Source organism: Callospermophilus lateralis, unplaced genomic scaffold (assembly GCF_048772815.1).
Source record: "Callospermophilus lateralis isolate mCalLat2 unplaced genomic scaffold, mCalLat2.hap1 Scaffold_137, whole genome shotgun sequence".
In the NCBI taxonomy this organism is placed as follows: domain Eukaryota; kingdom Metazoa; phylum Chordata; class Mammalia; order Rodentia; family Sciuridae; genus Callospermophilus; species Callospermophilus lateralis.
The window spans coordinates 2,385,821-2,529,999 of NW_027512527.1; the positions used below are offsets into that span (position 1 = coordinate 2,385,821).

Here is a 144,179-nt window from a genome sequence, read left to right on the forward strand (position 1 = left end):
AAATGTTGAAAGCAATTGCTCACAGAAACATTATTCATAATCATAATGCAAGCTAATTATTCCATATTATACATCACAGCCAGTTCTTATATTGTTACCCTTCTTCCAGGTCTAAGATTATAGAGTTAGTATTTTGCTAATCCTTCTGTAGTTTCATCAAAATAAAACAATGCACAGACTTAAGAAGCATTAAATCCATGTCTCTGGTCTTGATGAATACAAAATCTATAACATTTCTCAAGTTTTTTTTTTCAAATAACTTTTTATTTGACAATCTTTTTATTAGATTTGTTTTATTTTTTACTTGATTTTCAAAAAACAGAGGTAAGAAGAGATGAACAGAGATGAAAGCCAAAATACCCTTTCTAAGCACTTTTATCCCTTCTGACCTCATCTTTTCATTTATTTATTTACTTATGTATTTTATGAGTATCTGAGATTGAACTCAGAGGCACTCAACCACTGAGCCACATCACCAGCCCTATTTTGTATTTTATTTAGAGACAGAGTCTCACTGAGCTGCTTAGCACTTCACATTTGCTGAGACTGGGTTTGAACTTGTGATACTCCTGTCTCAGCTTTCCCAGCTACTGGGATTACAGGCATGGGCCACAGCAGCGGGCTCCATATCTTTAGTTAAATCAGGTTGCATGTGCAGGATGGTCCTACATTTTAGAGAGGGGGGGTTAAGGACTTGAAATCTGGCCTAAAGCATTAAAAAATGAATCTGGATTGTAAAAATGGGTATCTCTGAAAGCCATTTGTTGTCTTCTTATTTCTTTCAAACTGTCAAAAATATTTCTCAGAGAAATTATAAGACCGAGATACTTTGTTGTTTTACTGGAACACATAGGATAATATCAACTGTATAGTTAAAGAGTCAATAAATAAATAAAAATAATAATTAATTATTTTTTTTAAAAGTCAACAAACTGAAACAGGCATGTGCTGACAGAAAAAGCTTCAATGATGATGGGGCACAACTGTAATCCCAGCTACATGGGAGGATGAGACCGGAGTTGCACAAATTTGAGACTAACCTCAGGAACCTGTCTGAAAGTAATTTTTTTAAGGAAGCTTTTATTGTTGTTGTTGTTTATTTTTATGTGGTGCTGGAGATCAAAACATGCCTCACACATGCCAGGAAGTGCTCTATCACTGAGCCACAAACCTGGTCTCTCAAAGTAATTTTTGTAAAAGGGGATAGGGGTAACTCAGTGGTAGTGTCCCTAGGAGAAGAACCACAGATACGTAAGTTTTATTCATCAAAATGAAGAGTGGTAAGTTGAGAAAGTGGTAAGAAATCCAGATGGAACTTCAGAAAATGACACATAGAAACAACTAAAGTAGGGGGAATGGAGTATGAGACAAAATGAAGGAGAAAACAGTAAGAAAGAAAAAACTTCCCATTATTCATATTAGTATTTCTTGTGGTGTTATTCTTCTGAATTCTTCTTCTTCTTCTAAATTATTTAATTTTTACTATCCATGGATTAACTAAATCTGATGCTCTTCCTTATAGGCACCAATTAAAGCAGACATCTATTTTTCACTAGTCTGGCATAATTTCTAATAACCATTGATGTTACACCAAAAATACTGCCACTTTTTTTCAAGTATTATCTGTATATGCATATATCACTGAATGTGGACATTTCAGAAACTGTCAATCTTAGAAATTATTGCTTTACTTTTTGGATAAAGAATAAGCACAGAATTTTATTATTTTTACCCATTTGTTCATATATTGAACTAAAATGTTCAGTTTATCATCACACAATGAGTATGCAAAATCATTTAAATTGTAAGTAATAGTAATTTTTTCTTTCTTTCTTTTTTTTTTTTTTGAGAAAGAGTGAGTGGAAGATGGTGGCCATATTACAAGACTGGGGGAAGTCTCTCTGAAGTGATGGCACTTGAACTGAGGAGACCCAGGGTATTTAAAGAAGGAAATGATGTAAGCAACATTGCAAAATAATACAAATGTAAAACAAAGGTGGGGAAAGAATTTGGCATGTTCCAGAAGTCAAACCAAAAGAGAGAAAGGGGCTGAATGAATACAAATTGTCTGGTCACAATCAGATGTTAAAATGCATCCTATGTGAAATAGGAAGCCATTGGAGGTTCACAGTGAAATAGTAACTGTATCTGATTATCATGTTTCAAAGGTTTTAAGGTAGACTCTGTTTTACAAGTTAAAGTATTAAAGCCAAACATTATGGTGCATACCTGTCATCTCAGTGACTCAGGAGTCTGAGGCAGGAGTACAGCACATTCAAGATCAGTCTCAGATACTGAGTCAGCTTCTGTCTCAGAACAAAATCTAAAAAGAACTTAGGGTGTTGTGCACTGTAAGAGTGTCCCTGGGTTTGATTACAATACTATCTTAAAAAAATATTTTAAGAGACCAACTAATGGTGATAGCAATGGAAATGGGGAGAAAACTTAGAGATATAATAGCAATAAAAATCATGGATAAATATTGGCAATGGTAAGAAATCTGTACAAAAGCATCCATGTTAGGTGAATTGTCTATGAATAATCCAAACTGCATATCCCATTTATTTTTTATTGCATAATACATTGATAAATAAATGTCATAAAGATTGCATCTAGTATAGAGGTTCTGGAACACATGATTATTTTTTCTACCTCTTAAAAATCTTTAAATACAAATACCAGTACAAATTTCACGATTCAGGAGCCTACAGAAAAGAAATACTAATGACCTACTTTCTGTATGCTTAACCAAGCAAATATTTTGCTATAGTAAATAAACTTTTCTCAAGATCTGATCAATATCCTAAGATTAAATATATTATCTTCCTGTTTACAGAAATTCAAAATAATTGTGTTTTATTCACATAGTATTATATAACTGACTAATAATGGGGAACTTAACTACAATCCTTCAAAAATAGTACATGCTTCTTGTCCCTCACCAAGAGTCTGATTCAGACACAGCTTTTACAAAGCACTTTACCTCAAAGGCACAGATTAGGCCTCTTCATTTCCATTTGAAACTGTTTTCTTGAGGATTCCCAAAGGAATGCCCCAAGGCAAACACCTCCCTGACATTCAGGGGAACAGAACAATAGGGAAGAAAGAAGCCTGGAGAAAAACTTGGCTTTAATTGAACACTGTGGCACTGACAGCTCCTAATCATGCAACTTGGGTTGCCATCTATCCAAGCAGGGATTCTCCAGAGAGATCCTTACCAGTCATGCTAATTTTTGAGTTTTCTGAGATGCTTGGCATTCCCTTCAGGAATCCAGTCCATGGGCATGTCACACAGCTTGAATGTGGTACACATCTTGAACACAAAACCACAAACCCCTTCAGAGAGTGGCCAAAATTCAGGAAGAATACAGGAACTTAGGATCTTGATAGGTGTTGCCCATCTGCAAGGCAAGCAGCAGTCCATTCATAAATTGGTCATGAGGAGTCCTGCAAAGATTTCCACTAGAAAGGACACATTCACGGCTGCATTCTTCTCTCTACTCTCTGTAAACACAAACCCAGTGGGATCCACTGACATAGAAAGACTCACTAGTCTACAGCCCATTTCAAACCAACAACAACAGCAACAAAAGAAAAACTTTTTTCCTTCATGTTCTCAGAACATGAGACAAAATGACAAATTGCAACACACACCCACTAAGACACACAAACCGCCCCTGTATTTGGTCTGCATCTATGCACTCTGTCCTCTGAGTGGTGGGTGAAAATATGTTCCCCAGCTATGGCCTGCCCTGTCTCAGCTCTGGTCTCCTTGGCCATCTCTGTGTAGTTGTCAGGAGCCAGCAATGAGCCAACACTTCTTTCTCAGGAAAGGTCCCTGTTCAGACCATTTAAGGCATTTGGCTCTCCACACATCACTAGGTGCCAAGAAAGGATGACTCTGGCCTTGGTACAGACAAACAAGTGAGCCCACTGAGACTGGAACTGCCTCTGGGTGCCTTGCCTCCTGGATCCCAAGTTCAGAGAGTTCCATCACCAAGGAAGTGACGTGAGGTCACTTCCTTCAGGGAAGTGAATGAGGTCACTGCCTTGGCAACCACTTTGTCCTAACAATTGTTTCCAAGGGTCCCATGAGATGGAGGCTGCCCCACCTTCCTGTGACATTTTCACAAGACATAAAGCTCTATATACCCTAGGAGCCTGGGATCAGCAATCCACACAGGCCTGATTGTGTCCATCTTCCCTGCATTGAGAAGAGAGAGGCTGATTCAACCACATCCCTTCATCCTGACTGGGTTGTTGGCCATGGAAGATTACTTTAGACCTCACAGGTCCTACCTAGCTGCCTACATTTGCTCCAGGAATCATTTTGTCATCTACCTTTGAGCTTCTCAGCAGCTGTAGGATTCCCTACATACCTGTATGGCAAGATCAACTCAGGACCTGCTTTTATGTGAAGATAGATTGAGGGAACAGAGTATGGTTAAGGGTCATATCATGTTTGATTTGGGTTAGGAGTCATTCTGCTGGATGAATACGGGTATTGGGCAATGGGGATATTTGTAAGAATGTAAGGTGAAATGTAAGTATGAAAATAGAAAAGTAGGTAAGATCTGAAGCACAAAAGGGTGTTGGGCCATTGATTTGGATACATACTTTTTAATTATGTTCTGCAGAGATGAATCCTGTAAATCCATATACAATGGCATAAGATCTTGTACCTGGGACTACTGAATGTAAAAGAGAACTTCCAGTGAAATAGAGAGTGTAGGCAGGATTCCAGATTAGGGTAAGGAAGAAGAGTGAGTTTAGGATTTGGACTAAATGCCCTTTTTGCAATCCAATGAATTTCCATTGGAGTGTAAATGGGAATGTCAGCACACAAGAAGAGTCAGTCACAACAAGGCACTTGGGGAAATAGATATCCATAGGGATGTTAGGAGATCGGGCAAAGTATAAAATGAGTGATAAGATCAGGGACATTTGCAACAGGGGGATGGGTGAATACACTATTCTAGGAAGAAACAAGTGTATACTCACTGTAGGATTGAAATTTGAAAACAATAGGCAATGCAGATGTAGATGACTTTAGTAATTCATGCTGTCATTAAAATTAGGCTTTGGTAGAAATATAAGATAAGTGTGACTTTTGCATTTTGTGTCCAGAAGATGATGTGATGAAAAGAATAGATGGAGCAGGTGACATGCATATTTCTTCCACCATTTCTGGGAGCATGTTTTGAAACCCTATCATTCAGAATTTGGGGATAAAAATAGGTGTACCCTGGGTCTACGTATATACAGATGATGCATAAATAGACCATACGGTGAATAAAAAGTATAATAGTTTTAAATAATGGATTGAAATGATATTTTCAAAAATACATGAAATCTGGTATTCACATACAAACATTCAATCCAAGTAGTCATACATCTACTGGTAATATTAGGGTTACTAATTACAACAAACTGTGTTTGAGTTTTGCTTCGAAAATGATATTAGGACAGTACGTGGCACATCAAAAATGCTCACAACTGTTAGCTATTTCTTATTTACATAGCAATTTCATGTGGAAGAACATTTCTTCTGATCTTTGCTCTAGATCTGAGAGCAGATGATCTAGCTGGAATAGCACAGTTTACACTGGATTGTGTGTAGTGATTTCTTTCTTATCCTTGTGAGTCTTCAGATTTTATGAATTTACTTGACTTGTTCTCATATTACACTATGAAATTGGATATGTTAATTCTTCACTTAGAAATCTTCCTTTTAATGCATTGGCTCAATTTACAACTATCATGGTTTTATCTTTGATGCAAAAACATGCAACCTTTTTCATCTAACCGGGAGCTATAGATGGTATGGTATTATTTTAGTATTTGATCTTCTTTTATGTTTATTATTTCTTCACTCATTGATATAGATTCTCTAGCCATTTGTTTACTAGAGCATGATAACCTCTAGAACTGGAAATTCAGTCATTCATTCAATAAAATATTTCTTCAACAAAGATCTGTTTATTCCTTGTGCATACTACAAAAGGAACAGTTCCCACACCTTTCAGGATGCTTATTGTGTAGTCAGCAAGACAGAGCCAAAAGCACATGATTATGATTAGAGATGTGCACCAATGTCATAGGTTGGCAAAAAGAAGGGCTGAGGGAGTTCAATAAATCTAGCCAGATTTAGGACTCACTGAGTATGTAGGAGTTGACCATGCAGAGAGAGAGCACATCATAGACCATTCTGAAACACCTTAAATAGGCACCTTTCTATGTAATCTAAGATCTTAATTACAGTCAGCTTCCTTCATCATGGAGCACAATGTTTGACATTCTACCTTGAATTAAACAAGAAATTCAGACTTGCAATCACTGCCTCCATATTAAATTATTCGAAGCATAATGATTACATTAAACCTTACTGTGTAGTCTCAGGCAAAAAGATTGTTGGTAAGGAATGTAGCATCAGCCCTACCATTTCAACTGAAAGATCTAGATGATGACAGGTTATAAAATTGACTCACCCCAAAGTAACAACAAGTTTAATATCAACTTGGAAAAAAATAATCTTAACATCAAAAAGACTTCGAAAGCTGTAAAGCAATCGTCTTTTGACTGTCATAAAAAGGGTAGTAAAGAGGTAAGACATAAAAGAGGTGACATTCTTGGGGGTTTTGGGCGGTGGGGTAGGGTGGGTTCTTTTTTGTCTTTTTTGGAACTAGGGGTCAAATCCAGGATTTTGCAAATGCAAGGCAGACACTTTGCCACTGAGCTACATCCCAACCCAACATTCTTAATATATAAAGAAAAATTTTAATTGTAATAACCAAAGCAGAATACATGAGAGGAACAGACAACATGTGCGCACACACACACACTCACATTTAAAAATACCCGTTAAACATATAAAAAGATACTCAACTTTATTTTTAATAAAAAACATAAATTAAAGCTACTGTTGGTGAGTCTTAGGGGAAATAGGTACTTATTAATCACTGGTGGGAATAGAAAAATGGTACAGTTCCTTTGGAGGGAAATTGAGCATTCTCTAACAACATATAAGTACATATTTTTTCCTTAGCAATCCCATTCCTGAGAATTTACTCTGAAGATGCACCCGCAAAATACAGGAAAAAGAGGGGGAAACACTTGCATATACACCAGATTCTCTGTTGAGGTGTTTTTTATAATGATAAAAAGTTAGAAATAATGTAACTGCCATATGAAGATTGACTCAATAAACTATGATACATAGGATGCTGTAGAAAATAATTCAGAAAATCTTCATGAAATAATGAGTGACTTTTCAAAATATATTATTAGCAGAATTTATCAAGGTAGTTCACATTAGCAGATTAAGGGGAAACATTTCATAATGTTGTCAACAATGTAGGAAAAGTTCTCAGTTAAGTTTGAAATACAGCCTTGATTTTAAACAATTCTTGGCAAAGAACAGAAAAACATCCTTAACTTGATAAAACATGGCTACATGACATTTACAGCCCAAAATCATTTAATGATGAATTTGAACAAAACAAGAGTGTCTATTACTTCTTTTCATCAGAATTGTTTTGGAAGCCCTAGCTACTGCACTAGGATAAGAAAAATGAAATAAAAGGGGGGATGTTCTTTATTTGCATATTTATGAATATATAGAGAATATGCAAAAAAACCTATTCATAACTCATTAATAAGATAATGCAGTTTCTGGATATAAAATCTGTATAGACAAATCAATTCTATCTCAAACAAGTAATAGTTGCTTAGAAAATGAACTATTATAATATTTATAGTAGTATTAAATAATATCAAGGACCTTATTATAAATTCAACAAAATAAATATAAGAATTTTATATAGAAAATAAACCTTTGTTGAAAGCAAGAAAAGAATATCAAAAGGAAAAGGAAACTGGAGTAATCTTGAAATTAGGGAAAGAGATGGAAGAGTGACTTAATAATTGTTATGGTTGGTGAGATGTTTAATTGTACGTTCTCTTTTACTTTTTTCATTTCTCTTGATTGAATTGTTTATGAGAATGCATTTTATAAAAACAGTGAAGTCATTATTCTTTTTTTCATTTGTTCATAATAGTTATTCTTGACATTAGATTCATTTGGACTAATTATAAATGAATGGAATATAATTTGCTCCAATTCAGTCCCTTCACCCTCCCCATCCTCCCTCCCACTGTTCCCTTTGATCCACTTTACTGATATATTTATTTACATTTTTAAGAATTAGTATCTTATAGATATTCAAAATGATGAGTTTCATTATAGTATATTCACATATGTGCATTGGAAAGTTAGTTTGGGTTCATTCCACAGTTTTTTCCTAACCATTCCCCATTCCTTTCTTTTTCTTTTATTGATTTTATTTTTTTTAAATACATGACAATGGAGTGTATTACAATTCTTATTACACATATAGAGCACAATTTTTTATATCTTTGTATAAAGCATATTCATGCCAATTCACGTTATACATGTACTTGGTTTTTTTTTTGCATTACAATTCTTATTACACATATATACCACAATTTTTCATATCTCTGTTTGTATATATAGTAGGTTGACAGCCAATTTGTGTCTTCAGACATGTACTTTGGATAATGATGTCCATCACATTCATTCCACATTCATTAGGAGGCTAATCCCCTGCCTCCTCCCTTTCCCTCACTCCCCTCTTCCCTATCTAGAATCCATCTATTAATCCCATGTTCCTCCTCCCTACCCTATTATGAGTCAGCCTCCTTATATCAGAGAAAACATTTGGCATTTGTTTTTTGGGGTTTGGCTAACTTCACTTAGCATTATCTTCTCCAATGCCATCCATTTACCTGCAAATGCCATGATTTTATTCTCTTTTTAAAAAGTCCATTGTGTATATATGCCACATTTTAAAAAATCCATTCATCAACTGAAGAGCATGTAGGTTGGCTCCATAGTTTAGCTATTGTGAATTGTGCTGCTATAAACATTGATGTGGCTGTGTCCCTGTAGTATGTTGTTTTTAAGTCCTTTGAGTATAGTCCAAGGAGAGCAATAGCTCAGTCAAATGGTGGTTCCATTCCCAGATTTCCAAAGAATCTCCATACTGCTTTTCAGATTGGCTACACCAATTTGCAGTCCCACCAGCAATGTATGAGTATGCCTTTTTCCCCACATCCTTGCCAATACTTATTGTTGTTTGTCTTCATAATAGCTGCCATTCTGATTAGAGTTGTATCTTAGTTTTGATTTGCATTTCTCTGATTGCTAGAGATGTTGAAAATTTTTTCATATATTTGTTGATTGATTGTATATCCTCTTCTGAGAAGTGTTTGTTCAAGTCCTTGGCCCATTTTTTGATTGGGTTACTTGTTTTTTCTGTGCTTAGCTTTTTGAGTTCTTTATATACCTTAGAGATTAGTGCTCTATCTGATGTGTGAGGGGTAAAGATTTTCTCCCAGGATGTAGGCTCTCTGTTCACCTCATGGATTGTTTCTTTTGCTGAGAAAAAACTTTTTAGTTTGAATCCATCCCATTTATTGATTCCTGGTTTTAATTCTTGTGCCATAGGAGTCTTATTAAGGAAGTTGGGGCCCAACCCATATGATGAAGATTAGGGCCTACCTTTTTCTTCTGTTAGACACAGAGTTTCTGTCTCAATTCCTAGGTCCTTGATCCATTTTAAGTTAAGTTTTGTGCATGGTGAGAGTTATGAGTTTAATTTCATTTTGTTGCATATGGATTTCCAGTTTTCCCAGCACCATTTGTTGAAAATGCTATCTTTTCTGCAGTGCATGTTTTTGGCACCTTTGTCTAAAATAAGATGATTGTAATTTTGTGGGTTAGTTCCTGTGTCCTCTATTCTGTACCATTAGTCTACCAGTCTGTTTTAGTGCCAATACCATGCTGTTTTTGTTACTATTGCTCTGTAGTATAGTTTAAGGTCTCATATAGTGATACTCCCCGCTTCACTCTTCTTGCTAAGGATTTCTTTAGCTATTCTTGGTCTCTTATTTTTCCAGATGAATTTCATGATTGTTTTTTCTATTTTTATGAGGAATGCCATTGAGATTTTGATTGGAATTGCATTAAATCTATATAGTGCTTTTGGTAGTATGGTCATCTTGATAATATTAATTCTGCCTATCCCAAGAGCAAGGTAGATCTTTCCAGAAATAGTAAATGAATTCGGCAAAGGAGCAGGATATAAATCAACACCCATAAATCAAAGGCATTTCTGTATATCAGTGACAAAGCCTCTAAGAAGGAAATGAGGAAAACTGCCCCATTTACAGTAACCTCAAAAAAAATAAGATACTTGAGAATCAACGAAAGAAGTCAAAGATCTATACAATGAAAACTACAGAACCCTAAACAGAGAAATCAAAGAAGATCTTAGAAGATGGAAAGATCTACACATTCCCTTCTTAAAAGGAGAAAAGGAGGAGGAGGGAGGGAGAGGGGGAAGGTGGGCAGGGTCAGATCAGAATATGAAAGCCCAAAGGGTGGGGTTTGGCCTGCTGAGAACTTCTAACGGAAGGAGATTGGAATCCCGAAAGCAACCTCAGCAGCAAAGCCTCTGCCCTCCTCCAGCCCTCCTGTCCTTCACCCTTCTCTCCCAAAGCCTTCTCTCATAAAACCTAGAAAGCTCTCTCTCTCTCTCTCTCTCTCTCTCTCTCTCTCTCTCTCTCTCTCTCTCCTCCACCCTCCCTGCTATTCCCTTCCTGTCCCCTTACCCTCCCTTCCCCCCTCTCTTAAAAACCCTCATTCCAGACAGGACCTGCCTTAGGTCCAGAAGGAAAGAAGGCTATACAGAGAGGCCAAGAAGAATCTGACCAGACAGGGCTTGCTAGGACCCTGGCAGCCTTTTACCATTAGCTCACACCCCCTTTCCAGTCATTTCTACATGGCCATCCATTCTTCATGGAACATAAACATAAAAACAGGAGTTTTCCCTGGATCTGTAGGTCTTTATTTCTGAAGGCTTTTAGGTCAAATAAACTTCTATTAAATAAATGTTATGATTTTTAAAATGTAAAGATATATACTAGTTCATAAATTAGAAGAAGTAATTTATAAAGATAGACTCTTTCTGAAACTCATCTGAATTTTTATTGCAGTTCCTGGACCTTTTATACAGCTATAGAATTAAGATACTGTATTAGTGATAAGAGGATAAACAGTTCCGTAAGACAGAAAACTCAGAAAGTGATTGCCGCATGATTTATGATTGAGGTGGGACTGCAGATCAGTGGTGGAAAATGTCAGTCTTTTTAATAAGTAGTGCTGAGACAATTGAGTATTTATGTGAAATTGAATGAAATTAAAGCTCCTACTATACACCATAGACAATAATTCTGTGTGACATATAGAATTAAGTGTGAATGGCAAAACAATAAAATGCTTTCAAGATAATACCTTTATGATTTTGGAGTGGGGTAAGTTTTCTTAAATATAACATAAAAAGCACTGATTGTAAAGGAAGATATTAAGAAATTTGATATTACTAGCAGTAAGTATTTATCATAATCAGAAGACACCATGGCAGACAAAAGTCATTCTTAACATTCAAAACTAATATTTGGTGTTAGAAGTTAGCAACGGTTGCTGTCTTTTGGAAGAGTGAATTGGATAGGGTGTGGGGAAGGACACTCCCAGGAGGCTGATCATATCTTTCCTAGATCTGATGCTAGTTATACAGGTGTATTCACTTTGTGAAAGTTCAGCAAACTGTGCTAACAATTTGTACATTTAAAAATGTATATGCTCTACTTCAACAAAAAGTCTATATAAAAGAAAACTACTAAGAAGCTATTTGTAAAACATTTGTCCAGCAAAATAATAGAGACCTCCTACAGCTCAATAAGATAGACATCTCAATAAAAAATCGAGCAAAATATTTGAACACACTTCATAAAAGAGGAAATCATTTATTTGATTTATTCAAAAAGGTGCTCAACCTTATTAATCTTCAGAGGAATGCAAATTAAAATGATTGATCTCTTTTTACCAAAATTGGCTAACATGAAGAATCTGAGAAAACAGTACCTAATGAGGAAGTGGAGCAATGGGAACACTACTGCACTTGGGCTAGGAATAAAAATTGGCACAACCACCTTGGGAAATGGATTGTCGTTACATAGTAGGTATGGAGGTAATATGCCAGGTGACTTAGTGATTCCTCTGTTTCAGAAATGGGTGCTTATGGGCACCAGAAGATGTTCAGAAGAGTATTTATAATAGCCTTGTTAACTATATCCAAACAGTTGAAGTAATTCAAATATCTAACAACACAAGAATTTGTACATAAAATGTAGCATATTTATACAGCCATGTACTACATAATAGAATGAACTTTTCTGCAGAAAAATTCATATATGATATACATACATGTGAATATGTATGTATATAAATATAAATGTATACATATTCATATTTTTCATAAAATTTCAGAGGTGTTTCTTAGATCTCTGAAGTTCATCCCAGATGTCCAGGTACAAGCCCCTCTTCGAAAAGTACCCTCATTTGTCAATCAAAGAAGATGCATAAAAGGTATTATGTATATATTTAATGATATCAGCCTGAGCCCATTTAGGTTTGTTAATGCAACAGTGGAATGCAGCCTCCAGGCCTTCCCATTCTTGCATTTGTCTGTATTGTCTTCATATTTGTTTAAATTAGAAAATAATACATTTTTAACAGCATTGTTGAGGTATAATTTGTATATCATAACATTTCCCTTCTGTAAGAATAAAATTCATTGATTTTTGACACCTCTATAGAGTTTTGCATCTGTCATCACTATACAAGTTCAGAACATGCCCATCACCTCCCAAAATTTCCTCAAGCCACATTTGCCATCAATCAAATGTATATTTTCAAATATAGTGTGTTGATTGCTTCATGTATTTCAAATAACTCATCATTAAAAATAGCATAACACATTGATGAATAGAAACTTGAAAAACATCTACCAAAATCTTTTGTTAAATGTATTTTGAGGTTCTGTATACATACTTGATTAAAATCAGCTTATTTGCATCTGTTCTCTATTGGTAGTTTCAAAAAAGGGAACATACTGAACAGTTGATTTCTTCCTTCATATGTTCTTGGTGGGTGAATGTTGTCATGTTGTTCTGGGTGGGTTTTTAGTTTTAAAAATTTTAGTTGGTTTTGGGGAAAATGTTCAGTTATACAAATGGCCCTTTTATATGGCAGTCTGTATAGTACTAATTTCTGAGAATAAATCATACAAAATAGAATGAAGAATAGAAGTTAGACTATATAGTTAAATTAAAACATAAATATCAAATTGTAAATTATTCTTTATTAGGAGTAACTAAAGGAAAGAATGTATTGATCAACTCTGATATTAAATGTCTCAGACTTTAGAACAGAATAACAAGTATTTTAAAAGCTTTTCTTGTCTTTGTTCTACCACTTCATATTAAGATGCTGAGAATAATATAGAAGTACATATGGAATATAAATATTATGTGAGCATATTATACTATTATGTATAATTGGGCTTCCTCAAGTGATGTTTTTAACAAACTTTTATTATACATACTATACACTATTATTATAGAAATTATTATTTCTGCTTAAAGGTGATTGTATGGTTAGGAAATGCAGATATATTATGTGTAAAATTAAATATTTTTCTAAAAAAGTATAAATCAGATGTTCATGAATTTTGGAAATAAAAATACATAATGCCTAGCTAGTTCTTAAGAGGTAGGCTATATCTTCTGTTTGTCAAAGTATTTACTCTGAATTATTGGTGGAGCTAACTTTTATTGAGGTTTCTCTGTTGCCAGGTACTTTATTACCAAGGTTGCCATCAGAACCGGGAATGACATTACTCACTATCAGGATTGAGAAAATTGGTCTGAAAGACACTGGACAGTGCATCGATCCCTATATTACAGTTAGTGTAAAGGGTAAATAACTGGCAAATTGCATTATGTTTTTTCTCATATGGGACCAAGTTTTTGACAGGGGATGGTCTTGTATATGTGACAACTTACTTTAATGCATTCTATAATGAGGCAAAATCCTAGAAGAGATCGTAACAGAACATAGTTCTGAATGACTTACAAAATATATTTCCTACTTGCTTTTGAGTTTGTATAGATTTTTGCTCTTCAGATTCCAGCTAATGTGCGGACTAAACACACACATTGTTCTTAATAGCAGCTACAGCCTTCAGGATGTAGATTAACAATAGTACTTCTCACCTTCCATGCGTGTGTAGTTTTCTATACAAAGCCCCATGTCCTGTTTTCCCATCTCTCCTGCTTCAGCCCCTCTTCTTCCTGTGCTACTGAGGTATCTACATAGGTGAGTCCTACAGAGGCAGATGAAAATCAGGGGACAGGGAAGTAGGGTGCATCCATAACATCCATGCCCTGAAAGCAATCCCGTGGGATGATGATGTGATTAAGGAATAAATTATACCATTTTACAGAAATAACTATAGTTAGTACAAATGGCTTATTTTAATCTGTAGTTTTGCACCAAAGGAACAGATCGGTGCTGAAATTAAATGGAGGAACTTTTATCAATTGCAGAAATAAAGTCAGATCCATGGGTTCATTACTGCTAATTAAAAGAAAAATATGACCACAAAGAAAGAGATTTATTTAAAGAACATAATCCACAGCACTAATACTGGTACACTTTTAAATTCTGATGTTACCAGTTATCAAATATATAGTATACTGGAAAATATTTACATTGTTTGATAGACCATTTGTAAAACTGCATACTCATTCAGAAAGTATACTTAAAACACAAAAATATTTAATGATGTTGTAAATGTTAAGTTACCTTTGCATATGTTAAACTGAAATATTTTTATGTAAATATTTTTTAATTATTAAATGTACTAAATTGTTTTTGAGCTTTTTGAGACACATAAATGAATAACACATAAACACTGAGGAGTTATTAAATGAGTCCATGTTGAATTTGATTAAACTGAGATTTTAAAACCCAGAAAATTAAAACTATAACATACCATCTGGTTGTTGTAAATTCAGGGTATGTTGTAAACAGTATAACCAGAATTTAGATAATATATATGAAAAATTATTCATTAACCAAAGGGTTTTTGTTGGCTGTTCTCATCCATTTTTGGTTCTTAACAGGGAAATTATGATAAGGTTAGGTTTAAAGGCTTTTCTAAATAAGTCATATACTTGATCAAAGTTAGAAATTGATGGCAGAGCTCCATTGTGGCAAATTATATACTCCAGATTTTTTTTTTGCATAGAAAAATATAGTGGGCTATTCCCTAAGGAAAACATGTTTGTTCTTTTTCCACTTCACTATGAAGATCAAGTTTTGTCCACTTGGCCATGTAAAGGCTTCCTTGTCCCCTTCATGAGGTCTCCTATCCAGTCTATATTCATTTCTCTCCACATACCCCATGAACTTCAACAACTCTCACATACTTGCTCACACCAAATAGGAATCTCTTAGCCTGAGAATCTCCTCTCAGCTCTTTCCATGCCTCTTTAGGAACTGTAACCTTTGCAGTTTCTAGATTTTCCGTCTGTATATGTGAATGCCCATAAGCAGAAACTTATTTGTTTCTCAAGATCTGAATGGCATAGATTTAACTCCTGTGCAAGATACTCCTGTGGCTTCAAGAAGATACATATGTTCATTTTAATGTGGACATTGAGCTCCAGAAGCATATTGAAAAATTAACCAAAGGTTTGTAATTATCAGTTACTGACTTCTTAAGGACTTCTTAAGGACAGTACTTATCTGGGTTTGTGTTGATAGTGTACTTAAAACAAGATCTTATGTCACATAGTTATGAATATTGACTTAAAGAAAGTCAAATCAACAATTTTTTTAAAATATGAGAATTAGCAGTTGCATTATCTAGTTGTGTAATAATGTGGTTAAATATTATTTGACAGGGAAGTATTTCTCATAATACAGAGTTAAGGAAGCAGGTTCTCTAATAATTACCTTAAGTCCTTTTAGGAACCTAATGATTACTTTCTAACAGTTAAGGAATTATTTTTTTTTCTTTCAATAAGATGCATTGGGTAAAAAGATACTATAACTGGCAGTTAGTTTGTAAGAATATGGAAAGGTCAATCTGGGCATGGAGGTTTCAGGAGGGAGAGAAATAAAATATCAAAGGAACTCTTTTAAATTTCTATTGTAATATAGGTGCTTATTGAAACCATTTCTATAGGTACTGCTGATACTTAAGTAACTTCTGTTTTTCTTGTGGTATTTAATATTTTATATTCTTTGGTAGTTTATGATTCTACCTGTGTACATAACTTACATTCTTGCTATACAATTTTGTTGTACTTTGTAGAATTAAATGATATGGAGAAATGTCACTCAGACATGGTAGAAGAGCTTGGAGTGACAGCCACAGTGAGTTGTCAACAGTTGTGTCATCAGACTATTTGACACATGTTACTTTGTAAAATCATAGGCTTCTGGTGACACATAAGAAATGTGTGGTCTCTGGCTTATGTGGTTTGTTTTAATTCCTTAGGTGCAGCTATCTTCTTTGAATTCAAACACTACAAGCCTAAAAAAAGGTTTACCAGCACCAAGTGTTTTGCTTTCATGGAGATGAATGAGATTAAACCTGGGCCAATTGTAATAGAACTGTGATATACATATAGGATTCATACTGTACTAATGGTTACTAGTTCATGTTTCTTCTTAGTCCCTCTTATCTAGAATGTAACAATGGAGTAAATCAATCATCAAAGTATTTTAAACAATCATCTTTCTATTGTGGTTACAGATACAAGAAACCCACTGACTTTAAAAGAAAGAAATTGCAGTTATTGACCAAGAAACCACTTTATCTTCATCTACATCAAACTTTGCACAAGGAATGATTCTGACATGAGTAATGTGGAATTTCTGTGAATTTTACCACTCAGTAGAAACCATCATAGCTCTGGGTAGCATATTCATCTTTCAGGAGGCAGGAAGTGAGCCATACCTATAGGCCAGTGAGTCCATTGCAAAGCTGTACCACAGAACTAAAGTCCAGAACCTCATTGCTATGACTCCTTTGGATACAAGGTTTATTGTAGATTTTGAAACATGTTTTTACTTTTCTATTAATTGTGCAATTAATAGTCTTTTTCCTAATTTACCACTGTTCCTACAGAACTAAAGTCCAGAACCTCATTGTTATGACTCCTTTGGATACAAGGTTTATTGTAGATTTTGAAACATGTTTTTACTTTTCTATTAATTGTGCAATTAATAGTCTTTTTCCTAATTTACCACTGTTCCTACCCTGCTTCCTGGAACAATACTGCTGTAGTAGGTATGCTCATCTTCAAACTTTAAAATACAGCAATAAGAATGTGCTAGAGTTTACACATTTGCTCACTTTTGCTCCAATATGGTCTTTTGATTTGAATTAACTTCAAACTTTTGAATTGAATTGGGTAGGATAGTACCAGATAGGTTTGAAAGGAAATTGGATCAGTTATGGTCTGTCTTATAGGCTGTTCCTTAGAGCTGGCCTAAATTCACCCTCATCTGATAGTTCTACTTAGAAATAGTGTGCCTTGACCAGATCAATATCTTATATGGGAGTGCCCCCCAGATTGTAGCTGTGATTTTTTTTCCAGATGACCAGATTGTTTTTCTGAAAGTAAGCATATTTTTAGTCATGTTGATTAGTTGTTCTACATCACATTGCTATTGTTTCTACGGTTAACATTAATGATTCTAGGGTTAACATTAAAATCATCTCTCTCAGAATAATTACAAATTTTTGGGTGGGTTTAAATCATGTCATCTAAAAATAATTGAGTCAGATGCTAATGAGATACTGCAGGAACACCTGCTGTTTTTCTGACAACTGATTGTGAAACCTTAAAACCTGCATACCTTGTCTTTATAAAGTGATGAGTATGCAAAATCTGGAAAGATATTCTATTTTTTTAATATAGGTAGATACAACTGCCATTTATTTCCTATTTAGATATATTGACATTCATATGAAAATATGCAGGTCATTAGATTATTATAATTTCACCATTTACATTACTTTTAACCTAATGATGAGACAGAAATAAAACTTTCATAGTACACAAGGTGGATATTTGATACACAGAACATAAAGTTTTGTGAGGAGATTTTTGTGGGTTACATGTAGAACCCATGTATTTTAATATTCACTATTTTAAATGAACAATGCATGAAGGGAATGCAATATTTGGCCTATTTTTAAACTAGTGTAAACCCTAATCATACCATCTGTTTGCTTTTTAAAATGAATAACAGTTATTTTAGCCCTTGCACTTCAAGAGATCTAGTCTTTAATTTTTCAGTTGTCTGTTAGGTCAATTTTGTTTACTAGATGAATGTTAATAAAACTATATGAGCCTGAAAGAATTCTCAACCAAATTTAGTCTTTTCTTTCATCTGGATTGGGTTAATTTCACAAGTGCAAAAATAGTTCAGTCTACAGTAGTTCTAGAAAATGAAGAATTTGCCTTAATAAAATGTTCACTCAACTGAAACTCTGAGTAGTCAAAATTTCTAGACTGTAAACTTCTCAAGAGAAGGGCCTCATCTTCTCCATGTCATGTAAACTTTCCAAGGTGCTTGGCAGCACTCTGTACCCTGTGGAGTACTCAGTACCTTTTTGTTTGATGTTACTGATGTTGAAGTTGCTCCCTTAAAATCTACTATTAAAATGTAGCAAAACTGATACATTGTTCTTTCTGTTTTTTCATAGACTATAAAACATGTATATCAAAGTGATAATTTAAAAAAAAAAAAACCTCTTTTTTTTTGGTTGTAGATGGACACAGTACCTTTATATTTATATGTGGTGCTGAGGATCAAACCCAGTGCCTCACACGCAACCCCAGCCCCTCAAAGTAATAATTTATATGAAGAAACATTTAGCATCCTTCACATAAGAATGCTTTTTTTAACCTCTATTTATTTATGTCATGCTGAGGATTAAACCCAGGGCCTTGCCTGTGCTAGGCAAGTACTCTACCACTGAGCCACATCCCCAGCTGCCACCAAAGAATGGGGTTATATGAAAAAAAAAGAGGATGCTTTGTATGAATGTCTTTCATCAGCATTAAACAAACTTAAATTGAACATTGTCATTAGCTTAGCTTTAATTAAGACCTGAATGACCAAACCTCCCCCGCCAAAAAAGGTTGTTTTATCTTGAAGCAATTAACACAAAACAATCTGTATCTCACAAATTAGTTGTTTAAATTTACTTTCTAGTGTGGGAGGGGATGAGTCACTGGACAATAATTACAACTATAGCAGTAATACTTTCAGGTTGAAACATTACTGCTTCACAAATGAAATGATTTTAGTAACTAAACTCAAACACAATTTGATGGAGAGGACTTCTAAAACTTTTGAGATACAAAAGTATAATTGAATCAAGGGACAGTATTCTCTCACAACCGGTATATGGGCAGCTACCTTGGGCTTTGCTACAGAAGTGGTACAATCAGATGGATGTAAGGAGAGGCAACTATGGGTGGGTTCAGAACTGCTCAGATAAACTACATAGAATGCGTTATAGCTTACTAATAGAATAAATACAAAAAAGGCTTTAGAGGGAAAACTACTGTTGCTTTGAATAAAAAAATAAATCTGCCTTTCCTTGAAAATCTATCTTCCTAGCTGACATCACCTTTATTTAAATGCTATTTTAAAATTAGAAGTTATAGTAATTTCAGCATTGCCTTGTGTCCTGTAGAGGTTGAAAGATACATTCAAAATTGGTGTTTGTGACATAAATTTTATTTTACATGGCTAAAAATGCTATAAGGTATTATAAGGTTTTCCTCTTACACACAGCTGCTGCTTCTGATATTAAATGGAGGCTGTGTAGATTGAATTCTTCCTAACGGACTCAAATTCTTTTTGATTCCGAGTCATCTTCAGTAGTTTAGAGATTTTGTTTCACAGAGATTTTGTTTCACACTGAAGCTTTTGCCCCTATTTTGAGAATACTTAGGGGACATAAAAAGAACAATGATATGTTCTAGGTTCCAACAATCCAATTACTTTCTAGAACTTTAAAGAATGGAAGAATATGGTCTAGCAGTAAACAAAAGTACCAGGCTTTTATAATTTTATTTAAATCTTAAACCTCTTAAAATGTACTGTTAAAATTGCTGTAATTAAAATTACAGCTCTGGAGAGCTAGTTCTTAGGAACATTGTTTTAAAGACAGTAGTTACAGATTCAGGACTTGCTTTAATTGATTTTTAAATAAAATATATTTGAGTATCTGTAAAAAAAAAAAAAAGAATTTAATTCAGCCCATAGCTGCTGATTAAAGACATTATAAGCCTTAGAGTTTCATTCATTCTTTCTCAGAGGATTATACTTTTCTAATTTTTTTATCATATTCCTTGAAAATCAGTGGCAAGGTATGGGAAAGAGAAGAGTGTGTGTGTACATTTTTTTAAAAAGAAATTTCCTTATTATTTTTTTTAAATTAATTTTTATTGTTGGTTAATTTTCTTATTTTTTATAGACACAACATACCACCCTATATTTTACTGTTATAATGCAATAATGGTAAAAGCAGTAGAACTTCAGGTCAAACAACTCTTGCTACTAATGTAAACTCATTCTCAGAAAACCATTCTCACATGGACAGTGGTTAGAAAAAAGTACATGAATGTGCTACAAAAATAGAGCCACAAGACTTCTCATAAGTAAAAGAAATTCCTCTGTATAAATCCACAGTTGACCAAGGTCCAGCCTCCTTAACAGTGAGCAACAGGAAATATGCTGCCAAGTCACCATCTTTAGTTCTGAGAGTGAGTTTACATGCTTCCCCAATGGCACAAAGTCTCATGATGATCCAATGAATCAACAGACACTTGGGAAATATTAATAAACAATTTTTATGAACTATTACAACAAAGAACTTCAGCAAGAAGGAAAATAAAGTTTATGATCTTTGAGTAAACATTTTTAGCGTAACAGTCTCTGCGACCAGATATTTAAAGAGAAAAATCAAGCTTATAAAACACTATTTCTCTGTTATCAGCTGGAATACACTAAAAATAGGATAATGGAAATACATGTTCTTAAAGCATTTCCACAGAAAATGTCCATAATTATGACATTCTAAATCATTTAGCAATTGTATATGCTACATTAACTAAAACAAAGGTATTCCTTATTGCACATTTTAAAGTTGGAAGGATACTCTAGTTTAAGTGGGGGATATTTAGGGGGAAAATATTTTGGCTCCAAATGTATACTGTGCCAAGGCAGCTTCATTCTAAAAACATAAACCATTTAAAATAAACTTTTATATTTTGAAGCCAATAATCCTTCAACACAATGAATAGTTCATAGTCCACTTTCTGACTAAGTGTCAGAGGTTAATTTTATGGGCCCTGTTTTAAGGCCTGTGAACAGCCCTCACTACTCTGAGAATCGGGTGTAGATGGAGGTTCATCTTTAAAACCTGAAGACATTAAGTCTTTTGCAGCAGGTGGTGGCCCATAGTCTTGGGGACCATGAGTTGGAGGTGGTAATGGGGCACCAGGAATGAAGTACTCTCTTGGGCCAAATGAGCCTAAAGGTCTAAATGATGCAGGTCCTGGAAAAAAATCACGAGGGTCAAAAGGCAAATCCCATTGTCCAGGTGGAACACCTGGTGCATATTCTCTGAAGCCTATTGGTGGACGCATACAAGGACCTGGAAAATAAAAAGGAAGTTATGTAAATACCCAGAAATTTCTGAACTTGGGTGATTTCAAGTATGTTAATATAGTCTTTAATTTCTCCCAAGCCTAGAACATCAACTGGTGAACATCCTGACTTGCCAGATGAGGCAAACTAAAATGGAACAAGTTTAGGTTATAGCCTGGCCAACCAGCCATGAAGCAACATATTAAGGATTTAAACATGGCTCTACCTAGCTCCAGGCTTATCTTTTTTCTTTCCCTACTATATAATTGAAGAATTATTTCTATCTCACAAGAGCTCCATTTATATTTGGAAGTACTATATTACCATGACAAGATGATAGATTATGAAATAAGAACTTTACTACATCAAAGAAATTTTGATAAAAGGAAATCCCACTATTTATTACTGTATCCATTAAAAATTCATGAAGTATTTCAGCATGGACTTTACACATGCCATCAGAATCAAGGTGCATGCCCTCCTGGAAAAGGCCTTCCACAGCCACCTAATTAAATCAGCAACATTCATTAGGTCACTGTTAAATCCTCCTCTTTAACACTTCCCTCTGACTTTTCTCAAGGTAAGGAGGGTTTGACTTTTCCTTTTCTATATTCTATAACCTACTGCTTATGCTTCCATTATGGGTGATTACAAACTTTATGTTATAGGATTTTCATATCTGTGACAAAATTTTAAGTTATGGCATGTGTCTCATCTACCTTTCCATCTATTGCAGTGCATATCAACATATTTTCAACAAACATCTGCAGAAGTAATATTTCTGGCTTTTCTCTATATAGCCCCTTATCCTTGTCTATGAGATAGCTATTGCCTATCTCAGTATAAGATTATGTAGTGTCCCATATATCCAAGAGAACTGGAGGAAAAGTTAAAATGTACTCAGCTGTATCCTTTCATTGTTAAGACCTGAGATAGCAACCAACTGTTTTAGCAAGCAATAGAAATGAAAGATGAATGTGATTTATAAGTCAATCACTACTGTTCATATCATCATACCAAATGGTGGAGGAATTGGCCGAGGCACAAAAGGCCCACCGAGCTGAAATGGCGGTCCATACCAAAAGGGAGGTGGTGGAGGTCGTCCCATCGGGGGTTCCTTAGGGGGGCCCATGAAGGGTACCCCTGAGAAAGGAGGGGGCCCTTTCATAGCCATATTAACCTGCAATTTAAGATTTGAAAGCAGTTAAAAGTTTTAAAATTCCTATGTATTAAGACAAAGTACCAACACCGATAAAAGCTAAAACCCAAAACAGGTACCTGTCCAGAGAACACCATCAGTGCAACAAAACTCTACCCACCCCTCCTGTGTATTCCCACTGACAGCTTACAGAAGTTAGAAGAATTCCACAAGAGGAAGCAGTTTGTTACTGATTATATCTGCACAGGAAAGGGAAAGGCAAGAGGACTGGCAGAGGTTATTAACAGAGGTGATTTCTGACCAGTATGTCATGCTGTATTCACTACAACCTATTTCAAAGGGAGTCCCCCCCCTCCCCATCACTTCCCTTTCATCACAATAGCTAATTTCTTCCATATTAAGAATGAACAGAATAAAATGAAAAATCCATTCTCTACCCATGTAATAATAGCTACTATTCAGAGTATCTTCAGTAAGTCTTTCATATATTATTCAACCTCTGAGATCTTTAAGTAGACTGTCTTGTTTTAAATAAGAAGGAACAAAAGCAAATGGATTATCGTAATTTGTTGAAGGCCACACTGCATATTAAAGGATCTCAATCCCAGGTTTGCCTCCAAGCCATGCTTTTCCCACCTCTATTCCTCTCTAACAACGGGTCTTTGCTCTCTTTTAAATCTTCTACTACAAAGGGGTTTGGGGGGTCTTATCTAAGCTGCCCTTAGATTGCTCCAGAGATGTATATTCCTGGAATATGTATACACTGTAACTTGAGAAGTATTTTCCAACACAATGCTATATACACAAATTAGGAAGACAAGGCTTTAATATTTACTTTCATTTACTGTACACCATTTGAGATATTGATTTATCATTTCCTATGAGTAGTGGGTTTGAAACTAAACAATTAAAAATTTATTTTATTATAGAGCTGCAGAAGACCTACCAGATATAATAGCAACACAGTTACCAGAGAATGCACTTATGTGAACAAATGAGACCATTGCTTGGGACTGGCTCAAGAGGTCATTTCAGATTATCATTGTTGCACTGAAATAGTATTTCATTTTCAGAAAATCTGATACCAATCTAATTCAAATCACTCAAAATAGGGTTTGCACAAATGGAGGAATTCTTAAATAGCATTCTTCCAAACAAAAATAAAAATGATGAATTATATAATTTTTAATGAATTTACTTTGCCTTAGAACATTCAGCACAAAACACCATATAAAGTTAGAGTGATAACTTTTCACATTCTATAGTTCATTATAGTTGTACACACTTAAGCCACATTTCCAAGTTAAGGAGAAAAGTAAGCTCAATATTGCACGCAGTTTAAAGCAAACAAGATCAGTGTCATGCTCTGAATATCCTTCCCAGAAATGCACAGAATAAAACCCAATTCAGTTCTCAACCTCTAAGTACTTACTCCAACTGGATGCTCAGTCAAAGAAGTAATGGTAGAAACTGAGGGGGTCTCAGGTTCTTGGGGAACAGTTTGCTTTTTAAAAAACAAATGGGATAGTACAACTAGAACACAAAGAAGGATAAAGCAAAGAGCAAGTACTGTAGGAAAGCAACATGTTCCTGCACGACTACGTGATTCACAGTAACTACAGAACTTACCTTGCCCTCATCCGTCACCTTAGCTGGAGAAGAACTTCTGGAGCTGCTGTTCATGTGAGCTGGACCACATCCTGGGTCTGTTAGAGATCAAAGAATGGATTCAAACTCATTCTAACATGAAGAGAATAAAAATCCTGCATCCACAATTACAGATTCTTTGAAATTACTTGGTCTCTTTACCAGAGGCAATGGATTTCCCAGATGCCTCAGAAGACCATTGAGTACAAGGTAAAGGTCCATCCATTGACCTTTGGGAAAGAAAGATCAGAGCCCTTGTATGTATTTTTCAGAAGAAATAAACCACTGGTGGATAGGTCAGGGTTCAACAATAACTAGAAAGCAACATTAAAAATGGGTTGCCCAGGGGTTGGGGTCATAGCTCAGTTGTAGAGTGTTTGCCTAGCATGTGTGAGGCACTGGGTTTGATTCTCAGCACCACACCATCTACAATTAAAAATATTTAAAAAAAATGGGTTGCCCAATACGTAAATCACAATTTATGAAGAGACTTAAGTAAAATAAAGAACTGCCTTGGGTTGTTAGAACAGCAAATGTACTGGTCCTAAACTTTAAGCTATAGACTTGAAGTATGTGTAGGTTGGCTTTTCTTTAGTCTGTATAACCTGACTTCCAATCTTACCAAGACTACAGTCCTATTTAGATTTGGAAATAAGACTCAGCATTTCATATTGGAAATATGTATGCTACATAAAGTTTAAGGCTACTTTTATAATATTTGGAAAAGGAACACCATAGAGATTTAATTTAAAGATAAAGGTTTACACTTCCCAGTGTAAAATTTAAAAGAAAAAAACAATACAGGGACCTCCAGGAAAAAAAAATGTTTTCTATTCTAGAACAGATTTTACAGAAAACATTCACTAGGATAAAGTAAGAAATTATCTTCTATATATTGTACAGGCCCAAATTCTATGTTTTTATTAGAATATTCAAAAGGGAAAAAAAACAAAACCTTGAAGCAGTTTACTATAAAGCAACATGTGAATGCTCACCAAATCCATTTCTAGGCATATCTCTTTGATTAAGAGTAGCAGAAGGAGGTCTCCCAGCTGGCTCTGCTGTCAGTTGAGGGGAACATTCTCCACCACTCTCGGGGGATGGATCAAAAGAGCCATTATGGCTCAGTGGACCTAAAGACAACAATGCCGTGTTACTACTATAAGGCAGCCTTCTCCCTGACACCAACCCCCACACCTCCCGCTTTAGCAAATCATTCAGATTATTTCATAACCATTATACACAGAAATATAAAGTAATTTACATACATTCTGCACCAAGAAATATAATAGCTCCTTTTACAAAGTGCCCCCTACCTCTCCGAGGAGGATTTTGTAAATTTGGTCTCCCAGGCATTGGTTTTACAATCACAGGTTCATCTTGCCACATTGCCATCTTTTGGGTCATTTCTAGTAGTCTTGAATATTGAGAAAGAATGGGCTGAATTATGAAACAGCAATCATAGATAATATCTAGCATAACCTTAAAACACTATAAAACATACTGTAAGATACCAAAAATCACATACTTCTGTCTCAAATTAGCAGCTTCCCTTTTCTCTTCAGGTATAGCTCTTTCTGCAGAACGAGCTTTGAGCTATTAAAGAGAAAATATTCAAATTCAGTTGTGGTAGGCTATGCAAAAAATAAAGAAAAGGGGAAAAAATCTTACCCAATTATCATGAGCTTTCTCCTCATGCACAGCAATCTGAAAAAGACAACATATTAAAAAAAATGTTTTTAGGGATTCATTATAATAGCCTATAATTGTCTGTATTAGATATCAAAGAATTCTGCAACTACAGGACAGTATTAATTACTACCTGGTTTTTAAATGAGCGCTCGGTTTTCTGTAATTTTTCTTCCATCTCTTCAATTCTCCGCCTAAGAATTACAACAATTGAATAAAATTTGAAACATTCTGACCATTTTCCCTTTATTCCATCAGCTATACTTTTAAAGACTTTTATCATACATAAGAAAAACATTTCTATAGTTATATGAATCCAGTGTGATCAAAACTAATACTACAGGCCTGGTGCAATGCCACATGCCAGTAGTCCCAATGATTGGGAAGCTGAGGCAGGAGGATCACAAGTTCGAGGTCAGTCTCAGCAATTAAGTGGGAACATATGCAACTGAGACCCTGTCTCGAAGTAAAAAAAAAAAAGGTCTAAGGATGTAGCTTAGTAGTAAAGCACCAAAAATAAATAAATAAAATAAAAACCTAATACTAATAACTTCTTTATCATTTAATTGCTAGAGATTCTGAATTGATAAATTATAATTTCCTTAACTGTTCATCAGTGTGTTCTCAAGTAATTCTGCTGTAAATATCTTCCTCCTTAAAACTTTTTTTCTTTTTTTCAAATTATATCCATAGAAGATTTCCAAGGTCTATCAAATGCCACACTTTTGTGGGTCTTGATATAACACACAGCAAACTGATTTCTTAAAGAATTACTACAACATACAAAACCCCCAGAACTGTTTGCATTGACCAGGTTCCCTATGGTCTTGCCCATTGGGTACAAGTAAATTTTTGTTAACATTTTTCATTTGTTAAGTTGAAATTTATTTTTTCTCCTGTGTGAATTGAATGTGTTCATATCCTCTCGTTATTTATACTTTCATGCTATTTTCTTCTATCTACATAATGTAAAAAAAAGATTAAAAAGAAAGCTAACACTAATTCATTAGACATTGACACCCTCCTTTAGAAACTGAACTCACTTGTAATTTTTAACTTCCTGTACAGCAGAAACCACCTTTTCACCTGCAGCTGACAGCTGCTGCTCTTTTTCTAGTCTCTCACATTCTTCTTGACTCCGTTTCCTAAAATAAAGCCAGTTATCAAATCAAAAGTTTCTCTTTGTGAATATCACTTCCCACAATTATATAAAATGCTTATGCACATAAAATAGGAATTCAAACCTGCAATTTCATAAATCAAACTCTGGCAAATCACTTACATTTTCTAACTTCTCCTCCTCTTAATTCTCTACTTACCAGTAAATAAAATAAATGTGAAAACAACATGTGCCCCAAGGCCAAGTCTCCTGTGTGTAAGATAATAAAAACTCACTTTACTTCAATGTGGAAGATCAAGACTGATCAACCTAACATAATTAAACATATTAGGATAAAGCAGGGGATAATTCTTTTCTCGTTTCTGCCATGGGGAGGACACTAAGTATATCTTTGTCATGGAGGAACTCTTTTCTCAATCCAAGACTGGTACCATATAGTCAGTCAAAGAAAAAATCTTCTAGAATATGTCTTTTAGCTATGCAATTAACCACAGAACTTTTTTCACACTTTAGATATCTATTTCAAAAGAATTGTAAATTAAGCAAAAAGAAAAATCTGAGTTTTGGTAATGTCTATCAACCAGAAAAAGAAGCCAAACTGACCCACTATCAGAGTATTATCTACTGACAAGTTTTAACTCTGATCATGAAACTCAAGATGTTCATCTACTGACACAAAGGTAGCCACAATTAATGATTTAAAAAATACTACTTTCTGCTATCTTTGTACTACTTTAGCCATAGTTCCAATTCAAAAGATAATTAACTTGAAACTTAATTTTCCATAAATCAGAAGAACTACAGTAAAAAAGGATTACTGATACCAAATAGAAAAAGGCATAATATATTCTTATATAGCTTCTCATTTAATTCTTCAGCAAGTATTTTATGAGTGGCTATAATATACTAGTTACCTTGTAAGATGCTAAAGAATAAAAGAGCTCACTGTTTCAGGTATAAATGATGCCTAAAGGAATATAATAATTTTCCCCACTGGCTTAAGAAGGAATATGGAGAAAACTGAATCTTAAAGGACAGAGAGAATTTTGTTTCCAATTATCAAAGAGTTAGTCTGAGATCACTAAGAACAATCAAAACATCTTTATAAGAATATAAAATTGTGTTTGAAGGGATCCAAGCTAAAAAGTCAGTGAAGATATATGTATGTGGCCAAGATCCATTAGAAAAAGGAATCTCAGAATTACAAGTAAGGCTGGCACTTTAAGGTACTTTTCTCCTATTGAAGATAACACAAAGATATGAGTCTGAACCAAGCCTTCATTAAATTCCTGGGCTTAGAGGAAAAATGAGGCTACCAATAAAGGGACCCTTAATAAAAGCCCTAGCCTTTGAGTTTAGATTAGAAAGTACTGCACACTTAAGTGATGAACAGGCAAAAAAATCCAAAAGGAAAAATACTAAAACATTGAAAAGACAAGTCATTTTTTAATTATCTTAATTGCTGACTAAGTTTAAAGTGACAATCTTACTCAAGTAATCTCAACCCTTTTCTATAAGAAGATAACTTCGTCTTAGTCCTCAAATTTCATCTATAATTATCACAACAATGTTGGCCAATCAAAACTGACCAGGCACTGCATCAGACAAAATTCTGTGAGAAAAAATCCCACAGAAAAGGAAACCAGCTAATGGGGTTATCCCCACATGTTTTAAAATCACTGTTCTTTATATAGTCAAAAAAGTAAAGTCAAGATTATGAATTTCAGGGCTGGGAATATAGTTTAGTTGGTAGAGTGCTGCCTTACATGCACAAGGCTCTGGGTTCAAACCCCAGCACCACAAAAGAGGAAAAAAAAAGATTATGAATTTTGTCAAAGGATTAGAAACTATAAAACCAAGAAATAGTTGGGTGTGGTGACCTACCTACAGTCGAAGATACTCAGGAGGCAGAGGCAGAATTATGAGATTAAAGATAGCTTGGAAAGCAGTAAGACCCTAGTCCCTTATGAGAAAAAGCAAGGAGTCTGGGGAGGTAGCTCAATAGTAGAGCACATGGCTCAAGGTCCTGGGTTTGAGCTGTAGTACTGAAATAGGACTGGGGTTGTGGCTCAGTGGTGAAGCACAGGCCCCACATGTGTGGGGCACTGGGATCAGTCCTCAACACCACATAAAATAAATAAAATATTGTGTTGGGCTGGGGATGTGGCTCAAGCAGTAGTGTGCTTGCCTGTCATGCGTGCAGCCCAGGTTCAATCCTCAGCACCCCATGCAAACAAAGATGTTGTGTCTGCCAAAAACTAAAAAATAAATATTAAAATTCTCTTTCTCTCTCTCTTAAAAAAATCCTATAAAAAATAAAATATTGTTTCCATCTACAACTAAAATAATATTTTAAACCCTGAATTTTTTAAAATCCTAAACTCAATGAATGATTTTAGCAGCAGATTTGGGAAGTGAAAAAAATCCTAGAGCTTTTAACACAGGTCAGAAGAAAATATCCAGAAGAAGTAAATCCAGAATGTAGGAGGCAGGGGAAATCAAATTCTAATATGCATTATTATAATCAGAAGAGAGAATGAGGTAAAATCAACATTTAGAAAAAGACTTGAAAATTCAAGAAGTGTTTAATGGTCCCAAGCAACATAACTGCAAGAGAAAAAGTGGGTGGGGTGGGAGAAACTACACCTAGGCATTTCCCAATACAACTGTTAAAAAAACAGAGAAAGGACTACAGAAACTAGAAGAGGGATAAGACCAAACAACAATGATAATGGACTCCTTAAAGAAAAAATTTAAAACAGATGGTAATTAATTGGATATTTTTAAATTGCTAAAACTAACTAACAGTCAAAATTCAGTAGCCAAAAGAAAGATCCTTTAAAAATGGAAACTGGTTTTAACTCTAATCATGAAGTTCATGTCAACCTAATACAGATTATAAAGGTAGCAATATTTAGTGAATAAAATACTATTCTCTGTTTATCCTTGTACTACCTTTGATACACTAATCAAATCTATCATTAAAGGACAATGTTCAAATAAAATGAAAATAATTTCAAATAAGAAACCAACAGTGTAGAATGCAGAACTACAGAAACTTTAAATATGTGTATAAATTGAATGAATGTCTTGTGGAGTTCACACTATATGAAGTACTAACATACAATGCCACAACAGTTATCTGATTCAGGAGCTACTTAAAGCCCATAAAAAAAAAATAAACCTATTAATCTATGTCAGGTTTTTATTAAATCCAGAATATATACCATGGCCTTTAAATTATGAGAAGATGAATAAAATTATAATTATATAATTATAATTCCATTATAATTTATGATTACATCAAGCTTATACAGGGGATGAGGAAAATAATTAAAAATATTTAAACTATTAAAAAGATACAAGGAAGAAAAAAAGAACAGGTCATCAAATAGAAAGCAAATTCTTCATAAACCACAGGCACATATTGACATGGATAGACTTATATTTTAGAAAGTCCACTCAAGCGGCTATAGAGAAAACTACTAAGAATTTGAAATAAGTTATATACAAATATAAAAAATGGAGAATGAAGACAGATGATCTAGGTTAGAAACAGAAAAGATGACAGAGGCATGAACTAACATAGTACCTGGGGATGAGTAAAAAGAGTAAAAACCACAGATGATGACTGAATGAATTTTGGAGGAGTTGAGAAAAATAGTGCTACAATTTAACTGCATTACAAAAAAATTAATTGCCATTTAGGTCATTCAGATTACTAGTAGGGACAGAGAAAACAAGTGTTCTTTTAAAAAAAAGTGATAAAATGAGAAATGTTTATTTGAAACAGGCCAGGAATTTAGAACTGGCCTGAACAAAAATTTGAGATTCTAAAAAGGTCGCTTGGAGATCACAGAATTTTAGAAAAGTTAATGGAAAGGTTTCAATATTTAATGCATTAATTAGGCAACAGAAGTCAAAATACCTAAAAATAGTTAGGTCTGTAAGAAGGTCTGTCTTTGCTTTACAAGATTATATATATATATACCGAAGAGTAAAATCAGGTGCAAATAAAATCTGACACAACCTATTTTTAGAGAATCCAAGTATTTTTGTGGATTAAAAACTTCAAATGAACTTTCAAAAAATAACTAGCTCCACACTAAGAAGATTAATATATAAATATATTCTACAAACAAGTACTTCTGTAATCATAACTCCTAAGGTCCTTGCCACAGTTCAATTTTGTGTGAACATCTGAGATATTCAAGTCCAAAACTTGTACCATCAATAAGTAAATATTATTCCTTTTTGAAGTTTTTATTCTACTAAAACATGTCATTCCAAATCACTCAGTATTTTTAAAGGTCCAGAGTTAGAGATACAAGTTCAAAACATTAGAACATAACTGATCACAATGAAAGGTAATTAAAATAAATAGGGGGATCATAGAAAGGGTCTAGAACTTTGAGAGGTATTTCCACATCAGTGACTGTTAATAGCATTTTACCACTTCTTGCCTTCATATGAATTTGACAATTGATTACGATGTCCTCACAGCCTTAGTTTATGGTTCCAACTACCTCAGGACTCTTAAGACTGACGATGGAAAGAAAAATGCAACTTATAGGAAACAAAACACAAAGGAAAAAAGACAAATCTCTACTTATTGCAACTAGAAGAAGTTGTAAATAATCTTAAGATAAAATTATCTATTAGTTCACACAGTGATAACAATAACAAACAATGAAAATCTTACTTTTGTAGTGCCATCTCATTTTTCTGGTAGAGTACATTTAAAATCTCCACTTTCTGCCTTAGAGTTTTGCATTCCTCTTCCAGTCCAACTTTAGAAGACTGTAGTGAATTGCAGTCACCTTCTAATTTCTTTATTTGGTCTGTAAAGGATAAAACAGCTTATCTCTATATGTGTACAAGGACTTAAGAACTTGTTTGAGGGAGTAGTGCCAAGAAAAGTAAGAAGCATGAAAGCAAGAAGCCATTCTTTATCTTTCCAATAAAATTTTAAGTCTTTCCAACATGGCAATTTCTTCTCAAGAAGAACCCACCTTCTAGATTAGATTTTGTGGACATCGAGGCTCTTAGCATAAGTAGTAAAAGTTTTAGATCCTCTTCAACTACTGATATTGTAGTTTGTGTCTAAAAATTGCAGAAAAGAGAGGTATTCTTAAAAGTGAGGCACAGGAAGAATTCACAGGCACTATGGGACTCTTACAAAGAACTATACCCGAGAGACATCCATCATCTGCTTAATTTGATCTTCTTGTTCCGATCACTTAAAAAACAAAAGACTTTAGCTTTTTCTTTCCTTACTTTTAACTCTATATTCTCCTAACTTCCCCAAACTAAATAATGATTGTGTTCATCATCAGAAGAAAAAAAATCAATTAAATAACTAAACTGATTAGACTAATGACTTTTAAGAGAATTGCAAGCTTAGATTTAAAAAAAAAAGAGAGAGAGAGAGGTGAATTTCAGGCTGGGATTGTGGCTCAGTGGTAGAGTGCTCACCTAGCATGTGTGAGGCACTGAGTTTGATCCTCAGCATAAAAATAAATAAAAGTACTGTGTCTGTCTTAAAAACAAAACAAAAAAAGGTGAATTTCTTGTTTGCACAACTAAAAATGTTATCTATGCTATTCTTGTAAGATAAAAGCTTTTCTTCTCTCTCAGATCTATTTTCACCTGGGCAAGTAAGTGTCTTATTTAGAAAGATTCAATCCTCTATTTTTTCCCTGAATCTACTACCAGGTGTGGTTTGAAATACTTGCTATGTAAGCAATATCCAACTTGGGAGAAAACATCTGGAAATATTTTCCTCATCAGTAAACACTGTTACACTCCCTCTCTCTAGCTTTCTGATAGTCTCTAGCCTCTGTTCTCACAGCCTTAGTTTATGGTTCCAACTACCTCCAGACTCTTAAGACTGACTGTGGACCTTAAAACCACAGACCCATAGAGATGATGAGTATCAAAATCAACTATCATCTGCATAAGTTAAGAAATAAATTTCTCTTACTGTACAATGTTCAATACTCTAAGTATTGTACAGGATGTGACTATTGTAGCTGCAGTGTACTTACTAGTTTTCAATGGGATAGAAAAAGTCAGTGTTCTTCACATGCCTATTGCTACATTATACCCCAGCAACCCACCTCTGCCAGTGCAACAGACATATCTATAGATCCAGTGATATGTGTCTACAACCCTGAAGCTTAAGAAGAAAATCAGCCAGCTGAAAAGTGGCATCTGTATAAATACTTAATTAAAGACAGGAAAGCAAAAAAAGGATTCAACCTCCCTGAGACTGATCTTACCTGCTACCTCTCCGTTGGTTAATTCATCTGACTCATCTTCTCTATTTTGATCCTCAGATTCAGATTCACATTGTAACCGATTCAACTGTGTGATATAATGAGTCAAAGCCTAAAAAGAAGCAAAAGGTTGGAAGACTCTCGATTTTAATTCAGAAGATTTCAGGAGAAATCATGAGATGAAACATGTATTTGGAGTATAAACTTACATTAATAGTGTCATCTTTGTGATTAAGAAATACAAGTAAATCTTTCTGGGACTTCTCAAATGATTTGATATGTTCATTGAGCTCAGCGTGTGATGTACACCAGTCTTTGACTTCCTGCTGCAACTGAAAAGTCAAAATACATGAATTCCTATGGGTTAGGGAGGGATTTATGCACTGGATACATCAGGACTACAAGACTTAGACAAAGAAATAGAGAACCATACTCCTTGGTGGCCTGCCTCAATCGAGGAGGTTGAGACCTTGGTTAAGGAAGAGGGAAGAGTGGCCCCAACTCTCACAGCTGCAGTAAGAACATCAGAGCTCTCAGGAAGTTGACCCTGTTTATTGCATTCCCCAGAAAATTGCTGCCAATTCAAATAATTTACCTCCAGCAGGATTGACATTTGATAGGAAAAGCAATAATCCAAAAATCCAAAACAGATGGAGAACATATATATGCACTCAATTTAGGGAGTATGTTTAAACTTTGCATATCTAGAAAAGGTCCTACATGAATATTCCTTACCTCAGAAACAGATCCAAGAAAGATACAAGATAATGACATTCACTTCTCTAGTTTACATTATGTATGACATCAAATTTTCTTTACCTGCTCTTTCGTCTTCTTAAGTATGGTATTTTCTTTCTGAAGCTGACAGCATTCCAACTTCACCTTCTCTTCACGAAGCTTAGCTTCATTAAAGACAATTTGAAGCTAATGCAAAACACTAGAGTTAGTGAATTAATTCCAAAGAAAAAACAAAGTTATACTTTCCCAAACCAGACATCATATAGTTCTCATTTTTTGCACATTTTAGCACACTTCAAATTTTTGGTCTGCAACAAAACTAAGATGTAGTATTAATATCCCATTATGCCAACTATCCCATTAGCAAGAGTTGGCAGCTTTACCTCTGAAAATTCAGAAGTATTCACTGAAATGACATCTTCAAGCTTCTCTATAGATTTCTTATTTTCCATTATCTGCCAGGTGAAAACAGAACACAAAATATGCATTAGGATTTCAGTAGAAATAGTGATATGTGTGTGTGTGTGTGTGTGTATGTGTGTGTGTGTACACACATATATATATACTAAAAAAGATAAACACAACAAAATATTTGTCAAGCCATCCCATTACATTTCAGGTAAATGCAGGGGATCCAGCTTTGGACTAAGCAAAAAATCAAGAACTGAAAGAGATGAGGGAAAATAAAGTCATAAATATTTCATGGCATCCACAACCTTACTGTTTATGAGATAACCAGAAAAAAAGGTCAAAATATAGAAAATCATAATGCAATAATAAAATGTTTTAAAGCATAGAAAATTAATTAATTACTGCTTTCAAATAAACCAGTTCAAATTAGTAATTTTTTTTTCTAGTGATAGAGAAAAAAATTTCCCAAGATCATTTTTAAAATTTTCTTATCTGAAGTAAAAAATGATAAAATTTAAGGGAGTATAGACTAATCTCACATACAGAAGAATTCCCCAAAATTTATAAAGATATTCGCTCCTTAAGGAAGTGGACATAACTCCCCAATCTTTGTTTGCAATGCCTGGGATTGAATCCTGGGCCTCATGCATGCTAGGCAAGTGCTCTACCATGAGCTGCATCCTGAGATCCTAACTCTTCATACTTTAACTGTGGGCTGTGCATGGTAACTTCCAAAGAATATAATATAAAAAGGATTGGAAAGAATTTTTACAGTGAAGAAATCTGATAAATACTACCTCAGCTAGGTGATCAAGCTTACTTGGGGGTAGGATATTTCAGAACACACTCTCTACTATCTTTTTCAACTTTTATGTAATTACAGAAACTTATAGAAATTGAAAATGAAATATGTAAGTAAATTTTTTTAAGTACAGAAAATTGATTAATTCATTACTCTTTCAAGTAAAAAGTAAACAAATACTGTTCAATTGGACAATAGTTTTTTAGTTGATCTGCATGTTTCCAAGGGCAGAGCAAAGCAATATAAAAATTATCCACGGTTGAGAATAAAAATATTTCCTAGGCCCATAAAAATCATTTGTTGTATCAGTACTTAAAAGTTCCACAAAATGGGCACAGACGTGGGTTCAACTTCCTTGACTCCTAATCTTACTTTAGTTAACAGCTGGACTAAGTTCAACTTAACCAATTTTACAAAATATTTCAAAAGCCAAATTAAAGCAACACTTAGCAGCAAAACTCTTACCAAGTGGTGATTCTTAGCATTCTGTTCTCTTTCAGATTCTAACATAACATGAAGACTTTTAGCTCTCTCATCCAGAAATTCTTCAGCTTTTTCAAGAAGCTTTATTTTATCCTGGGAAAAAAGGTGTCAAGATTACTCACTCATTACATTTACTTTTGAGTTTAGAATGTAATTCCCCCCAAAGAAGGGATTTTTACCTTATATTTAGTTGCTTCATCAGAAAGAATCATATTTTGTTTTATGGTTTCTTGGATCTGTTTCTCTGATTCCTTCATCTATGTAAATAAAGCATTCAGAATTAAGATACAGAAATTATAGTGCTACTATACAAGTTACTTTCAGACAAGTGACCCTTTCCAGAAGAAAGCAGTACTTAATACATATGACTGCTTAGAATTTGGATGATTTGTAGGAAATAATGAAATAAAAATTTTAAAATATGATTTTTAAATTAAAACAGGTAGAAATGATTCAAGCTAGAACCAAGGGAGAAAGAAACAAAAAAATAATTATACCTTCTGTTCATACTTTGAAAATTTCTGTATCAGTTCTTCATCTTCTTTCATGAAATTGATTATCTTTTGGGCAATTTGCTGTTCAGTGACTAAAAGGGGGAAATACACAAGATTATTACAATCACTAAATGAAATTCAATTACCCAATCTACTAAAAGCAAAGACATGTTATATGGTACTATGAGGAAATACTTCTTAGCATAACTATTATGCTTTTAAAAAGCAATCTATGCTTATTAGCAATAAGAGTATAAAATTATTAAAATTTAAGAAAAATATAAGAACAATGATATTTTGCTGGGTGCGGTGGTGCACACCTGTAATCCCAGTGGCTCAGGAGGCTGAGCTAGAAGGATCCCAAGTTCAAAGCCAGCCTCAGCAAGAGTGAGACACTAAGCAACTAAGTGAGACTTGGTCTCTAAATATAGGGGGTTGGGGATGTGGCTCAGTAGAGTGCCCCAGAGTTCAATCCCAGGTACCCCTCCCATCCAAAATGATATTTCAATTTAAGCTTATTTCACAGATGGGAAATACAGTAAAGTGTTGTAGCTTGATATTCCTCCCTTCTCAAAACACTTTCTTTTCAGAAAATGGAATCATTTAATTCTTTGCAAAGAAAAACAGAAATGAAAGCATACTGATTCACATTACAATTCTTTAAATTATCTACTCAATTACTTAATGCATGATTAAATCATTAGCATAGAAATACTCTTCAAATGTAATACATCTGCATTACATCAATATTCAAAGTTAATCTGCCCCAAATTAAAACTTATCATCTCCCTATCCACAATTTGTTCCTCCTCTTTATCGCCTATCTCAGAGTTGGAACCATCATCATCTACTCAGTTATCCATCCTAGCAATCTAGGAATAGTAAAATTTTCAGGAGGTAAAAAAGTAATAGACATTAAAAGTCACTGTATCTACTTCTAACATACATAAAACACACATCAAACACCAATACAATAGAAGTTTAAGAAACCTAAAAATTTACCTTGATATACTCTATCTTTTACCTAGAAGAGAGAAAAAAGATTAAATTTGATGTCAAACATCTGCTCAATAGAAACAGCATTCCTAAAACAACAGTCAGAATCATAACCAAGTGAGAATTTAATAACATTCTGGTTCAGAATAATAAATTCATAGGATTAAAAATAAGTAAAGGTTAACAAGCATTTTAAATATAATTGGTAGTTATATTTCATAAATAGGCTCTGACATAAAAACACTAAGATATGTACCTTATTTCACAGTAAAGATGTGTGTGTGTGTGTGTACTCAAAATCATTTACTTGAGAATTCTAAATAACCAGGATAAAGTCTAGAAACAATGACTATTCAAAAGGAATCTGAGGAAAAGATATTAAGGCATAATCTTTGTACTAAGATATGCCACTTTCACTCACCAGAAAACATCTTAGAACTCCAATTTAAATTTGGCTATTGGCTGAATTTAGAAACTAATAGGCTACATCATCTTATTTCTACAAACCACTAAATATATAGCAAGAAATCTGAAAGGGAAGACTGCTAGAAGAAAATGCACAAGCAATAAGAGAAATGACAATTAACATATTCTGGAAAGGACAAAAACAATCATTTCCTAAAGACAGCAATAAACTGCCTGATAATAAAACCTAAGCAGAAATTTTTTTAAAAACATCATTAAATTTCTTTGTAACTTAGCATATACTTGTCCTTTCAAATGTTATAAATGGTGATGGGATACTCAGATGTGTCCATGGATCATCCATGGGATCTTTGTAATAGGAAATTGCATTCAGAAAACTCCAACACAGAAAGAAATGGCATTTCTTTAATGTCATAGCCTTGCTAACCTTTTACTCAAAATGACAACAGAAGAAAATGGGAAGTAGCATAAAAGCAGTCATCTAAGGAAGAGACTAAAGCTCCAAAGTCAAATGCTGAAACTGAGGAGCAATAGCTAGGAACCAGATCCCACATAACCTAGTGAAAAGATAAACAGGTACTGGGGTTCTTGAAATGAAAGAAACAAAAGAGAAATATAAAGTGTTTTCATGTTTTTCCCTTCTCTTTATTTCCTTTTTCCTTTTAGCTGAGAAAAAGTTCAATGAGATTGAACTGTGAAAATTCCTCACAGGAATCCAGGCAAACGATTCTTCTATTTAAGAAGGGAATGCTTTTTAAGAGATTTTACACTCAATTGTACAAGGAGAGGAAACTTATCTTAACAATGATATGTCTGATATAGTTAAGAAATCAGAAAAAGAACACTCAGATTTGAAAAGATTTGTATCCAATGCTTTTGGCCTCTTTAACTGTTAGGCTTTTCATATGCAAAGTCCATTTACCTAAAATAATTTTCTTCCAATTATGTTAAATAACTATGAAACAGAATGACCTACGGTACAAACATATGTATGTATAAGCTTATATATATACGCTTATACATATATGTACACACATACACAGAGATAGACTAATTCTGCTCAGAAAAAAAGATTTAATGAACAAAACATTTAATGGATTTTTGGACAACACATAATCTATACTTCCAAATAAAAAGGTATTTTCTGAACATATGATCAAATCATAAAATCTGGGAAAAATATATATAAAAGACTGGAAAAATTATCTTATCTCCTTTTTCTCATTTTACTGTATTTCTTTGTAGCATTTCCCCCTGTTTATATGTGTTTATATTAACATACAGTTCATCAACATTTAAATCTTAGTTTCTGCTTTTTTTTCCCACTTCATATTTAATTGTGAGCATTTTCTGTACCTCAAAGCTTTGAAATAGATAAATCTGCCTACTATTCCATTAAGCGAACATACAATATCCCCTAAATGAATTATGTTGTGCTAAGTCTTCAATCTAATACACTGTTCCACTGAAAAACATTACCAAAACCTTCAAAGCATAGTTATTTCTTTAATATAGATTACTAGACATATATGCTACATAAAAGGATATTTATCTAACCTATACCATCTTTTATACCACTTTTAAGACTTCTGATACGTATGAAACTACTGGTCAGGATGGCTGTAAGAATTACCAGTTCTACCAACTGCACCCACACTAAATTATTTTATAAGGTTAGTTTGACTTAAACCACTAATTTGTGTTTTAGCAACTGAAAAGGAAAAAAGGGGGGGGCAGTGACTATATAAAATAATCCTTGTGCTTATGTGCTAAGGTATAAGTAAGTTAATTTACTCACAACAAGAACAGTTCTCCAAAAGAAAATGACAAAGGATACCAATCCAAAGAAAACAGTGAAAACTACAGGCTCCCATGGTAGTCCATAAAAATCAGGCCCAGGTTGATACTCATCAGGCAATGTAGTAAACAGCTGAAACAGACAAATTAGAAGAAATGGGAAACCTTAAATTTATAACAAAACAGTCACAAAGAATCATGGCAATTCTAAACCAACCTCCTCGTCAGAAATCCACCTCCTCAATATTTTCCAATAGTTTCTTCAAGAGAAAGGATACTGATAGTCTCATATTTTTTGTTCACTTGCAGTGTTTTCAAGTATAATGAATCTAAATACTTTTTTAAAAAATTTATTTATGTATCTTTAGTTTCAGGTGGACACATTATTTTGTTTTTATATGGTGCTAAGGATTGAACCCCTAACCCTAACCCTAACCCTGACCATAACCCTAAATTTAACCCTAACCCTAACCCTAACCCTAACCCTGTGCCTCATGCATGCTAGGCAAGCGCTCTACCACTGAACCACAACCCCAGCCTGAATCTAAATACTTTAAATTGAGCATACTTTAAATTTTCTAGTTTGTAACAGGCCCTATATCATCACGTTGTCTAACACCTGGCTAGAATCCCTCTGGATCATTCTTTTCTCTTAGATAACCTGGTTTTTATAATTTAAAAAATTCATCTAAGACAAAAACTTAAATATATGAAAGAACTAATTAATTTTATGGCAACAAATAAAAACAATGAAACAATAAAAAGATTTCAAGCCCCTTTGGGTATCATTTGATAAGCTAGAAAAATACCTTACTATTCTGAAAAGTGTTTAAATAAAGAAAAGGAATCAAATATTTATCTCCTGCCTTAACTCTACAAACCAAATATCTGTGTAAAGAATAATCAATCATAGCCAGGCGCCATGGGACACACTTGTAATCCCAGTAGCTAGGGAGGCTGAGGAGGGAGGATAGCAAGTTCAAAGTCAGCCTCAGCAAAAGGGAATTGCTAAGCAACTCAGTGAAACACTGTATATAAATAAAATACAAAATAGGGCTGGGGATATGGCTCACTAGCCAAATGCCCCTGAGTTTAATTTCCAATACCCCCGCCACCAAGAAAAAAGAATAATCAAATTTTTATTTGTGTAGGCATCCCATCCTTTAAATGAAGAAAGAAAAATCCAGCAACTAAGACCATTGCTATTTTGCAACCTATAATATATTAGCAAATCTCACCAACATCACTGTTGACTAGTAGTCAACGTCAAAGGAGAGGATATGCATATGTCAATGCAATATTTCCTATTAAGTTTTCATAAGAAAAAGAATTGAACCTAAACCTGACTATGAATTTCCAAGAAATATAAAGCAACAGAGAGAAGCTGAGGTTGTTAGCTCAGCACTTGCCTAGAATGCATGCAGCCCGAGGTTCAATCCCAGCACCACCAAAAAAAAAAAAAAAAGGCAATAGAGAAAACAGGTTAAATTGTTGTACCAGGGGAATGTCATTTATTCACCAAAACTACAATATATCCTAGAAGTCCCACAAACATATTTTTTCAATTATTGCAAAAAGTTACAACAAAAGGAGAAATCAATAGATACCAGAAAGTTGGAATATATATATATATATAGTTTTTTTTGGTACCAGGGATTGAACTCAAGAGCACTTGATCACTGAGCCACATCCCCAGTCTCAGCCCCATTTTGTATTTTATTTAGAGACAGGGTCTCACTGAGTTACTTAGAACCTCACTTTTGCTAAGGCTGGCTTTGAACTCATGATTCTCTCTCAGCCTCCCGAGCCACTAGGATATTAAGGCATGTGCCACCATGCCCAGTCAAAATATATATTTTAAAGAGCTATTTTTCAGATAGAAAGCCACAAGGAACATGCAACTGTCACCCCTAAGAGCAGGAGAACAAATAGGTGAGCATTCTACCTTCAGGCACCCTCTAGACCTCAGTTTGGGAAGGGGAACCCAAATGGGGCCTAACAGTCTCACTGAGGAGAAAGAGACCAGAGTTCCAGAAGATTAAGCAGCCAAAAACATGTAGAGAAAAACTACCAGAAAGATGGGAGCCACAAAGAAAAAGAGTTCCAGAAATCTGCATGGAGGTGGTCTTCAGTTTGGGGCTACATTCTAAGCAGTACCTGCAAGGGCCAAGAACAACTATAAGCTAACCAATCCCACAGTTGGCACTGAGCTTGGAAAAGTCTGGATTCCAGCTAACCAGATAGAGTTGACATACAAAAACAGTATGGTCAACCAGCTCATGAAGAAGTATTTGATCCAGGCATGATGGCACATGTCTGTAATCCCAGCAGCTCAGAAGGTGTAGGTAGGAGGATCCCAAGTTTGAGGCTGGCAACTTATCAAGAGCCTAAGCAAGTTAGTGAGACCCTATCTCAAAAAAAAAAAGTTCACTCAATATCATTAATTATCAGGAAATAAACTCACAAAGACATACCCACTAGAATGGCCCAAGTGCTAGTGAAGATGAAGTCAAGTGGAAGTCTCCTAAATTGCTGGTGGAAGTATAAAATGATTGTGGTCATTTATTAGCATGGCTTGACAGTATCACATAAGATAAAAACATACATTAAACGTAGGAGGCAATTGCACTCCTAGATATGAGTCCACTTATAGGGGCATATATATGAAATAGTACTGTAGGAAAAATGAATCTATAGTTTAAAAAAAAGTTATCAGTGGTTGCCTGGAACAGGTGGTGAAGGAACTCACTGAGAAGGATCCCAAGGAAACCCCTTTTCTAGTGAAAAAACTGTTCTATATCTTGATTATGGTAGTTTTTACATGGGTATCTACATTTGTTAAAACTCAGAGTGTGATTGCTTTGGCAGCACATATACTAAAATTGGGACAATACAGAAAAAATTAGCATGGTCCCTGAGCAAGGATGACACCCACATTTGTGAAGCATTCCATTGTTTTGTGGAAACAACCCTTCAACAGATGAATGGATAAAGAAACTGTGGTACATATACAAAATGAAATGTTACTTATAGCATTAAAAGAGAAAAAAATTATGTCATCTGCGGGTGAATGGGAATAACAGGCTAAGGGAAGTAAGCCAATCCCAAAACCCAAAAACTGTATGTTCTCTCTGAAAGTGGATGCTGACCCATAATGGGGGTGAGGTGGGTGGCAAGGGGCATGGAAAGAATGGAGGAACTTTGGGCAAAGGGGAGGTAGGACAGGCGAGAGGGCATAGGGATAGGAAAGATGGTGGAATGATATGAACTTCATTACCCGAGGTACATGTAGGACTACTACACGTGTTGTGTACAACTAGAAAAAGTTTTGTTCCATTTATGTACAATGAATCGAAATGCATTCTGCTATCATGTATAACCAATTAGAACAAATTTAAAAAAAAACTCACTGATATTGGCTATCAAGGAATTACTGTTAAGTTGGGTGATGGCCCATGGGTTCATTATACTATTCTCTATGCTTTTCTTTAAAGCTTTTCTAATTAAATTTATTTTTTAATTAGTACATAGAAATAAACATTTTAATTATTAAAGTAGGTAACATGACATTTTGATGCATGTATACACTATGTAACGTTTAAATCAGGTTAAATATATCTACCTCCTCAAACATCATTTATGGTAAAACTTTCACAATCTTTTCTTCTATTATTCTGAAATGTACAATATGTTATGGTTACCTATAGTCCCCTACTATTCTCTCTGCTCTTATTTGAAAGTTTCCATGATAAAAATACTAAAAATAATTTTTAAATTAAGATATAACTTCAAATATTTAAAGGAGTTCTATGTAGAAAAGAATTCAATTTTATAGAGGAAATCATGTGGAGGAAAATTTGGAGTCAATACAAGGATGAACTAGACAACAGAAGAACATATAGCCTTGTAAGAGAGTGACTCATGCTAGGAAATACTGGTGTACAGGCCTCATAATTACTCGTCAGGGCCACAGTAAAGAAAATTACACCAATGAGTGAGAAACTAGACTAACAGCCTTCCAAGGTTTCTTTTAACACTAAGATTCTACTAAGATTCCATTGATCAATGAATCTGATTGGTGCACAACTCCCAAACACATCAGAGCCTATTACTCTCCAGTCCTATCAGATATCATACTACTTGTTTAAGATTTTACATTGACTTGTTCATAATTTTTGCATATATTTGTTAAGTCCTTTTCTTAAGGCTTTCAAAAGTCACAATCATGCCTTTTTCCTGTTAGACTCTTTTAGTCCTCGCACAATGTCCTGTACATACTGGGCCATCAAAATGCCTTTTTGAAGGCTCCTTTCAAATCAGTCTCGTAACATTGTGCCTCTTCTTTGATACTCACGTCAATGTCTTACCTATCACCACAAAATCACTGACCATACCTGCACCACATTCGTGTACCCCGACCTAGACCTAGAGGAGTGCTCTGTGCATACCTAAAAATATGAATAAAGAAATCCTTCCCATATCGTGAGGCTGTAAACTTTCCAAGTGATGTTGATTCATTCTGATAATCAAATTATGACTGTGGAAGACTGGGCTTTAATCACTGGAAATATCATTATTCTAACTGCCTGGCTTGTACATACTCCTTACCCAGGTGGCTGCCACCACCATGAACAAACATGGAGCCAACTGAAAAATGATTCATTTCTCTCCATCACATCTTTTCCACCCTGGTGGTCTTTCCTCCCCAGGTATTCATTGTCTTTATACCACGTCTGACTGCCTACATGAGAATTAGGGGTTCGTGGGGGTAAAACCCTACAAAATGCCAGACATCTCACCAGACACTTTACCTTGTCAAATCATTTAATTCTTATGATTGGAGTAAGCATTATCTACATTTTTCAGATGGGGAATCTGATATTCAAAAGTTTAGTTATCTGCCCAAACTTCTAAATGATAACCTTGGGATTTGAAACCAGATCTACCTGGCTTCAAAATCTATACATTTTACAAGGAAAACAACAACATCATTTTTCTTACACAAGTCTTGAAATAACACAACCTACAGGAAACAACTTCAGTTGAGACGGATTACTGTCACAATGGCCCTAGGACCATCTTATCCTCCAAGCTCTAAAAGCTTTCTCATTCCTATAATTAAACTCTAAAAGTCCAACATCAACAAATACCATGAGGGGGAGGTAAGTCCTAAAATGCTTAGATAAGCTTCTAGACAGATTAAATGTCTTGTTTGGATCATGATTTTCTTTAGAAAGGTCAGCCTTAAGTGACTCTTTCTAAGAAACAGATCTAACCTAATTCCTTTCATTCTTAAAACTTTCTAAGGATCCCCACTATTAATGGTCTAATGCTACTTTGGCTCATGACTTCCTTTAAGATTTGCTGGCCTCTCCAACAGACCATCCCCCTCCAACTTCACACGTTATACAACACCAACTATTCACATTTTCCTGGCCTCCCCAAATATCTTTTTCTTCATGTTTCCATTTCTCTGAACACATTTCTTCTGACTGCCAGCTTCCCCCACCATCCTCCACCCCAGCCTGTCTAATCAACAACAAACCACATGACACACTCCTGTTTGCCCTTTGCCTGTGCTTCAAACACATCTCAACTACTTTCTGACCTTATTGATCACCCTTCCAACCATAATAAATGCATTTATGGACAATAATGTTCAACCATGAAATAAACACCTCTCTTTCTGCCATTATCTTACTGTGTTTCAAGAACGAAAGGTTCTGAGGGGAAGAACCAAGTTTTTTCAGGTGTACAAATGTCCAGCCTTGGTAGACAGCAAATCTTCCTCATATGCTAAACTAAGTAGCCATTAAGCCACACCCCTATGGCTTTTGTTTTAGGAGCTATCTACTCAATGGGTCAGGAATCATTTTCATAAAGACATTTTAAGTTCTTCACTTCATGACCAGAAGCCACTTAAAAACTAATAAATAATCAACATTCTAATTGAAGAAACTATGTCAAACTTACCATCTTAGTGAAATAAAGCAAGTATGAATATAACAAGGAAAGCATGTTGTCCAAAAGGGTGGCATCTGGTGGCTCTTCCACCTTTATCTCCTTTAGTTGGTCTTCTGTATCAGCATCATCAACAGGAGTACCTTCTGTTATAAGTAGCTCTAAAATTGAAAGGGGAAATGGCTATTTTATTTTATGCTATAGAATAAGAATTGTCTCTCTTCAGTTTCAATATTCATCGAGTGTTTCACTAAATATATGAGTCACAGTGCCTGGAATATGTGGCTCTCCTAAAGACAATTAACACAGAGAAAAAAACTTCAAAATCCTAATTAAAGCTGTCAGACCCTTCAATTATAAAATGAACAATCTCCACTCTACTCTCCACTACTTCCATGGCCATACAACTGCTATCAGAACAATATTTACTAAAGGAAAATTTTTAAAACCAGAGAGATATAGACAGGGTCACATTCAACAAACATGGATTTAGTGCTGGTGAAACTTTGTGTTAAAAATTTTAGGAAAGCTGAAAGAGAGGGAGTCTTGGTTTGCAGATTTACAGGTGGAATGAGCCAAGGCTTAACACAGCATCTGGCACCTGGCAGAGATACTCAACAACTATTTATTGAGTGGACAGATGACAGCTATTTAAAAAGAACACAGTAATACCAAGAGAGACTAAAGGGAATTGGGTACAGACCTGCATTGAGGCTCTGTGAATGAGGTAGAATTCCAGTTAGACCTGAGAGCTTGTAGGTGTGGAATTTCAGTATGAGTTATATGAGCCTGGAGTATGTTTGATTAAACAGCTAGGAGTCCAACATGCAGTTATTAAGAAGTTGGACCAGTTGGGCTGGGGATGTGGCTCAAGCGGTAATGCACTCGTCTGGCCATGCGGCCAGGGTTCGATCCTCAGCACCACATATAAAAAAAAAAAAAAAAAAAAAAGATGTTGTGTCCGCCAATTCCATTTACCACTATTTTTTTAAGCTTTTGCCTACTTTTTAAATTTTTTTTTTGTTTTTGATTGACCTTTATTTTATTTATTTGTATGCAGTGCTGAGAATCAAACCCAGTGCCTCACATGTTAGACAAGCACTCTACCACTGAGCTACAACCCCAGGCCCTCCATTCACTATTGGTATATGAATTTGACTGCTGGTGAAGTCTGCCCATTGGCTCAGCATCTCAGCACCTGAGACACATTAAATGACATTTGGGAAAATTTTACCTATAAAGGTGATTGACATCATTTTGTGGTGGAACCTAAAAGGCTAGGGAAATAATTCATGCTTAATTTTGTAAGCCAAGTGTTCCCTAATCTTGAAAGTTTTGGAGCATGAAAATAACAAATCTTAATGGTGCATTATTCATTTTCAGAACCTTATGGAGTTAAACACAGTTCATAAGTCAGTAGTGTTCATATATGGATGCAATGTCTTCTGGAAAATTGGAGAACTGATATGTTATTCCTTCTCAAATTAACTGAATCCCCCCCTGCTATGAGTTCTCCTACACTCTGTGGGCAGATGGGGGGGGGGGTCAGGATCAGTGCTGCTAAGCCCTGCACTGGTGCAGGATAATGCTATAGCTATGCTTACAGACCAGAACGTTTAAAAACACAAAATACAGTAATTATGGCTTCATAGCACCATACTGGATGGATAAAATAAAACAATTAGTAATCATCTAATTACAGATAAAATGAGAATGAGCAACACAAAAGTAGAATGCTGTTGATGCCATTATTGGGGATTTTTTAAAAAAATTGTTTCTCATCTCCCACTGGATGCTGTGCACTATGATGAAGTATTCATAAGGGTCAGTCTAAAATGGATTGCAGTTCTGTACTGTTTCCTGTAAGTATATAGTATAAAGATCTGGACCATTGACTGCATTTGAAAAAGTTTAATTACCATGTCCAGGAAGCAAGTCAAAACAGGACTTGAGCTATATTACATTCCATTTAGAAGAAAAGGGAAAAAACACAGAATTTATGAGACTATGAACAGTGATTCTCAAGCTAACTTGTACCAGGCCAGACTTTCATGGAAGGCCTGCTAAACACAGATGTGGGTCCCACCCCCAGAGTTTCTATTCCTGTTGGTCTGGTTGAAAATTAGTTTTAGAGCATAAGGCCTTTGAAGAATAATATTTTAGTTGTAAATGGTTTACACAAGCTAGTCATAGCTAAACATTTGCTTTTAGGTGAGTTACAGTCTCTGGCCTATTTTTGATTTCTAGTCATCTTTATTCTTGATTTTCTCTCACTTAAGAGATTTTTTTTAACTCACATGTACCTATATCACTCTCTGCTCTATTTTGTACCTTTGACAACAAATATCCTTGAAAGACTTCATTATGATAATGCCTCTACTTTGTAGAGAAAAATTGGCAAGCTTTACCTGGGTCTACTTTCTCAGTATTTGGGATCTGAGACACTTCTAAGACACCCATGTCCTCAGTCACAGGTTGACTCAAGAGGCTGGGCTCTTCAGGATGGTTCATATTTAAATGGTGACTCAGGAGGTGAGGCTCTTCATGAAGATTTCTATTAAGATGATTTGTGTTCTCTTTAGGAAAATCATCTTCATGGGGTGGCTGCATCTCTACAGGGGAGAAGAATGCATTGAGCCAGCTGGATGACACTATCTACCCCCACTTAAGCCAAATGATCAGCACTCCCCCTCAGCACACAGCTCCAGAAACCTCAACACTGCCCTCCATGTCCTGGCATGCGCCCATGAGAACAACTGGGCAAGGATACGGGAGGGTTACTTGTTTTCATCCCATTTAAAGGATGACTGAACTATACAGTCAAATTTATAAAGAAGCCTTTAATCCAAAGTATTTCATAAACAAATACATTTATGATAGAGGCTTCAATAACTTACCTTCCCTTGGCAAACCAACATACACCCACATGAATAAATGTGCAGAAGAGAATTCTGGTCCAGAACAAAAATGTGAAATGTCTATTCTGATCAGAAATAACAGGAACTCTTTCATCTACAAGTGTGCTGGTCTCACCGAGCCAGTATAGAGAAGGGAATTCCGTAAGTCTAGCTTGCTAATGTGCCTTTCAAATATGTTCAAAGTAACCTAGGAGCCAAATGGTGAACCTATCTCCTTCCTGAGCTCAGGACATAGACCAATAGGATCCAGAGCAAAGATTATCTCTTTACAGCTTCATATTCTACCCTGAACATTCACTTGTACTTTGCATTCTTATCCAAAATATATCTGCTTTGATTAAATGTACAACTGTTTTCTTCCCCAAATTATCAGGTAAAATTAGCATTCTTGGGAAGTAAATTTTTCCAATGGCTTTATGTCCTTCTGGAATTCTTATCATATACTCTCAGTTGAAATATTTCATTTTGAAAAACAATGGATAGAGATGATCAAATATGAAACCAGGAAACTGAAAGCTTTTATCAGGATATTGGCTCATTGTCAGTTTGACGAATATTTAATTGAAAGGCTTCTATGTGTCAAGCACTACATTATAAGGCTTGTCATCCTGGTTCCATCCTTGATTAATATGAATGCAAGGACCTTAGAACCCAGTGGAGTAAAACCAGAATAAGTGACCTCTCCCCCAAGAGACTGGAAATAGCATGGTATCCACAAAAAATAAATGCTGGGGAGGGGAATTCAGGCAAGCTATCCATTAAAAGTTATTCTAGGGCTAGGGTTGAGTGACAGAGCACTTGCCTAGTGCAGGTGAGGCACTGGGTTCGATCCTCAGCACCACATAAAAAGAGATTAAATTCTAAAAAAAAAAAGTTATGCTAGTCACTCCACACCCACATGATCTAGTACAGATATTTTATGATTAAGAAATTATGTTTAATAAAGCCCTTTTATAATTTTAACATAAAATCTGTACTGTTAACAGGTCTACTTTTGTGCATTAGTTTCTTTTTGTGCATATCTTTCTCTTTAGCTTTTTATAAAATTTCTCTTTGAACATGCTAACCAATCCCAACTGTCCTAAAGGAAAAAAAGAATAAGCAATGTCCTTTCATGCTCTAGCCCAAAAGAATGAATAAAGAACATATGGGGCTCCTGAGTCAGCCTTCTTTCTCCTTTAGGCACATGGAAACTGAACAGAACTTTACAATAATACACAAAAACACCTGGATGGAACAACTCCTTTTCTCCAGCTCAAGCCGCAGGCAGTTATTTACCTTCAGCTTTAGCCCAGATTTCCTCTAGAGGAGGCACTGTTATCAATGGAGTAGTCTCCTCCACTGTGGAGTGCTTGTGCCTTACAAAATAGATCAAGTATTGGATATCATCAAGCACGGCAGCCTCTTCAAATATGTTACTTTCCTTTATTTCTATGTCTCTAATATCATTCACACGATTATCAAGCATTTACTCTGCTACGCTCAAAATGTGTGACTCAGAGGCACGGAAGACCTTATCTAGAACTTTTTCCACGTTATAGGGCAGGCTCTCCTGCTGTGCCGACTTCAGCTTTAATGACATTTCCTGCAACATGGCTTCCAGTTCTTGGCCATCAAAGTACTTCAGGAAGCGTTGCAAGGACTTTTGTTCTGTAAAGAAGCTGCGGATTATGGGCAAGTCTTTCTCCTGATCGCTAAGCTCTGGCTTTAGGGCTATATGTAGACTCTGTGGAAGTATATCATCTTCAAGGTCTACAGAAGCAGGACCCTGGCTTTCTGTGTCTGTGATATGCCCTATGTCCTCAAGGTCCTTTTTTGAGATTTCTTTTCCAGTAGCCTTTTCTGAAGACCCTGAAGTGTTCAGATGTTCCTTAGGGTTGTCTTTTTCAAGATCGTCAGAATCTTTATCCTGAAATACTTCACTTATCCCTGAAGTCTGAGTGTTTTCCTCATCACTTCCGTCAAAGAGTCCCTGGGCTTCCTCATCTGCCAGAGGACTTTCCTCCTTTCCCATTTCCATATCACCTCGTTCCTTGTCCATCATGTCTACCCTTTTGGCTGTGGTTTCACTTTTCTTAAAAATCTCCCAAATTATACTCGTTTCTTGTTTGTTTTCTTTGGTTTCTAGATCAGGATTGATAGTCTCTAAAATTGCTTTCTCAAGAACGTGCTGGTTAACATTCTGAATCCCAGAATGTTTTTCTTTTGACTGTTTTGCACTTACAGCATTTTCATCCTCCAGAAGCTCTTCAGGGGGATAATAACCCTCCTCTACTGCTGCTAGCCTTTCGGAATGGAGACCCGGTACTTCTACCTCGTCAGTTTGCTCTGTTTTTTTAATTTTCTGTGTCCCCTGTGTTGCCTTATGCTGAATCAATTCTTCAGCCGAGGACTGCTCTTTACCCTCGTCCTTGGAAAGCCCTATCTTCTCATTTACATGACTAACTGTAACAATCACATCTCTTTCTTGTTGCCAAGAAAGATTTATTCCGTGACTGGGGACCTCTTCTTCCGGGTCTCTTAACAAACCAATTCCATCTGGAGAGGAGAATCCAGATTGATTTTCAGTTTTCAGAACTAGTCCCTCTTTAATTTCCTGAGGTTGATGCTCCACTGAGTCTATGTGCAGGGTTGGTGTATTTACTGAACCTGGCTCCTCCATTCCATCTTTGGATGCATCATTTTGATTATCTCCCCGGAATGTTGCAATACCCAAGGATTCTGGTGGTTTACTCTGTTCTTGGGTCATCAGACTCCCTACAGCTTTATGTAGAGATTTATTCTCTAAGCTATCTTCCAAAATCTTCTCTCCAGGTGAAGAGAGTTCTTCATTCACTTCTTTTGAGATACGGATAACTGCTTCTTTTAGGTCATTCTCGTTATTTTCAAAGGCTGATTTTAATGTGTCCTTGCCCTTTTCAACAGCTGGCAATGAGCTGAGCTTATTGCTTTGGGGAGAAGTATATGCAATCATCCCTTCTATCTTCTCATCCTCTAATTCTGAAACATCTTGCATCAGGTGCTTCTTAGGCTCCTGAACATTTGTCTCTTTTCCTTTAATATGAAGTTCGAAGTCCACTTTTGGCTCTTCATCATTATCTGTCTTAGAGGTTTCCACAAAAAGACCATATTTTGCACTTTCAGGATAAATATAATCTGTTGCTGCTTGTGGTTTCTTCTGTTTTCTGTCTGGAACTAAAGCTTCCTCATCTTCTTTTTCTTCTTCTGAATAAGAATTCCGCAAATCCATCATATCTGTTTTCCCATCACCACCTGTGCCAATATATAAAGTATCCTCCAAGGTTGTCAGTATATTTTTATCATCCATGATGCCTGGGGGCAGAGTTACCTCAACCTTATCTTCTTCATTTGAATTTTGCTCTTCACCTATTGAATATTTCTCCACTCCAAACTCCACTGGGAATTTCATGCCTTCTTCACTTATAAAGGTTAGTAACGGGAGCTCCCCAAATCTTTCCTCTTTCTCCTCTTCTTCCTTATCGAATGCATAATAATCAGCATCCAATTCCTCATCATCAAAATCATCTTCTAATGAAGTCACCAGTCTGGTCGTCTCATCATCAGACACAAGTGCATCAGCAGTAGAGCCAAATTTGGTTTTCAAGTCTAATGTCATTTCTTTTTTCAAAAGTGTATAAGCATCAGTCTTCTGTTCGTTTGAGACCTGAGAACTGTTGCTGGTTTTGTTGTTTTCACTTTCTGGCACTTTCAATTCATCTTGTAGTATTTCTTCAAAGGGTTCAAATGAAGTTTGTTCACCCTGAGCATTATCTGTTTGACTATCTGCATGAGGATGGTTCTTCTGAGCCAAAAATTGTTCCTCAAGATCCATAGTGTTTTCTGAGAATGCACTTTCAATTTGCTCTGAGTTTGCTACTACTGGTTTAGGTTCAGGTTCAACGTCCTGGGAGACTTCAGGAAATTGTTCCAATTTTTCTATAGCTTTCTCAGAATCTTCATTTGCAGAATCATTCAATTCCAAAAATTCTAGAAGTTTTTCTACATTATAATTATCAAAATCATCTCTTCCACCATCAAAACAGACAAAATCTGTCTCCTGTAAGGAAAAGGAAAACATTAGTGTGTCAATAACAAAGTGTCACAAAAGCAAATTCATCCACGCTCCCAAATTCAGGATTGGTTCTAAAGAATCTTTGTGGTCAACCAGATTACTCTCCTCCAACCCCCATTGGCTAACTCCATCTATGGCTGAGTAAATCTGTCTTTTTCTAGACTACAGTGTTAGAAAGTCTATTCTTTCTTTCTTTCTTTCTTTTTTAACATGAGTCATATTCTTTAAAAAGCATAATGAGTAAAAATAGTGACAATTTGGTCTCCAACAGCCTGACTCTTGGGTCTCTCTCAATTTGCTCTGAGCATAAGTAGGGAAAGGCAAGGTATCACTTATAGGATCCTCCAGCTCTTAATATCTACACCTATGTTTCAGGAATTTAATTCTTAATCACTTGCTCAGGAGAAGCTGGAAGATCCTGCAGCATTGAGAAAGATGAATCAGTTTTAAAGTATCTTACTGAGATACAAGTACATTTGATGGAATAAAGAATGATATTAAAGAGGCTCCTCACATTATTATTACCACAAGAACAAACTGAAAACAAGATTCAACAAGTTATACACCTTCCTCTTCATGAGGGTTTCACAGTCACTAAGATCTCTCTCAGGACTATCTATATATTTATCTAGTCTTCCTTCTTGCCACTAGTAAGCAAATTGACATATAAAAGGAGTCATAGTATGAATGGAATTTTTAAAAAAATTTCCATCTCCTAATTAAATCTTCATAATATTCTGTGGGGGTTCTGGGAGTGGGGGAGGCAGTTCAATGTAGTAGGGATGAGTGATTTCCTCTCCCCATCACATGCATTTCTAAGCCATGAGGGATGCATGTAATGGGAAACATAATGAGAAGTCAGAGTTCAAAACAAATGAGTTCTCTGTAATCAGTGAACTGCTGTCACAGCTTAAATCCCAAGAACTAACTCTCTTTACCTACAATGAAGTCCAACAAGCAACAGAAGTGATTTTATGGCCCCTGAGATTATGAAGAAATTTTAGGAACAGCAACAACAAACAGGATGACTTTATCCATTCACCCCATCTAATCTAAGAACTATCCTAGCCTAGCAGCTTGCATATTCTACAGCCACTACAAAGATATTTTAGTGTTGGTTGGCATCAATTACTACACAATTTAAAACTCTAGAAAATAATCAGCTGAAGTGAGAATTCTAGAACACGAAATCCTTTCAGTCACAAAATCAATTTAAGTCAGAGCACAATACAGGAATGCTATATAAAGGAAGCAGTTGGGGCCTTAAAAGATCTGAGACTGAACATCACCTGAAACGCTCAGGTCCCCATTTCCAAATCTATAACATGACTATGATCCCATATATGACTAAGAATAAGAAAACCTTTGTAAGTACATATTTCTAGCCTAGTATAAAAGTTAGAGTTTATTAATTTAACCTAAATATACTTAAAATGTTTAATAACTATCCAATGAGTAGTTTTCAAGTTGGAATACCTCCTTTTGCCAGTAAAATGAAACTATTTACCTCTTAAATTTAATAGCCAAGTACAAATATATTAAATTATTTATTTTTCACATATAAAACAGAAGAGAAAAGCCCTACAGTTGAGTAAACAGCCTTCTATAAGAATATCTGTTTCAATATATTAGAAAACTCTCAGATTATAATATAATCACCCTTGAATGCCTTTCAAACTTTTTTTTATAGGTAGTCTGATTTCAAATGAAAATCTGATACACAAATGTTATAAACACATTATAAAACTTTCAGAAGCAGTTAACTGAATATAACGGATGGATTTATAAGCCAGTTTACAATTGAGAACAAAAAAGAAATCCATAACTTACATCTGTTGAAATTTGTAGCTCTTCTTTAGTATATTCATGAACTACCTTGATGAAATCTTTTGGAAAATATCCAAAAATATGTCCAAATATGGCCAAAATATGGCCAACTTATAGTGCAAAAGAGACAAATATCAAATAAATTCTGTACAAGGAATATAAATAAGAGATTCTCAGAAGTGGCAGGAAATATACACATAATAGATAGGTATATGGTATAACCAAGAAAGAAAGTTGCTATAACAATTACACTGAGATTATTATTCCAAATAAAAATTAAGTACAGAACTGTTAAAACAACATTTCCAACCACTGAAGTTTTCTTTTTTACATTTAGTTTAATTCTCAACACAGAGCATATAAAGTTAAAACTTCTGAAGTAAATAAAAGATCTGCATAGGAGATTATTGTATATTATATGGTTAAAACTATATAAATCAAAGCTGGTTATAAATGCAATTCCAAATAACCTCTAGCAAGAATTTACCTGTACATTTTGTAGCATTGCTCATAAACAAATATTTATGTCTTTCTTAACCAATACAAAACAGTCATGAAAATTAATAAGTAAAAACAATACAAAATCTCTAAAATGTATTACCACTATAGCAAATGTATTGATAGTATATGCTTTCCTAGCTTTTTCCAAATCTACTTTTACAAGTACTTGGGGAGAAAATAAAATTACAATATAATGCATACTAAACCACATATCAAGCTTCAGTTTCACCCAAAATAAATCCTCTGCAGAAAAGAACCCCATTTATTTTCAGCACCAACAGCTAAATTTTATGAAGTTACATAGAGTGTACAAAAGGTATATAAAGTTCCCCTTGAGAAAGACACTCTTATTACTAACTACTGACTAAAAGGAACAGAAGATTCTTGCCAATAATTAAAGGAAACTGATAGGCAAATCAAACTATTTGAACTAATTATCACTAACTCCAAAATATCCCCATTCATGAATGTTCTTGTTATATCTAGAAACCATCTGAGAGCCAGTATTAGTGGTAGAATACTGCCATGAAGATTAGATAAGACGGAGCAATTAAAAGCTTCATCACTGGCAGATAAAGTCTGAGACTCTAGAAAACCAACAACACTGCAGAATGAAAACTAAAAACTCAAAAGGAGAATCATTTTGAAAACTAAAGAGTTTTTAATTTCCTAAGTATAACATTCATGACATGAGAGGCGAGTCTGACGGGAAATACACTTTTCCCTTCTGCTGAAAATTCTATTAAGGTTAAATTTGGAAAAGGAAAAAAAACAGAGATGTATGGAGAAAGGAAACACATTTATCTCTTCTTAATCTGTGTCAATTGAGACCATAGATTATATAAAGCTCCATAATTACACACTGGGTGGTATCCCATTTCTTGTGATATGAAAAAAAAATGATGCAGAATCATGGAGGCTCCAGACTGGAAATAATTTTTATACCTAATTTTGCTTCCATACATCATCCCTGCCAAGGTGCTGCTGATTTGATTTGTGGGTGGGGAGCAAAGAACTGCCACAAGAGAACAAATTCTGCATAAGCTACTATCAGAACAAATGTACTTAAGTGCCACTGCCCTGAAAGGAAATATTCAAAAGGAAGATGGATTAGACAGGGGTCCTTTCCTAACTGGGTTTTTCACTTTATAGGGAGCTAAGATAAAACACAACCTGACTGAAGGCAAAGAAGAAAAATGAATGCCACGGGAGCAATGCAAACAAAGTGCCACCCAAACACTCATCAGTCGGCAAAGATCCTTTCTGGTCAGGTGCTGAAAGCAGGGCTCCTCAGGAAGACAGGATGAGTGCTGCCATGCAGAATGGCAAGAGTCCTGATATACATAACAAGTTAAACCCTTAAAAACACATAAGTTTTAGCATACTCATTCTACAACATATCATAGATTCAAGAAGATATTTGAAATACCAAATGTCTCTCTTGCATCTTACAATAGTCCTATGACCTAAAATTTGATATAACATAAAGTTTCAAGAACTTAACATTTGTATTTTGCATGTTACTCTACAAACAGTTTCAAAACTAAGAAAATGTACATCACAGGGAAACTTTATAACTTAGAAACCAACATTATTCTTCCACCACTAACCTCTGCTGAGATGTGTGGAATTACAAAGAGAAAGTCCAAACTGAAATATTAAACTTGCTCAGTACACAGACTAAAATGTCTAAATGAAAAAAAAAGAATTAACAAAGGACAATTATGAATTGCTTATCATTACATATTCTCCAAAACCCAATCCTCTAGTTGGAAAACAAGAAATGTCATAACAGAGCAGTTGAGATGTAGGGGATACAAGCACTGAGAAGTAACCTGTGTCTCATTTAAGAATCCCTTGGTCTCATCCCCCCTCACTGTTACTGACCAAAACAGAGGACCCATCACAGAATAGCCCATATCTCTGTGAACAAACCTACAGGAGTAATGACAACACGACACCCAATAATCTTATTCCTACTTGTCCTTCAGGACTAACCAGGGGCATCAGCATGTCTAAGACACATTCTCTGATCACTGTCCCTCACTTCTGGATTAAATGTCACCTTTATATGCAAGTGGGTGCTTAGTCCAATTATTGCAGGTAGAAAACACCACTAGAGTGATGTATTTACATTTTTATTTTGAGTGCTTTGAGTGCAAAGTTCCTGCAAACAGACAAGTATTATTTTATTTTTATATCCCCGGGACCAAACCCAGCCTAGCACATAAATGCTCAGTAAATGTTTATTGAATGTTGAATGGAAGTTGAATGTAGATACTGTGACTACATCTGGCACATCTACCACACTAATGATTTAGAGGTGAGGAGAAAGAGTTAATTGCTTTAAAATGCAAAAAAAAAAGAAAGATTATTAATTGCATGTAGTAAAAATGCCACTATACAGTTTCCCTAATGGTGGAACTAAAGCAGTTATTATACCAGGAACCATTTTGAACCTACCATTATTGACTATGTAACACCTCTGAAGTATAAATATGGAGACATGCATCATTTATTATAATGAAAGTACTTTACTACCATTGACACTTTAAATCAAGATATGTGATTTAGAAAAAAACTATTTTTAGAACATTTCTTTTTCTCCCAGGGACTCCATATTTTATATGTAAAACTTATGTGAAGCTTTCAAAGTATTACATTATTTTTCTCTTTCCAGTTAAATGAAGTAGTATCTTGTCACAAAAAAATCAGAAATTATTTTAAATATTTATATGGAAAAACTGATATCACTGAATTAAAAACACATTGTGTTACAGATGGCTAACTCTCTAAAATAAAATTTCATTTTCTTCTTTTGAAGACATGATTTTCCAAAGTGAGGCTCAATTTAAAAACTACCTATGTGTTGGGGAGTTAGGGGTGTATTTCAGTGGTACAGCATTTGCCTAGCATGCACAAGGCCCTGGGTTCAATCCCTTATGCCACAATAAATAAATAAATAAGAGAAATTTATACAGGAGTAAAACATACATATGCTTCACTAAGACATATGAAAAGATATTCTATATATACAAGATTTCTTTTCTTGCTTTCATTGTCTGTAATGTAGATTATAGTATTGCCTATTATATAGACAATTTGACAATTTAAAAGGGCTAATATTTGTAGCACTATGGAAAGTAGCTAGATTAATATGCTTGTTGAATAGAGCAACTGAAGTTCTCATTTATGATTTTGCATTTTATACTGTAAACTTAAATGACAACAAAATATTTTATTGAATAATATCATATGCTTAACAAAATTACTTTGTTTTTATTCAAAAATTCAATTATAGTTCTATAGATATTTTCCCCTTTATTAATAAATAATTATTCTCCAAGTAATACTGTTTGAAGCAGGTGTTTTATGAAGATTCTGACAAGTTTATTTATTATTATCTACCTAAATTATATACAATAGCTAGAAATTACATGTTTTATGCAAAATTAAGATATATACTATCTTAAATATGTTATTTGAAACAAATAAACATAACGCCAATGTTTATTTTCATTCCCATAAAATAACATTGTTTTGTAAAGCTAATATATGATCAAAACATGCCTAGTTGCAAATAAATTTATCTTCCTGAATGTAATCTTAGATTTCTACTCCAGGTCCATAACTGTTTTTCTAGATTCCTTGGGGCTGGATGTGCTCAGCTGCATAAACTTTATATTATGTGACACCAACAAGGAAGGTCTGAGGCTTGACTTTGCTATCAATTACAGTAGTTCTCTATGTCGTTATGTATCAGCATCACCACTGAGTAGGTTAAATAAAGAATCTACGGTGTTCAGATCTGGTTTTGCTGTCATGAGTTATGAAAACCATTTCAGTTTTCTGAGCAGCTTGAATTTCATAATTACAGATAAGGACTGTGAGGAACACTTCAGAACACACAATTGATAGGTTCCCAAATGCTGCTGTTAGGTGGGGGCTGAGCCTTGATGAGCATTGATGAGTCTTGATGCTGGAATTTCAGAAGGCAGAAGTTAAGTCATTGGAATGACAATGGGAGACATTAAAAGCCTTCTGGTTGACATTGATAAAGGTGGTTTCAACAGGTGGTGGAAATAAAATTCTTTTGGGAAAAGATTACAAGTAGAGGGGGATAGTGAACAGAAAATAATGGCAGTGAGGAGCCTGGCTGTAAGAACAATGAAAAACAGAGCATTGACAGCTGTGGCCAGGGAGGAAGCTTCCTTTTGTAGAGAAGCATCCCATCAGAGTTTTATGCTGATGGGAATGATCTAGCAGAGAGAATAGAGGCAGACTGAGTCTACGCATCTAGAACTAAGTGAGGGGCTTGTTTTGGGTGGGAGTGTGGGCTGCACCCATTTGGGCACAGGTGAGATAAGCCCACCCCTGGTGCTGGGAGGGTGCTTGTGGAGGAAGAGTCTTTGAACCTATTTCCTCCATGAAACAGAAAGCAGCATCATCATTAGAGAAGAAGAGGAGAAGAGTTTGGGATTTGAGGAGAGAAGTGAAGACGTGAAATCATTTCTGAGGAAAGTGGATATGTGGATTGTTCAGGCACTGGCAACAACTTCGCCGAGCAGCTCCAGTGTGCACCTGCATTTGGGAGGTCATGAGTTCAGTGACGCCAGCCAGTGGAGCCACAGGTTCTCCAGCCTTTGCTGGTTTCACCACAGAAAGAAGAATTGGATTGTTAAAAGGAAACTAAGACAAAGGAAACGAGAGTCTAGTGAGTTGAAGGTATCTTTAAGAGACTGACTACAATAGTGGGCCATGGACAAAAGCTGAATAAGGAGAAAAACAAGGAACCAGGTGGTGGGTCAGGAGCAATGGAAATTTAACACAATCAAAAATTATCAGGATGGAAACTTGGCACACCCAAAAGTTGGGTGCCAGAAGGAATGAACAAGGACAAAGGCTGAGAGAGGGTGAGATACCTAAAATTGACAATAGCAATGGCAGATAATGATAATGAGAGGGTCCAGGATATGATAGAGGGAATGAGTGGGTCAGACAAGGTGGAATTCAAAACCAATAATGAAGAGCAGGTGAAGGAAAGGAGGGATCAGATTTGGGGAAGAATCACTGGTGTTTATATTGATTTCACCAGGAAGATAAGGATTTAGGGAAAGTGCCTAAGTGGGAAGGGGAAAAGACCAGGGGATGGTCAAGCATGGCTTCAAGAACATGTGGATGATGATCAGGCTGAAAACATGATATTCTGGAAGCCACAATTCTAGGGAGAATTTTTTTGAGGGGTGGTGGTGTGGCAGGTAAATTGATAGTTCAAAATCTGTAAGCAGCAGAGAAGCAAAGACTGGTCCTGCCTCTTCTCTGGAACCCACAGGCTGAAGATCAAAGAAGCAAAAATAGCATAATTACAAGAAAATAGCCTCAAAATAAAAACCTTCTTCTCAGCAAAAGAAACAATCAACAAGGTGAAGAGGGAGCCTACTTTTTGGGAGCAAATTTTTGCCACATGCAAGTCTGATAGAGCATTAATCTCCAGGATCAGAACTCAAAAAAGCAAACAACCCAATCAATAAATGAGCTAAAGAGCTGAACAGACACTTCTCAGAAGATGATACATAATTGATCAATAAATATATAAAAAAAGTTTAACATCTCTAGCAACTAGAGAAATGGAAATCAAAACTACTCTAAGATTTCATCTCGCGCCAGTCAGAATGGCAGTTATCAAGAATACAAACAACAGTGTTGGTGAGGATGTGGAAAAAAAGACACACTCATACATTGCTGGTGGGACTGCACATTGGTGCTACCAAACTGGAAAGCAGTTTGGAGATTCCTTAGAAAACTTGGAATGGAACCACCATTTCACCAGGTATCCCACTCTTGGCTTATACCCAAAGGACTTACAAATGGCATACTATGGTAATGTGGCCACATTAATGTTTACAGCAGCTCAATCCACAATAGCTGAACTATGGAACTAACCTAGATGTCCTTCAATTGATGAATGGATAAAGTGTGGTATATATACACAACGGAATAGTACTCAGCATTAAAAAATAAAATAACGGCATTTGCAGGTAAATGGATGAAGTTGGAGAATATCATGCTAAGCAAAATAAGCCAATTCCAAAAAACTAAAGGCCAAATGTTCTCTCTGATGAGTGGATGCTGATGCATAATGGAGGGGAGAGCATGGGAAAAATGGAGAAACTTTAGGCACAGGGGAAGGTGGGGTAGGGTGGGGGTATGGGGGAAGGAAAGATGTTGGAATGAGATGGACATGACTACCCTAAGTGCATGTATGACTGCATATAAGGTGCAATGCTATATTGTGTACAACCAGAGAAATGAAAAGTTGTGATGCAATTATATACAATGAATCAAAATGTGTTCTGCTATCATATATACCTAATTAAGATTTAATTAATTAATAAGAGAGAGAGAGAGAGAGAGAGAGAGAGAGAGAGAGAGAGAGAGCGCAAGAGCGCGAGACAGCGCGAGAGTACAATGTTGTGGGCAGCCAGAATGCAGAGAGCAGTGTTGAGTGAAATAACAGGAAGAGAGGACTGAGGTCTTTCAAAGAGCATCTAAGGGTTCTCAGAGCCTTCATCTGGCCCTCCCTTTTCCAGCTCTCAATCCTGGAACTCTTGTGCAGAGAGAGGCTGTAAATCATTTAAGGGCACAGAATTTGGACCAAGAGAGTCCGGTAACCAACCTTGGAACAGAGAAACAAACACTCTGGGACTTGGTTTCCTCATTGCTACAATAAGGATAATAATAATGCTTTCATAAAGATAATGCGAATCTTAGATTTCATCTCATTCCAGTCAGAATGTCAGCTATTGTGAAGACAAAAGAACAATAAGTGTTGGTGAGGATGTGGGAAAAAATGATACACTCATACACTGCTGGTGGGACTGCAAACTGGTATAGCCAATATGGAAAGTAATATGGAGATTTCTTGGAAAATTGGGAATGGAACCACAATTTGACCCAGCTATCCCTCTCCTCAGTCTATTCCCAAAGGACTTAAAAACAGTATACTAAAGGGACACAGCCACATCAATGTTACAGCAGCACAATTCACAATAGCTAAACTTTGGAACCAAATTAAATACCCTTCAGTAGATGAATGGATTAAAAAAATGTGGCATACGTACAAAACGGAATATTACTCAGCAATAAAAGAGAATAAAATCATTGCATTTTCAGGTAAATGGATGGAGTTAGAGAAGATTATGCTAAGTGAAGTTAGCCAATCCCAAGAAACCAAATGTTGAATGTTTTCTCTGATATAAGGAAGCTGATCATAGTGGGATAGGGAGAGGAAGCATGGGAGGAATAGACAAATTCTAGATAGGGCAGAGGGGTGGGAGGGGAAAGAAGGCAATAGGAGGTTAGAAACAATGGTGAAATGTGATGGATGTTATTATGCAAAGTACATGTATGAAGACGCGAATTGGTGTGAATATGCTTTGTATATAATCAGAGAAATGAAAAATTGTGCTGTATATGTGCAATAAGAATTGTAATGCATTCCACTGTCATATATAAATTAAAAAGTTGATTATAAAAAAAGATAAAGTGAATCAAGATAGAATGCACAGAGCAGTCTCTAAGTGGTAATTTAATAGATCATGTGTTCAAAGAACACCAGGTGGCATCCTGAAGATTTGCATGGCTTCCCACATAACAAGAAAGGGAACATTTTGGGAGACCTTATGAAAAAAAGCAGCAGTCAATATTTCCATTTGGTGTTAATATATTCAAAGAATCATTTTGCTTTGGTTTAGAAGGGTAACTTCTAAACTGGAGTTAAATGGAAACATAAAAGTTTAAATTTAGTGGCCAACCTCCCCTACCTCAGCCCTCATGGGCCTATCAGTCCTGGTGAAACCGCTTCCAGCTCCTCCACATATCCCACCTCCTGTCTCCAGTCTCTCCCGTGTTTCTAACCTTGCTCCACTCTGCATCATGCTCTGTCCCTGAGCACAGATTGGTAAAATTCGTTTAATCTGGCCCAGTGTCTCTGTGTGGTAGAAATCTGGATGATGTCTATCGAGAACTAAATCTTGAGCTTGTAGAGTGCACCTTCATGGCTTTTGAGAAAGAATCTATCTCTTTTCTTAACTACAATTAGAAATTAAGTGGCTGCCTTCATATTAAAGCCCAGAGAGTTGAAGAGATCATAAAGTTTCATGCTTAGCTGTTGTACTTAGGTTTTTATGTAGAAGAGCTTAAAAAAGCTAAATACTATGTTTTATAATCAATTTAGTGAATGTTCACTTATTAAATGCTTATTATGTGCCTAGCAGTGTTTGAGCTTAATTGCAGAAGTAAGACTCTTCTTTTTCTTTTCCTTACTTTCTTTCCCTCTTTCTTTCTCATTTCCTGAATGTTAAAGAAGCAAATGTTTTGAATACAATATTTTTTTTCTTTCACATTACTCTTACCCAGTATCTAGCACATTATCTGCTATTAATGTTCAATAAATATTTAGCAAGTTGACTTTTTTCTTTTTGAACTCCTTTTTTCCCTCTTACAAACACATTAAATAAATTCAAAATTAAAGGGATCCATATGTCTTCAACATGAGAGATAAGAAAATCCAGGTAAATAGGAAGATTGATACTAAAAAGAAGAAAAAAAACACATAGATAGTAATGTTGAAGATGAAGAATAAAAGTTAGATTATAAATGCATAACTTCTATGCATCAACCTGCAATTATCAAGATGATTTCAGGAGGGTTGAAGCAAGTATTTTTTTAATCTCATGAAAACACATGGTGTTGACATTAATATAGCACAGGTCTGGAAGACCTAGATATGGAGTAAGCCTCAAATGTTGCTTAACACACATGAAGTCTATGAATAACTAGTACTGTGTTTTGGAAAATAATTATTAGAACTGAGACATGTTTTTCTACTCAAATAAATTAATGTATTTCTAAACACCTTAAAATAAATTTTAAGCCATATGAAAATAAATTCGTTGATATTCTGGAATAAGTGTGTGCTTTATATTTCTAGTTTTAAAACAAATTTATTAGTCATGAGGTACAAATTTTGTATATTTTGGATATTAAGGCTTCTCTTTTGGATTTTTTGACAGATTTACCACTATTAATCAATATTTTATACCCTTAAAATTTTCATGTTAGAGTATATCTAAATTACTTAAGTTTGACTTTTCTTTTTTGTTTTTTACATTTTTTGTATGATGTCCACAATAATCAAAATATGACAGTAGTAGGGCAATTTCTTTGCTCTCGGTCTTTGCATGTAAAAGAGTACCCTCTCTTTGATCTGCTTTGTTCTTCTTATCCTGCTTCATTTCCCATCATATGACCTAATACCTCTTAAATTTATGTCACACATTTGTAAGTTGCCTGGTCTATTTCTCTGGAAAGGGAGCATTTCCTAGCTTTATTCACTGGCATATCAGAAGTCATTTTGAACTTTAAAGAAAGGGAAACTTCTTAACAGGAAGAAAATTTAGTTTTATAGGGACATTTAACCTATATTTTTAAATAATAAGATTTAGATTAATTATATGGCATGTTTAAAATCAAATAGCAGTGCTAAGTTACAAAGCCATTTCACCAGATCTATAATATTTATGGATATTATTCTTGTTTTAGTAAGGTGGTTCAGCTTCAAAGGAGCCTCATTAGGTTTTCAAGGCTTGATGAGCCTATTTACAAATTAACATTAAGATTTAACAAGTTATTTTAGAAAATTCATTACACAGCTATTGCAATGTCTAATTAAGATGGTTTAAAATAAGATTATATAAGATTATGAAAATTTTTGTTTACATTTATTTTTGTCAACATGTGATTATTTTTTATAACTCTTCATGTGCAGTAGGTATATATGCTTTCCGACTAACTGTCCAGACAAGCTACAGCTTGTCTGTAATAGGTGGTATCTGACAAACACAGGAAGTCTTGAATCATTCCCCAACACATCCCCCTCACTTTTATAAACACCCTTTCTTCTCTTGTTTAGGGGTTTTTTAATTTCTTTTTTTAAAGCTCTCTCAATTATGAATTTGAAAGTCAAAGAAAGAATAGGTGGAAAAATGTCCATCAACACAAAATACAAAATTTTGCATGGAATTTAAGAGATTTACAGAGCTCTTAAGTCCCATCCAGAGACTGGCTAGGGGTCATGGATGTCATATTAGTGTCTCCTGTTCTTTTCTGTTAGTTTCTCCATAGTACCCTTGCAACTGCCTTCACTTTAACCAGCACTGAACCATTAGAGGTGTCAGTTACACATTTCAAAATTGTTGAACGTTTTTGTACAATGCCATACTTGGGGGAGGGGGGCTAAGGAAAAAAATTAATTGACATACATTATTTTAAAAAATTCTCTAGGAAAATATTTCAGGTAAGTTTCTACCCATAAGACTCTCAAGGTTTAGTATAACATCTATTTAATTCTCTTTAAGAGTGACAATTCAGCCTGTCATGTTTCTATCATTCTGCATGAAAGGGAAAGTTGGCTACTTGCTAAATATGGAGTATTGTAATAACAACAATTCAGAGAAAAATACGAACAACAGATGTAGGAAAAAAATGTGCAAGGGATATGGGCAACAACTAAAGATAGACAATAAGTTAATAAGCTGGTGAATAAGTTTTACCTTGCAGATGTCTAGTAACAGTCCTTACCTCCATCACTCCTTTAACAGAAGCTTATCGACAACAACCATATGCAAGCCCCAGTGGGAGAAAGAAAAATGGATGAAGTCAGGCTTGAAAATCAAATTTTCTTTGAGGAGTCTAGAATATCATTCAGCCTGCTAATGTTTAATAAGGCTAAATTATTGTACATGTTCATTACTATTTAAAAGGAAAGACTAATATTATAGGTACAGACTCTACATCCATTAAAAATTTATGTACATCTTTCTTATTCATCCAAATCAAGCTGAATTCTGTGTGAGCTAGTAGCAAAAACATAGGAATTCTGTCTTGAATTATAAAAAAGGGAGAAATGTAGTTTCTAACAGAATTTACCACTGTTCTCTACATGTATTTCAGATATTTTTTTCTGCTCTAATGGAACATCAAGGTAGAACTTCACCACTTTCTTATATTCATAAGTATATCTGAACCCATAACTTAAACACAAAGAAAAATAAAAGTGAAAGCAACTTTCCAAGACAAATATTTGAAAGCTCTTCATAGACTGCATGCCTGTAATCTCAATGACTCAGGAGGCTGAGACAGGAGGGTTGCAAGTTCAAAGCCAGCCTCAGTAACTTAATAAGGCCCTGAGCCACTTCAGGAGACCCTGTCTCAAAATTTAAAAAAAAATAAATAAAAGAAGAATGGGGATGAGCCTCAGTGGATAAGCACCCCTGGTTTCAATCCCTAATACTACTAATAATAATAATGAGTTTTCTGAGGAAGGTATTCAATTAGGATTACAGAAAATGATTCAATTAGGATTCCCCTTTATTCAGCATTCCAAAGAGAATAAGAGCTTCCTCACTGAAGCAAGGAAGAACATAGAAGCAGTGAGATAGCCATGATTATTATTATGATTAAATAAAAATAAAATGAAAGCTGACATTTCTCTATTTTACATTTAACAACTAAATATCTACCAATGAATAAAGATAAAGGTCTAGTGGGTGTTATAAGTCTTATATTAAAAATAAAATTACCCTCATTGATAGGTGAAATTGATCTGGCGTTTCACAGAAGAAGATAAATGGATTTTTAAAAATGTTTTTCTCCTCCTTACATAAGACACTTCAACTATTTATATTATTTAAAAGTTATTTCTCATGGAAATAGAATCAATTTTATATAAGTCTAAAGCACATTAATGAGTATTTTGAACTTCTTTCCCTCCACCCGAGTTATAAGTCAAAGCAAAGAAACTCTGAAAGCTATTACATGTAGAAAATGGTTTTCTCTTTGAGAAAAAAGTATTTATGGGCTGCTACTAAATTTAACAGAGGCAATACAAATTTAGTGTGGCTGATTTATGCATAGGAGCAAGGTTTTTGTGGTGGTCAGCTAATGACATAGAAAGTTCCTGGTACATTTTAATTATGAATATTTAAATGTTTTCTCAATTTGGTGTCAGCCACGCCTCCCATAATGCTTTCCACCTCAACTTCCTTGAAGTTTTCATTTTGCTTTGAGTTGCACTCTCAAAATGATATTACAAAAACAAGAACAACAAAAACAAGATAATCTTGAATATGCTCTACCTAATAAATATGATCTGGACATTTCAACATTACTTCACTTGTACCAGAATAAGGATGCTTAAGGCAAATCTGCCACCATTTGGGCATCAGGGCTCTGAGTAAGAGTTATATGTACTTGCAAGTTTAGAATAGTTTTAAAAATTAAATATATTATGGATAATTATATTCAATCATAGTTTTCAACTATAAACCTAAATAGTTCTAAAGCAAGATTTCTATTTTCTTATATTTCACATTTACTCTACTTCTTACACTATATTATGCATTTAAGTTTTTTTTTTCTTCCTGATGATGAATTACATCATTCTAATACCTCAGGAATCCCCTCTCCAAGTCTTAACAGCCAGCCACTTGCTGCCCAGTGTTATAGTTGGTCTTGACTAACAGCTTATAACCTTGAAACTATTTTCCCTTTTGGTTTTAGTAGCAAAAAGATGGTAACCACCTAGATGTGAAGAAAAACACCCAAACCAAGAGCAAGCCTAATGACACTCTAAGTTGACATGTAAAACTATGTACTTATTATATGTGATGTGATGTTTTGAAGCATACACAAACACACACACACACACACACACACACACACACACATATCATGGTAAAATTAAATGTAGCTAAATGTTTTATCCCACACAAAGCTTACCAGTTTTTCTATATAAAATTACTATGAGGTATCTCATCAAAATCCTGCACTTGGGTTTATTTTCCATTCATCTTTTAGTGACCAGTCATAGAATCCCGGAAGGCATCTCTGCTTACCTTCCTGCAGGGCTAGAGCCACTGTCTTCACTTTCCCATTGGCCATTTTTACTTCTTGAAACTGGGGGCTGCAGAATTCCAGCAGCTAGTGGATCAGCATCGTTTTCTTCTCTACCAATCCATTCTCCAATCACTTGGGGCCTCAGAAGAGAGGAATTGAATTCCACTGTTTCCTTAAGAGAAGAAAAGAATGTGCTGCTTTAGATGGCTTTTTCTTGTTCATGGACAACAGGAAAATAACCCTGTCTAGAGGGTTGGCTGCTCACTCAAACCAAAATGTTCTTTTCTTTCTCCTGAATTGACCTAAAACTTCAGTTCTCCTCATCTCTACTCAACTTCTTGTTCGGTGTGTTTTATGCTGATTCCTGAGGATCACTGTGATACAGAATTTAGTAGTAAAATCTTGGATTTGGATTTGGAAGGCTACACATGTGTTCTCAGATGAGGAGTAGGACTAGCATTCCTGGTGGAAGAAGGAGGGTGCTTTAGGGCCCACAAATTGAGAGCGTGGTGTCACTCCTGGGAAATGGTACATAATTTCTCTGGAAGAAATTGGGTTGGGGTCAACAGACAAAGTGAAGAGGCAATAGGGCCAGATGGACACATCATCTCCAATTGTGAAGACTCCTGGACTTTTAAAGATCCAGTAGAGGTATGTCATACTAATTCAAAAAATGTTAATCTCTTCTCATAGATTTAAAATGAGGTAACTCATTCAATTGGATGACTTGAACATGATTCAGCTATAAAAATTGTGTTGCATGAAGATACTGAATATATGTAATTGCTAGGGATATTTTAAGTGAAAAAAGGACAAGTTAAAAAGAAATACATATACATTGATCTAATTTTCATTTAGAATTCACATGGATTGACACCCATCATTCATTCATTTTCTAATGTCCATTGATTCTTAGTATGTGCAAAAAGCTGCTCTTTACTAGGCAAAACATTGAGTAAAACCAAAGTTTTATAAAGGTTTTATTTGAAGGGAAGAATTGGGGGTGATCTTAAACTTTTGATTTGGTATTTCCATGTCTTTTCAACATTTTATGATAAATATAATCTGGTGATTTTGAAAATAGTTTGATCTCAGAAACACATGCTTTATTTAAATTATGTCTAATGATAAGTTTTAGTATTAGAAGTGTCTTGAACAATTTTGAAAATGTAGATCTTGTGTTCTGAGTCTTTACAATTCACAAATATATAAATCCAATACATGATACAACAAAAATAATAATATCATATATGTAATACAATGTGTAGATAAATATAATTTCAAAAGCAGCATATAAAAAATAATGTAGATAATATTTGATAATTTATCAAATATAATTTCAAAAGAAGCCTATAAGGAATGATGTAGATAATATTTGATAATAATTTCTCCAAGTGTGAATAAGTAATAAAAGGTAGTTGGATACCTAAATACTGTTTTAGCCTACGAAACATAGTAGAGTACTTTAATAAGATTGTGTGGGCTGGGGATGTGGCTCAGGCGGTAGCGTGCTCGCCTGGCATGCATGCGGCCCGGGTTCAATCCTCAGCACCACATACCAACAAAGATGTTGTGTCCGCCAAGAACTAAAAAAAATAAATATTAAAAAAATTCTCTCTCTGTCTCTCTCTCTCTCTCTCTCTCTCTCTCTCTCTCTCTCTCCTCTCTCACTCTCTCTTAAAAAAATATTTAATAAGAGTATGTAACTTTTTTTTTTAAAGAGAGAGTGGGAGAGAGAGAGAGTGGGGGAGGGAGAAAGAGAGAGAATTTTTTAATATTTATTTTTTAGTTCTCGGCGGACACAACATCTTTGTATGTGGTGCTGAGGATCAAACCCGGGCCACTGGGCAGAGATCATTGTCTGGCTTATAGAGCTGAGTACTCCTGTCTGCATCAATAGGGAAACATTTTAACATTCAAGCTCTAGAAAGAGTTTGAAAATCAACTACCATCAAGACCTTTATCCCTGGCTTTAATCACCTTTTTCATTAGCCTGAGCCTGTGCAGTTCCTTTTCCATTTCTATTATTCTCAACCAAGGACTTGTGTTTCCAAATCTTTGTTCTTTTGAGCCCCTAACTATTTCTTCCCATTTTATTCCACTGAACTCCACCTCATACTCAATCTGTCCATCCCAGGCTCACAAGTCCTTGCCTGAAGTATGGCCACCTCTTTTTGATTAAGCCAGAGCTGCATCCTGTCTGCATTCCATCACTTCTAAGCAATTCCTTGTTCCTCCTTCTATAGGGGATTGTAGGCTGATTATTAAATCAGATTCTTGCATATACCCTGTTACTGAGATTTACTTCCCATTTGATCCCCAACTGGGGTAATTTTCAGATTTTTGAAAATATTCACATATGACTTAAAGCTTTGACAGCACCACTAAACCTCACCATCTTCCACCCATGTCAAGATACAATCACAGTTACTTGCTTTTCTCCATTTCTTTCATCCATCTACTCCCATGGTCACACCCAAAAACCTGCCATCCCCTAAACTATCCCTTTTCTGATGCTTTATATTTCAGTACCTCATTCCTTACCCACTTTCTTTGGTGATGTTTGTCACTCATTGTCTTCTCTTCAGTTTTTGGGCATCTCCCTTTTTGCACATTCTATCAGCAATTCTCTGACCTTTCATCTTTTTTCTATTGAGCCTAGACCTCTTCATCAATTCTACTTTTCCTGTAAATCCATTAGGCTTATCTCATTATATATTTCATTATATACTCCAGTTGGCAAATCTTGCTACAGAAACCCACATCTTAAAATATATACCATCCTACCTCTGGACTCTCATCAGATACTGAACATATAATTGGATGCTATTTTACCATCCAAGTGACATATATTATGTTAAAAACTGAACTTATTCTATCAAAATTTGGTTAAGCTTGAGTGAAGAAACAAATTGCTATTGTAAGATGTTTAAAATCATTATCTTTTTTTGCATTTATAAATGAAGAAATGTCATGCTATATTTGGCATGGTATCTTCTAGACCAAGAATGGAAAATATAATTCTTTTTCATGCCAATTTCAATTGCTTAGAGTACCAGTAACTCATTTGTATTGACAACTGAACACATAATGCACAATTTGGTTAACAGGATTTGGACATTAGAGGATTAGAGAAGGTAGACTGTTTTCCAAGCAGTGCTTAGTTGATATGTATTCAACCATAAGGTTTCAGCTTAAACAGTATTTCCTCAAAGACAATTTATCTTGAAACTTGATCTAGATCTTACCCTGTGGTCCTTATCATAGCTCTTAACTAATATCCCTGCCCTAATAGACTAACAGGTTCCCTAAGAGAACTTTTCTATCATGCTTACCATGGTATCCTATGCTTAAGTGTCTAGCAAATGCTTAATAAATATTTACTGAATAAGTTGCATGACTCTAACCTGCAAACCTTCTTTGCACATACATTTTCTAGCCAAAAGAAACCATTTGTTGTCTCCCTAAGGACACCATATATCCCAATTTTCATTCCTGCCATTTGCTCAACACTTATAAATGAACCTTTATTAAAGACACTTCAGTGCTGTTTGTTATACACTTCAATATTTTACATGTTTTCAATGTACATTGTACAAAAATTTCTATAAATAAATAAATTTGTACACAAAAGTAATACTTCCTCTTTCACATTGCCTCTCAGAAGCAGCAAATTCACATATTTTGTGGAAGTAACATTTATCAGTTAACTGTTGAGGACAAAACAATGGATCAATGATGACCTCTGGAACAATGATGACCTCTGACAAGAACATCTGACATACGTAGCCATTTGGCTAATATCTCCCTTCAGCTTTTTTGGCTAAAGAAATGTACTTTGAGATTTTTTTAAGGACCTTATTTGTTTCAATGTAATTTTCAGTGAATTACACATTGGCACTCACAAGACAGCTACAGGTCTCAAAAGTGCAAACACACCCAGGTCTAGGGCTAAATCTTATGTAGTCCACACCCAGTCCCGTCTATGTGAAGGGGGGGCGTGGATGGGCCTGCTCAGGCTCCTCAGTAGACATGAGCTAGCCCTGGAAGGTGAGAACTTGATCTTTTTTACCCCCAATGTAATATTATATTGGCAGAATTAAAACGTCACTATTGAAAAATCCACAGGTACCAACACCAGCAGCCTTTGCCCAAAAAGCCTCAGCTAACAATCCGGCGACATGGACAAGATGACATTTGCTTTTAAGAAAAAGTGAGCTTCAGAGAAGGGAGAAAGGCCTACCGTCCTAACTCATGGCTTGTGGTGGATTAGCAACCTTCACTTCATCCCTCAAAGAAGCAAGCCTCCAGGGAAAAGCCCCTCTCGGCAAAGACACATTGCAGGAGCCACCAACGCAGGCTAAATGTAACTGCGAAGAGCACACAACACCAAGGACTCCCCGTCCTTCCTAACCCACCAGGAACCCCAGGAAACAAATGTCTTTTTTGTCTCTAAATTCCCACCATGCACTAAGGCACCAGAACTATTCCTAACCCCCCTCCAAGGAAACAGCAACCTGAAGGGAAGGCCAAGGAGGCCTCTGGGAGCTCCGTGCTGCCTGAAGGGCACACAGGGCAGGGCTGAAGGTCTGCGGGGTCCACTTCGCACAGCCTCACTATAGAGTACAGGCAAAGCCCCCTGGGGAAAGAGAAGGCCGTCAGAGCCAAGTTCCAGCATGACCAGATGTGGCAGCTAGTGTAGCTGCCAGGGAGGCCAGGAGGACAGTAAGGGATCACCTTTTCCATCTAGGGACACCGACGGCTTCCTCAAGGATGTCGGCATTCTATTGTTTGCTGGGGTAGAGGGACCTGTCCCGGGTCCCACTGCGAGGATGATGTGGAGAGTCTCCTTGGTCACCCTGGCTGGGATCCTGGCCACACAGTGCACTTGGCTGTGTGCTGTCCCTGCATGTGGGCTGAGAGTGGGGGGCCTGCTCCTTGGAGTAACTGTCCACATCAGCATTGCAGTCACTGCACACGAGAGGGCCACTGGGTTCTGAAGGAGAGATGGGCCAGGTCAGAGCCACCCCCACAGAACAGGCCACCCGCCTGCACCCAAGTGGGGTCCTGCCCCCGGCCTGCAAACGCCCCCTCCCCAAAGACCTTCACAGAAAAGGCTGGGCACATGCCACACCATTAGTGGAGATGGGGTCCTTCTTGCTCACATGCCCCAGATTAAGCTAATCTTGTACTTAGAGACTGTAGTCATGCTACTGTGATCAGCGGCAAAAAAAAAAAAAAAAAAGAAAAAAGAAAAACCCCAACAATTAGGTACCATGCAGGGTTAAGAGTTTTCTGAACAATTAGAAATTTAACCTCAAAACAGCCCTGGTGAACAGATACTAAAACCCCCTATGTTGCTTATTATTCTGGAAAATTCTTGCTCAGGTTTAATGTACCATAAATAGTAACTACGAGACACACTCCTCTAGAATTAAAAGGGCACCAGGCCAGAGCTTCCTGTTTATATACTAAATACCCAATTTAGAGAGTGCTAGATGGAAATGTAGGCATCTCCCCTCTTCATTTAGTGAGTGGGTCAACCCAGATCTTGATTTCAAAAAGACACTACTTTTCCTGGTGGAAGCATCACCTGCCCATCGTAGGTGGACCAGGTGTCCCAGTGGCTTTTTCTGACACTTTCCAGGGCTCTTTACTGTATCTAACACAGAGCTTGGGCTGCCTCTGCATGATGCTGTGGACGTAACCTTTGGAAAGAGGCCCACGTCTCTCAGACACACACCTGCAACAGACTCCCCAGGTTAGAAACTGCAGAGGAGGTCTCAGTGAGTTTGAGGAGCAGGACGGTTGGGGCTGCTGCTGTAGTCTCTCTATCAGTGTGAGTTACTACTGTGCCACCACGAAGCTGGCAATGGGCCTGTTTTCTAGTACCATTTTCCCAGCAAGCACTCTTTGAGCATCTGCAGCCATTTTAGAGGAGCAGCTCTCTCAGGCCTGGCCTTCAGCTCAGCAAGCGCTCACAATCTCCCACCAACTGAAACAGCGCCCCCTGCAGAGAGTTTTCCCTGTGAGTCTGGAATGCAGAGGAGGTCTTGGCACTGCCGCTGCACTCGCATCCCTTGGTACCTTCATGGTGCCAGAGCCCCCACACAGATCCCAAAATCCAGGGATTCTCAAGTCCCTTGTATATAATAACACACCATTTGCACATAACCTGCATACACTGTCCCATGTAAGTCACCCTAGATTAAGCATTGTGACTAGTAAAATGTAACTTTGTGTGCACAGCTATTGGACTGTGTTTTGGGGGAATAATGACAAGGAAAAGAAGGCTGCATGTGCATTACCTTCTCCGCCCTGGATATTTCTAGTGTGTAGAGAATCGAACCCACAGATACCAAGGGCCAACTGTGGAAGCAGGGCTTGGTTTCAGGGCCTGGGGTTTCCCTTCAGCTGTTTCTGACAGTGGTCCTACCTTATCCCAACTGGGAGGCTTGCTGCTAAGCCCAGATGGTGACCTTCTGGGGAGACAGGATGTTGAAACCTCTGCAGAGCTTGCACAGACCAGGACTGAGCTAAACAACAGAGGCCTGGGCCAGCAGCTGCCTCGTTCACCTGATGCTCTCTCCTACCTAACGCCAGACACCTGAATAGGGAGCTAGAGGCCATCTCCACCTACGGAGGACAGTCACCTAGATAGAGCTCCATCTCACTGTGTCAGAGGCCTTACTGTTGCTCTCGATGTGCTTGTTGGCCCAATGGCCACCCTCAGTCCTGATTGAGGTTTCTCACCAGTCAGAAAGGGTCCCCTGAGAAGAGAGGTAGCTTGGAACACCTGGTGGCATAATAGTTTCCTCTTCAAGGAGATAAGACAATGAAATATTCAGGATTGCGGTGACAACAGATGCAGATGCGCATTCACTGTCAGGCCCCGAACAGGATCCCCTGGCAACAGCCATCGAGGCTGCGCAGAGACCAGGAATTGGTGCAGGTAGGAGGCCCTCCCAGACCCGAGTTGAACCTGAGCCCATGTCAAAATCATTTGAGACCACAAAAGAAAGGGAAGAGTGACAGGAAGGGAGACAGAACTAATAAATCCACAGCACTGTGATGCTTCAGGGACAATCCACCTCCGTTTATGAGGAGGACATCAGCAGGAAGTTCTTTTTTTTTTTTTACTTGTCAATAGACCTTTAGTTTATCTATTTATATGCTATGCTGAGGATCAAACCCAGTGCCTCACTCATGCCAGGCAAGTGCACTACCACTGAGCCCCAGCCCCAGCTGCAAGGCAGCTCCATTTCTGGCTCTGCCCTGACTATGAACCCAGTGTCCGCAGGACCAAGGGTTCAGTTCTCCAGAACCACATTCCCAGAGGTCCTGGTGTTCCCAGAGCATGAGAGCTCTTGAAGAGTGTGGACCTGGCTTCTCCTGCCCTGGAAATGAACGGCCACCGTGCTCACCTGTGTTGGTGACACTGTACTCCTCGCTCTTCTTCCTGGTTTGGTAGATGATGCACACCCACACCAGCGACATAAGAACAATGCTGCACACCACGGTAATGGTGAAGATGCCATGGTGGTCCTTCCTGCAGCCAGGCGTGGGCAAGATGCTCAGCTGGCTGTGAGCGGGCTCTGTGCCCAGCGTGTTGGACATCTCGCAGGTGTACTGGCCCGCGTCCTCCACCACCACGTTCTGGACCACCAGCAGCTGGTTGTCGGAGGTGAAGTGGTGCCTGTCGGTGAGGCTCAGGAGGCGGTTCCCCTTGAGCCAGGTGATGCGGGGGGAGGGGCTGCCAGTCACTGCACTGGAGGGCCACCGTCTCCCCCACAGACACCACGAGGTCTTCCAAGGGTACCACCAAGGACAGGGTCTCTGCAAGAGATAAAGAGACAGCACACTCACTCTGGGGCCTCAGTGCTGTGGTCTGCTTGGTTCTCTAGACATGGCATAATCCCACCTGAGGGCTTCCATCAGCGTGGCAAGCTTTTCAGAAGATGGCTGATCTCTGGTCATAAAGGTTCCTATTCCCAAACTGTGCTGTGTCCCTGTTCTTGACTAAGACCACACCCCTCCTGCATGCTCGTTGGTCACCAGTTGCTCAAGGTTCTGGCACTGCACTGGCCTTTAGGGGCCGGCTCTGCCCTCTTCTGCTCTCCTGCCCAGGACCCCATCGCTTGGTCACTCCCACAGTGAATGCCATACAAGATGCGCAGGTTCTTGAGTCCCTTGAAGGCACCTTTGGTGATGTGGCTGATGGAGTTGTGGCTGAGGCGCAGGATGCTCAAACTGCCCAGCTTGGCCAGGCTCTCCTTGTCCAGCCGCGTGAGGTTGTTGAAGGACAGAATCCAGGGGAGATGGAGGGGCACAGGCCATTATCAGGCTTCACAGACTTGCTTACAACAACCCATGGGATCTCCGTGGGCAGGGAGCACCTCACAGTGGATGTGCAGCTAGGTCATCCACCTGGCCTAACAACAGGGATGGCTGTGCAGGTCCCAGTGTGGTTAAACTGTGGGGATGGCACAAGGTCATGCAATACAAAATCTCCCTGCTGGTGTCCAGGCTGGTCCTGATTCAGACTTTTCTTGGCAGAGGCCCGACACCCTGGATAGGCCCCTTGTGGGTCAGATGCTGCCACTACATGCACTGGACAGCAGAGGGCACCATGCATCCCTGCCTGGGACAACCACTGCAGGGCCTCAGCCTCAGGCTGGAGGCTCTGGCCTGAGTGTCACCTACCCTCCCTGTGAGCAGGACAGGACACACCCCAAATCATCCATTTAGCCTGCATGTGAGACTCCAACCCTCCTCCCAGACACCCTTGCATTTCTGACACAACCCTGGCGCTGGTCACTTGGCATACGGGTCACCTCTGGTTGAAAAATGGGAAGTTTGGGCTGGGTCAGGAAGAACAAAAATAGTATCAGTGAAGATTAATGGGTTTTTAAAGGGGGCAGCAGGCAGCCTTCTTTCCCTGCTAGAGAAATAAGTCATGGTGTCTGTCAGTCACAAGACCTGGCAGGAGACCAAAATTATATCCTCACCTGCAATTAAGAAATTTGGCTTAGGGGAGGGGCGGGAAAGCAACCCTCAGCCTGCCTCTGAGGTGACCTGAGAACGGGGCAAGCTTCTAGGACTGGTCAAGGCATGCTGCAGTGACCTCCGGTCCCTCTAAAGGGCACAGCAGACAGCGGTCCATAGCCAGAAAGGGGAGCAGGGAGCTCAAAGCCCCATCAAGGCTCTGGAGCACAGCTTCTCCCAGGAGGTCACACACCCTCTGCTGAGTCACAGAACGGTGGCTCCTCACCCTAGGAACTAGACAGGCTCAGGACTGTGGGACTCAACCTGCCCTGCTTCCCCCAGGGCTCCTGGACTAGGACAACAGAGAACCACGTGTCCCTGGAGTTACCTCATGCGGTCCTCACCTGAGCAAAGAGTGTGCCATCTGATACCACAAGAGGGAGGAAGCAGCACGCTAAAGCACCAGGAGGGGGAATCTAACACCCCAAGTCCAAGGGCAGTGAGTGGGAGGGAGAGGCAGGCTGTTGCATGGCACACGCTCTGACCACTGACCCACAGAGACTGAAACGCCAGGTCAGCAGAGGGATGCTTGTGGGCCCGAGATGCAAGGGACACACAACGGGAGGGAACGGCTAAGGACTCGGGCTGCAAGCGCAGCATGAAGTTCCAGGTCCCTGTGAGTGTGCCTGGCACCCATAACGCTTGCTCACATTAAGTGACGATTTTTCTAGGCCAAGCCTATGAAAAGAGGGAAAGGAGAAAACCCTCCCAAACTCTCCTGAAAAATAAGGAAACCCAACTGGACTAAACTAGAGCATTATGAAACTGAAAATTTCCACCTAGCGAGGACCTGTTCCCCCAACACAAGCAGAGATCTAGAAACGGGTGCAGACATGGGAACATGGCCATGTTCTCCGACCTTTGGCTATGCAGCTCCGGCTGTGCATGCAGGACAGAGAGGGCACCCAGGTTCCCTCTCCAGGGGTCACCACTGTGGCTCTCAGCTTGGGCAACATTGAGCTCAGGTGCCCTCAGGCCCAGCCTGGGTGTCCTGCCTGGGGATCTTCCAAAGGAATGGAGGGTGGGGGGACACTGTGAGCCTCCATGCACATCCACCTCCTCCACCAGGCACGACAGGTAAAGGAAAGAGCCAGGTCCCTGGGGAAGCTGACTGAGGTGCAAGCGCTGAGGACACACAGATTCTTCCAGTCAGCGGGTCGCCATTGCTCTATTCATGATCCCAGTGTGGTTCAAACACACTGTTTCTCTCTCTCTCTCTCTCTCTCTCTCTCTCTCTCTCTCTCTCTCTCTCTCGTACCGGGGCTTGAACCCAGGGGTGCTCTACCACTGAGCAACATTGCCAGCTTCTTTTTTTTTTTTTGAAATAGGTCCCACTAATTTGTTGAGGCTGGCCTCAAACTTGTGATACTCCTGCCTTGGCCTCCCAGGTCACTGGCATTAAAGGTGTGCCACACCATGGCCCAGAGGCCTAAGGTACCATCACTCTGCAAGAAGCTACAGTGAGAAGGGTTCTTTAGGTTGCCCTTCCCAGACAAAGCCCTTGACTTCAGGAGCTTTTTCCACACCCAAGAAATCCCTGGGGACAGAGGCTCTTCATGGGGACCGACAGGCTACACCTCTGTTATTTCAAAAATAGGAGGTAGGAAGGGCCTGGAGCTCAAAGACCTGACATTCCTGCTTTGGGCCTGGCTGGCCTGAACATCTATCCTTCTTTCTGCCAGAACAGGGCCACCGGCCTGCCTGCCTCTGAGCTGCCTTTGCCCCCGAGGCCTACACCCCTTCTTAGTCCACTGCTCTCTGCCATCGCAGTGGATGCGTGAGATGGAGTTGTGGCCAAGGTGCAGCTGGTGCAGGGCCGTGAGGCCAAAGAGGGAGCCGCTGTTCACTTCCACCAGGCTGTTGTGCTCGAGGTGTCTGCAATGACAGTGCCCGGGGTCAAAGGGGTCCGACCTTTACCCAATACACGGAGTGTGCCTGGTCAGCGCTCCGATCAGACAGGGCGGTCACACTGAGGGTGTAAGAGCACATGGGAAGCATGGAGACCCCCTGGTGTGCATACACATGGCTGAGAGAAGACGGGCAGACCCCAGTGGAGGATCTCCAGGCCAAGACATACTCAGAAAGTTCGGAAGGGCAGGGGATGTTAGCCATAAGTCACTTTCAGCTAAGTCAAAGTGAACCAGGCAGATGAGTGGGCAGAGGAGCTCTCAGCAAGGGCAAAGCCAGGAGAGGAACAGAGAGAGAAGGAGAAAAGGGAGGCAGCCCTTATCCTCATCCAACTGAAAAAATCCACTGTGCCAAGAGACATGGCATTAGCTCTGGGGTCCAATGACTGTATGATTTTTGTTTTTCTGGTACCCAGGATTGAACCCAGGAGTGCTTAACCACTGAGCCCCAGTCCCAGCCCTACTTATATTTTTTATTTACAGACAGGGTCTCACTGAGTTGCTTAGGGCTTTGCTAAGTTGCTGAGGCTGGCTTTGAACTCACGATCCTCCTGCCTCAGCCTCCTGAGATGCTGGAATTACAGGTGTGTGCCACTACTCCCAGCTCCATGACTACAAGATTTAAATCTTGATTTTGCTATTTTGATGGCTTAATGAGTCTGAACACCTGCGAAATGGAAATATCCAGAAGAATCCACCTCATGGTGCTGTATGGAGAGGGAATAGAGAATGTACCTCGGGGTTGTGGGCAGTGTGACGATCTGGCTCCCAACATGCTCATTAAGTATGCACAGCAGGTCCCTGACTTACAGTATTCCAACTTGTGATGTCCATACTCTATGAAGGTGTGAGACTGACACACATTCTGCAGAAACTCCGCTTTGAATTCCGAATCTAGATCTTTCCTAACTGGTACAATCCTTTCTCAATGCTGGGAGTGGCAGAGAGATGGCTCCCCCTCAGCCCTGTGGTACCCAGAGGAAACAACTGACACTCTACCATGTGTTGTGCTACAAGCTAGGATGCCCTGGGGACTAGGAATTAAGTGTATTTTCAACTTATGACATCCTCAGCTCACAGTGGGCATCTCAGGATATGAACCCACTGAATGAAGAGCATTCATGTGCCATTCCCTCACTTCTCAGAGTCCTCACCAATGACAGCTCTGCCTAGACACCTGGTTTCTCTCATGGAAGTTACCGATGCACATTTTGCTCTTTTTTTGGTACCAGGGATTGAACTCAGGGGTGGTTAACCACTGAGCCACACCCCCACCCTTTTTTATATTTGATTTAGAGACAGGGTCTCGCTGAACTGCTTAGGATCTTGATAAGTTGCTGAGGCTGGTCTCAAACTTGCAATCCTCCTGCCTCAGCCTCCTGAGCCACTGGGATTACAGGCACACACCACCATGACTGGCCCTAATTTGTATAAATTTGTTCCACATAAAAATGAAATGGTAGAGCCTCACACTGTTTTCTTCTGAAAATTCTCTTAATCCTCAGACCATCATCAACTTAGAACTTCAGATTCTAAATGACAGACTTGAGGAAGGAAGAGTGTTCTGGAATATGCACCACAGAGCTCCAGCCCAGCTGAAGTGGCAAAGGAGCAGAAGCCACTAGCATCCTGGTCATGCAAAGCAGAGATACTTCTGCACAGTACACTCTGGGGCCTGGACCTAAGCTTCTGGGCTTGGTTTCAGTTATAAAGACAAGTAGTGAAGGAAAGAAGTGGGTAAAGATACTGGTGAAGATGTGCCAACTTGGAAGTAACCACCCGCAAACCTGAAAAGAGGAAAACCAAGAGGAAATGCTGAGACCCAACTGTCTTCTGGGAGAAGAACGGGAATGGGGAGGGAGGGGGAGAGAGGGGACGGATGATGGTACTATGTGATTCATTCACGCAGAGGCATCACCTCTAATGAAAAGTAAACAAATTAAATGTTGAAGGACAGCAGATTACATTCTTCTGCTTTTTTTTTTTGATGTTGCCTTTGTTTCTGGCAGGCCTCAGCTCCACTATTGGACACATCTGGCCGAAGAGAATGTTCTCTTGATAAAAGCTGCACATCTGCACCAAGTGCCTTGATGAGCTGACAAGACATAAATAAATCTCCTGTGATGAACTATATTTTGGGTCCACCTACACATCAAGGAAGACTGTCAAACCCAAAATGGGGAGAGAAGGAGCTTTCTGTGGAGTGTGGGAATGGAGAGGATGTGGGGAAGGATCTGTTCTGCAGCGAGGAAGTGGGGGTGGGAGGAAGCCCAGGAATGGGGATCCTTCCTGCAACACCTGTTCTGATTCAAAAACCTCCTCCAAGAGATGTTGCTATTCTGCTGTGGAAACACGAACAGATATGGTTGAGTCTGCAGAGACACTGAGTTGGGACCACAGGAAGACTCAAATGACAGGTGGCCTTCTGGGTGCGATGGCACAGGACTGTCATCAAGGCAGCTCAGGAGGCTGAGACAGGAGGATCTCAAGTTCAAAGCCAGCCTCAGGAAAAGTGAGGTGCTGAGCAACTCAGTGAGACCCTGTCTCTAAATAAAATACAAAATAGGGCTGGGGATGGGGCTCAGGGGTTGAGTGCCTCCCCAAGTTCAATCCTGGTACCAAAATAAAAAAACAGAAAGAAAAAGGAAAGGTGGCCTGCTCTCCACCTAGTGCTCAGCTGAATGGACACACACAGGCTGCCCCACTCCCCACAGAGGCAGGGTGCAGAGGCCACGGCCTCACCCTTGGGCTGGAGCCCTGCCAGGGCCCGCCCACATTTACAGCACATGCATATTGAACAGGCCCCAGAAAGCGCCATCCATCAGCTTGCTGATGTTGTTTTTCTGGAGCTTCAGCACCTCCAAGCTGTCCACGCCCTGGAACGTGAGGCCATGGATCAACCGAATCTGATTCCAATTGAGGTCCCTGAATAGAAGAAGCCCACAGGGTCAGAGCCTCCCTGTGCACATTACACACACACACACACACACACACACACACACACACACACACCCCTGCCGAGTTTCCCAGCCAGAGAGCCAGCGGGTATCTAATGCAAAAACATTTGCAGTCAGAGCATCTGATGGGATCTCCATATATGGGGCAAGTGCAGCAGGGGACCCCCCATGAAGCACACACATTCAGCTGCTGGCTCTAGTACTAGAGAGCCTCGGGGGACTGAAAGGACTCTGGGTGGCCTGGAGGGGCAGGGAAAGACACATGGAGCTAATGGGAAAGCCCTGGTTTCCCCCAACTATTTCTGGAGCATCTCGTGACCCAACCTCCTCAGCATCATGGAGACCTTCTCCGCAGACAGCCCAGGATCCACACCCCACTGAGCCTCAACAACTGTTCTAGTCAATTTAAACCAAATTTCCACTACTGGCTTGTTTTCTTGACATTTATTCTTCCAATAATAAAAAGAAGTCAAAAATCAATCAATCAATCAATCAATCAAGAGCCAAGCATGGTAGCACAGGGTTATAATCCCAGTGGCGTGGGAGGATTGTGAGTTCAGAGCCAGCCTCAGCAACTCAGCAAGGCCCTAAGCAACTCAATGAGACTCTGTCTCTAAATAAAATACAAAATACAGCTGGGGAGGTAGCTCAGTGGTTGAGTGCCCCTGAGTTCAATCCCCGGTACCCAAAAAAAAAAAAAAAAAAAAAAAAAAGCGAGAGACCATCATACATCAACCACCTTGTAAGATTTAGGAGATAAAAATTGCCATCTCCTGCTTACCGCCTTTAGCCATGCTAACTTCCTGCCAAATTCAAGAAATGTCGAGGATGCCATCAAGCCTGAGGTACTTATTTTACGGGTACCTTTAAAAACAACACTAAAACCTCTGAGATAAATAAACAGAATGCATGAAGCCTAAGCACTAGCCACGCCAGCTAACCAGCAGGATTCCTCATGTCATCGAGGAGGACACTAGCATAAACCTGCACGTCCATACTCAGTGGACCTCATCCCTGCAAGATGAGGTGGCCCACCGGCCCCAGACCCAGCTCCAATCTGCTTTTACTAGGTGTTGTCATAGGGGCATTAATTACAGTTCATGCAGAACTTTACTGGGGGCAAGGTGGGGGGTGGGAAGTAGGGGTTGCATTTGGTGCTAGGTCCTTGGGGAAGTTTGGTGACCATAAAAATTGGGCTATAACCTTAGTTAAAGTGCTGGTTTCTGTACTCACAGTTGTGTCAGCCTGGGTAACTTGAATGCTTTTATAGAAAGCTGGGTGATCCTGTTTTTGCTCAGGCAAACAGTTAGCAGCGACCGTGATAGGCCATCGAATGCTCCTGACTCCAGGGATCCAATGCGATTGCTGGCCAGGTTGCTGGAACGAGTCAGGAGAGAAAATGTCACAGCTGTAGGAGGCCTTCCTCGTTCTGTTACACACACCAGACCCATCTGGATCTGAGCTGGGAAAACACGCTAAGACACACCCAGAGGGACAGGTTTCCTGAGGAGATGTCTATTATCACAAGGCTTCAGAGCCTGCCCTGACTCCCAGATGGGGAAGCACTGCAGGTGGCAAGACTGTCCAAGGTCAACCTCCACTCAGCCCAGAGCACACAGCACCTGTGGCTAGTGGGCCCAAGAGGGCGGGAGTGACCATCAGACACCTCCACCCCCAGCCCTCCTGCAAACCTGCCAACCTCAGGCCACACCTGGTCCGCCACCCAAGGCGCACAAGAAAAGCAGTACACAAAGCACAAAGTCAGCTTAGAGGCCAGGTCAGATTCCATTCCATGATTTGGGGAAACAGTCTTTAATCCTGAAGTGGGTCTCATTTTTGGACTTACATAATAAGTAGGTATAAGCCAATTCCTTTAAATGATTTTAAATACCCGAAAGAAACCCTCTAGTTAAAGAGACTTGAGCCAAGTTCTTTAGAGAGCAAGCCATACCATGCCTGTAATCCCAGTAGCTCAGGAGGCTGAGGCAGGAGGATTGAGAGTTCAAAGCCAGCCTCATCAAAAGCGAGGCCCTAAGCAGCTCAGTGAGACCCTATCTCTAAATAAAATACAAAATAGGGCTGGGGATGGGGCTCAGTGGTTAAGCGTCCCTGGTTCAATCCCCGGTACCCCCGCCCCTGCCAAAAAAAGACAAGCAATACTTTTTCAGGGCCATCTACTTTGACCGTACTGAGCAGACGGACTGCAGTGTATAACACAGACAGGTGTGTCACACTGTGTGAAAGCATAGCAAGCAGTGGAAAAGAAAAGGGAAAAAATAAAGGAAATAAAATAAATCAGTATTCCTATGAGAAGTTACCCCTCAACACCCTTCTTACTGCTTTTCCTAGACAAAATTTTGGTGTTTTTTTTTTAAACAAAACAACAACAACAACAAAAAACAAAAACAACAACAACAACAAAAACAGCACCTAAGTGAAAAGGAGAAAGCCCAGAGAATCTTCTACCCTGGGGGGAAGGAACAAGGCTCCTCTGGGTTCTTTATCAGGCAGAGCCCCAGCACAGGGCACATGAGGATTCTCTACAAACTGTTTGTTCTTGACATTCCAGATTAGAGAATAACAGCCTCTGGGAAGAAGATAGAGCAGCCACAAGCTGCCAAAAGAGAAAGTCCCTCCTGCTTTCTTGCAGGGACAGAAGGTTAGTGTAATTCCATTTTGCAGTTGGTGGTTTCTTGGTTCAGAGCAAGGGAGTGTTGGGCGGCAGCTGGACACCTCAGGACAGGCTCCACTTGAGGTTAACAAAGTCCAAGTCCTCCTGTTCCTGATTTCGGCACCTTGATGCAGCCTGAGAACAACTTGGAAAATCTAGGGGCCAAAGTTTATCTTCCCTGAAGAGATGGGTCATGACCACCTCTAAACAGGACTCGCAAATGAGCTCCAAAATGACTCTGAAACAGTGATGACAAAGCGAATGTAAACTCACTCAGATTTGGAAATGTCTCTTCAGATTCTTCCCCAGAGCAACACTTTCCTACCCACAGGCCGTGGGTGCTGCAGGTTTTATCATTTTTACTCCTGTCTACCATCCACATCGCAGGTAAGATGGGGCCCGAACACAGGTAAGAGACACCTCAGCACAGTCCTGAGAACCCACAGAACCAGGAGCCGCCTTCCCAGACAGATCCCATGAGCTGTGTGATCACTGTGGGACGCTAGGAAGAAAGAGCCTGGAGAGTATGCAAAGCACTCTCCCTGCACAGTGGGCCTCTAAGCTCCCCTGAGCCTTCTCTCCAAGCTCTGCTGGGAAGCAGCCCAGTAAATGGGAGTAAAAGCAGGCTTTGTTGTCAGGGCAGACCTCAGAGTCTTGAACTCTTTTGTCTGAGGGGTGAGCTCCCTGGACAGGCAAGTCCACCTCTCCCTGCCAAAGGTGTCCATCTTGGGTGTAACACAGACGAATACTATGGGACTGGAAATGTTCCATCAGTGGGCATCAGAGGCCAATCCCTCCCGTCTTGTACCATCCCCAGAGCTGAAAAATTGTTATGGTTTGGATGTGAGGTATCCCCCAAAACTCACGTGTGAGATGGTGCAAGAAGGTCCAGAGGAAAAATGACTGGGTTGTGACAGCCTTAACCCAACCAGTGAATGAACCCCCTGATGGGATTAACTGGGTGGTGGCTGGAGGCAGGTGGGTGTGGCTGGAGGAGGGGGCATGGGGGCATGGCTTTGGGTCTCTATTTGTCTTTGGAGAGTGGAGTCTCTCTCTGCTTCCTGATCACCATGTGAGCTGCTTCCCTCCACCACACTCTTCCTCCATGACCTCCTGCCTCCCCTTGAGCCCTGAGGAATGGAGCCTGCTGTCTATGAATGGAGATCTCTGAACCTGTCAGCCCCCAAATAAACTTTTCCTCCTCTACAATTTTCTGGTCGGGTTTTTTCAGTCACACAGTAGTGAAAAAGCTGACCAAAGCAGAAGTGAAATATGCAGACTGTGTACAGACCTGGGTAATGGAGAGGCCTCCAGTTGACCTAGAAGCAGAGGGACAGCCCCAGCCACAGAAGCACTTATAGCTCTCTTATGTACATTCCAGGGGGAAAGCAGGTGCTCCAAATTTCCATGATATTATTCGAACTCAGATCCAACACTTCCAAGGAAAGGTAGGCCTTCAGCTGGCTCCCGTTCACACTGCGGATCCTGTTGTGCTGCCTGAAACACACAAGTGGAGGTGACTTGGGCATTTCTTTTTGCAGAGTAACTACAAGAGCAAGGCATAGTGGTGGACGCCTGTAATCCCAGTGGCTCAGGAGGCTGAGGCAGGAGGAACTTAAGTTCAAAGCCAGCCTCAGCTTATTGAGGCCCTAAACAACTCAGTGAGACCCTGTGTCTAAATCAAATATAAAAAAGTATAAGAATTCTCTTTCCTATTTTACTAGTTGTTTCACTCTTTCATAACATGACCCTCTAGTGACATTCAAAATGAGCTTTCCTGTTGTTCTTCCCATCCATGATCAACTGCTGGCTTCAGAGAGCATGCTGGATTTTCTCATATGGGACAAGCTGTTTAAAAAAGTATGGGAAAGAACATAAGGGTGATCTCTAAGTACACAATTATGGCATTACCTGCATCTACCTATATACCCACCATAAAGGATGTACCAGTGCAATTGGGCAGCTCCAAACCAATAACCTTCTGCAATCTTCAGGACCCAGTCCACTGCCATGATTTAAAAGGCTTGTAGGCACCAGCCTAGGTTTAGTCATATGGCTGTGTGCAGTATTGGGGATTAAACCCAGGGCCTCATGCATGCTAGGAAAGTGCTACACCACTGAGCCACATCCTCAGACCTCTCTGGGTCAGTTTGATCCAACTTCACAAATCACTACGTACTTTCACAAAACACTACTGACACCTCCCATGTGCCAGGCCTGGAGACATACAGGAGATTAAACACACACACACAACACACACACACACACACACACACACACACACACACACACACACATACAGATAAAATCATGGTAATCTGCCGCAGTCTGGCTGCAGCAAAATAACTGGGGGGGGGGGCTGGGGATATGGCTCAAGCAGTAGCACGCTCACCTGGCATGCGTGCGGCCCAGGTTCCATCCTCAGCACCACATACAAACAAAGATGTTGTATCCGCCAATAACTAAAAAATAAATATTAAAATTCTCTCTGTCTCCCTCTCTCTCCCCTCTCTCACTCTCTCTCTTTAAAAAAAAATAACTGGGGGGTGACGAACAACTTCTGTACATTGATACAGCAGGAGTGGGAGCTGTTTATTGTAGGACAAGAGCGGTATATATACATTCCACACAGCTTATGTTAATTAGCATAAACTAGATACAGCAGTCAACCAATAAGGAATCTCCACACGTAATGGCTCCCTGGCATTACTTCACAAACCACTCCCTCTGGCAAAATGCCAGGCACCATCTTGACTTGTTTACAGACCCTAACAGTAATCTTCATACACTGCTGGTGGGACTGCAAATTGGTGCAACCACTCTGGAAAGCAGTATGGAGATTCCTCAGAAAACTTGGAATGGAACCACCATTTGACCCAGTTACCCCACTCCTCAGCATAATACCCAAAGGACCTAAAATCAGCATACTACAATGACACAGTCACATCAATGTAAACAGCTCAATTCACAAAAGCCCAGCTATAGAACCAACCTATAGGCCCTTCAACAGATGAATGGATAAAGATAATGTGTTATATATACACAATGGAATATTACTCAGCCTTAAAGAAGAATGAAATGATGGCATTTGCTGGTAAATGGGGGGAAATGGAGATTATCATCCTAAGTGAATGAAACATGCCAATTCCAAAAAAACCAAAGGCTGAATGTTCTTTCTGATATGCAGGTGCTAATTCAAAATGGCGGGTGAGTAGGGAAGAATAGAGGTATATAATAGAGGAAGAATAGAGGCAGAGGGGAGCAAAGGGAAGGGAGAGTGTTTTGGGGGTAGGAAGAATAGTATAAGGAATGGGACATTATTACCCTGTGTGCATACATAATTATATGACTGGTATGATTCCACATCATGTACAACCAGAAGATGTTATATTCCATTTATGTTGGATATTTCAAAAAGCGTTCTACTGTCATGTATAACTAATTAGAACAAATTTTAAAAAATAAAATCCTGGCACTCTGCAAAGGGAGAGAGGAGCTCACTGCAGGGTCTCACTGGAATCAAATCCCCTGCAGCTCTAATGGCATTGTTCCTCAGTTTTCTAATCTAAACGATGGAGCCGAAACTTGTCATTTCTGGATTATGGGCAACCCAACTTAAAACCATGCTAAAGGGGTAGCAGACATTAAGGAAAGTGCTCCAAGGGTGTCCTGCCCACCTAGGAAGGCACTGTCCACTATGAATTATTTGCATCTTTAACCCTCGAGGTCTCTGGCAAACCCCAAATCTAACCAACGGACCAGCAGTCATTAATCAGGACAAAAGTAACTAATGCTGAGTGAGGTGGGGCCATGGGCCTGTTGTGAACATGGCTGTGCCTCACAGATTCAAACTGGGACAGGAGATGCATGAGAATCTGCTTGGTTTCCAGGTGCAGTGTGCCTGTCATCCCAGTGGCTCTGAAGGCTGAAGCAGGAGGATCGCAGGGTCAAAGCCAGCCTCAGCAACTTAGTGAGGCCCTGAGCAACTCAGTGAGACTCTGTCTCTAAATAAAACACAACATAGGGCGGATGGGGCTCAGTGGTTGAGTGCCCCTGAGTTCAATCTCTGGTACCCACCCTCCTCTCCCCACCTTAAAAAAGAATCTGCAGGGTGGCAGTGCTGTCCTCAGGGTTCCAGGCACACACTTCTGCCAGGTTGAGAAAAGAGGGGCAGCTGTCCAGCCGATCGGAGCCAGGAAGCCAGCTGTCCCTTACCAACTGGCATCTCCTTTATACCAACCCTTGAACATTGGTTCCAACAAGGCAGGAATGAGGACCTCTTTCCCAGAAGTTTGGGGGCCTCCCTTGGCTCTTTTTGTTGTTGGTGGTGTTGGCTTTTCTTTTCACAAGTCTCCCAGGCCCTAAATTCAAAACTAGATTTACAAGGGCCCAACTCTGCTGACAGGGGGTGCCTCCTTCCAATGAAAGGACCCTTCCCCCCACCTCCCCTCCTCACCCCCCCTCAACAAGCTACTTCCTTTGAGGTCTGTATTCAGTACTTTAATAAACATAGCCTCTTACAGTTTTCAGACTCCCAAAGCAAAAGAACAGAAAACCTTTTAGATAGAAACAAAAGTCAGTTTGACTTGCTTCATCTTAAACACTTAGCAAAGACAGTCAAAGCCAAAAAACAGCTATTCCTGGGCATTTTAAATAAAATAATAGTTAAATGTAACTTCCATAAATAAGTAAACTGGAGGCTTCAAAAGAGATTCTCAGACAGAAATGCCTGATAACTATCAAAAGGAACTGCCAGAGTAGTTTTTAGTTCAAGGCCTTTATTTCTAACCTACACAGGTAGGCTTAATGTTTGCTAGTATGGTTATCCAGCCCTAAGTAACAGAATTAAATATTTCTCTATTAGACACAGAGGTCATACTAGTAAAAAGATTTTGCAAGATCAGATGACATTAAGTTATTAAACTGTATCTTAAGGAAAAGGACATCTGTAACCCTAAAAGTTAAATGTTGTTTTTACATCCCTGACAATTCTGGCAATGTGACAAATACCCTTAAAGATTTACATGCTCAGACAGAAGCCATGTCCTCATCAAATTTCTCATGAAAACAATATCTTAGCTCCTGGTTCTTGGTACTTCCTGGTGGAAAACATTGTTATTCTTTGTCTTTGCCATCATACTCATTGGCATATTCCTGTGCTATGGGATTTATTGCTGCATCAATCTGGTTCCAGTACTAATTAATTCTTGTTTCTCTTACAGACCACCCATCACTCAAATGGCCTTCCAGTCTATTACTTCTCAATCAAACTTCTATCATGGACCACTCGATAGACCCAATTTTTAAAGGGGGACTCCAAACTGCTTGCCCCACACCATCACTTTTCAGCCTGAAGAAGCCAGAAAGATCTTCTTCGCCCCCTTCATTACAGCAGTAAGGAGTTCCCAAATTAGAGGGGGGAATGAAGCCAGATTTAAAATTAGGTAGTCAGTGTAGTTAGGTAAATCGGGTCTAATATCGAGTGAAATCTAAAATGAAGGCCATGCTGGGAATGACTCAGGGAAAACACAGGACAACTCATGAAATGTTAATGAAGTCCCAAAAAGGCCCTAGGCTAAAGTCCACCTCAAAGAAATGTTAATGGAGCTCAGGAAACAGCCCCCAATAGATTTGGAGATATCCCATCCTAGAAAAGTGATAAGCCCACCCGTGCCCCACCCCTCGAGCCTCCAACCTACATTCTGTCACCAAAACTATAAAAAGGGGAAACAACTGCACTTCCATGGATTCCACCTCTTGGGTTCCCTTCTTCCTCTGGGAGAAGTCTTTTCTGCTGTCCTTTAATAAACTTTTAATTTCTATTCTGAAAAAAAAAAGACTGCAGGCCAAACCCCTAGTGAAAGACTCTGATGGTCATTAGGATTCACAATTATAAGGACTTGTGTCACTGTTACTTTTAATATCTGCTCAATTTCCCACAAAAGATGTTTTACTCCTTCTCAGATCAACTAACTCATTCATCTCAGAAGCTGAGCAAAGATAGATTTTTATCTTATCCTTTAAACTTTTTTTTTAAAGACTCCCTTAGCCAGCAAGAGTGAGGGCATGCTGCTAAACTGTCTCACCTACTTTTATCATACTGTATCCACTTTAGGGATCCAATTTATGTGGTTAACAAAACTTTCAACAAATTCATTTCATCCTCACAACAATTATACAATGGGGAGATCAACTTAATCTTCATTTTACAACTTGGGAGACTGAAGAACAAAAATATCCCATAACTTATATAAAGTGGCATGCCAATAGTGGCACAGAATGGATCTGAACAGTCTTGCTTCAGTAGCAGGATTTTTCCAACCTCAATAGACACACAATTCAGTTAGCAATCTTATTAAATTCAGATTCAGACTCAGTACTTCTGGTTAGGGGAAAACAACATTCTGAGTTTTAACAATCACACCTGTGATACAGATGTTGCTAGTCTGAAGATCACCCTTTAATTAGCAAAATTCTAATCTACACTGGACAATAGTGAGAGATATGGCAACCATCAGAAACACAGTTTATCCTCAGAAAATTACTCTTATGTGCAAATTGCAAACTTCTGATTTAGAACTTAGGTTACTTCTTTTTCTTTCTTTTAAAAAGGGAAATTAACAAAATTTGCAAGTATTATAGTATTTACAAGTATTATAGTAGCTGATTTCAGGTTTTGATAGTCAACATATGATTAACATAAACTTGAAACTGTAATATCTACCCCCCATAAGGCCTTCCCCTCATCCAAAAACGATTTACAGATTTACAATTACTCTTGAATATAATCTTTAACATAGATTCAGTCCAAATCCATTAATATTTATGAGTACATGTTTGTACCCTCTATACAGGAAAAGAAATTCAAGATTAACTTAGAAATCCAACACCTTTCTAAACTTTTGCTGTTTACACAAGTGCTGACCATAAGTGAAGGAAGCACATCCTTTGATAAATAGAACGTAAATGTCAACACATTACTAAACAACTCTCATCCATAACTTTCTGTAAAACAAAGGGATGTTCATAATAATTTCCCTTCATGCTTACTGGTGAATTGATTTTTATACCCTAATCTAAAATATAGAATGTAAAAAGTATAAACATAAACCAAAAAACATATATTATTTCCCTGTGTTTAAAATGCATTGGCCCACAGGTCTTCAATACTTAAAACCTAAAATACCATCAAATCATTAGAAATTAATTGTCTATCAACCTTTTTTACTAAAAGAAAAAGAAGTATTCCTATTGACATATAATCAAACACTTTTAAAGTCATGCATTTGACAATGATATCTACCCAAAGGCCATCCTGGATGTGTATATTAGACCTAATTATGTAACTAAAGAATAACTTATTAATTAAAACAAAAGATGGGATTTAAGACAAATCTCCCTAGTACAAGTAATTCTGGTTTTCCTATATCTCACTCAACATATTCCTGAATGTACCCAGATACACTTAACATTTCTTCCCTGAGGGATAATTAACACTGTCACATACTTTGACAAGTTTATACACACACACACACACACACACACACACACACACACACACACACACCTTACCAAAAGCCATAATTAAATAATCGTACCTGGAAGTAGCAAGTATAAGGTTTCAAAGGTCTCATGCAATATTAACCCACAAATTCTAAATGTACTTATGATTGTGGAATACCATTTTTAATTACAACATAAATTAAGAAATCTAAATAATACAACTACCATACAGCTAAAATTCTCATTTATGCAGCTATGAGTTAAAAGAAATATAATACCATAATTTCTTGCATTTTCTGGCATAAAAGTAAAAACACAATACAAATTTAGGCTATTCTATCAATATTACAAGAACTAAACCTTCACCCCAGAAGAATCCAATGACACACAAAAGCATCTGCATTGTTTTACATATCCAAAAATGTCTCTCCCCAAAGTAGTAATAAACAACTTCTAATTTCCTAAGAAACTTGTATTTTACATTTGTTTTTTCCTGACTCACTTACACAGCCACAAAGAAACTCAGATATTACAGAAGTTAAAAGATGTCCTTTTCAATAGCTAACAGCCACCAAAGACTGTGACAAAAGAAAATAGAGATAAGTATTCCATGTTACTGTGTACAAGCAAGCCCAAAGTTTTACTGCTTCACTAGTTAAATCACTAAATGTTAAGAATTATTACATGAACTTAAATTAAATCTGGTATATAAAGATAAAAATATGTGATAAGTGAAAATTACTTTCTATTTCACAGAAAGATTCTCCTCCATCTAAAATAATCCTGTGACCTTGTGGAAACAGTCCTGGGTTAAACACTTAAAGCACATTTCTTTACCAAATTCACCAGTACATTACTGCTCTGAGAGCATTCAATTCAACATCTACTATGTTCTCTAGATGTATATTCATACACTGGTTTAAGCCATTTGCAGAAAATCAACATAAACCCTTAAGAACGTTTGAACTGACATGCAACTTTAGGACATGTGAGTTTTAAATTGAAAGATCTTTACATCTTTCATAATGGAAATTATCAGAATATACTCTGAAAGTTAAGTGATTCTTCCACAGAGCAAATTTAACTTGCCCTCCTAAATGGTACAGATTTGACACACCATTTAGAAGGCTAAAAGAAATACTGATTTACTTCTTCTCTAAAGCAATACTGTTCAACAAAATTATAATGCAAGTTACACATGTAATTTTGAATTTTCTAATAACTATGCTAAAATGATAAAAATACAATTTTTAAAACATTTACTAAACATGCCAAATATTATTTCAACATGTAATAAATATCTTTAAAATATTTATTCTTTTACAAATTGTACTAAGTTTTCAAAATCCAGTATGCATTTTACACTTACAGCATATCACATTTTCAACTAACCACAACATCCTGATCCATAGTCAGAATGTGGCTAGTGGCTACACTATTGAGCAGTATACTTTTTAAGTAATATTTTGAGATCTGACATACCACTCTGTTTATAATTAGTTCACATTCATGTCTCCTTTTTAAACTGAAATGGCTGTGACTACAAATATAAGCAAAACTATTAATTCACTGGATAAATCAGGATCAGATCCCCTTTTCTGGGGATCTGGTTAACACACACAAGGTAGTAAATGGATTATTCCTTATTATGTCTCAGGTAGACTTCAGAGATGGTGCTGATCAACAAGAGCAAACACAATTTGTAGCCAAAACACAGGTTAAACACCAAAACATTTTTATATCAAATCATAACACTGCCTTAATTATAGCATCCCTTCCCTTCTCATTCTTGAGCACATACTTCTATGCAATTTATTTATAATATTGCTCTCTAAATTTGATAAATTTTGTCAACCATACAGTCACCATTCAAAAATAAACAGAACGCTATATAAGACACAAATTAAAAAAATCAACCAGCTACTTTTAATACAATTTGTCAACCAATCTTAAAATCTGAGTTCCACTGAATTTGATTCTTCTCACAATTTCAATTAATTTACTGCTAAGAAATTTCCCAAGTCATTAGGATATTTGCTTAAAATGTAAACAATTCCAACAATGTGCTTTCTAGAAAATAACAACTACAACCATAGCTTAGCACATAAAATTTGTCCTTTAGGCAAGTTATTGAATAAATCCAACAGATACAACTATACTCCTGTTTAATGCTTCTACATTTTGTAACACCATATTCAACAATTTCTAAATTTGGAAAATCAATTCAGATTGCACACAAGCACTAATTTTAAAACTTAAAACCTTACATGTTTCTACAAAATACTTGTGAATAAATATATTCCACAGAAAAACAACAGAAAAATCAACACCACTCAAACAAATCTCAGCAGGAAGCACAAGATCACTATATTCATAAGTACAGAATATATGATACATGCTAAGAGTATTTTTCTCCTAATTTAATTTAATTCACCTAGGCAATTATTGTTTAAAGCACTTGCAAAGCTTTAAGGAAGCAAACATAGCTAGCTAGCCTCTTCTACTGCACATACATATAAGGATAATACATTCATCTCCTGATATTATTCCGCAATTTAGAAATCAAAACAACAAAATTTGTTTCTTACCTGAAGTTAGGAGAGGATTAAGGGTTATTTCAGCCAGATCCTTCTGAATTCCGTTAGTAAAATGGGAACAGACAAAAAGGATTTGAGACAGTCTACAGAATAACCAGAAAATCAGAATGCCTTCTACCATCATGCAGGTAAATGCAAGGCTGGTTTTGCCTTCAGTAATGCTAACATGGCTACTTCCTCTTTGTTCTCAGAGGCATAACCCAAACTCCTTAACAGAAAATTGCAGCTTTTTTCTCACTCGCTACTGTAAATAGGTAAGTCACTTACACCTGATTTGAGAAAGTCCTCCACTACTACTAAACAAAAGGATATAAAATCTATTTTAAAACTCTTTTTACCAAAGAAATTCTCTTTTCAAGCTTATATGCAAATGAGGCAAAATGGAAGGAAGAAAAGCACTAGAATATTTTTGACAATGACTTCAATCCACTTTTATTGTGGTAAAAATTAGAAAGCTATTGCAAAAGCACATTAATAGTTTTATCAATATTTATCTGTTTAAAAAAAGTTTAAAATTTACAAATACCTTTACCAATGAAAAACTTCCAAGGACTATTTTAGCAATCTTACTTAACCATTTATTTTCTCTGATCTTAGGTTCAGCACGTAAATTTAAATTTCATACTCTTGGAGGAAAGAGGGCCTTGAGGTAAGGGGAAAAAGAGCATTTTTCCGATTTTCTTGAAATTTACAATGTTTTCAAAAGTTGTTTAATGTTCTTTCCACAAGATTACAACACACTGAGAAGAATTTTAAATTATTTCAAGGACTGTTGCTATTCAATATAATATTCTCAAGTTCATTAGTGTTTGATTAACGGTGCAATGAAGGTGAAAATATATAGAAAAATAAGAACATGAATCACTATAAAATGCAATAATTGATCAGTTTTTATATTCTTTCTTTTAGTTGTGATCAATGAAAAACAACAAATCATCAACATTAAGTAATGCTATAGGTGTATTTTATGTTTGATACAAGAGTTCTACTCAATACAACCACTATCACTGATGGAGTCCCATTGATGGATTTTTTTGCCATCATAGAAAATAAAAGTCAGCAGGAAACAAATAATCTTTCACTTACAACCAATAAAATGTTTTTTCCTGCTGTTGATTTTCACTACTATGTCAAGAACATCCACGAGTTTTAAAGATGTGCAAAGTTTTAACAGCAAAGTGACACCTGAGATTGTTAATGGCTACTTTTCAGTTTCATTTGTTCTCACAAGAACAAGGAGGGATAACTATAACTACAAAAAAATTATACTTATTATGCAGGATTTAAAGACTTGTTTGTAAAACTAAGCAAATTTAAAATCTGCTTTCAAAAAATGCCAAGGCCTGACATTCAACATTTTTTAGCAAATATAAACGTTTTTGATCATTTCCTTTGATGAAAAGTGACACATTTCCTTTTATGAACCTGCCACCACAGATGCCTGGACTGACACCCAGGTGGACACGTGCTAATTTCACTCAAGAGTATAACTCACAAAAGGAAACATCCCCAATGTACCATCTAATTCAGTTTCACACATTTTCCTTGCCAACTCCTTAAACTGTCAGGATGAGAATTCAGTCTCTAGGACTCTTACTGAAATTATCAAAGTACAGAATAAGTTTGCTTAGAAGCATAATTTTAGTGAGGACATTTTCATGCTCCCTAAAGGATGACAATTCATTCAAGTACAAATAAAATTGGTCATGAAGTATTTCTGGAGTATTGTTCTTGATGTAAAAATAAAAGCATCCAATTGCTTGGAAGACAACCTGACAATGTTACCTTTTAGCATTAGTGGATAACTTAGCAGTGGTTTTGCTAGAGAGTGTGGTGCTCTTCTTCCGATGGGTGGCAGAAGGTTCTTTCTTCATGATCTTCAGGCTCTGGAGCAGCAGGGTCTTGCTGGTCCAAATCTGAACTACCACTGCTGGTACTGGGGCTGTCATCATCATCGGACATTTGCTTATCACTGGCCATCTTCATGAAGTTATCACTTGGAAAACTTTTTTAAAGAGAAAAGGGAAGAAATGTTAATCCTAGAAATCAATCAACAGCTTTTCCTTATCTTAATATCATTCCCAAATTGTATCTTTATAAAAAGGCTTCAAAAGTGTTCGAATTTATGAAAATGTTACTGGAGATAGGATGAGTTTTACAATGCCAGCTCTCAGGGATTGTCCGAAATCACCCACTCACATTTTTTTCCATTCCTTGGATAATCTATCAATTGTCTACTTTCTCAGAAGGCATGAAAAAGATTTGCCGGGGAACTTAAGGCAAGGAGTATTAACAACATATGACACACTGTAAATAACAGATTCTTATTAAAAATGTTAAAAAGTCACTACAGGTCTAAATATTCACAGACTGACATGGGTCAGAGCTACCAAATTCCCTTTCCCAGAGGAAAACATTCCCTGTTAACTGCTCATATGCTTATTTAAGGTGAACATAAAACCTATGCACTAAAACCTTTAAACACAATACTGGGAAATTTAAAACTCAACTAACAAGCTTCCCTAGCCTTTTCCAGGGCCAGCAGTGAAGATTCATCCAGCTGCCACCATGGGAAAAGCAGAATCCAAACTGCACTGTCTGCAAAGCTCCCCATGTCACCAAAGTTCCTTGCTCAGTCTTTACATTGTGGGGGGGGGGACATTTTATCCAAAATTAACGAAAAGAAGGGTAAAAGCCCAAGGAAAAACAACAAAGTCCCAAGAACTATAACAAATGACTGCGCCCTCATAGGCGAGCTGCTGCTGCTGTCGCTGCTGCTGCCGGTGTCCACGCAGCTCCGCGGCCCTTTGTGGGGAAGGCTGCCCACGGACAGCTCCCCGCCCCAGCCGCCAAATAATAGGAGCAGCCAAAAGGCCCCGCACCTCGTGGACACCGGTGGCGGGGATGCCTGACAGGAACGTAGCTGCCGCTGCCGCCGCAGCCCTAACTGCCCACCCCCCAAGACCTCAGCCCCACCGCCCTACCGTGCCACCTGAAGGAAGCTGCTGCCGCCCCTACTGCCCCCCAAGCGGACCCCAGCCCCGCTGCCTTACCTCGCAGCGGGAATGAAGCTGCACCGGCACCGCCCCGGCTGAAGCCCATGCGGAACCATTCCCACTGCCCTACTTCCTGGCGGGAACAAAGCAGCCGCCACTGCTACCACAGCCCTAGCTGCCCCCAAAGCAGACCTTAGTCCCGCCACCTGAGGAGGAGGAAGGAGGCGGCGGCAGGAAGGAACGAGGCGGCGGCAGGAACGAACCAGGCGGAGGCAGGAACGAACCAGGCGGAGGCAGGAACGAGGTGGCCACCTGAGGAGGAGGAAATGAGGCGGCGGCAGGAACGAGGCGGCCGCCTGAGGAGGAGGAAGGCGGCGGTGGCAGCGGCAGGAAGGCGGCAGCCCCCTGAGGAGGAGGAACGAGGCGGCGGCCGCCGGAGGAGGAGGAACGAGGCGGCGGCCGCCGGAGGAGGAGGAACCAGGCGGCGGCCGCCGGAGGAGGAGGAACGAGGCGGCGGCCGCCGGAGGAGGAGGAACGAGGCGGCGGCCGCCGGAGGAGGAGGAACGAGGCGGCGGCCGCCGGAGGAGGAGGAACGAGGCGGCGGCCGCCGGAGGAGGAGGAACGAGGCGGCGGCCGGAACCAGGCGGCGGCCTGAGGAGGAGGAAGGCGGCGGCAGGAAGGCGGCGGCAGGAAGGCGGCGGCGGCAGGAAGGCAGCGGCCGCCTGAGGAGGAGGAACCAGGCGGCGGCTGGAACCAGGCGGCGGCAGGAACCAGGCTGCCACCTGAGGAGGAGGAACGAGGCGGCGGCCGGAATGAGGCGGAAGGCAGCGGCCGGAACGAGGCGGGAAGGCGGCGGCCGGAACGAGGCAGGCGGCGGCAGGAGGAGGCAGGAAGGCGGCTGCAGGAAGGCGGCGGCAGGAAGGCTGCTGCCGCCTGAGGAGGAGGAGGAACCAGCCCTGCTTCCTTACCTCGCCGGGTGAGTAGTTTTGCTTGTGTATAACTACCCCACAATAGACTTTTGTCATTTAAGAGGGCTGCAGGAAATCTTTGCCTGTTATATTTAGGAATACAATGACAAGGAAAGTGTGAGTTTCTGCATGGGTGTACTCATAGCTATGTGAATTGAGCGCTTGACCCACCACATTCATTCACTGACTGCAGAACCATGTCCTGTGCACCTGACAGAAAATATGAGCAATGTGTATCTCAGCAAAGCTAAAACCATCACCCATCACAGACTACTCCAACTTCTGAGAAAGTGTGGGAATCAGTAATCTTTATATTCTAAGGGTCTTCCTATCATATGTAACCATATAAATATATATGTGATATCATTAATTCTAACATGTGCCTTTTATCATCTCTAAAATCAAAATGTACCATCCAATAAATGATGTTTTCAATCACTCTTAGGCAGCAATTGTGATGCAATTATCATTGCTTGGGACTGCATGAACTTGTCCATTGCTCTTTATATTGTGATGTACGATAAAAATCCAAGAACAAATAAGTTTAAGAAAATTATTTCAATAAACATAAAATAAAAATTCTAAGTAACAAAAAATATTATTACAGTTTAATTGGTAATGACTTTTCATTTATAATGGCACATAAAATATTGCATCTTTGAATTAACTCTTTAACTTGATATTATAATTTATGCCATTGTTTAGCTAACAACAATTTTTCTTAGAGGCAAAATAATGATTATATTATAATCAAACGTTCAATTTCATGTCATGGCAAAAGCACATACTAATTTTTCAGACTAGTCATTTATCAATTTGTTGACTATGTTAAAGAACTCCGAATTATTGATATAGTTAAGTGGATTTATCTATTAAGCTAGGCAGTAGACATTACAAAATGTTTATACTAGATCTGGAAAGATGATTATAGCTAATAGTTCTTAAGCACTTACCATATGTCAAGCACCATTCTCAGTTCTGTACATGTCCTAGGACTTAATCCTTTTGCAGCACTGTAGGGTTAATATTATAACTATCCCCATTCATTTTATATATTAAGAAACCGAGGCACGAGAGGCCAAAAAATTATCCAAAGATACATAATAAGTGTGGAGACAGGATGTACGTTAAGATTGTCTGACTGCAGAAACTCTGATCCACTTAGACACTATAGTCACAAATGTTTGTCCCTGCCCTTAAGCAACTAAGTCTAACAGAAGAAAAAATATACCAATTAAGTTTAAGGGTAATGTCATAATGGAGTTAGATATAAAGTTCAAGAGATGTGCAGGAGAAAGATCATGTAAGTTTGTTTGTCACAACATATTTGTGTATTGTTATCTAATAAATGTCTGTCTTATTAATAAATCTATAAGCTTATCAAGAGGCAGGAACTTTGTTGGCTCGTTGTTTGATCAGCTGTTGACCTAGCGCATAGCACTTAATTGTTTCATTTTTGCCACAGGGAGTAAGGAAGGCTAAAGAGAAGCAATATTTGAGTAGACACTAAATGAATATGCTGTATGATTTTTGTGAACTTAACAATATGTTTCAAACCTGTACAGTAAGCAACATGTTGGCTCTGCAATTCCAATGCTCATAATTCATCCTAGAAACTATATGTAGTGCTGAGAATTGAACCTAGTGCCTCACACTTGGTAGGTAAATGCTTTACCACTGAGCTACAACCAAAGCCCCCTCATCCTAAGGAAATAATAAAAATTAAGGCACTTTGTCCCAGTTGCTATTAAGGCTAGGTTTGTTAATGTAGTAGTGCATAGAATAATGTACCTTTTCCCATGAATAGATAGATGTCTGAGAGTTTGAGAAAGAAGGCTGACTCAAATAGCTTTTGAATTAGCTTCATATTTTAGTGTACATGTTATGTCTGTTCTTCTAATAATTCCATAGATAATGGAGATTAAGTTATGCTGCCAAATATATTAGGCATTTCATGCACTAAAAAAAATAAAGCCAAACCATTATCTCATTATAACTCTGCTCCTAAAATTATCCTATTTGTTTATGGAATTCTGTAACAAATTTATGTTGAATCATTGCACCTGAAAATCTCATAGTACTAGTGACTTGGGGAAAGGGATTGGGAGTATGCAGTAATAAGGTTTGAAATTTATAACTTGCAATCTTAGGCAATAAACCTAGCCAAGATTCTTAAAAGACAATTTGAGACACTAATAAAACTTCTGCCAAAATAATCTTTTGCAGAGCCAAAATAACTATAGGTATGATAAACTGGCCCTAATACGTGAACTTATGAAACAAACAGACTATCTGTAGTTCTGATATTGCTGTTTTCTTGAAAAGTATGCATGGGACAAAGCAATATTTTGTATACCAAGTGGCAGAAATGCAGACAGGCTTCCAAGTGATAATAATTTCTATTCATATAGAATTGTATAATTTCTAAAGATTCTTCACAAGAAAATTCTTTATTTGGTTTCTATGGTTATTTAAAGAAGTCACTTCACTTTTTGGTAATGTTATTTCTTTTTTTATTTTCTTTTTCTTTTTCTTTTTTTTTTTTCAATGCTGGAGACTCAATTCCAGGGCCTCATGCATGCTAGGTAAGTGCTGTACCACTGATGAACATCACAAGCCTGATAATACTCTTAAATAAATTTTTTATAGCTCTAACAGTGTGATAATAAGGTAATTTGACAGAGAATTCATGATTGGTTGATGAGAAATGATCACCATGCTGTCAGAAAATATAAGGTAAGTCACTAAGATGTTTATATCTGAAATTTTTGTTGTTTCTAATTAGCGTATTTATCTCTGCTTCAGATTTTACATCATTATCCTTCAAGACTCCACTTTACATATATTCTTAATGTTATATCCTCTAAATAGATAATTGGAAACCACAATAGGAAACACTGCATAAGAGGAAAATTAGACCTCTTTAAAGGAAAGAGTTGTCTACTGAGACTTGATGTGAACAAATGAATATTCATTCAAATAAACATCTGTTACTTCTACAAGCCATTGCAGTAAATCAGTTTTAAGAGGCTATACAGAGATGAATATCATATCATCCTCCCTCACCCCAAATCAGTCTCTTATAATGGGATCTCTTTGTTTGGATTTCATATAGCACATACTACATTAAAATACACTGTAGTTATTTAGCTCAAGCAACACAGAGCCTGTGCATATGCTTCTGATATCAGTCCCTAGTGGCTGTTTGTAATTATTTGGTATTTGCAACACACAACTTAGGTGAGTTTATTAAGTTTTATGGTTGTTAATGCTGCAATGTTGATCTTCATTTGCAGTGTCTTTTTAGTAAGCAGGTACATGTTCTTGTAGCAAATTGAATACCTGTGTACACACATATACATGTGTATATATATGCAAACACATACACACACACACACTCACACACACATATATACAAGAGGAAAGAGTTGCTTTGCTAGAGTGATTACATAAGATTTAGTTATTAATTCAAACATTATTTATATCGGACTAGGCACGAATTGCCAGGTGATGCTTGGAATTTTCCTCAAACAACAACCTTACATGACTATTATTTGTATATGGTAACATAGTTAATGTACAAATATAATTTCTTAGTATCTTATGTTCTTTACAGGAATTAAGAAATTTCATAATTCTACAAACTATTCTTCAACCTATATTATGGATGTTTTGTGAGATAGGTAGATAGAGTAAGACATTAGCCTTTGGAGATTAAGTTCAACCTTTATCCTTTCTTGCCTTCTCAGACTTCAAGTAATGCAGAGAAAATTTCCATGCCTGTAATGATTTCTTGATCTTTCTGGCAACCAGCTCCCATCTTGTAGGCATGTAGAGGTAGCATTCAGTCACCAGTCCTTATGAGCATAGAGAAGGCACCTAGACCACTGGAGATTTCAAAGATTGTAGGAGCAATGTGTCAAGAACCAGGTACAAATACCAAATATTTAATTTTTATTGTACCACAGAAATACATTGCTAGCATTTTTTTAAAGATTTGCTGCCTATCATACATCTTTTGTCCCTGTTTTTCTATTATACTGTCTTCTTTTATATTTTATTGATTTTTTATAGTGATATGCATTGATTTCTCTTTCTGTTCCATATATTTAATGTCATTTCACTCATACTTACTTGAAATATTGTATAGTTATAACAGTCTTCTTCAAACTAGCAAAAACTAAATTGCATATAAAAACCACATTATTAATCCTTTCCATGGACTTTATATTATTAACATCACAGTTTATATCATTTTGTTTTATATAGCCATGAACATATCTTTGTTCAGTCATTGTCATTCTCATTCCTGCCTATGATTAAAATTAACCAGGACTATACTGTGTGAAAATGCTTATGTTTAAAAAGACTTCTCAATTCTCCATATTATTTCTATGTCCTGCCTTTTTTAAAGGGAGATTTGTCTTCTGCCTTCGAAATTGATCCAGCCAAAAAAAATCAATATGAGGAAACAAATTCTAAATCTTACAAATTATTTTACAGTAAACATTTATCCTCCAAGGGATTCTGATTTCAGATCCTCTCCTCAAATTCCCTCCCCCTTAGAAACATTTCTGCACATTTGTAAATAACCAAATAAATGCTACGCAGTGGGTAATCAACAAGGAGAACATGTGCTCATGCAGGGATTGAGACTTAGAGCTACTGGATGCACTCCCTCTGTCTTCTGCTTGGTTTGTAAGTCTAGCCACCCTTGATAGCTTCCTTCAAAACCACCCACTCTATGGAGTACTGATGTGCTATATCTAGGTAGTTGTCACACACAAACCTGTCAGACACAAGCACTTCTACTGCTTCTAGTGATATTATGCTGAAGAACAGTGGCAGTGATGGAGTGAATGAGAGGAGTGGTGTGGGTGGATGAGGCGAGGCACAGTGCGGTAAGGGAGGAGGAATTTTAGCTCAGAGCCATGGCAGACACTCATAGGTATTATCAAGGAGCTAGTCTACCTGTGCATGCTCCTTTTGATATTAGAAACAAGAAATAAGATCAAGCCAGATGGATCCAATATTATCAAGGTATTCTAAGAGAGTGATCTGTTTGTTATGTCATAGGGGCCTTCTGTTCAGAACTCTTATACCTACAATGATTTTAACACTGAAATGACTAAGAAGTGCTTTCGGGCATGCTTTGTTAGGTTTTGCATTTCTAGACTACTGTAAATCATAAAGGTCACATAATCCAATTAACAGGACTAAAGAAAGAAGTTGTCAAGAAAGAAGAGATGTTAGCCAGGCATGGTGGCACATGCCTGTAATCCCCATGGCTCAGGAGACAGAGATAGGAGGATTGCAAGCTCAAAGCCAGCCTCAGCAAATTAGGGAGACCCTGGGGTGGGAGAGAGGGAGAGAGAAGGGAAACTGTATGGAAATGGAAGGAGACCCTCATTGTTACATAAAACTACATATAAGAGTTTGTGAGGGGAAAGGGAAAAAAAAGGGAGAGAATTAAACCATAGCAGATGGGGTAGAGAGGGAAGAGGAGAGGGAAGGGGAGGGGGGATAGTAGGGGATAGGAAAGGTAGCAGAATACAACAGTCATTAATATGGTATTATGTAAAAATGTGGATGTGTAACTGATGTGATTCTGCAACTTGTATTTGGGGTAAAAATGGGAGCTGATAACCCACTTGAATCAAATGTATGGAAGATGATATGCCACGAGCTTTGTAATGTTTTGAACAACCAATAAAATAAATATTTAAAAAATAAATAAATAAATAAATAAACAACAAAAAAAATTAGAAAGAAAATGGAAAGGGCTGGAGATATGGCTCAGTTGTTGAGCACACTTGGGTTTAATACCTGGTATAAAAAAAGAGAGAGAGAGAGAGAAAGAAAAAGAAAGATGTAATGAAAGTTGTAATTTGGTCACATCTAATGCAAAGCCAAAGAGTACTGTGCATTTCAAAAGAAGGAGGGCATATGTACACATATGAATACACACAGTGAATCTCACCATAGTGTACATCCACTAGAAATTAATTTTTAAAAATAACTATGGTAAATGGCAGAAAGATCAATAGAGGGAAGGGAGTAGGGGGTGGGGAAAGGGAAGTAAAGATACTGGTGTCAGAATTAGAATAATTCCATGCTTGTATAATTATGTCAAAATGGATTCTACTGTCGTGTATAACTAAAAAGAACCAATAAAAAAATTAGCAGAAAGAGACAGTTTTTTTTAATGTAGGTAAAGAAGAAATTTGTGACACATGGATATTGGGGTACAAAGATTGGCCTTGTACTGCTTCCTGTCCCATCTTCTATCTGAAATTTATCAGATTCTTGCTCCTAATCACCCAGAGCACTCTGAGGTTCTGTTGTGTTTGCTAGATGTGCTTTGAGAGGAGTGCTGGAGCTGAGAAGGGTGAGTGAGATGTCTAGGCATGCAGGTGGGAGAAACATGCACATCAAGGTGAAGTACAGTCCTGGGATCTCTCTATATAGATTTAATATTTGTTTTATTAAATTGCTATCCTTTTAAATATTTTTTTCTGTTTGTACTCCTAAATACATCCTAGAAAATCATCATCATCATCTATAGTATCTACCAGATACCAGGAAAAGTTCTCAAAGTATTATAGATATTTGCTCATTACTTTCCCCCTAAACCATATGGGGTAGGTATACTAGGATTATTATCATTCCACAGATGAAGATAGTACTTATATACAGAGGTTATGTAGACCAGGGCTACACAGCTAGTGACAGCCATGTGTATATATCTGTTATGTGTGTGTACAAGTACACACACACACACATTTTCATACCCTGAATCTAAAGAAATATGGGTTTTAAAATTTAAAATATTTGGAAAACTTTTTATCAAAGTTCCAAAGAACTAATTTCTGGAGAAGGTCTCTACTACAGTTCATCTTATGTCTAGAGGAGCAGAAATGTTTTCCCATTTGTGTTAATCAACTTTCCATCATTTGTCACAATTCCTGAGAAGATCAATTTAAACAAGAAAAGGTATAATTTGGCTCACAGTTTAGTCCATGGTCATTTGTCCCTGTCACCTTGGACCTTCAGTGAATCAGTGGAAAGCACATAGTGGAACAGAGTTGCACACCTTATGGCAGCCAGAAAGCAAAGAGAAAGAGAGAGAAAGGAAGAGACTGGGGATAGAATAAACCTTTCAAAGCCATGCCCCCAGTCAACTACTCCCTTCCAGTAGGCCCCAACTCTTAAAATTTACATCATCTCCCAATAGCACTGCCAGCAGAGATCAAGCAAGCCTTCAACACATAAACTTTGGATGTGGTCCTACATATAGGCAGTTATGTGTCAGAATGTGTCTACTAGCACTTATTCTGTCCTGCTTTATTTAGCTTTGCCTTACATATAGCAGGGGGAACATAATATAGTCTAAAGATTTCAGAAAGGCCTCTAGAAGAAGTTATATATAAGTAAGACATGAGCAGCAAAGGATGAAAGAAGTTTACCAATTGTAGAGCAAAGCCAAATAGAACATTATGCAGCACTGTTCTTAACATAATACATAGCTCACTGTACTATTTCCTGGTGTGTCTATTCTTTTCCCCTGTACATCTGTTTTATTCCATCATGTCATGGTGACTAAGTTTGATGCCGAAAACATAGCAAGAGCTCAAGAAGTAACAGGATAAATGAATGAAGCACAAATTCTGCTCTGCATCCTCTGTATCCTCAACACTTACCATAGAGCATTCAATAACAACTCAGTAACAAAATTTTAATTGTTTTGGTGGCTACAGCAAGGTCTTGAATGTATTAAAAAACTCATAATTCCTAAATAAGTCAAGCCTAATAATAAGATACAAATGCTTCTGTCCATTGGCTTTTACAGGATAATTAAATATTTCAATTTATAGTAGCAGATAAGAAAACATTTGAGTTACAATGCTACATACTTTTTTGAAAAATTGTGTGTAGTTTACAATATAAACAGAAAAGAAATTAAGAAAAAAATATTATTATTGTCATATTGAACTTGCCATATTTAATAGATTAACACCATAAAATGTTATCTGGGGATATTCTTGTTAGTATATATTCGAACATCTTTGCTTTATAATTTTAAATGTATTTCTGTAATTTATAGAGTTTATTTGCTCACATATATTTAGGAGATGTGGAAACTTTATTTTTTGTGAATATAGTCATGAAAAATTTAAATAAGTACAGTGATAAATTTTACTAGAGTAATAGATTTAGAATGTTTTTGTCTCATATGAAATAAATAATAATAACCTGCATTTGTAATTGGAGAATGTGAGTTAATTAAAATTATAATTTGATTAGTTGGCTTTTATTTTTATTATTTTAGTCAAATTTTAGCAATATATATATAATGAGAAGGAAATTAAATGCTTGACAAATTATGGACACATATTCCTTTTAATTCATAGACATGTTAAACATGAAACTTAGAGGTAAAGATAATGATTCAATTGTGGTTAAAATGGGGGTGGGGAGCATAGAGTGGATGCACTAAAAATCCACCCACTTGTCTTGTATTTGCTTTGTTCAGAAGATAATGGTGACTTTGAAGTTGAAAAATATTGATTCATCATGTTACAGCCAGAGGGATAGTAATACATTTTCCCTTTTTCCTTCTAGCACACTGATTTATGTCAGTTCATGGACAAGCACCCTGGGGGACTCCATCCAGATAATGTGAAGGTAGGAAAAGAGATTTCTCAAGCCAACGGTTACCACTGAATTTAAAGTTAAAATTTTCTGTGTAAAGAAAAGTAATATAGTCATTGCTTCAGTTTAGTTGGTAGAAACTTTTATCATTCAATATTTTCAGTGGAGAATATTTATTTAGATAACATTCTGTTTTTTCTTCATGGAGCAGCATTTGCCAGCAGTGAGTGGGATACACTGGAATCCTATTTTAACACTGTTTTCAGTAGAGGAGTTCAGTATCTCTTAACTAGAACCCCACACATAAGTGACATTTGAATTCAACATAAAGCATGGTTATGATCCAAAGTGGTGTTATGATGTGTTTATAGTATATAAGTTTTCATTAATTTTTTTAATGGTTCTGTAGATTGAACCCAGGCTTTTATGCATGCTAGTACTCTACCACTGAGCCAAATCCCAGCCCCCCGATTTCTCATTTGTATGTATAAAACAGATAAAAGTTCTACTATCTACTGCTTCTTTTAATTTCCTTTACTAGAAATTTGATGACTCTGTTTCAAAAGAATTGAAATTCTGAGGTTGGGCCATCTTGAGAAATCATTACAAAATTTCAAGCTTAAAACAAGAGACTCTTCTTAGCATATGCTATGGATTAGAAGATTCCAAAACTATATCTGAAGACTTAGCATGCTTACATTTTGTAATTCAAATGGCTTCATTTCTTGATCCTAAAAAGTAGTTGAGTATTATGCATGCATTTGAAGTAACATGATTAGTCTTCATTCCTTCCATTTGTTATTTACATCAATCTTTGTAACATAATGTATTTTTTGTTTTGTGCTTTTTACATTGCTTTTATACCTATATTTGCATACATGGTATTTTGAGTATTTTTTTCCTTTAGAAAAATAATAACCTAGGGATGGGGTTGTGGCTTAGCGTTAGAGCGCTCACTTAGCAAGTGCAGGGCCCTGGGTTCGATTCCCAGCACCACATAAAATAAATAAATTAAAATTAAAAAAAATACTTATTATCTTTTTCACTTAAAATATACCATGGATAGCTTTTAAATCAATTTATTATGACGTACCAGTCTTTCAGATAGCTGTATATTATTTCATACTCTGAATAAACCATAATTTTAACAATTCCTTATTTTGGAATTTTAAAATTATTTACAGAATATTGCTCTTATAAATGATCCTAGAGTAAATATTAGTATAAAACCATTATGATTTTATTTATCTTGTATAGATACTTAATGATCTTGCTTATTAAGGCAGAGATACAGTTCCTTTATTCATGAGTTTGACTAGAACTTTTCCTCCAAGACTATAAACCACAGATGGACTGTTTTCCTTACTCTTCCCAGCATTGAATATGGCTGAACATTTTAATTTTTTGCCATTCTGATTAGTAATACTAAAACATTCTTTATGTTGGTGTTTGACTCCTGGTGACATAGAGCATCTTTTTATGTTTCCTTACCATTTATAATTCACCTTTTCTATATTGCTTATTCTTACACATTGTCCATTTTCTTACACATTTTCTTACCAGTTTGGTTTTGGTTTTCTTCATAAATCACAGGTGTTTTAATATTTGTGATATTAATAATAAAGGCTTTTATGGTGGCAAGTCACACAATTTAAAAACACAGAAACTTGGAGGAAATACGTAATTGAATCAATGTGGCACTTATGTCTATCAGTCTATTGATTTTTATATATCCTTCTTTTCTTGAAAGCTTTCCTTTATTTATGAATTTATGATATATTTATTTTTCATAAAAATCTGGGTTTTATGAAATCTGTTGCCATAGTTTTTTTAGTAGTTGGGGAAGAAATTTTAGCAGATGAAAATACTTACTTTAATATTTTGCCCAGATTCAAGTCTAACTGTATCAATAACGTGCAGTATCCTAAAAGTATCTAACAATATAAAACATGAACATGATTTTATTATTTAACATTTCAAAAACTCAAGTTCTTTCATTTACATACTTTCTTCTCAGAGTTAATTGGGTTCAGAATCAACAGTACAAATGCATTCATACTTCTGTTTACCACTCTCACCTAGAAATCTGTAGAGAGGTATTTACCTTTAGCTCTGGGGAGCCCAAAGGTCTAAGAGCCACATTTGAAATCAGCAGGTATTCTGAAGTACTTTTGATTTTGGACTCAAATTAGTGATTGGATGGAATTAAAGACCTATAGATGTTTCAAAGAGTCATGATATCACTGGGTTTTTTTATCCTAATTTAGTTTTCTCAATACCCCTCTTGATGTTGTCAGTTGTGGCTAAGTGCTGTAGAGAATTTTGTTGGTGAAACAAAGAAACAAAACTCATTTCACAAAGCATTTTTGTGCTCTATACCCTCAAGCCATCATCACTAGTGTAGTTACATTTTTACTGTATATTCTTCCATTCCATTTTATTTTTTCTCTTTTCCTCTAGGTGGCTGTTTTTCAGTATAGTCTCTCAAACTATAGCAGCTCTTATCCATGTTTCACATGTTTTTCTTTCATCTCATGGCCCTTCATCATATTTCAGATACTTAATATTTACTAGTTATTTCATGCCCACGTTGCACTGTGGCGATAAAAAAGCTTCAAATACTGCAAGAGATGCTTCCTCTTAGGGTGCAGTGAGAAACAATGCTGAATGAGCATAGAAATAATGTTGAAAGAATTAGATGTGACACCTGCAATGAATCTGGGTATTGGTTACATACAGCAGGAATCATTTCCACTCACAAGTTTTCTAATGCGGTCACAGATTGATGCTGTACTTTCTATTTTTGCCTCTAAAAGAATATGATGTGATTTACCTTATTGCATATCATTTTGAATAACTGAAAGGCTGCAACATAACATATATTGATATGGGAAACCCTTCCCCCATAGCTAGTAAAATCATTGGTCCATGAGGATTTTCCAAGACAGTTCTAACTACTTTAATTCTTGGCATGGTTAAGAGTACCAGGAAGCCTCAGTAATCATAGGATATACCATGTATAATGTAATATAATGTAATAATTACATATATTTGATATAGATTCTCTTTTTACTGCACTGAACCAGAATCAAAATTTAAAAACTCTGTAGGTTGGAAAAGTGGGCATTTACTCAGACTAAAGGAGAATCCAGGGATCCTCTCATGACCCACAGAGCCTTATTGCTCTCTGAAGCCCTGCAAGGCTCAATACCCACTCCCTCAACCCCTATCACTCCACAGACTGGAAGATGTGTGTGATTACAGATGATCCTGTTCTGTTGCTCTCCCCATAACCCTGTAGCCTGCTGACCTCCATTGCTTCTTACTTGGCCAGCTGGGGAGGGAATGTAAGTTGACTTTACTTTTTGTAGCCTCAATATTAACAATCGTGGTGGGAAGGTGGGAAGGAACCTGGGAGAATGAGAGAGTTTGACCTGGGGTGCTTCAGAAAACAGTATCATGCATCTAGGAAGAATATTGTATAAGACTCTTCTTATGATTGCGTATTTATATATATATATATATATATATATATATATATATATATATACACACACACACACACACACACACACACACGAATGCATGTATATATTTAGGACATGCACACATATATTCAAAACTTATATGTGTGTGTATACACATTTGCAAGTGAGATAAATATTTACAAATAGTGAACCTCAGCAGGCCATGTGGAGAAGTTGGCTTGCTCTTGGAGAGGGAAAACATGCATCAAAACTGGTAACAGATATTCCCATTTTCAACTGTTAAAATATTGGTAAAACCTCAACAACTAAAGACAACATGTTCCAAAAGTCTAGATCTGTCAATGGCTCTAAAGATAAAATAATAAAAATAATAATTTTCTTTTTTTTTTGGAGAGAGCTATAATAACCTTCTTTTTTGCAAACTTCCTGAAAAGTTTAACTTATTTAAGATTTATTCACCCAGTTAATCATCCAACACATAATACTGGAAAAATATTCTCCTCATTATTACCTGCTATATACATAAAGTCTTATTGTAGATTCAGCCCATGCATTAAAATTCATGCAGCAGGAAGAAAAGTTAACAACTGAGAAGGAGGTTGGTTTCCTAAACCATGTAGCCAGATAAAATTCTGATAGCATTTTGAGGTTTGAAACCAGAGTTTCCTTTAAATGGGTTCCATCCACCGTCCATCTCCTTGGACAACTTGCTCCTCCCTCATTTAATGAGAAGCGTTTATTTCTTACTGAATGAGAACCCTTATTTGCTCCAGAGCAGTGGTGAATATGGTAGAACAGCAGAGAAACTTCTCAAAATATACTAACAAACAAAGGCTTTTGAGGCATGAGAATCTGGAATTAGTTTCAAAACTTCATGCCCTAAAAGATTTTGCAAAAAAAATATAGACTTTTTTTTTGCAATAAACAATAGATTAGGTGAATTGAAATGCAATATTCCCCCTGCCCAGCCTATTTAGCTTTAGGTTGCGATTATTACAGGGTGAACTGGGCTCTCCAGCTCAGAGCAAATCATTTTGCAAAGCTTTTCTAATATCTTTGAGGGAAATGCCTATGGATGATTGTGGTTTAGGGAGATTCCAAAAGCTGACTGACATATAGGTAGCAATTTTGAGCCAGGTTACTAGTGACATTCAGGGTGCTCTGTTTTGTCGTGTGTGTGTGTGTGTGTGTGTGTGTGTGTGTGTGTGTGTGTGTGTGTTTAAAACTTAGATAGAACACAGATATATTTGCCAACCAGCTTGGTAAGAGCATTGAAATTGGGAAGGGTAGAAATCATGTTAGAAAATACATGTCGGGTTTGAACCAAACCAGTCAGAGATGCCAAATGGATCAAATTCAATATGACTAAAATATACAGGGATAAACCAAGGCATGATGGCACATACCTGCATTCCCAGCCACTGTGGAGACTGAGGCAGGAGGATCACAAACTCAAGCCCAGGGTGGGCAACACAGAGTCCCATCTCAAAAAAAAAAAAAAAAAAAAACCCAAAACAAAACAAAACCCAAAGAAAGGAAGAAAGAGAAGAAAAGAAAAAAATCTGCACAGGCAAAAAAAAAATATTCCTATGAGAAAGATTTGAGACTCTGAGTTAACTTCATGATCTGAACAAATGGGTGACATTTTTCATTTTTTTTTCCAGGAAAAAAGTATAGTGTTTCATTGGTTTGTTGTATTCAAAGGTATCAAAGTGTACTTTGCCTCGATCAGATCGTACCTGGAAGACTGTTCAATTCTGAGTTTTATCTTTTAGGTAGGTTTTTAAATAAACTATAGGACATCTAGGATATGCATCTAGATTTTTCTTTTTTTTATTTTCAAAAACGTTTTTAAATTCCCTTAGATGCAAGATATAGTCCTAGGACCTAGAGACATGGTGGTGAATAAGAGTTAAACAATAAAGAGTTTTCTCAGGACAGAGGGGCCCATTCATCTGCAGATCATAGGAGGGTCCTTGCTGGCTGACATCATTTCAGCAACTGACAAGTAGAAAAAGAAATGAGCTCAACCCTGTGTGACTCCAGGGAAAGTTGGCAGAAGTGAGAGGGATACAGATTTTGGTTCCAGCATCTGCTCACAAGTAAGAGTATGACCTTGGGCTAGAGAGCACCTTGTCATACTCCAGCAGAGATAGAACAGAATCTGTCAGGGTGCGTGACTTAACAAAGAGAACACTTATCACAGTACCTGGCACGTTACAGGTACTCAGTGGACCAAAACAGTCTTAACTGGAGTTTCTTATATTTTTGAGGAATATAATAGAATCCTGGAATTCTAGAGAACAGGAAGTCTCCCTATGGTTCTCATCTTTCCCCTCCTCTTCTTCTTCTCCATCTCCTCCTCCTCCTTTTTTTGGGGGGTGGGGGCATGGGTGGTACTGGATATTGAACCTGGGAGTGCTTAACCACTGAGCCACATCCACAGCCCTTTATATTTATTTATTTATTTTTTTTTTATTTTGAGACAGGGTCTTACTAAGTTGCTCAGGGCCTGTCTGAATTGCTGAGAGTGGCCTCACACTTGTGATTCTCCTATCTCAGCCTCCTCCCTTGCTGGGATTACAGGCATGCACACCACATCTGGCTAGTTTTATTTTTTATAACTGTTACTGAATTGGGCATATGATTGGTAGTCTTTAAGTGTCTAATTAATGAATGAGAAGTTGATATAATGTCCAGGATTGTACACTGATAATTATGGTGTTTAATAAGTAGCATTTCAAGTTCTGCAGTTATCCTTTCCAATTTGGTTTTTAGTGATAATGTGATTTGATATTACAGAGTTTTCAGCATCTTTCTTTTTTTCTGGTAACTTAGAGAATATCTCAATTATTTGTGGGAGCACATAAATTCTTTTGTCATTTCATGGAGTGTCAACATTCAGCATCTTGTGGGCTTACTGAGATTTTACGGAGGATTCATAATCTCATTCTCCAAATCAAGCAGGAGTTTTCAAAGCTCACCTGATCCTGTTAGAGCCTGAATTATTCTGATCCACCTAATGCAGCTTTCTCCTCTTATTTGAAGCCCTCTCACTCCCCAAAAGATTCCTTCTGTTTACCTCTTTTACTTTATTATTCTTAGCACCTTTTCTAACTACCCCTTCTCCTCCCTAAACTCATTCTGGAAATAATTAAATATGTCCAATATTCTCATGAACTGAATGAATGTGTCTATGTTAAAAATTACAAAACTCCTACCATCTCTTCAATGTGCAGTGTATGTCAAGGGTCTTACATATTTTATCATGTTAATGCTCATGACAACTTCACCAGGGTGGCGTTACTAGTCCCAATTTACAGATGAGCAACTGGAGGATCAGAAAAGGCACACCATGCCCTCAGGGGTGCACAGCTACTTAGTAAAGTGCTCTAGTTTGAACTCACTTCTTTTTCTTAACCCCCCACATTCTGTGGACTGGAATTTTAGACTGAAACTGTAAACACACAAAGCAGAGAAATGGAAAGTCGGTTCTGTTCTGAATGGTGCTTGTCTTTGTCGCATTAGTCACATGCCTCCTAACGACAGGGAACACTAAGCAACAAGAAATTTCAATGATCATCTCCTGAAGTGGTGTCATGCTTCTGGGGTTGCAGAACTCCACTTTCCGGATTAGAAACGCTCTTCAGAGGTTCAAGGCCAGCTTATTTTAGGATGCCAAGTGAGATGCTGACTTGGTCAGGGCCACCTGCCTGGATAACAGTCCAGCGGCCTAATTTCTGGATTTCCAGACTATTTCTGGAGAACTTTGAATGAATTTATAGCTATTTTCCCCCTGAATGGAAACTCAACTCAAATCTAACCCATTACAGAAGAGACATAGTTTGATAATTCCATGAAAAAAATGATCTTGATGTTAGATCAAGCAAGTGTTTATAAAGCATTTCTGAACCCCTTGGAGAAAAGTACTTTCTAAATTTTTAAAAGTTTAATTTGATCTTTTTGAAAAAAAATGTTTATTTTAGGCAAGCATCCTTTTCATAAAACATTTATATGTGTCCTCATAGCAAACATTCACTTTAGCATGTCCTAAAGATCTGAAATTTACTTTACCAAAATTGTTTGCCTTTCTGAGTCCAACCAGCAGGATTTCCAGAAATCCAAAAGAGATAAAGGGATTTCCTTCCAAAGCCCTTGAAAGAATCAGACAGGAGTTTGCAAAAGGGCAATTCTAAAATAAGACTCATTTAGAATAAGAACTTTCTTAAGATCTTGACTTGAGGAGTCTACACCAGTTCAATCACCTGCAAAATGAGCAATTAAGGCATAATTTCCCCCCAAGACATCACTCCAAAATCTGGCTGAATTCTTTTCACTGCCAAGGACTCAGTTAATGTTTCTGAGGAGGAAGCTCAGCCAGATCTAGCATTTTTTTCTGGGAATCCAGAAGAGAGAAGAATAGATTCAGGGATTGCCTGATTCATCCAAAGAAAACCGATGAAGGAGGGTATGTTTCTGCCTCCATTAGAGGTGATTCTGGAGATGTCCACACATTCCTCGTCTTGGCAGCAAGCCCTGTGGTAGGTATTATTTTGAGAAGATACCTCTACCTGTTCCTTTGAGCTTATTTTAAATAAATCTTCTGGGAAATCATAAGCAACAAGCTCTTGAAGATAACAGGAAATCTTGGTGCCCAAAGCTCTACAAGGAAACAGGACAAGATAGATAATCAGAAGTTCTAGCTGATTCTTGCATCTGGGCTGCCGGTCAGATTCACGACTCTACAACGTACCCAGCCAAGACCTCAGTTTCTCCCCCTCCGAGGCTTCCTGGTGGCCGTCCCATCTCTGTCCTTCCCTGTGGCTCTTTCCCAAACTTGCTTTCATGAATCCACTTCCCAGAGGCAATGGATCCTTTGGAGAGAGCTTCTATCCACCCTTGTAAATGATGTTTATCAGGCAAGAGACACGCATATAGATTCCTTACCTTTTAAATCCATTTTCCTATTCATTGAAAACTGTATCCTGGAAAACTTGCTTTGTTGTGACCTTCTCAAAGTCAGAAAAGAAAGAGAAGGTCATTAAAGAAAACTATGTAAGTCAGGTTTGGGAGGGAGAAGTTTCACTTTCCGAAGAAAATTAACTCTTTAAGCTTTGCAATGTCAGTAAGTTAGTTACTAATGACACAATAATGACAAGACTAAATGTACTAATTTCGGCCAGGGCAACAGCGTGTTAGCCTTAGTTGGGTTTATAATACATGATTGGAGATAATGAGGCTCATTTAAGAATAGTCTGTGGCTGAGATTTTTATTCTGTGGGTGCACACACAGTACTAATTAGCTGTTTAGATCCAAACTGGCTGATCAAATTGAGGAAGGGGAAGAAGTTCAATTAGTTATATTTTTCAAAAAGTGCAGTCCACCAAAATAGATAATCTGGTTGTATGTTGAAATAAATGCTTCCCAGTCTGTGGATCAAGACGCATTAGCATTTTGTGAGATCACTGTATTGGGTTATGGTCAGCATTAAAAAACAATAATAATAAAATAGAGTAGAAAATATCAGAGTATATCATAATAAGGGTTGGTATGGATCTGTGAAAAATTATTTACATAGAGAAAACATAATATATATGCAAACGTGTACCTGCTCACAGAATTTTATTTTTCACTCGAGCTCTGGTCAAGAGGTCATGCTGAGATGGAAATTTGTTTACAGGGAATTTAATAGAAAGTTCAGTGTAGGAGGAACATCTGTGAGAAGAGAACAGCTAGATTGTGCAGAAGTAATCGAACAGAGATGTCATTGCTGCAGAGGTCTGAGCTGATCTCTGTTGGGGAGATTGGGTGCTTGGATGGCCTTCAGAGGAACCCTGAAATTAAACAGGAGGGCCCAAGGGTTTGTGTACAGTCTGATATTGGTTATGGTGTGCTCCCAGAAAAGGGGTGTAACTCACGTGAGATAGCTCCTTTCCCTGGTCAAAGGCAGTTCCTGAAAGGGACTCTTCTCTTAGCTGTCAGAAGCCTGCACAGCCAGGAGAAAGACTGCCCTGGGACTGAGGGGTCCACTTACACACACCCCAAGCCAGACTGACCTTCTTTCTGAGCAAAATCAGCATGATGGGAATTCAAGGCTAGATCAGTTGTTGTGATGGGGGTCCATCCTGTGTACTATAGAGTCTGATGAGCGCATATCGACCACTGACAACTCTGCAAGCCCCATCACCCCATTTTCCCTTTGGCCTCACCTCTGAATAAGCCCTAAGAAAGCTGGCTCAGGGGCTCTGTCTTGGCTTTAGTGGGAAATTCAAATCAGGCAAACTCAGGCCCATGGGTGGGACTCTTCATCCTAGCTCACCTCCTAGCCACACTAAAAATCCAAGCCATTCTCAGACTGTCTCAGCCCACCCTTCCACTCTCCATGAAGCCTCCTGTGTGAATCACAAACCTTTACACACCTTCTCAGTATGCATGACACGATACCCTCAGTCAACACTGAAACCAAACTTAGGAGACTCAACCACATCCTTGGCCTTTACCCACTCCATGCCATTAGGACTCTCTCCACCCAAAACTGTGGCAGCCAAAATCTTCCCAGATATTGCTAGATGCTCCTACGTAACAAAATGGCCCCAGAGATTGAGAATCATTTTACCAGGGTTTTGCTGAAGAGTTCACTGACCTCGTGGTTCATCACATCCAGTGTTCTGTCTCAAGGATTATTGTATGATACTCAGAAAAAGTCTGTGGTGGCTCTCAATTCCAAGGACGAAACAAAATGGGAAGAGTTTCATTGGTGCTGAGGATGTAGTTCAGTGGTTGAGCGCTTGCCCAGCAAGCAAAACAGCCCTGGGTTCCATGCCTAGGAGTGAAAATAAGGCGTCCTGAGTTCTCACTGATACAATGGGAAGTATGACATGTGTCTTCTAGTCTGACATGCATCTTTCTATCTGCTGACTGTGAATTCAGCAGAAGAGGTCTGGTGAGAAAACAGTCTCGAGCCTTTAAACTTTGATTGTTTTGTTTATGGGGCACATTAGCTCCTTCTTTGGAAGGAACATAAAATCATTTAAGCCTAGTAAAATGGCACAAGACGTGCTTGCCTGCCATTTTAAAAACCCATTTTATGAAGTGGGAGTAAAGCAGAATGGCAGAGTTGGGTTTTAATCACTGGAGTCTGGACCTCCCTGCTGGGGAGCTATATTACGCTCTTCAAAAGACTAGAAACTGCAGAGCAGTAAAGAACCGGTAACCGAGGGGAAGGAGAGCCTTTTAAGTGAGTAATTGCTGAGAATGTTTTTGCTAACAGTTGTCGACCACAGAATCTACCACTTTACCTTGGTTGCCTTAATTTCTAAATCTATACTTGCACTAAATTATACAGGTTGAGACAAAGTGGCTACCCAGTGACGTCAGACCCAACCCGTAGTTATTTTCAAATATCTATCTGGAATATAAGAATAAATCTCTCCCAGCTTCTATTCAGTCACCCTTTGTTTTTAATGATTAGTACTGGGCCTTGAGCCCTGGTGTGCTTTACCACTGAGCTACATCCCCAGCCATTTCTATTTTTTAAAATTTTGAGAATGAGTCTCACTAAGTTGCTGAGGCTGGCCTCAAACTTGTGATCCTCCAGCCTCAACCTCCTAGGCCACCTGGATTACAGGTATATACCTCTGTGCCTAGCTTCAAGCATCCATTTATGCTCATGATAATGAAAAGCATTATTTCTGCAATGTGATAGTTAGACAATCTTCTATTTCTGTGGTACCATTAATCAAAAATTTTAAGAGTATCATTTTAAATATTAATTCAGTTGTAAATTACTTTATTCTTGATATATACTGATATAAGTTTTAGTCTTCCATATTTTGATTTGGTTAACTCAAGGCTGATTTATTTGAAGGAGGCATAGGTTTCAATAGGGGAATCACTCATTTAGGAGGAGGTTTAGTCCTTTGTTGGGCTGGGCTGGCAAGAGCATGCTAGATATTAAGCACATTTGTTCCTCAGCTTACATAAGTGCTGCGTTCTGATAACCCACCATAAATTGAAAATGCACTTAATCTACCCAAACTACCAAATATCATAGCCTAGCAATGCAGTGCACTGAACAATGTTGGCTATTTCCTTTTGTGATCGTGGGACTGACCGGCAGTTATGGCTGGCTGCCACTGCTAAGGATCAAAAAAAAAAAAAAAAAGAGAATCATACAACATTTTGCTAGCCTGGGGAAAAAAATTGAACTTGAAAATTTGAAGTGCAGTTTCTACTGAAAGCATATCTCTGTCACATCATCACAAATTAAAAAACAAATCCTACATTGAACCAGGAACCCTTACAAGCCATGGACTATCTGTTCATAGTATAAGAGCTGAGACACCACATAGAAGCCACTTGGTACGGTAACTTCTCCAGGGAGGGCTCCTTGGATTTCCGGGAATAGAGGGAGAGCAAGGAAATTAGAAATTAGAGGTATATTACATTTCACACAGTTCTCTTGGAATCCAGGGACAGAACACAGAGTATTTCTCACCCTTGGGGAAACCAGAAAGCTTCCGGAAACCAGGCCGGCCTTCGCCACCATACCTAAAAATTCTCTGCTCAGGATTGCTCTGTTTTTCTTGCAAAGCTCTGGATGACTTTCCTCTTGTTACTCTTCAGATTATAGAATATCCAAAACGCTGGACTAAGGGTGAGTGTTCATATGACTTTCCCATAACTTCACCCAGTTACTGAGGCATACTTGACATACCATAAAATCCATTCATCTTGAGTGTAGAAGTCAATGAATTTGAGTTTATTTGCAGAACTGTACATTCATTACCACAATCTAGTTTGAGTATATTTCCATCCACTCATGCCCATGTACCCCTGCTCCTCATTCCTCCACCAAAGCCAAAGCAAGCAGTTCTTTTGATCAGTATGCTTGCCTTTTCTTGAAAAAAGGAACAACGGGATCTTTCACGTGTCTTCTTTCACAAAGTCTAAGGTGTTCTAAGTTCATGCATGATGTAGCAGATATCAATACTTGGTTCCTTTGGATTACTGAATAACATTCTGTTGTATGGATATCCTGCATTTGGTTTCTCTCTTCACTAGCAAATGAGTATTTGATTGTTTCTACCTTTGGGCTTTTGTGAGTAATGCTGCATAAATTTTTGTATACCAGTCTGTAGGCGTATGTTTTTATTTGTCTTGGATACAGAGCTAGGAGCGCTCTTGCTAGATTATGTAGTAACTATAGGTTTAGCCACTTGATGACCTGCCAAACTGTTTCCCAAGGTGACTCAATCATTTTACATTTCCACTGGCAATGCTTATAGGCTTCATTTACTCCATGTTATCACCAACACTTATTGTAGTCTTTTTACTTCTAGTCAACCTTGTGGATATGAAGTGGCGCGTTAATATTATGGTTTAGAATTGAATTACTCAGTGATTAATGATGCTGAGCATCTTTGAGTGTGGTTACTAACCACATATCTTCTTTGGGGAAATGTCTATTCAAATCTTTTGCTAATTTGTAAATGAAGTTACTTAGCTTTCCATTATTGAGTTGTAAAAGTTCTTTATGGGTTCTGAATACAAATCCCTTATTGGAAACGATTTGCCAAAGCAAATTCAATTTTGCTTACACACACAAAAATATTTAATTCAGTATGTTTTAGATTATTCGTTACACATAAAGTAGGCATTGTGTTAAAATTGTTTTCAAACCTTATCTCTATTCTTTTGTATCTTTCTTGAACTGTAACATAAATTTTGTTTTATTTCTAAATGTTTAAAATTCATTCTAATTATTTATACAAGACAGTGGAATGCGTTTCGACACATTGTATACAAACGGAGCACAACTTCTCATTCCTTTGGCTGGACTTGTAATCATACATGTATATAGGGTTATAATGTCTGCTTCATTCTACCGTCCTTGACATATATTTAAAATAATCCATGACCAATGCTGTAAATAGATGTGAGAACATTGTGCAGAGGCAGAACCAATTAATCAGTGGACAATATAACAATAATTATTAGCAATAATTTATATCAACATTAAATGGATGCCAGTTTTAAGCCTTGCCAAGTGACAATGTGCTAAGTACTTTGTATATAAATTTCAATTCTAATACAAATTTTACAGAAAATTTATCTCCACATCTTCTCATTCAGGGATTATGATAATTTATGTACACTTTTAAACCAAGTAAAGAAACATGTATTTATATATCCATACAAATACATGTATATTTATATTTATATATATGCAATATTTTGTATAATGTATATTTATATAGATAAATACATAAATATGTATCTATATAAATACATATAGTCAATGTATATATTGACTCCATACATGTCATTGTGGGTAACATTGGAAAGAGTACTGTTGTCCTGGCTCTTTTACACCTAGGAGAAAGAATATATTCACAAATCATTATTTTTATCAAGGCAAAATAGTCCAACATCCCTTCATTCAGCTATGAAATTTAAAAAAATAGGAGGTCATGATGACTTTTCAACTTGGAGAAGACTTCCCGTAAGCGATAATAATTAAACTTTATTTTGAAGAATAGAGAATATTCTTAAAGATAAAAAATGGACATCGGTAAAGTGATCATTTCTCACACTTGGATGATGGAAAAGAGATCGGAGAGACTGTAGACACTATTACTAATTGTGTTGGTGTGACAGGAATAAACTGGGACTGTCCTGGGAGAAGTGGCATGGGAAGTCACCATAGTCATTGGAAGGTTCATGCTGCAGGCGGAGAATATGTGGAAAAAAAATTCTAAAGGTGGAAAAGGGAAAACCCATTTAAGGAAATCTAATGGGCTCTGTGCTCATCCTGGTTTTGGTGGGTGCAAAGTCCGATTCCACACTTATTTTCCACCTTCTGTTTGTAGAACAAGAGATAAGGGTCCTGGGAGGCAGGAGGAGAGGGAGACTTTGGGTATTCGATGGCTATCACTGAGGTAGTTTCCATTCCATTTCCTTCCTCCAGGTGGGTTTCTTCCCGCTCTCCTGCCTCACATATTCAGCTGAGGTGACCAGTTTCTCTACCCCAGCAGTCCTAGGTTGTCTGTCTGGTCCCTCCCTCTTTCTAACCTAATTTTGTTTCTTTTTATGGAAAAAAAATAAACTTTTCAAAATTTTTGCATCTCCAACTCCTGCCACCTAATTATTACTAGTTCTTTGTTTCCAGTTGAGTGTGAGTTGAGGGTCACAGGTGAGTGGTAACACTGCCACACAATTAATCTAGTGTGATTGTTGCCTCGCTGTAACTAGGGCAGTGCTGGGGGGGTGTGGAAAAGTCCACGAATGAATGAGGGATGTGACTGTTCTCAATGCATTCCCCATAATCCAGTTTCAAAATGCAGAATCTTAAAGAAGTAAAGAAATAAATTTTTTAACAACAACAACAACAACAACAAAAAAAAACATGACACACATGGCCAAGAAACTGAGTATTTACTAGGGAACTAGAATAAAACAGGGTTTGGGAGAAAAATGGTGCTGAAACGTTTTCAAATAAAGTTTTATTTAGAACAGGTTTTGTGAACAAACTAGTGGTACTAAAAGCTTGAGCCTGATTTAAGTAGTATTTAATGTGGGGGAGGTTGAGTTATATGCTTCATAGAGGTTGCAGGCACCTGCTTAGGCACTTACCACTCCACCCTCATCTTGTCAACACCCATTTTTGATGGGTTCCTTTGGTCCAAGGATTACATAGGCCCTTCTCATGAAGCATCAAGAGGAAAACTGCGCATGAGGATATGTATATGAGGGATTTGTTCCAAGATATTCTCTCAAAGTTAAAAGCCTTCTAAAATTATGACCTGAAGAACCTTCAATTGGTTTTGCCATCAATCAATGTTTCGCTGTGCATAATAAAACATAATGATGCTAAGACTTCCAGAGCCCACATAACACTTTAATTTTCATATAAAATATTAATACTAAGTAGCTTTAAACTAAAGTAGAACTTTGATTTCATGGGCTTCCAAAGCACTTTAAAAAAAGACACCATTGTCATAGACTGGCAACATTTTAAAAATACCCACTAAAGAGAGCTCCTTTTCAAAATGAAAAGGAGTTATTTGTAGGTACACTCAGCTAATTAAAAAGAACTTGGTAATTTAAGGGACTTTTTTAAAAAAAATGTAATTACAAAGTCAAAATATAGCTTGAAATTTGAAAGTCAAAGTATGGTTTGACTTTCACCCATCATCTACACTGTGAAAATAAGTATTATGAGACAGAGATGTTTTCATTTTAATGATGCATCTAGGAAGTGGATCAACACATTGGAAATATCATTATTCTGTTAAAATTGAACCAGCATTGAGTATCCGTCAAAATTTATCACAGTCGATTACGACGGTATATTAGCTGTAGTTTACTTAAACTACCAGCACATAATTGGCTCTTTAGAGATTATTATTAAGAGCATAAATCTATCAAAAAAAAACACAAATAAATCCATTGCATTACTGTAATAAACAGAGAAAGTGCTTTCTTTGAATTTACAGATTACAAAATTTTACCCAAATAAAGAGGGCTGGGCGTTATCCTGTTCAACCTAACATTTTATGGATGAAGGAACCAAGAATCTGTTAGGTGATCTATTAGAGATCCCTCAGCTAATTAGCAGTTGACCTAGAGCTAGAATCCATGAGATAGGCTAGAACTGATGAATCCTAACAGGAAACAGTGTTTTCCATAGGGTTAGTTGTGACTTGCTGTTTTACAAAAAAGATGTGTGTTTTAGTGATAGATAGAAAGGTCCCTCTCTGCCACTTACTGGCTTTGGCCAAGTAAGTCTCAGTGCCATGATTTATTTGTTGGTAAATAGAAAATTTCACCCAGGCTTCTTTCTTAGGGTGACTGTGACCAACAAATAAAGAAATTCCTTTATTTATTCTATATTTTATCACACACTTGCATATTTATATTATTGTGTTGGGTGTTAGCTGAAAGGTAAATTGGATTGGGTCCTGACTTTGAGGCTTCCCAGGTAGTTGAGGAACTAAGACTCTTGCCTACCTCTTCCCTACCAGAGGGTAAAATGTGCCCTTTGCCATATCCCCAGGATCCAGTGCAACTTGTGAAGTGCAGTCAATGTTCTGTAAATGCTAAATGAATAAAGGACCAATTGAGCAGGAAGGAATAACTAATGTAAAGCAAGAAGGTGAAAGAGCTTTGTGGAGACAGAGTTGGATGATTTGCATGTTTATAGGCCATGGTCAGAGTCAAAGAATCCAAGAGGTTGATGTTAACTCTCTGAGCAGAAAATCCAGAAGCGCAAGATAATGGGTGCCAATCCAGAAAGCAGAAGATGTATCATAAAGACCATCTAGCAGATTGTCTTCACTCAGAAACGAGGGCCTCGTATTTTCTGATCTTCCACATTTATGAGAGAAATCCAGATTTTAAAATTTTTTTTCAATTTTCCAATTTTTCAATTTTCCGATTTTTACATGTTAGCAACCAATTCAAAATTAAACAAACAAACAAAAAAACCACTATGCCACCATACAAATCAAACATTTCTCTGGACCAAATTTGTCCCATGGTCTGCTTGTAGTTTACCTCTAGACTAAATAATCTTCAGGATTCTGACACTCTGATTCTTTGTTTGTACTGCATTTCTTAAGCTACGATGGCCAAGGTTAAGGAGGAATGGGATTAATTTTGGAGTGAGCCCTCATTCCTACCCAAGTGTCTTGGTTAACATTTCCTTATGAGTTTTACACCATTTTTTTTCTATGCAAGTTTGGTCTGTAACAACCACAACATAGACATGACTTCCTAGAATTTTCGAGAGAGAATTAATGTTTGGAAACCATATCCCAAATATGGAAACATTCCATTTGGGATATGGAATGGCTACACATCACAGTTGGTCTTACAGAGTCTTTTTCTGAAATGTTTCCCCAAAGAGTATGCCCTTAACTGAATGTTGACAGTTGAGAACTGACAGAAAGAGGTTCTTAGCTTTCCCATTGTGCATTTCTCTGCTGGCCTCCGTCTCTATTTTCAATGAGCTAGCTGTTTTAGAGCAGTGGATGCCTTTTATTATTGCTGACATAGATCTTGGGTATTTTTCCCCCCAATTTTCACCATGTACATTGATTTCTTTTGTGTTTATTCAGCTAAAACTTGCATGCCTGAGAGAAATTGAAATCGTATGCCATTTGTCATTTTACCCAGCCATGTCCTTAAATAATGCTTGCTTCTTTTTTATTGAAGATTTGAAAAATAATTTATTTATAGAATTTCTCTGAAAGCAGGCTGGCAGCATATTATAATATCTTGCATCCCTTGAACCTACAGTGCACTTCTTCCTATTTCCTTTTGTATGATATACTGTTTGGGGGGAGGGGACTTCATAGGTTTCCTTTTTGCTTAGTTTTTCTTTCTCCTTCTCTCTTTCTTTTTTTCAGTATAGGAGATTGAATCCAGGGGTGCTCTCCCACTGAGATATATCCCCATCATAATTTATTTTCTATTTTGAGACAGGTCTTACTAAGTTGCCCAGACTAGCCTCAAACTTGCAACCCTCCTTCCTCAGCCTCCCAAATAGCTAGGATTGCAGGGATGTGCCTCTGCACCTGGGTCATCCTCTTACTTTCTTGTGCCATAGTCTGCCTTCAGTCATTTATCTTCACTGTAGATTTACCATGGCAATTCCTGAAGTGAAAAAATAAAATTGGATTTAGTTTGGAGTAGCACGGTACAGGCTGTGAGTTAGATTTCATGATTTGACTTTCATCCATTTCCATCATTCCCCAACTCTGTGACTTCCAGCAGCAAGATATATACCTTTATTAAATCTTAGTTTCCTCATCTGTAAAGTGGAGATCAGAATAGTATCTTCTCGTAAGACAGTTTTCAGAATTCTGGCTGACAGTTAGTTGTATGTAACACAGAGCAATTATTACACACTAACTGTGAGTGATTATTTTATGATTTAAAAAAATATGTTCTTAGTAAGGATTGCTTTCGGCTACAAGTAGATTTGGCTACAATTTAGTGAATAATGCTTGCATTGCACTGTCTGCTTTTCCAAAAATTCTACCCCTTCTCCCTCCCTTTTTTTCTGCCTTCTATTGCCCTCCTCCCTCTTCTTTTACTCTCTCTAATCATTAAATTTTTGAGAACCACTGAGTATCAGGTACTAGACAAGAGGCTGAGAAAACATGGATGATCAAAAAGATTGTCTCAGGTCTCAGGAGCTTGCAGGATGCTGGGATGGGAGCAGGAAGGGCAGCTAGTCTCACAAGCATGTGGATGCACAATTAAAAATCATAACAACTAGTCAAACTGAATGAACACCCTCAATTCACTCTTGCTTGAGGAACTGTGGATGAGAGCAGCATCCTCAATATGTGTAAGGTGTTTACATCTTGCAAAGCACTGTGCTCACTTGGTTTAACTTGATAATGGTCAGGTGACATAGATATTACTAATCCGCACTTCCCAGAGGAAGAAATTGAGAAAAATGCATTGCTTGTTTAAGGGTCCTACAGTAATCTTATGAAGCTCCATTTTTAAGCAGTCTACCATGTTGACGGGCTTTCTTGCTAGTAAATGTGGCTGTAAAGGAAGTGATTTTACTTTCTTGCAGTTAAAAGGGTCACAGCCAGTCCCCAACAATGACTAACTTCAGGGATCAACCAGGAGCATGCTCCCAGCTCCACTCCTGAGACCCCTAGTGGGTTAAGGAGCCTTGACACTGGAACTTACTTCCCATGATTTCTCCTGAGCAGAATGAGTGCCCTCATCACAGAAGAGATTCAGTCTTTGCTTCTAGCAAACTTCTTCATGAGTCATTATGCAGAAGAAATATGGCTTTTTAGTTTTAGCAAAACATAAGAGCAAAAAAGCTCATGGCACGTTTGGATCTTAAAGCGCTTTAGTTCAATGTATTCATTTACTAAAAAGGAAGCTGAGGTATGGTGGGAAACACTATAATGGACCCCCAAAGACATCTGGGTCCTAATCCCTGGAATCTGAAGGAGGTGTTGCTTTATATGATGAAAGGGACTTTGCAGATATAATTAAGGTTAAAGACCTTGAGGAGACTGGTCTCAGAAATAAGGATCCAGTTCTTGTTCCTGGGGTGATGAAGATTAAACACCCAAGAAACACTGAGGCAAATTTTATTTTGCAGAGAGAGAGAGAGAGAGAGAAATTCCTCTGGAGAGGAGCCTGGGTGCCCCCAAGAGTATGTGTGTGTGGGTGTCTTGCATTTTTATAGGTCTCAGATTTCCTCTTTTCTTGTCTAGGTGACCAAAAGGCAGGAAAAGAGCCTCGCAGGGGGTACTCATTAGCAATTCCTTGTGTTGGGAGGAGCTATCCCTCACCCCCTGGTGTAACCTTGAGAGGAGGAAAGTGCTCAGGAGATGTTAGCATTTCATTGCCTTTTCTTTTGAATTAGTTCCCCTCTTCCCATGGCAATCATTTATTATCTACACTGACTTTGCCCAGTTCTCTGAGATGGGGGAAGGCATCCTGGACTATCCTGTAGAGTCCAGTCCAATCACATGAAGGGAAATGTAAGAGAAAGGCAGAGGAACATATCTCAGAGATACAGTGAGGAGAATCCACCCATGGTTATTGGCTTTAAAAACTAAGGAAGGGGATGGTGAGCCAAAGGATTTGGGGTATTGGGAGCAGCCCTCCCCTCATGGCAGCAAGAGACCAGGAATCTTGGTGGTACAACAGTGTGGAGGTAAATTATGCCAACAACCTGAATGGGAAGGAGATATGTTTTCCAGAATAGAGCCCCAGAAAGAAAAATAGCTCTACCTGTATTTTAGCCTATCAAAACCTATGCCAAATTTCTGACCTACAGAAATATCAGATGATATATTCATGCTGTTTTAAGCTGCAGAATATGTATTGCATTGTTATGGCAGCAATAAGAAACAAATATAAGCCCAGAGAGGTTCATAGACTTGGCTAATATCACCTAATTTATTGCAAACTGGGAGACAGACCCAGGATTTTGGACAATGGGTTGATCTGGGTATTCTCGGTCCCTTCCAACCCCAATGAATCCCTCATACATCTGGGTTCTTCCCCTTATCTTGATTCTTATCCCTCAGGCGTATCTGAAATTATCTTGCTTCTAATTAAGTTTCTGATCATCTGTCTCACTACCTAGAATGGAAGCTCCCTGAAGACAGGGACTCTGTTTTTTATTGTTCACAATTTTCTACTTTGTTATCCCTACAATGATGATAACATACAAAGTACGGCTTCATAAAAAATGTATTGAGTGAATGAATGGATGGAAAAAAAAAGCATGAATAAATATGCTTGTGCACAATCACTGTGTCAAAATCAGCGAAGATGAAATGATCAAGCTAAAAAGAATCTTTCTATCTTTTTTGGTCAAATCTCTCATTTCAAAATTGAGGAAGCCTAAGTCTCCAGAGGTCAGAGGTCCATTTCTTAGGAAATCCAGACCAGAGCCTAGGTCTGCTGACCCCCTGCACAGCCATTCCTGTTTTTCATTTGATGGGCACCAAAATATCACATTTTGAAAGCCCTATGAAGCCTCTGTGCAATCAGAAGGTAAAAATTAGAACTGACACCACCTCGGTGTATATATTTCTGAAAACACCCGGGGGCAATACCTGTCCTGAAAGTGTTGGCCTTTTTAATATTTCTTTCTATATTAGATCAGATAGACCCCTGACAAGCCAGAACTTTCAGCCCTTCTGAAATAGAGATCATAGAGCACTGTAGAGGGAACAGGCTTGGTGAATCCACATCCTGATTGTACTGCTCTGGGCTAAAAGGGGTTGACTCTCTGGCCTGTAGGTCTATTAGAACTCACTTTGAAACAGATCATTTGTTCACCCAATTTCCTTTTTGACTTGTCTGCTCCCAGTGGCCAATCTTTTCGTTTCTTCCTCTACGTGTTTTAGTAAATCATTTCTTGTTTTATTGTTTATGCCAGAAGAAGAATCTGGAGCCAAGCCATTTATTTTATCAGCTACAAGTTTCGTCCCCAAGTGTGTGCTGTGAATCCTCTTCCTCCAGGGGCAGCTTTGAGGTGACATGTAGGCTTAGACCAAGGACATCTCTGTCGTGACCATCAAGGACAGATTCCTGGAGAACTGCCCACCCCTGTCCCCCAAGGCCACCAGTGCCTTGTGGCACCAGGCAGCTGAATAAATTGTGGTTTGCACTCCTGCGTATACTTGGGGAGTGATTATTCTGTTGGAAATGTTTTCCTCTGATTTACAAAGATTCTCGCCTTCTTTACATGTGGACTTTATCTCCTTCTCCTTCCTGAATAACAATGACACCCCACCCCCCAAAAAAATTACTCATCAGGCCTAAGGGGGAGCAGACCACAGCATTTTAGAAATAAACAGACCAACAGAGTCCAAGGAAAGACGGGCTAAGCATCAGTTTCTAACCACAAGCGACTGGAGCCTTATGGGATCTCTCTCCTTCCTTGTCCTGCTGTGTCATTTCCTCTTGGGCCTGGAAGTATCTTCTGCAGGGTCAGGAAGGCAAGGCAGATATGTCTCCTGGGCTGTCTGGAAGCACATCCCGTTCCCAGACTGTTGGCATCCATCCATGTGGCAGTTCCTGGCTGGTTCATCTCAGTGTCCCCCTGGCCTCCTGCTTGCAGACAGGAAGCAGCAGGCTCACCCGGGCTCCCACAGGCGAATGCCACAAATCAAATTGTCATTGCTTTCATGAGCCTGACCTAGGCAAGGGCTCCCAGGAGACAGCCACTTTTCAGGAAAGCTTTTTCTAATCTGACCAAACCCTTGGGGCAACTATTTTGTGAAGAGTTTGAATATCTAGTCTTCCCATCAGGAACAAAAGCTGCAAAATGATACTCTGGGCGGTGTTGACAGTAACACCAAGCAGCAGGAAACCCAGGTCTGGTTTAATTGCTGTCTCAGACCAGCTGGACCACCTTGGGAGAAGGTCTTCAGCTCTCTGGATCTTTGGTGTTTCTTTGTGTAGAGAGAACTCGTGGAATCAAGAAATGGCAAAATGGAGGCTTGGGGTCTGAATGCAGCTTGTGCATGTATTTTACTTGCTCGGAGCAATTTCTTTCTTTTGATTTTTAAAAGCAAGTGTTTTGATGTCTTTAGTTGGGCCAGTTACCAGACAGATGAGATCTCGCTCCGTCTTGACTTGAACTGTGTTACTCATTTATCTTATCCATTGGGTCCCTGAGGCATTTTGGATCCTAACCCCTCAACCAGATGATCTTGAAGTGTGTTACTGGCTTCAGGAGTTGATTGTTTTTCCTGTTTTGAGTCATCTGTAATTGAAGAAAACAGAGATGAATTAGACATTTTCCATACGTGTTTAATCTAGATTCTCGATTCCAGGGGACTAATGACTTTTCCCATTTTAAATGTCCACAGATTTCCATGCCCTCTAGTAATTGTTACTAGGAACTCTGTCTTTGGCAAAAATTTGGTAAATGCCTCAATGCCTCATGAGAGAGAAGACCATGATAAATTGTGCCTAAGCAAAGCCAAGTGGATGCTTTCAACTGTTTTAGATTCGCAGAAAGGCAAACCTCTTGGTGGGTGGCAGAGTGGCCATCATTCTTCATGCATAGTCTTGGCAATGTGTGATGCAGCTGTTCCCATCAAGGGGGAGAGTTTATTTCTTCACCCCTTGACTCTGGGCTGGCTTGTCACTCTGGAGCACACAAAATGGCGGAAGGGATGTTATACCAATTTCCAAGCCTAATCCTCAAGGAACCTGGCATGATTCCATTTGTTATCTCAGAACTCTGATTGCCTTCATATGCATAAGCACCAAAGAGCTTGCTGGATTCCAAAAATACTGGTGGCCCAATCATCCAGATTCCCCCTCATGTATAAATAAGCACAGAAGATGCTAGAAGAACCTCCCCAGCTGATCCTAGCCCAAATGGCTGCACTAGAAACCACAAGCTATTTAGTTCATAGTGGTTATTTTAAAGCACTCAGTTTTGGGGTGTTCTTTTACATAGCAAAAGCTGATATGAACCGATGGGCTAGATTCATTCTCAAAAACACTAAATAAGGATTATGTGAGAATACAGATGAGTAAGATGCTATCTCTGTCTCCAAGGTTTATACCATTTCACTGGGGAAATGAGAAAAATGCACGAGTGTTGACAGGAGAAATAAGACGTAGCAGACACCATGATGAAGTGAAGGCTTTGGGAGTCTAGGTTGCAAGACTGGAAAAGACTTTGTAAACACAGTTCCATCTGAAGTGATGTTTGATCCTCTGTGGAATTGCACAGGAGACGGTGAGAGACAGATTTGCTATGGGGGGTGGGGAGAAAAATAATAGCAAATTTATAAAGTCATCACAGAGGCAGGGGCAATGTCAGCAGGTACTTCCTGCGCTCCTGTGTCCCTGTTTGTGCACATACAAAGACATACGTAATCAGAGTCCAGAACTCAAATCATTCACGATACAAGGGGAAAGACAAGAGTGATGGGGAAGAAAAATCTTAAAATAAGGCAGGAGGCTTCTCCGTGAGCCACTGCAGAGGAGGAAGGCTGCAATGTCATTGCTACAGTTTAGATCTTAAATGTCCCCCAAAGGCCCGTGTTCTGGAGACTGTATCCCTAACCTACAGCCCTAGGGGAGGTCTTCAGGTCTTTTGGAATGTGCCCTTAAAGAATTGGAATCCTTGGAACACTGGGAATGGAACCACCCTTTGACCCAGCTCTCCCTCTCCTCAGTCTATACCCAAAGAACTTAAAAACAGCACACTACAGGGACACAGCCACATACATGTTTATAGCAGCACAACTCACAACAGCTAAGCTGTGGAACCAACCTAGATGCCCTTCAGTAGATGAATGAATAAACAAATGTGGTATTTATACACAATGGAATATTACTCAGCATTAAAAGAGAACAAAATCATGGCATTTGTAGGTAAATGGGTGCAGTTGGAGAATATAATGCTAAGTGAAGTTAGCCAATCCCAAAAAAAAAAACAAATGCTAAGTGTTTTCTCTGATATAAGGAGACTGATTCATAGTGGGGTAGGGAGGGGGAGCATGGGAGGATTAGATGAACTCTAGATAGGGCAGAGGGGTGGGAGGGGAAAGGAGGGGGTAGGGAGTAAAAAAGATGGTGGAATGAGACGGACATCATTACCCTAAGTACATGCATGAAGACACCAATGGTGTGAATATACTTTGTATACAACCAGAGTTATAAAAAATTGTGCTCTATATGTGCAATATGAATTGTAATGCATTCTGCTATCATATATAACAAATTAGAACAAAAACGTTTTAAAAAGAATTTCCCCACAAGAACTTGAAGGGAAGAGTAGGACCTCCACTCCTTCTTCTCTCTCTCTTTTGCTTCCCAGCCACAGGGTGAATGGTTTTGCTCCACATGTGCTTTAGCCATGATATGCTGCCTGGCTACAGGCCCAAATCAATGGGGCCAGAAGGTCATGGACTGGTATCTCTAGAACTGTGAGCTAACAGAAGACTTTTCTATTCATCCCTTAGATATCTTGGATATTTCATCAACAGCAATAGAAAGCCAAGCTAGCAAGCACCAGTCATTTCTGGTGATAAAAGAAACTTATTTCTCAGACTTCTGTAGAAGGTGATGATCGAAAGTCCTCTTGGAATTTTAATGGTGAGAAACATGCTGTTGATCTGGGCCAGAATCAAGGCACATGTCTGATATTCCTGGTATGATTTGGGATGTCTATGTGTCCGGGTGCTCCTTGATACAATTTGATAAGTTGGCACATATTAGCTATTTATCAATTTGTATCTTATAATGGGGCTGGGCAGAGGGTAGTTGTTTTTTTGTACAAACAAGGTGCAGTTGTTCTATCCTGGCTCTTCTACTCAAAATGCCACAGCTCATGGCAAAGTACTGCTATTCTGTGAATCGTGGAGTTGCTCAGAGCTGGGCACAGCCTGGGTAGTGCTAGAGATACTAGGAACCAGGTTTCCCTGGGAGACACTGGTCAGGGTGCTATTTCTCCTGACTTCTCTTTGCCTCATGCAATGTCATGAGAATTCCTGCCTCTGAGCAGTAGGAACCCCGAATCTGGGGAATCTACAAAAGAAACATGGAGACATGGCAGGGGGGCTCCCTGGTGGTGGTCGAAGTGGGTTAGGACTTGATTGACAGGATTCTGATAGGCCTGATGAAGCAAAGGGCGTTAGGGATGGTGTACAGAACATTCTAGATAGGACCTGCTTTCACACATGCATTTGCCTTTCCATTTGTCATGACAAGTAAAATCCAAATACCTCTCTTCTATACCAAAAGAGCATCATCTAATAGGGAAAAAGTATTATGTTGCATTAGGAATTTAATTTCATAAAGGATTTGGGTTTAGCAATTTTTAGCAACACATCAATGCTGTGACATCACTAAAAGTGTCCAGCCACGTCACAGTGTCGGGTTCCCTCCTCTCCCTTCTCTCCCATACTTGAGTATGTTATCATTAATTGTTCCTGTCCCCTGCCTATGACTTTGCTTTCAGAGTGTATTAATTCAGCTAAGATTGAGTAATAAGCCAGAAGCTTTTTAGGAAATTACAAGGTCTTAATTACATAATGTTGTAAAGACACCAGGAGGGGGTCGGGCAGTTTAGAAGTTTGAAACACTGTGAAGAATGGCAGAATAAAAACGGTGACAGCTGCCCGGGTCAGAATTCCATCACACCTCATGCGTTTCTCAGTCCCGCAATGATAATGGGATTTTTGTTCCTGTGTTGAATATTCACACAAAGCAAGGAGACCATATTTAGTCTTGGAAGCGGGGAAAAATAAAATAAAATAAATGAAGGACAGAAAAAATCTAAAATCTGTAATATGTTTTTAGACTTCTGGGCAGAGGGGCCATCTCCACATTTTGAGTACTATTTTCTGGATCTTTATTTAATTAAAGAAAAAGTTCACAGATTGAGCACTGAGGGGAGCACTCTAGAGGGAAGGATTTCCCCCTTTTTCTCACAACAGGGGTAATATAAAAGTTGTGAGACCTTCTTTCTCCATATCTCCCTTCAGTTTCCCGGTGATTTAGGGTCTGCATTTCCCTGTAGTTCGATATGTGCACCTCTTGAGAGGTAAGAGGATCTAGTTTCTCACTTAACTGTGTTTCTTCCAGAGATCTGAAACCCCAGGGTGCATGACACATTGGCCCACCAGGTAGAACAAAGACCTTTCTGTGGTCAGTATCCCCCCTCTCTGTAAAATATATATCAGAGCCTGAAAAAAAGAGGTGTTTTGAAAGGACTCTGAAACTTCAGTTGCACCTTTTGAAGCCTCAGGTTAAATTTGAGAACTTTGTTAGCCTCAATCTCACCACTGGCATCCACTAGAGACATCGCGCTCTGTTGCTTCCCCCAGCCCGGCGACTTTCCCTCTGGGCTGCCTCTCGGGTCTCCTCTCCCTGCCTGCAGACTCAGTGTGCCTCTTGCTTCTGGGCAGGACCAAGCAGGAGTGAGTGCAGCAGATCTGCTGGGTGGCCTCCGCTTTGCACAACTCTGGCCGACTGATTTATAGAGAAGGTGTTTGCAGTGGCTGTCTTGGGGCCTGTAAACACTTTTAGGAGGGGATTATGGGGGAAGGAATGGCCCAGCCATTTCCAGGAGAATTTCTCTGTACTCAGGAGAGAGTCTGAGTTTCATAGGCTGGCAGGATCACAGGGCGGTAAATTATGGCCTTCTGGATCGTGGAGGATAAAGTTCCCCAGGCAGGCCTCCATGGGGCTGGCTGGGGGCAGACGGGAAGAGAGGTTATAGGGCACTGGAGGAGGCCCTCACACTATAGGAAATGTACTGTCTGTCCTCTGGGAGTGTAGACAGACAGAACTCATGGAACAGGGGAGGGACTCCAAGTCACTAAAAGGGTATATGACAAATGAGTGTCACAGGCCACAGCTGTGAAAGAATTCAGAAAGGAAAAATTATTTATTTCCAGAAGACATCAGAGAAAAATAAGGTATGATTTGGAGATTAAAAGAATCAGCATGAAATCAAGTTAAAAGCTATAAAAATAATTTTTATTGTAAAAAAATCCCCCAGTAAAACAACACCAGCACCCTACTTATCACTGACCCATAAAACCTAGTTCCAAGTTTCCTCTCAGTCTTGGGCTACGTATTGCACAGTCATAATACTGTGCTCAGGAAATTATGTAGTATGCTTTTTCACATTTTCTTTTCTTTTTTTTGGTAATAAAACGTGAAGACAGCAACAATAATTTGTCCTTTGTGGATTTCAAATGGCAAACAAATCCTGGGTCATAATTACATGCATAAAGATATACCGAATTTTTCCAATGGTTAACTCTACTTGCAGAACGTTCAGAATCAGTTTTGAACTTATTTTATAGATACCTGAGGGGGAACTAAAAAGAACAGTGTATGATACAGTGATCCAAAGGGTCTTTTTAATTTTTTTTTTAATTTTATTTTGTTTGCTGGGACTTTTCTGGTTTTAACACTGAAATCCTTCCTTCCCCGCCACCCTCCCAATTCCGGCATTCTGGAACGTTGATCATCTAGAGAAAGACCTGGGTCTCATGGAGATTACAGTGTGGTAGAGACAAGAATTTGTGTCAGTGCCAGGGTCACAAGAATGTGAAAGGCAGGGGCTTTTACAGTCAGGAGAAGGCAACAGGAGGTCATTGAATTTTGTGACGTCCAAAGGGTCAGTTAGGAAAAGAGTGCTCTGTCTCTGGAAGCCCGTCCAATGTGGAAGGTCAAATTATAACCTCAAGTTGCTTTGGACCCTGCAATCAAAATAAAGAGCCCCTGGGGGCAATTATCATGTTTAGACATGAGTGGCATTTGCTCCATATTAGACTCTGGTAGAAGTGCAGGTCACTTTATATTTTCTGTAATGATTAAGAAAAAAAAGGACTTTTTTGTTTGATTTTTCCATATTGATGATAAAGCCACCAACTTTTCAATTCTGGAACTTCAAAAGAATGTTAACTTAAGGGCCACAATTTACTTAAGGAACTTAATTTTTTTTTTCTGACCTTTTCCTTGGGTGACTGACAGGTGCACATGAGCTTTCCCTTTGCTTTGCCATGTTTAGGAAAGGGTGACAGTCTTCAAGGGCATGCCTCCTGATGCTCAGGTGACACTGCAGACCCAAATATGGGCAGCCTGCTCTGCAGACCTTTCCCTCTTACTGTTCCACGCAGACCTCTCCATCTCGATTGACAGGTTCTTCTTCAGATATGCCAATATCATTCACTAGGCTACAGCTTTCTTTGCAGTCAAACTCTGATTAGATTTTTCCAGTTCTTTTCTTTTTCTTTTTTTTTTTTGCCTTTGATCTGGAAAATGTTCTTCCAGGAGAACCAATTTCTGAAATGGTCTAAAATCAGCCACTAGCATTTTATTGGGGGAAGTTCTTAGAGACTGTAGTACAGTTCACATTTTCCCGTTGGAGTCTTAAACATATTTCTCGGTGGCTCTTATTTCTCCACCCCTTTGCTCTGCCTTGCTCCAAAAAAACAAGAGGGATTTTATCTGCTCAGCAGTTCCCGAGGCTTCCCAATAAACTTCCAATCCCTGAGCAAGAATAATGTGATCAGTTCCAGTGAGAGGCTTAGAGGTGGAAGTCATCGCTGTCCCCAAGAAAACCTGACCTTCAGGAGCCGCTATATGCTTGGTTCATTTACAAATAAAGAGGGAGGGGTGTGGTGTGGTGTGGTGTGTGTGTGTGTGTGTGTGTGTGTGTGTGTGTAATCCAGGAAAATTTAATTGAGGAAAGAACTTGGTCTGGGTTTTGAGATCTAGGGAGCCCGAAGCTTAGAATGCAAAATCTTGTTCCCTTGCCATGAGTAATGATAAAGTCGGCTGCTATTTTCCTTTGCAGATATGTTCCCTATATGACTTGGGGCATCATCTCAAATCCACAGACCTGTTAAGAGAGGCTTTTAGAATGTGCTTCAAACAGGCACACCCTTTGAGCTGCATGGGGTAGGCTAGAGTTAGAAAACTGGGGTGAAAAATTTGCTTTTTCATTCCTACCCAAGGTCCTGAGGGACCCCTGTGTCTAGCCTGGCCATGGTGTCATCCACACATCATCATCTTGTAGGGAGGGGATCCTTTGTGATGAGCCACGCAGGGGGATGGTAGCTGGGAGCTGGGGACAAGGAAGAAAGGCTGTCACAAGTCACACCTGATTAGATTGCAGATCTCGCACAATACCCATTCAGGCACCAATAACGGCCTCACAGCTGCACAAAATGATAAATCATAAAGAAGAATGTGCTAATTTTTTTTCTAAATTAAGTTTTCATTGATGCCTAAGGCTTCTGAAGGATAAAGTACAGTGGAGGACAGACATTTATTTGGGGAAGCCTTAAAGTTTCAGCTAAGCCAAAATAAATAAATAAATAAATAAAATGCAAGTTGAATGTCTAACAAGACATACAGTATGTAATTAAACTCAACTTTATCAGTTCCAACATTCATTAATGGATTCTAAGCCTGCGGAGATCTGAAGTTTTTTAAGCGGCAATCAATAACCCATTACAATCCTGACACAAACCCGGAACCTAATTACGAGCAACAGAATACTTGTGGCCCATTTAATAAGATAGTGGTATTATTAGAGGTGAACAGAAGCGTATGAGGGTTGATCAACATGGGCTTGCATTTCTCCCCAACCTACACCTTAATTTTTTTCCTTCAAAAGACGATCTAGGAAAAAAATGCTAATTAGAGCTGTTCAGTAAAACTTTCTGTTCTTTCTCAACTTGAACTGTAGCTAGGCTTGTTCTTTCTGAAAACTTTGCTTTTCAAGTGTTCTTAAGAGTGGGTCATTTAATTTTATGGTATTTTTACAAGATTTCCACTGAATGTTTCTCGATTCCAACAGCCAGGTGAATTGCCTTTACCATTATTTCTTTTAAAAGTTCTTTAATTTACTTTGATGAAACCTCGCTCCCTATAGGCACTTTCGCTTGGATCTTTGGAGGATCACTGAACACTATATTGAATCTTCTCTGTGCCTGTTCTGCTAGAGAAGATCTGAGAGAACCAGGTTTTATACATGCTCTCCCCCATGTAACTGATGTTACCTGCTAGACTTGGGTTCCTCAGAAGCAAAAACCTGAGGCAGGTAGCTTATCTGAAAGGTAAAGGGAACACCAGTCGGTACTGGAGAAGTAGAAGAGTGAAGAGGAGTGTGGTGTAATAGGTTTGGCCTTTGTCCCACGTTCCTGGAACCGGGGCTTCTAAAACTGTTGGAGTTTCCTGAGGGTCCAAGTCCATTCTCTGCTGCTATTAATTGAACACCACAGACTGGATAAGTGATAAGAAATAGAAATTGACTTGGGTCCTGTTTTGGAGGCTGGGAAATGGAAGATTGTGGTGTCCCACCTAGTGATAGGCCTTCCTACTGAGTCCCAACATAGTGGAAAGTACCCCAGGGCAAGAGTGAGAGAAAGGGAGAGGGCCAAAGGAATCCCTCCTTTGTCCACTCTTGTCAGTAATGACCTGATCCATTCCTGAGGGTGATACCCGCAAGACCTGAGCTACCTTTTGAAGGTTCCATCTCTTAATGCTGTTATAATGGCAATTAAATTTCCCAGTGAGTTTCAGAGGGGAGGAACATTCAAACCCAGTACCCAGTGACAGGAGAGTCTTTGTTACCCATTCAGAGCCCGTTTTCCTCACACCAGAGCTTGTGCTAATGAGGTGATTTAGGTTGGAGTTCCTAGATAGCCTCAGGATGGTGGTGGTCCTTTCCACACCTGGAGACCAAATGATTAGAGTGTCAGGACTTTTGATTCCTCTGGGGAAAAATAGTGAATGGGGATGGAGGGTTCACTCTATAAAATCCCAGAACAGAAATGTCTGTTTAGCAATTGAGCCCATTTATTGGGTGGTTTGTTTTTTGGTGTTAAGTTTGAGTTGTTTATGTATTCTGAAGATAAGTGCTCTATCTAACATGCATGTGGCAGAAATTTCCTGCCCAAAATGTAGGCTCTCTCTTCACCTCATTGATTGTTTCTTTTGCTGAGAAGAAGCTTTTTAGTGTGAGTCCCTCTCGTTTATTAATTCATGATTTTATTTCTTGCACTTCAGAGTCTTGTTGAGGAAGTCCGGCCCTACTCCTACAAGATGAAGATTTGGGCTTACTTTTCCTTTTATTAGGCACAGGATCTCTGGTCTAATTCCTAGGTCCTTGATCCACTTTAAGTTGAGTTTTGTGCAAGGTGAGAGATAGGGGTTTACTTTCATTTTGTTGCAAATGGATTTCCAGTTCTCCCAGCAATTTTTTGATGAGGCTATATTTTTTTTCAATGTGTATTTTTTTGTGCCTTTGTCTAGTATGAGATAACCCAATCAATAAATGGGCTAAGGAGCTGAACAGATACTCCTCAGAAGATATACATTCGATGAACAAATATATAAAAAAAAAGTTCAACATATCTAATAATTAGAGAAATGCAAACCAAAACTACTCTAAGATTTCATCTTACTCCAGTCAGAATGGCAGTTATCAACAATACAGACAACAATAAGTGTTGGCAAGGATGTGGGGGGAAAAGGCACACTCACACGTTGCTGGTGGGACTGCAAATTGGTGCAACCAATCTGGAAAGCAGTATGGAAAATCCTTAGAAAACCTGAAATGGAACCATTATTTGACCCAGCTATCCCATTCCTCGGTCTATACCCAAGGGACTTAAAATCAGCATACTAGAGTAATGCAGCCACATTGATACTTATAGCAGCACAAATCACAATTGCTAAACTGTGGAACCAACCCAGATGCCCTTCAATAGAATGGCATAAAGAAACTGTGGTATATATACATAATGGAATGTTACTCAGCATTAAAAAAGAATAAAACTATGACATTTGCAGGTAAATGGATGGAGTTGGAGAAGATCATACTAAGTGAAGTAAGCCAATTCCAAAAAACCAAAGGCCGAATATTCTCTAATAAGAGGAAGGGGAAAGCTAGGAAAAATGGAGTAGCTTTGATGGGGTAAAGAGGAGGGTGGAGAGGGGAGGGGGCATAGGGACAGGAAAGATGGTGAAATGAGATGGACATCATCACCCTAGGTACACATATGTCTGCACATATGGTGCAACGCTATCCTGTACGAGCAGAGAAATAAAGTTACGCTGCAATTGTGAACAATGAATCAAACTGCATTCTGCTGTCATGTATACCTATTAAAATTAATTAATTAATTAATTTTAAAAAATCCCAGAATAGGGCTGGAAATGTGGCTCAGGGGTGGAGTGCTTGGGTAGCATGCACAAGGTCTTGGGTTGGATCCGCAACACACACACACACACACACACACCACCACCACCACCACCACCACCACCACCACCATCAAACAAAAATCACTCCAGCACAATGAGATCTGATACATTTCAGAGTTGTTGAACACATGGAGGTGCTGGGAGGGTGATGTGCTCCGAGCAGGCATGGAAGCTCTGGGCCTTCTCCTTCTTTCTTCTACGTCTCTTAGGTCTGCTCCATAAACATCTCTTATATCTGCCATTCCTCCTCTATTATAAACATCAAATTTACACCTAAGTCAAGTATTTTGCCTATGGGCTCTTCTAGCAAATTGTCAAACCTAAGGAAGGTGTCGTGGAAACCTCTGGTTCAGAGCCAGTCAGAGAGAAATGTGGGCAACTTAGAGACCCAGTACCTATGGTTAGCATCTGAAGTAGGAGAGTATTGAAACTCCTGGCACCGAGCCCTTAAGCTGTGGGCTGGGCACTAATTCAGAGTGGCTAGTGTCAGAACTGAGTTAGATTTAATGGCTCCTACTTAATATCCAGGAGGGTTGGAGAATTGATTGGTTTTAGAGAATAAGTGCAGAGGAAGACAGCCCGTAAGGAAAAGTACTCATCAAGCCAGACTTACTACGGGCCCTTGGAGCTTAGTTCTGCTTAGGAAACTGTGGCAGCCAAGGGAAAATATATACCCCAGAATTCTGCTGCTCAGTGGGCAAGGGAGCTGGGTATTTATATACCAGTTTCTGTCAGTGATTGGTTGAGGACCGCTGCAAGAGGACATCTATTCCCTGATATTTCTTGTCTGTCCCTTGAGTGACAAAGAGCACTCAGAGCTCACAGTATCCCTTCAGTATGGGACACTAGCAGTCAGTCCAGTGTGTATGGATGTGATAGGGCACCCACAGCCCAGCTCCATCCACCGTTGGTGGAGTTTCTGCCCACACCTCCCTTAGTACGCTCAGGCTGTGGTCCTTGATTAGAATCCTAGGTTCCTTGCAAAGCTTGTTGCCCGGGTAGACATTTTAGATTTACCCTGAGTTGTAGTGGCTGGATCCATGGGTTTGGGGATAGCTGTTGAAATTCAACAGGAAAGGTCTTGGCAGGAGAGGAAGCAAGATGTGTTTATGTGGGGAAAGGTGGGAAGAAGATGCTGAACAATGTCCCTGTTCAGAGTGCTACCACTGAGGACAGAAAGAAATCACACAAACAAGCCATTATTTGTCAACTTCTGGTAGCAGGGCTCCGAATCAGGTGATCACCTACCAGGTGTAAGAAGAAGATGTGTTTGTGTGTATTTATGTGGGTGTGAACACGTTCATGTCAGAACACATGTGATATACGGACATACCCTGAGAAGGGCCCCAGAGATGAGAATTTATTTTTTTTATGTTTTGCATTAAGCTCCATACCTTAATGCAACCTGTGGTTCCCCTTCTTTCCTCTTGTTTTAAGATGCTGGCTTTAAGTTCAGTTTGAAGCCACAGACTGTCTCTGAAAACCAACATTCCAAGTGTAAAGACTCCAAGAGAATTATTTTAATGGAAAAAACATGAGGACTCCTTTAAGAATTCAGTTGATTATCTTGAACATAACCCATGAGGCTTTTCTGTGATCTCAGTTTTCTCCTTGGCAGGGTTATTTTGGGGAATAAAATCAGCATGTGTGAGGTTAGATTTCCAGACTGTGTTAAGAGTGAGAAAAAAATCAGATTTAGCTCTTTGTGAATTTGTCGGTAGTCTTTCCTTGGGACAATCAGTGCTTACAGCCCTCTTTGCATGTATGCAGGCTTTCTGTGACATCGAGATGGGGACATGTGTAGATTACATTGTACGGTATGTACCCATGTATCCATGTGGAATCCTATGGAACATTTTAGAATCTGCAATTTTCTTTTGTTTTGATTGGCTTGTCATCCAAACCTTTTTTCCCCATTCATTTCCGGCTTCCTGAAAACCATTAGTATATCTTGAATTTGTTTTATATGCAATAGAAGTCAGGTCTTCTTTGGTCTCTGTACCCCACCATGCCTGGCATGATGTAGGTATACAATAAATATTTTCCCAGTTATTAAATGTATATAATTTTATTCTTTCTTTAGGGATACAAAATGCAGTTCTTAACCCTAACTTCCATAGAAGATATTAAGAAACAATAGGAAATGCTCACTAAGATATAGATGGACTGTATAAAGACCCATTGAGCTGGGCACAGTGGTGCATGCCTGCAATTTCAGCAGCTTGGGATGCTGAGACAGGAGGATTGAGAGTTCAAAGCTAGCCTCAGCAATGGCGAGGCGCTAAGCAACTCAGTGATACCCTGTGTGCTGTGGATGCTGATTAGAAAATCATTGGCTTTCGTAGTCCTTTGAGGTCTCTTAGGAAATTAATATCATTGTCTATTTCATGCATTCTGAAAATTTGCACACTTGAAAAAAGTCACATTAATCTTGCATTGATCTTTCCTCAATTCCGCGTCTACCAGTTCTTTCTAATGTTCAATGAATCTTGGTTGCAATAATCACATTATCCACAATTTGCCAAGTCAGTTCTTAAGTCTTTTGCCTAGTGAATACTCTGGAATGTTCTTACCTGTGCCTCTCAACTGTGACGATCTGAGAAGCCTGCTTCAGACTCAGTTTACCCACTGGGTGATCAGTCCCTATTTTCAAGCAGGTGATATGATACTAGCCAAGCCAATGAAGTGGGCTTTGGGGTGAGACTTGGCTGCTTTGGTTTTGGAATCTCTTTCACCTGGGGGTGCATGTCCACTTAGCCTTGGCATGGCTCTCTGTACCTAGCATGTGTGGCTGTGACCTTGCCTGATTTCCTCCTCTGATTTTTAGTTTTTATATTCTTACTGGAAATAAAATCTACTCAGGATTCAATTTATCAGTTGGGAACCTTGATATCTTACTTAAATCATGCTAGTTTCTTCTCCCAGGAACCGAACTATAGATAAATAACTCAAGATCAATGCCCTAGGAATGCATTTATCCCTGTAAACTATTCTCCCACCACCCATTGGACCTGAAGAATTGTCTGTGACTTTGTCACTTCAGTCTTGACATTGCATCGTGCTGATTAAATTTGATCACCTCAGCTTTCTGTTTTCCCTGGCCATGTATCTATTGACCCGTGCAATTGTTGATCAGTTTTTTTTCCCTTCCCTTGCTATGAGAGCTGTCCTGCCCCGGGGCCAATTCCACAACACCTTCTGCCTTTTAGGTCTGCACTTTTGATTGTACCACTACTGAACAAGAGTCAGTTTTATACCTGGTCAATTTCCTTCATCCCTTGATTTTTCACCCTGACTTAGCTCTTTCTCATCAATTCCATTATAGAAGTTCCTTTTTGTCCAAGTCTACCCATTTTAACAAGAGCTCATCTCAGTTTGATCTCTCTCTGTGTGTGTGTGTGTGTGTGTGTGTGTGTGTGTGTGTGTGTGTTGGGGGGGAACCATGGATTGAACTCAGGGGCACTTGACCACTGAGCCACATCCCCAGTCCTATTTTGTATTATATTTAGAGATAGGATCTCATTGAGTTGCTTAGTGTCTTGCCATTGCTGAGGCTGGCTTTGAACTCTCAATCCTCCTGTCTCAGCATCCCAAGCTGCTGGGATTACAGGCATGCACCACTGTGCCCAGCTCAATTTGGTCTTTATATAGTCCATCTATATTTTACTGGGCATTTCCAATTCTTCTTAATATCTTCTATGGAATTTAGGGTTAAGAATTTAGTCTCACTCCAGTCAGAATCATAGCATGCTACAGGGACACAGCCACGTCAATGTTTATAGCAGCACAATTCACAATAGCTAGACTGTGGAGCCAACCTAGATGCCCTTCAATAGATGAATGGATAAAAAATGTGGCATATATACACACTGGAATATTACTCAGCATTAAAAGAGAATAAAATCATGGCATTTGCAGGTAAATGGTTGGAGCTGGAGAATATCATGCTAAGTGAAGTTAGCCAATCCCAAAAGACCAAATGCTGAATGTCTTCACTGATACAAGGAGGCTGATCCATAGTGGGGATGGGGTGGGGAGCATGGGAGGAATGGTGGAATTTTAGACAGGGCAAAGGGAAGGGAGGAGAAAGGAGAAGGCATAGGGGTAAGAGAGATGGTGGAATAAGACGGACATCATTACCCTAAGTACATGTATGAAAACACCAATG

At 38.3% G+C, this 144,179-nt stretch overlaps 1 non-coding gene and 3 pseudogenes across 1 annotated transcript; 2 read left to right on the plus strand and 2 right to left on the minus strand.

Annotated features, from left to right (window-relative positions):
* Positions 1 to 11,980: 11,980 nt before the first annotated feature.
* On the plus strand, positions 11,981 to 16,917 carry LOC143640210 (axin interactor, dorsalization-associated protein-like; annotated as a pseudogene).
* Positions 16,918 to 21,363: 4,446 nt separating this feature from the next.
* On the minus strand, positions 21,364 to 68,012 carry LOC143640211 (transport and Golgi organization protein 1 homolog; annotated as a pseudogene).
* Positions 42,563 to 42,669, plus strand: LOC143388670 (U6 spliceosomal RNA). Its single transcript, XR_013090032.2, has one exon. It is a non-coding gene; the product is annotated as a U6 spliceosomal RNA (small nuclear RNA).
* A 4,648-nt stretch (positions 68,013 to 72,660) lies between the features above and the next one.
* On the minus strand, positions 72,661 to 96,599 carry LOC143640212 (leucine-rich repeats and immunoglobulin-like domains protein 1; annotated as a pseudogene).
* Between the last annotated feature and the right edge of the window lie 47,580 nt (positions 96,600 to 144,179).